This window comes from Myotis nattereri, assembly GCF_964212035.1.
Source record: "Myotis nattereri genome assembly, chromosome: 5".
Classification (NCBI taxonomy): domain Eukaryota; kingdom Metazoa; phylum Chordata; class Mammalia; order Chiroptera; family Vespertilionidae; genus Myotis; species Myotis nattereri.
Window position 1 is genome coordinate 104891827 of NC_138080.1, and position 112286 is coordinate 105004112.

The 112286-nt window shown below is 43.1% G+C and overlaps 1 protein-coding gene across 1 annotated transcript; it reads right to left on the reverse strand.

Moving 5' to 3' along the window:
* Positions 1–1837: 1837 nt before the first annotated feature.
* Positions 1838–106527, reverse strand: FBXW11 (F-box and WD repeat domain containing 11). The gene is made up of 13 exons (XM_081093514.1): positions 106335–106527; positions 39796–39858; positions 35815–36040; positions 26935–27121; positions 25956–26046; positions 19805–19942; positions 16880–16998; positions 15008–15257; positions 11799–11917; positions 9829–9939; positions 8945–9023; positions 7758–7943; positions 1838–4133 (listed from the first exon to the last, which is right to left on the reverse strand). The coding sequence occupies exons 1-12, from the start codon at positions 106377–106379 to the stop codon at positions 7782–7784; spliced, it is 1590 nt and encodes a 529-aa protein (XP_080949640.1). The 5' UTR covers positions 106380–106527; the 3' UTR covers positions 1838–4133; positions 7758–7781.
* Positions 106528–112286: the final 5759 nt, after the last annotated feature.

Genomic DNA, 112286 nt, shown 5'->3' on the forward strand with positions numbered 1-112286 from the left:
GCTAAGACCCCAAGGGGGTTATTGCCCACAGCTGATTAGTAACCGGAGTATCAGCCAGACGGCCCAACTTCCTTTCTCCTTAGTAACGGAAAAACAAATAGGCCGACACGGCAAAGCACCACGGTCTCTGATTATACATCCAAGTTCTACACAACCTCTCTCGGAACCTCCATTATGATGGGGTGCATTCAGAGCTGTGAATTCCTTGCAGTTAACACCTCCCGTATCGAGGAAGATCACTAGTATGTACTGAACCCCACTATGTGAGGGTAGGAGCCCACTGGAGAGATGAAGGCCCAGCCCCACCCGAGAGTCCTCCCGCCCAGCAGCGTGTGGAACACGGGCCCAAATCAAGTTCTGAGCATGAAGGCCTACACCTACACACACACACACACACCTACACACACACACACACCCCTACACACACACACCCCTACAGACACATACACACACACCCCTACACACACACACACACACCTACACACACACCCCTACACACACACACACCTACACACACACACCCCTACACACACACACACCCCTACACACACATACACACACCCCTACACACACACACACCCCTACACACACACCCCTACACACACACACCCCTACACACACACACACCCCTACACACACACACACACCCCTACACACACACCCCTACACACACAACCCTATACACACACACACTCTTCCATACAGAGTAACATTCGGTGCAGGATATGCCATCAACTAGTTAATAACTGAGGACTAAGCGTCAAGGGCAAAAAAGAGAATCACTTTTTATCCATCTTTTTATGGTTTAGACTAGTAAATTGGTTGGTTTTCTTAACCATATGCATCTTACATATTTTTAAAACATTTTTACAAAAACATGGGTGGGCCCCTGGCCAGGTAGCTCAGTTGGTTAGAGCATTGTCCCGATACACCACGGTTACGGGTTCAATCCCCAGTCAGGGCACATACAAGAAGCAATGAATGAATGCATAAATAATTGGAACAAATCAAGTTTCTCTTTCACTCTCCCCTTCCTCTATCTCTAAATCAATTTTAAAAACTTAAAAAAAAATGGGTGGGGGGCAATACTGTATAGAAATACTCTAATTTCATCCCCAAAGTCCACAGTACCAATTCAGTTGACTAATGGGGGGAACCTAGTTACCCGGAGAGCTCTCCCTACTTCTCAGGACTTTTTGAGCAGAACCTGCAGGCACTGGCGGTATTCTTTCTGACTGAGAACTCGAGCCACGACGTGTGAATCTGCCAACGTGAAAATCGCACGACTGCACGTCCGATGCTGCTGCTGTAAGTGTCCTTCTCACCCCTCCACCCCCTTCTTCGGGAACCAGAGATCCACCCACAGGGAGGCCCTGGGCACACGGCAGGGGCCACCTCTCCACTGTTCAGTACGTTGGGAAGCAGACAGCTGGGGAGCGGTCGGAACCAGCCCCAGCTCCTGAGGTTCCCATTAGCCCTCAGCACAGCCCCCAAGGCACGGGCTGGTGTGATGTCATCCACGTTCTCAGGCCAAAAGCAATTTGCTTTCAATCTCATTTTACAGAGCAGATGATTCTTTAAATCTGCAAACTTTAATTGTATGTCACTGAGTTACTAATATAGCACATGACAGGTTTGCTTTTTGTGTTTTTCTTGAAAAATTTCTTAACAGAACATCAGAGCATTGCAACACTTTATTAAGAGTATTGGCTTTGAATTAGTAGCTGAAGTAACAGTTGCATGAAGCCAGGTTAGATGTACTGCATAATACTCATACTTGATTTATTGACATTACTTAGCAATTTATTGGACAAAGGTCAACTTTTTGTTTTTTATTAAGCACATTCCACAGTACAAAGCTGTCATGAATAATATCTGTACAATTTAACAGTTTCAATAGCTGTCCAGACACAAATTTATTTCAAACAGATAATTGGCAAACATAATTAATTACAAGTTAGAATTAGACTAAACCAGTGCTTTCAAACATTAATATAGCAGTAATTTACAGTTGCTCAATTATGGGTTAGCAAAATAAAGTCCAGAGTACGGCTGGGAATTATGACTATACTCCCAGAGAGTCAGGATTCCTTGGCTGCCAAAGTCCCTGCTATAATTTGGTAGGCACAATTCAAAGGTCGTGTGCATGTTCAAAGGCCATGATCTCCCAAGGAACAAGAACTTTATATTAAACATGCAAAAACAACAGAAAGTCCATTCGTTCACAACTGCCTCCGCCCCACCCGCCCCGCCCCCGCCCCCGCCCCGGGCTCTCCCAGCCTGTCCGCCAGGAGCGCTGTTAAGATGAAGAGCGGTAACAGTTACATCACTTTCACAACCTCTGTCAAGCTTACAACATCTACCTTATGAATGGAGGCAATTTTTTTACACTTTGAGGCTCAATTTCTCAAGAACAGAAATTTAGTAATGTGGGAGGGAAGGATGTATTAAAAAAAGGAAAAGCCAAGCCAACCCGATAAACAAATCACACACGCGTTGATCCCCACACCGTTCCCCACGCGAAGACACCGAGCCCAGGGACCTTCTGTCGGAGTAGTGTGCTTCCACGGGAAGAGGCTTCATCACCAGGAGGTTCTATTGGTCCTTTAAATGTTATTGACGTTCCTTGATCTTTGGACACAATGGCGAGGGGCAAATCAAAACCTAGTATGGAGCAAGGGGAGGAGCGCCAGCTGGGCGCTCCAGTCCTTCCCACGCAGTCAGCATGATCGAGCCATTCGCAGTCGGCTGCCGAGCACTCGAGAGCCTGTGAACCTGCCGGGGCCACAGCAGCAAACGCCCCCGGAGGCGACGGGTGGGCTTGGTGAGTCTGAGGCTTTGCACCAGGTAGGAGTACCTTCCGCTCGACAGGCCTCGGCACCAGCCTGACCTGGTGCGCGGACGCCAGCTCACACGCGGGGCCTGCCACCGTCCCCATGAGCCAGATGCACGATTTCCGGGGCCCGTCAGTAGGGCCTTCCCGTTCTTCCCTGCCCAGGGTTACTAACGCACAGAATCCTGGTTTTTGACAGTGAAGTCAATGAATACCATGGGAAGGGACCACTAGTACTCAGGAGTTCTTATGAGGAAAAGAACAAAAAAATTCTCAGGTACCTCTCTATTGTATATACTACACCACAAAGAAAACATTCTGTGTTAAACTTTAGAAATTACATTTTAAAACAAGATTCCCATTAAAACACCACACACACACACACACACACACACACACACACACGACAATGACAAAATAAAAACACCGTATGAATACTGCAGGAGGGTCTAGGGAATCCACAGTAACCCTGGCATCGGTTTCTTGAGCCCAGCCCATGGCTACATGGGAACACACTCTGTATTAGTGTCTCAGGCACGGGGCCGACTCCAGCAACCTTGAGGTTAAACTGTTATGTACATCATATCTACATGCGGGTACAGTATTTAAATTAGGAGGCAAGCACATGTGTAAAGGTGTTCCTCTACCGAGTATCAGGAGCGGGTTGGGTACAAAGAACAGTTAATAAAAGAAAAGAGCTATATTACCTGTCGGGAGATAATATAACTGGCTTACAGTTCTTTAAATTAAGAGAAATGATACCGAAAGGAAGTAGAATCCAAAAAATATTACTAAAACAATCCAGAGAAATTTTTCCATTGTCCAACATATTCCTAATACAAGTCAGAATTCAGAATGATGTGGACAGTCAAAAGGAAACTTCTGCAAAGGAAAGCCCTGGTCATTCTGGGTAGGTGTTTGGCACCCAAAATCTCACCAAAGAATGCTGTTTCTTAGTAGCAGACCAAAGTGCAAAGCAATATAAATTAGAGGTCAAGTCTTCTCTGACGATTTACTTCTGGAAAACAGACTGGATGTTCCTTTTATCTGACCAATTTACATTTGAAGCATGAGATCTGTTCACTGATGGGGGAGGAAGTCGGTCCTACTTGAAGTCGGTGAAGCTAAGGTACCCTTCTCAGAGCGGAGGCCGGAACCGGAGGTGAGAAATGTCGGTACTTGTTGGCTGCTTTGCATCTACCCAGCGTCTCTAGAACCAATTCCAGCTTCGTAACTCAGCTGTGAAGAACTCCTTAGGCATTTGGTAGCCATGTAGCCAGTAGTTCAAAAATAGGAAACCCTGGAAAGAAAACAAACGCAAGCAAGTGTGGATGGGGACACTGGTTAATCCAGCACAGCCCATCCACAGACACACCCTGGTACACACGCAACACATGACTGGTTTTCAAATAGGCAACAAGCTGCAGCGGTTGTGAGTGTGCTACATGCCAGGGATCACACTCACTCGTACCCACGCCTCGTCGGACCACGAAGGCTCCGTTCACGCAGTAGTCACTAAGGGAGTGGGGGCTCACAGGGACACCTGACCCTACAGCCCATCCTCTTTCAGTGCTCCTGCTAAAAAGGATGCCCATCACAAATACGCTCATGTCAGATTTACATTTAGCATCATCTTTTATGGCATCAGAACCTACAAGGGCCTGTCACCGCCCTCCTGAAGGCACTATCTGTCATTGGGAAACAAAATATGCAAAGCTAGTAAATAAGGCAAGGGCTCTAAGTAGAATGCTAATCATCAGAAACCACTTCTCTGGGAAATAAATCATTAATGAAAGGACAACAGTGTAGAGAAAAGGACTACTAAATGGTTCTTATTGTTTGACCATGATTTTGAGTCAAGTGCACATTTCAATCATAACCTTTACATTCATCCATGTGTATAAATGATATACGCACCCACCCACACCCCCCAGAGCAGAACATTCATGAAACAAGGCTTATCATTAGTGTGTACAATGCAGGCTGGCATTTCCTATTCAAAATTTCGTCAAAGTCAAATTCCATTAAAATGATTTCACAATCACTATTGCGTCACAACCTTTCCAAACACTGCACTAAACTATTGGTTAGAAGATCTAAGAGTCTCCTTTAGGTCTAAAATTCTATTGGGGAAGAGAGAGAGAGAGAGAAAGAGAGAGAGAGAGAGAGAGAGATACATGTACACGGAGAGAAGGAGAGAGGGGGGGAGAGAATGTTAGAGTTAGTGTGGTTTCTTTAGCTTGTCTGCTTTTTTAAAGGGAACTTTCCTAAAATGTTGTCAATTTTCATAAAGATCAAGAATTCAAATAAGTTTTCTCAATGAATTCAAGATTCATTTGCCACTCTCTCCCCACAAAGGATATTTCGGAGTCCCTGCATTCATTTTATAGGAACGCCCAGAGATGAGCAGGTCCTCTCACAGGCTGCTGGGGGAGTATAAACAACTGAACTCCTCTGGAGGGCAACACGACTGTACGTACCCGAAGTCTATAAATGCCACACGTTCTAATCCAGACACTCTAGACATTTCTAGAATTACATCCAAAGGTAATAAAGGGATGGGCAAAGATTAAGCCCCCCCAAAAAAAATCAGTAATGTGTTTTATTTTATAATGGCTAAAAGCTAAAAGGGTGGGGGTGGGGAACAGGACATATCCAGATAATCAAATATTATTTTGCCATTATGAATGATATAATTCAGGCATGCAATAACTTCACAACAAAGAGAAAAACAGCATTTACAAACATGTACAGTATGTACACAGAGGAGTTAACAATGGTGAACCATGAGTAGGGTTTTATTTTCATCTTTTGGTTTACCTGTTTTTTAATTTCTTAAATGATCTTATATTGTCTTGTTATAAGAGAAACGAGAGCTATTGCCTCTTTAGCTCTTACGAGTTAGTGATTTTTAAAAATGACTCGGCAAATAAATCTATTGCTAGCTTTCCTGACATAGAAACACTCTTACCTAATGTTTTAGGGGTGAATATTTTACTGCAAGGTTAAATCATCATTAGGGTAGTGTTTCTTATTATGCATAAATCTTACAGTATCACATGGTAATAATTTTTTTCATGTTACAATAAGTGAAAAGAATTTGGAAAAGAGCAATAAAAACCATGAAGTTGACTGCCAAGGTTGTCAAAAGTAATTCACTTTGAAGAGACAAACACATTTGAGGTTTCGTTGCTTGTGCTGCTCAGAAAGCAGATAAGATTTTTCCATTGATTTGTAATTGTGGCGCATAACAAGGCAGCTGCTTAGTCCCTACAAGGGCTGGGAGGAGGGCCTGGAAGCAGTGCCACCAGTTTCCGTCAGCCTCGGCCAGTGAGAGGCCAGCACTGCTGATCATTATTCATCCCTCAACCAAAGGAATCTGGTTCAGGACCCTTTTACGTGAGATGTAAAAGTTGTCCAACTTATGAATGTTTACTATGTTCTACATCAATTAAATATGCCAGGTGGGGGTGAAGGGTAGGAGAGGACATACTAGGGGTGTCTTGAATTTTATCATGTGCCTCTTTAAACACATATCCAAGATACAACACAGGTGCCCTGAGGCTATTCTATGACACCCTGACTCGCCTGAGTCTATCCACCGCAGAAGCTCAGCTACAGCTACTGCTGACCAGGTTCTTTTTCACGTGGGAAAACCAGCAGAGGCTGGCTGCCGGAAAGTGGTGCCTGGAGGGGAATGCACAGCTGACAGAAGGAAAAATTAAGAACGGAGTAAGTCTAACAACATGTGCAAGACTTCCATAGAAAACAAACTGCAAAACACTGCTTAAGGAAACTGAAGAAGACCTAAATAATAGAGCTATACCGTGTTATGGGTTGGAAGACTCAATAAAGTGTTAAGATGAAAATTCTCCCCCAAATGATCTTTAGAGTCAATGCAGTCCTAATCATAACCCCAGCAGCCATTTTCACAGGATTTGACAATCCAATTCCAAATTGAATGTGAAACCCTAAAGGGCCTAGAATAGTTAAAACAGTGTTTTTTTTTTAAGTTGGAAGATTGATTACATAATGTGGTATTGGCAAAAGGAGAGCCACACAGCCACACAAGAGAATAGAGTCCAGAAACAGGAGTACAAGTCAGTGGTCACCTGATTTTGGGACCCAGGTGCCAAAGCAATTCAGTGGGAAGAGGAACGTCTTTACTCAGCGCGGGACAGCTAGCTAACTGCGTAAAAACAAGAACCACCACCTCACCTCACACCACACACCAATGGTAACTCTAACTGGGACAGAGACCTACATGTAAAAGCTAAATATAAAACTACGCTGGTCCAAAAACAGTCACTAGCCTCATGTAACTATTTAAATATGAGTTTAAATAAAGTACAATTAAACATAATTAAAAATCCAATTAAAATATAATTTAAAATTCCGTTCCCAAGTCGTCCGGGCTACATGTGGAGAGCTGTGGCTAGTGAGAGAGCAGGCCAGCGGGGCTAAGTCTGGGGTAAGGTCAGGACACGGGGAACTGTCTGGGGTCACAGGAATGTCTCTATCTTGACTGTGGAGGCAGCTGCAGAAATGCACACATTTGTAAAAACGTGTCAAACAGTACAGTCTGCTTTACAGAAATCACCCCTCAGCAAACGTGATTAAAAACCCACGAGAGGCCGAGCAGAGGCGGAAGGGCTGGGCGAGAGGCGTGCACACCCGGGCACCCGTCTGGGTGAGGGACCCAGATGTCGTGGCTGGCAGTGCCAGTTTGGACAGTTTGTTCCGACTGCTTACTGAGTTTTGTCTTCGTTTGCTGAAGCGACTACCTGCACTCACTGGCATTTCACCTTGGTTCCTGTCACTGAGAAAGGAGCCAAGCCACACAATTCTCACCCCTCTCCCCTCCCCCCCCCCCCCCCCCCCCACGGTGATTCCAATCAGCAGCATTACCTGGAGGAGCACTCACCTGAAACGGGTAAAGTGCAGACTGTTATCTGGAGATGTAAGTGTATGTTCTGGAGGGAGAACGGGTCTCATTCTGGGCACTGGGAGGCACATTTAAGAAATCCCAAATCAAAATAGTGTCATCGTGAGAGCTGCTGATGATCTGAAATTCATCAAACTGTAGCCGAAACACACGTCCAGAATGTTCCTGTGACAGAGAACACTGGATGAGGAAGGTGAGGCCTTCCCGTCCCTCAGAACCCCAGCAGGGATGGCACAGGTGGGAAGGCAGCTCCGTATCCAGGCTCCTAACAAGTCCCCCGAGCCCACGGGGTGCTGTCCTCGCCCTCACACCCTCACTGCTTCCCCTTCTCGGCCTTTCCTTTAACCAGACTCTGTATCCCAGGTCCCCGCCCATTAGCACATCAGTGAGCGTGCACAGCGGGCCTGAGAAGGTCAGGAAGGTGAGCGATAATGTGCAATGCCCGTTCTTGAACATGGTGCAAGCTAGGACCAGGAGAGTGGTGTGAACGGGACCGGGACTACTCCAACCACAGCCAACGTCAGAGTTGATGGTGAAATAGGAGAAGCATTCCCGTGAAAACCAAGATGAGAATGGCCCTACTACAGTTCTGCATGTTCCAGTCAGTGCCCGGAGGGAAGATACAAAAATCAAAGGGAGAACAATTGAAAATAGGGAAAATATCAGTATTTTCAAGCAACTCTCTCTCAAAAAATACAACAAAGGTGAGCAGACTATGAGAAATAACGTGCTTGGAAAAACTGCAAAGATAAGATTAACATATAAAAATAAAGTGCTCCTGTATGTCAAAGCAGTAATGCACAGAATGCAGACTGAGGGGAATTCCACCCTAACAGTACAAAAATGTGCTGTCTGAAAAGGGCAGCGTAACCAAGGACCCACACGCACACCCCCACACCTCAGGCAGGAACCAGGTTTTGCTCTGCGAGGAGATCAGTCCACCCATAAAGGAGGAACCTGCTTCACAGCGCAGGCCGTAGGAAAGCTCCTTAGGGGAGGGCTCGCTGCGATGGGAATGTCAATGTCAGTCTCTGATGTGGGCCAGACCAATGAACAGAAGGGCGCCTTTCTCTGAAGACACAGCTTCCTGGTGCTACCCAGGCGCTCTGTGCAGGCGGCCGGCCCCCAGCTCAGGGAACCTCTTCCCGTGTCGGCAGGTCACCTACCACCAAGGTGCGCAAACACAGCGTGCTTGCTGGGGCTCGCGGGTCGAGAGCAGCTTGCAAGTCCCAAACTTTAATTTTCCTGGAAAGGACAATGAGATTGCGATGAGTGGAAAAGCAAACATTTTAAATACCGTCAAGCGTTTCCTCGACAGCGGAGTGCCTTTGAATTGCCCATTGGGAACGTTAATGGGGAGCATGCTTACGTTCTTACAAGTTATTCAAACCACCACACGGTCCCAGACTTGCGGGAATGGCACAGAAGTATTTTTAAGGGAGACAAGAAACTACTTCCAGTTATCTCAATTCAGCCCCTGACTTGATCCTCTATGTCAGCAAAGGCATTAACCAGGGCCCTCAGGGCTGAGTGGGTGCTGCGGATGGAGCTGGGGCTGTGACATTCCAAGGATGCCTTTCTGCCAACGAGGCAAATGCTCCCAGTTAACAACAGGAGTGTAAACAGACCACCTGACCCACTTGTGAAGTATATAGCAGGTCATCTTGAAAGGTTAACAGTTGCCATTTGCTCATTTAAAAAGTCGTGAAGCTTTTAAAAGAGGATCTGTTCAATTCACCAAAAGGGCAAACTGGGGGGAGGGGAGGGGACCCCACGCCTGGTGTAAGGGCTAAGAACGGAATTCCTGCACAACCTAAGCTACTCCTGGTTTACAATAATGGTGACAGGCATACGTGTAGGAGCCTCGGAGCTCTGCTGCTGTGGGATCCGGGGCCTGAGTGGCCTCACTTGACCAAGTGGTGTAATAACAACTGCCACCCTCCATACACAGAACCTGCCCAGCCCAGGACCTGCACACACAGCTGCGTGAGGGGCAGCCCTTTCCCTCCTGCCGCAGGCACAGCAGAGCATTGCAATGTGAAATACCCACCCGTCATAGGCGCCGCTGACAATCCTCTTGTTGTCGAACCGGATGCACCGCACCAGCTCTTCATGTCCCTCTAGGACTCTTAAGCAGGCGCCACATTCAATGTCCCATAGCCTTGAAGGAAAAGAGCTCCGTGAAACCCTCGCACGTGACCGCACCGGCCGCACGGTCTTCGTATCTGTCCACATATGACTTCCCTCCTCTGGAATTCTTATTTCTATCTCACTCCCAGCCCACACTACACATTAATGTGCACTTAGGCCATTGGTGTGTTTTTAAGCACTAACTTGGGAGGAAGCCTTACTTTTCATTATATTTCCTTTTACACAGTTTGAAACTTTTAAAATCACATGCGTATGTTACTAAACAAATAAGAGAATTCCACCACAGGCACTCCCAGCCCGGAGTCCACGAGGCCCAGGGAGGCGAGCACCAGCACGGTGGTCCCCGTCTCCCGACGAGCTCAGGGACCCCGTCTCGGGATGTACTGCATACTGGGGCTGCCCAGATTCAAGGGCAAAGTGGGAGACTCATGAGCTACATGCAGTGCCTTGGAAATACAAACCCAGTATATAAATATACACAGTTAGCCTTTTTTCTGTATATAAATCAGATAACAGCTCTGGAAATAAAATTTGCTTCTATGATCATTGATTTTTCTGCATTATTTGCAAAAAGAAATCACAGCAATGGAACACACACAAAACAAAGGTAGCAAATAAATTCTGTAATGAACTTCTAGTGAACATTTCACCACAGCCACCCTCAGCCAATCTCTCCATCAGTGTCAGTGACGGTGGCTTCTTGAACCTACTGTGAGCACTGCCACCAAGTCCAAAGTGGTTCCCTCCTGGGAACTGCAGTGCAATACACATGCTATTTTGTAAAATCTGAGATTCCAATGAGGACGCTAAGGATTGTTTATTGCTGAAATGCTACTAGAAAGCACCATTAATACAACAGGACCAAGATTCAAGTACTAAAGTGACTTTTATGACATCTTAAAGCTTAAAAGAAGACTTAGAGCAGCCCTGGCCCGTGTGGCTCAGCTGCTTGGGCTTTGTCCAATGCACTAAAAGGTGGCCAGGTTGGTTCCTGGTCAGGGTACAGGCCCGGGTTGCAGGCTCAATCTCTAGTAGGGCGCAAGCAAGAGACATGTTCTGCTCTCACATTGATGTGTCTGTCTCTCTCTCTCTCTCTCTCTCTCTCTCTCTCTCTCTCTCTCTCCCCGCCCCCGCCCCCACCCCACACCCTTCCCTTCCTCTTTCTGTAAAAATCAATTTTTTAAAAATCTTTAAAAAAAAAACTGATAGCAGTTAGAGCCCCGCCCTTTCTCCCTTCCCTCCCTCCCTTTCTCAAATAATCGAGCCCAACCTTTATTTTGCCCAAACATTAGATTATTTGGAGATACACACACACACACACACACACACACACACACACACACACACACTGCTATAGCATAAACTGGGGCAGGGGGAAATGACTTGGGATACTTAAATAGATATTTAAGACAAGCTCTAATAAGATATAAAGGATGGTCAGATTTATTAGAAAGCAAAGACACTGAGTGTTGGGAAGAAAAAAGGAAATGAATAGATGACCAAACAGGAGTGGATGATTCTGTATCGCCGTCCTGGGAGAGCCAGGAAGTACGCCCACGAGTGGGGAGGGAGGCAGGCGCTGAGGCAGGGCAAGCGGGGCAGGCTGGCGGCGTGCGCTCTGTCTGAGTGTCCTGCATTAGGTGATCTCGTGGAGCTAGGGTCACAAAGCCCTGTGCAGCAGGGGAATCTTGGGAGAAGACAGCTGACCCACGTCAGTGAGAGAGCCAAACAGATGAATAAAAAGTTAAAGTTTTCTTATCTGAAGCATCCCAAAGCCTCTGCGTCTTTGGAGCTTTCGGAGTGGGAGATGAGTCAACACTATGGCAGAAGCCACCCCGCCCGCCCTGTTGGCACCAAGCTTCTACCCACCTGATGGTGTTATCTGATGATCCACTAACAACCAGCCGGTCCCTGTACTGGAGACAGGCAATGCCTCGCTTGTGCCCATTCAGAGTACGAACAAATTCACAGGTACTCGTACTCCAAACCTGTAACAAATTAGCAACAGAATGAGTACAGAAAAGTCCCCGCACAGTATACCTTTCTCAGAAAGTCAGGGCTCCAGGAAGGATCAAACTACTTGACTATGAGACAGCGCTGGGGGTGGGGGGTGGTGGGTGGGGGGGCCAGATTAGACAGAATCAAGCTTTCTTGGCTGCTGAGTGATAAAACTGGAATGAAATACAAAGGGAGGCAGTGAGGTCTCCAAGCCTTGGGATCTTCACAAAGAGACCGTCTCCTGGAGGGTTCAGACACTCAGCTGCCCAGAGGGAAGAGCCCGGGCCAGATTTTATGGTTTACACCAGCTGACATGTCAAACCCAATGTAACAGATCTGAACAAGCTCCACCTTTCACACCCTCCTCTTCTCAGCATAGTTTCTTGAACAGCTCTATTTGTTTCCACACATCACTCCTAATATTATGAATGTGGAATGAATAATCCCCCTTTTGTGAAACCATCTCCAAGACTTAGATGTTCATAGCCACACATTACCAGCCAAATAAGGAGACACAGAGCGAGCACAGTGCCTGAATTACTTTACCAGCTGCACTTGTAGTTGAATGGGTTAACTAGATATCCACGTGCAAAGAATGAAGTTGAATCCCTACCTCACACTATACATAAAAATTTAATTCAAAATGGATCAAAGACCAAGATGTAAGGACTCAAACTATAAAGTTCTTAGAAGAAAACACAGGAGTAAATCTCTGTGACACTGGATTAGGCAATGGTTTCTTAGATGTAACAACACAAGCAACAAAAGGAAAAAATTGATAAAATGCACTTCATCAAAATTAAAATAGTTCTATGTTTCAAAAACAACTATCAAGAAAGTAAAACCCCCTGACCGGTTTTGGCTCAGTGGAAGAGCGCCGGCCTGCGGACTGAAGGGTCCTGGGTTCGATGCCGGTCAAGGGCATGTACCTTGGTTGCAGGCACATCCCCAAGAGGGGGTGTGCAGGATGCAGCTGATCAATGTTTCTCTCTCATGGATGTGTGTATCTCTCTATCCCTCTCCCTTCCTCTCTGTAAAAAATCAATAAAATATATTTAAAAAAGAAAGAAAGTAAAACCATTAAAAAAAGGAAAGTGAAAACACAACCCACAAGATTAAATAAAATATTTGCAAATATTTATCTAAGGACCTTATTATCAGAGCATATAAAGAACTACTGCAACTGAACAATAGAAAGACAAATAATCCAATTTGTTAAATGAACAAAAGATTTAAATAGATGTTTCTCCAAAGACATAAAAATGGCCAACAAGCACATGAAAAGATGCTCAACCTCATTAGGCATTAGGGAAATGGAAAACAAAATTAATAGAGATACCACCACACACCTACTAGGACAGTGGTTCTCAACCTTCTGGCCCTTTAAATACAGTTCCTCATGTTGTGACCCAACCATAAAATTATTTTCGTTGCTACTTCATAACTATAATGTTGCTACTGTTATGAATCATAATGTAAATATCTGATATGCAGGACGGTCTTAGGCGACCCCTGTGAAAGGGTCGTTCGACCGCCAAAGGGGTCGCGACCCACAGGTTGAGAGCCGCTGCACTAGGATAACTGTAATAAAAAGACGGACAATACCAAGTGCTGACCCGATATGGAGAATTCCTCCAGGCTGCTATTATTCAAGCGCTGATTAAGGCCCAGGCCCTCTTGACTTCCAGGCACTGGTCTTGTACCAATGGTGTGGCTGAGCAGTGAGTGAATTACCTCATACAAATCCTAGCTGTTGACACAACCTAACGTATGATGTGACCTAGGCTGTGATCTGTGGGGTGGCACATACTAGAATGCTGTTTAGTGCAGGTCATAAAAAGGGGTTTTTTTTTGTTTGGTTGGTTTTTAGCCAACTTCAAATATTCATATATTGCTGGTGAGATTGTAAACTGGTGTAGCCATTTTGGAAAACCGTTTGGCAAAACTTAAACACAGAGTTATCATCCCAAGAGAATTGAAAATATATGTCTGCACAAATGTTTATGGCAGCATTATTCATAATAGATAATGTATAAACAAAAAATGCCCATCTACTGATGAATGGATAAACAAAATGTGGCACATCCATCCAATGAAATTTCATTCAGTCATCAGAAGAAATGAAATACTGTTACATGTACAATGTCTATGGGTGGACCTGGATAGCAATACACTAAGTGAAAGAAGTCAGACACAAAAGGCCCCATATTGTATGACTCCATTTGTAAGAAATGCCCAGACAGCAAATCCATGGACGGAAAGTAGACTCGAGGCAGCCAGGGACGAGGGAAGGAAAGAGGGGTTGACTGCTAATGGGTCTGAGCTCTTTAGGAGGCGACTGAAAATGTCCCGGAACTAGTTATGGTTACACAACACTGTAAATATACTGAAGGCCACTGAACTGTGTACTTTAAAATTATGAATCCCACGGTATGTGAATTATTTTAATAAAATTGTTATAAAAACCTAAGAAAGCTAGATTTTTAAAAAATTAAATGGATATCGATCCTGTGGGTCACCCTAGACTACAGCAACTGCTTGTCACATGTCTGCTGCCCGCATGCCGAGCTTTCTGAAGACAGGGACATGTGCTATCCCCATCACATCTCCAGCAGCCGGCCCAGGTCTGCGGCATGACGGCCTTGGCTCTCACAATCAGGTGACTGAATCCAATCTCAGCTCTGCCGCTAGCCAGCTGCGTGGTCTCCGGTGTAGTTCTTCACTCACTGAGCCACATCCGTACAAGGGAAGCGATACCTCCTCAACAGTGTGCCAGGAGGGCGACACGAGGTGGTGACGTACAAGCTCCGAGCACATGGGACATGTTCAATAGGTTAGTTCTTGTCCCCTTATAAAGGCCACCGGCAAAGTCACTTCACGAAATAGAGGACTGCTCTCTTTCCTGGTCCTATGACCCTTTCCTCCTCCCGTCCTATAACTAAAGGAGCATGGAGAATGGGGTGGCTTCAGGGGCTGCGAAGCGCAATGGAGGAGAATAAAGATCTTGAGAAGCACCAGCTGGGGTGGCCACTCCTGCTCTCCCTCCATTCTAAGAGACAGAAGGAAGCGGATACACTTACTTTGATGGTTCTGTCACCAGAGGCAGACACGATGTACTTGTCATCGAAGTCCACCACATTGACAGCAGCGCGGTGGCCAACCAGGACACGGCGCAAAGTGATGTCGGTGGCAGAAGCCATGTCCCACACCGCGATGGAGCGGTCCTTGGAGCAGGTCACCATCAGTCCGTTGCTGAAGCGTAAGTGCAGGACAGCCTCATTGTGGTGGATCAACGTGTTCAGAACCTCGCCCGTGTTCACATCCCAGACTCTAGATGAGAACAGAACGCACAGCGCTTACCGACGGAGACAACCGGGAGAGCGCGTGCACCGGCGCTCTGGGCCCATTCCTATAGCAGGCTGGGAGTGTGGACTTGACTTGTATTTGGTGACTGGGACCTGACACCTAAGTACCAGCTAAAAGAAGCAATTTCTCTGTTTGCTGAGAAGTGTTTCAGGAGAAGGCGGCCAAGTCTGGCTCGGCTCAGGTGTAGGTTTATGTCACAGTCGGGTGTTTATGGATTGTGCCTGCAGGTTTGTACTGATGGTAAAAAAAAAAAAAATGACTCTTTTCTATTAAATAAGTGGGCGTTGCAGTGAGTCTGAGATGACGGGGAAGGGGCTTGGTGGATGGAGAGCTGAGGACAGTTAAGGTTCTTTTTGACCTTTGAGAGGCCTTGAACCTAATGGACTGTAAGTCATGGAGTCTCATCAATCTCACAACCATCTATTCACCCAATGGCTTTATGGACAAAGCCAGTGTCTCCCAGTTGGTTCACCCTTGAGATATGGGGTGCTTAGGGGCAGCCCTTTCACATCATAGCTTTTCTGTAGCCACGGTCTCCCAAGAGGTCAAGCTGATGCAGAGCAGGAGGAAAAACTCAGGCTTCTCAGGCTGAAACGTGACCTACAGCAGAAACGGGCCTGGAAGCACGGGCCAGGGAGAGGACACTAGGCATCAGGTAGCTGCTCCAGTCCCTTGGGTGTCTCTGGGACACATCCTCTTCCAGTCTCTGACTCGAAGTTGCTGGATGAGAGATGGTGTGGGATGGATGAGATGCCACGACTTCCAGTCCGTAGGAGAGCTGTGCCCTCCCCTCAGAGGGCGTGCTTCCCCAGCCACCAGCCGCAGCCAGGGCTTTCCCCTGATGAGCCCTCCCACCCCCAGCCCACAGCCACTGGGTGTGGAAATGTCCTTGTCCCAGTGGTTTAGGAGTGGATCCCAACACGTTTCCTTTCTACTCTCCCAACTTCCAACCAGCAATCACCACTTCCCTTCTGAGAGGAAGCACTGCCATTACCAGCCTCGTCACTCTGCCCCGGGGGTGGCATCTGAAAACAAGTGTTGCCATTACTGGAAAGTCTACGCAATATAAAGACAGTCTTAAATGATATAAATCCAAAGTTCAGATTAACTATGTGACTCTGAGCAAATTGCTTAACCTCTCTGATCTGTTTCCTTGTACATCTACAAATAAAGAAGACAGTATCTACCTACTAGAAAGGTTGATGTGAGAATTCAATAGGATAAGAGTCCACAAAACACCTAGCACTCTCTGTCGCCCTGGAAAGGTTCCGCAAACAGCTGTTGCTGACTCTTTCAGACTTTGTAAGCTATTCCCACCACTGCCCCTCGGGGAGCTCCTGCCTCCTCTCTGCTCTGGAGCACGGCCCCGGGGGGAGCCGGCCGGCAGCAGGCAGTGTGCTCTGTAGGAAAGCATGGTGCCATCTCTATACTATGTGGCGACGGGGACAGGACCTACTTCCCAAAATGCAGCTACACCCACACCCAAAGTGGTCCTGAATGCAGCACACAGAGCATACGGGGAGGAGGTGCGGCTCTGTCTGCTCCTGGGAGGAGCTCAGGCTCAGACCGCCGAGCCACGCACTCACCTCACTGTGGAGTCCGAGGAGCCGGTCACAATGACACGTTCATCATACTGCAGACAAAGGACGGAGCCCGTGTGCCCCGTCAACACTTTCAAACATTCCAGGCTGGTTTTGTCCCAAATCTATTGAGATAAGATCAGATCAGTGTTTCTGTCTCACCTTATTTCTTGAATCATAAAATAAAACAAACCTGTTACAGCAAATAAGGGAGTTAACCATCAAACAGGTGGGACATGCAGGAGGGAAAGAGGCAGCACTGAGTAACTTCCCTGGGTCGGGGGCTGCACGTGAACTAGCAGCAGAGGCCGTTCAACTTTGAGCGAAACCCTTCTTTCTAGACAGAGGAGTGGAGAAAGGGATCCCTGGGGCCAAAGCATGTGTGGAGGCCCCATTTTCCCCTCTTCGCACGTGGCTTCGCTTCAAGAACAGGCCCCTGTCATGAAGACGCACCACAGAGCAGTGGCACAGGTAACTAAAATTCCAAGAGAAACCCCATTTTCTAGCCAGAGTAAAAGAGAAAAAGGATCCCTGTGGGCAGAAGATAGGGAAATCCAAAAGAAAAAAGATCTGGAAAGAAAGGGCCCTTTAATCCACCACGCATGGAGCTGTGCATACACAGGACAGACTACACAGCGCAGCAAGGCTGTGAGAAGTGAACTGATACGAAGCTGCTGCTGAAGTCTCAGACCAAACTCTGGGTAGTGCAAGCCCAAGACAGACCCCAGTGGTAAGTGATAAAGGCTTTGAGAAGCAGAGAAGATATTTGAATCCTTCCCAACCTTCTAACTCCCTCTCTGCTGAAGTCACAACGAAATTCAGTTCGTGTTCTGAGGCTAACGAGGTTAACCACCTGCTTCAATCACACCCAGACATTTTCTCCAGAGGCTTGTAACAGGCTGCAAAGTCTTCACAATGTAACACCATACTGTCCAAGCTACAATCCAAAATTAGTATCTTACAAACACCAAGCAAAGTGATGGATTCTCAGGGGAAGAGACAATCAACCACAAACAACAGGCTGGAGATCACCCAGATGTCACAGCCAAGACTTCCAAGCAGCTACTGTAACTCTTCTCATGAGGCACAGTAACATGTTCGATGTGAATGACAAGAGAGACACTCTCAGCAAAGAAACAAACTACTGCTGAAGAAAAGATATTTGAAAAGGCAAGAGCCAAAAACTTCTGAAATTTGGTGACTGAAATATATAAATTTACAGATTCAAAAAGCTCAGTGGAAGACTTCTTAGCACGATTCATAAGAGAAAAAAATTGATAAAACTGGATTTCATCAAAATTAAAATCTATCATTAAGAAAATGAAAAGGTAAGTCCCTGATTGTAAGAAAATATTTGCAAAATATATCTGACAAGGACTTGCATGCAGAATATGTAAAGAACTCTCAAAACTCAATATGAAGTCAAAAAACCCATTTAAAAGAGAGAGGAAAAAAATAAAAGAGAGAGAAAAGATCTGAACAGAAACTTTACCAATGAATAGATGGATGGCAAAAGAGCACCAATAAGCGAGAAGATGCTCATTCTCATCAGCCACTGGGCAAGTAAAACGAGGCGGACACACACCTATGAGAAGGGCTAATGTCAGAAAGTGAGGCCGCCAAGCGCTGACAGGAGCAGAGCAAAGGACCTCCCACAGCGCTGCCGGAAGGAAAACCGCTCAGCAGTTCCTTAGCAAGTAAAACATCACACTTAGCATCTGAGTCGGCAATCTCACTCCTAGGATTTTCCTCAGATGAAGTGAACACTTACGCTCTCACAAACGTACCTGCATGTTTACGGTGACTTTCCTCATAACTGTGAGAAACGAGACACGCAATGCCCTTCACCAGGTAAATGGATAAGCTCACTGCGATACGCCCACAAAATGGAGCCCCACCCGCAATGACAAGCAATCAACCACCACTAAGTGCAGCAACGCACATGGAACTCCAATGCGCTACGCCAGGTGTAAGAAGCCACACTCAAAAGGTTATACACTCTGTAGTCCACTTAGAGGATATTCCTGAAAAGGCAAAATTACAGGGACAGAAACACCAACGGTGGCCAGTGCCTAGGGCAGTGATCGGCAAACTCATTAGTCAACAGAGCCAAATATCAACAGTACAACGATTGGAATTTCTTTTGAGAGCCAAATTTTTTAAACTTAAACTATATAGGTAGGTACATTGTTATTAACTTAATTAGGGTACTCCTAAGGCTTAGGAAGAGCCACACTCAAGGGGCCAAAGAGCCGCAGTTTGCCGACCATGGGCCTAGGGGAAGAATGGGAAGAGTCAGACACAAAGGGCAGGACAAGGGAACGTCTGGGGAGGGTGAAACTGTTCTGGATCTTGCATATTGTTGTGGTTACACAATTACTTCTGCTGTCAAACAGCTTCACACCAAAACAAGTGCATTTTCCTGTAGATAAATCAGAACTAAAAACAACACCCAACAACCCTGCAGTGTTTCCTTAAATGAGAAAATAAGCTATAAACAATGTAAAACAAAAGCTGTCAGATCAGCCGCCCAACATTAAACACAGCTATAATCCAGCTTATCTATTGAAAGGCAATCTAAATTGCTCTATCATTCTTCTGTGTTATCATCTGAGCCTTTCTCAGAAGTCATAAAAGGTAATGACTGATTTCCAGGCAAATTAGCAACACTTTCGCTAGCACACACAGTCATCAAGAGCCCTGGACTACTGAGGTATTTTTCCCAGGTGCCCTAATACAGAATATAGAACATACATGTGCGTAGAGAAGGGTAGGAAGTGAGAGAACCCAGGGGTCTAGTATGAATGCAGGAAAATGCTCTGCTTCTAGTTCTCTAGAACCACAGTCTGGAATAAATGAAGAGATTGTCACTTCTAGTGTCTAACGTGTGATCACAATTCTACAGATAACGCATACAAAATAGTTATTCACCTTAATAGAATTGTCTCGTAGCCCACTGATAATCTTTTCATCATCGTACTGTAAACAGTAGACACCTTTACTATTCTCAGAGCGGCACTGAATCCTCTGCAAGTTGTGTCGTCCACACCGCCAGTTAGATTCTATAGTCTGGGGGAGAAAGGAGGCAACAAATGAGTTTTTGTGAATCAACTATTCTATTAGGCTTCAGGCTCTGGCATTGCTTCCAGAAACGGCATACCACCGCTACCCATCTTGGTTTGCGTAACTGTCTGTGGATAGGAATCATGTTCTTTTCCAAGTAAGACATTAGCCCAACAATGTTTTTTCTCAAATGTTCCCTGCCCTTCTGGCAACCATCACAGGATTTCCAATGAGTTTGGGTTGGATGTTAAAAAAAAGAAAAAGGCCTAGACAGAACTCGGAATGTTTCAAGAATGCCATTTGCATCCAAAACATACAAATAAATAGTAACCCATTGGGTCCCTCTCTAATACCAATTAAAATATTTGGCGGAAGACCCCAACAATATTAAGCTTATACTGAGAAATCTGTGTATCCATCCAAAGCATCGTCTTGATCATTGAGAAAAGATATTGAAAGCTACTACAGGCCAACTATTATCGAGAAAATGCATGTTTTCCATTTTTAATCTTCCACCAGGCTGAAGCTCCTTCAAACAAGAACGGCACATTGCAGCCCTGAGCTCTCATCTTTCATCATTCACGCCGCACTTACCAACAGGCCAGTGTATTCCAGGTACTAGCTGTGCTAGGCCCTAGGCACTAAATGATCAACAGGAAGCACTCTGCTTTCAAGAGCGGCACTGCGCCAGGACCTGGGCACAGGATCTGGAACTGGGTATACTCCAAACATGTTTATTTGGTTAAATGATCCACGAATTGGCCTTGGAAGGAAATTCTTATTATTTCCCTTTTTTAAACAAGGAAGGAGTTTAATTTGCTTGAGCCCATAAAACTAGTAATGGGATGAGCTGGAAATCACACCCATTCTTCCTGACTCTAAGTCCACGCTTTTCCCGCTAAGATATGCAGCCCTGGCTGGTGTGGCTCAGTGGTTATAGCGTCAGCCTGCAGACCAAAGGATCGTGGGTTCGATTCCTGGTCAAGGGCACATACCTCAGCTGCAGGTTCCCCAGCCCCAGTAGGAGTGCATGCGGGAGGCAACCAATCCTGAGCCGGCAGCATCACCTCTAGTGAGTTTGTAAAGTGTCAGACATAAGAGCACATGCCCAAACCAAACTTCTGCCACTGCTATCAAGGTAGACAACAGTTCTATCTGTGTAAGCAACCTTTTAAAAAGGGGGCCCAGAAGATAAAGAATTTCTTACCCTGAACTCAGTGCTTGGAATCATTTAGAGAAATCGTGTCTTTTCAGATGTGACTGAGCCACCTCGGCATGCTAAAGCAGACCAGGACAATGCTGACTAGGAGGCAGGTGTACTGGCAACAAGCCTTATCCATGGCCAGTGACTCCCAGCAGTGGTTACCGTGTTCAGGCTACACCCCATGGGCTCAGAGCTGTGGCAGAATGCATTACTCCATATGAACCCAAGTATTCCAGAGATGAATATGTAACCTCTCTCTCTCTCTCTCTCCTCTCTCTCTCTCTCTCTCTCTCTCTCTCTCTCTCTCTCTCTCTCTCTCTCCCCCCCCCCAAGTATTCCAGAGATGAATATGTAACATATCTCTCTCTCTCTCTCTCTCTCTCTCTCTCTCTCTCTCTCTCTTTCACACACACACACACACACACACACACACACACACCCACCCAGGTGTTATTTTAAAAATTCATATAGCTGTTCTTAGTTTAAAATATACACAATTTTTAAAATATTATTGAATCAATACGTAGCTTTGTTGCTCTATATTTCAATGGATGAAAAAGCACATTTACCATCACGTGGGAATTTGGAAAACAGTTTTTTTAAAAAGGGAGTGGGGGGCTCCTCAAACCCAAAAGAATTTCCTGCATGTTACGTTCTCCCTTTACTCTATAACGCTTTCTAAGACTGGGCAACTTGGTTATAATCTTTGTGCCTAAAGCCACACCACAGAAAGGAGCTGGGGTGAGGCTATACTATACGGTCGGCCTACGCCTGGCCAGGGCACACCCGACAGGAAAGGCTGAGCCACGTTCTCTATCTCCGAGCCTCACACAAGAGGCAGACGCCAGGCCTCTCGAAAGCTCACGTTCTAAGCCGAATGGAAGTCAGAAAACAGCTCTGCTGCTCAGTGCTTGGGAAGAGCCTCATTTTCTAACCCACACATCTGAATTTTAAGAGAAAAAGTCTGCCAAATATTCTTGGTGGATCATTTTAGGAAGCCCCACTTCGAGCTGTTTCCAAAATTATTAGGTTTCTTAATCCCCAAACAAGTGTTTGTTTCAAAATGCCAGGAGAGCGACACGAAAGCAGCCCAGGGTGTGGACTGCCTGCTGCACGCCGCCCTGGTTCTAACTCCGCTTCCCAGGCCCCAGGCCACCCACAGAAGCAGGCAGACATGCTGCTGACTGTGCCTGCCACTTATCTGACGACCTCAACTCTTACTAGAATGCTTGTAAGCCAGGTCTTTCTAGAAAAACTAGACCCTTAGAAACAGAAGGCAGCCATTGCGGTAGAAAATGCCTAGGTCAATTAGCAGCTTAGGCAAATGTTTGGGCCATCTGAGCTGTAGTCTGCTCCTCTGTAAAAAAGGGGAAAATAATATCTACTTCCTCCAAACTGCTGAGAGGATCAGCTGAGGTGACACGGGTCGGGGTTCGTCACAGAGCCTACAAACGGCAGCACTGACCCTCTTCCTCGTCTGCGCTGAACAGGGGCCAAGAGGAGTAGGCTCTGACCCAAAAAAATCTCCCCACCCAATTGCCAGGATCGGCGGTCTCAGTCTAGGCTGCTAGCTACTCCTGATAACCCAGAGCCCCCCTCCCCGCCAACCACACCCAGGAAGGGGGCTCAGCCTTCTAATGCCGTTCAACTCCTCTCCATCTCAGCAGCAGGCGTACAGGACACACACAGGTGCACCTCTTCCTTACACAGATACCTGCCATGTCACTTGGACATCATGTGGTGTGGCTACTGTAGAGGAATATTTCGTATTTCTGAGAACTTGTAAAATCCCCTTACCCTGTGCAAATTTTCAAAATACTGGGAAAGTAGCCATGATACACAGAGTGTACAGCGGCATTTAAATTGGCAATAGAGTGAAAACAGATGTCTGAGTATGGAGGGATAACATTATTTTTAGAAGCCTAAACACAACTGGGTGGGTGGGCAAGTTTCAGCATTCTCTGGTCAGGACAATGTTAATATCAAGTTTGCAAACCACAAAAAAGCTCCCCACTTTCCCTGAATAAAATGCGGTTTATTAAAAGGTGCGACACGACACACCATCATTTCACCCGTGGGCTGCTCCAAGGAGAGCGCTGCAAAGGCCTTCACCCAGCGAGGAAAGAGGGAAAGGCATGTACATGAAAGGGCTGCCTCTGCTCGGAGATGCAGGAGACACGTCCCCGTTCAGGACACCAAAATGTGACGACTAAAACAAGGCCAGCTGATCCCATCCACTCCTGCCCCTTTCAAGAGACACTCAAGCACACGGAGCACTCACACAACTGGAGGAAGACGAGTTCACCCTGAAGTCTGTAGGTATCTAACAACATACATCTTTCTCCTTCACTTCCTGTGTTTTCCAGTTTGAAATGACAACACTGAGCCCACTTCTCCTACATAACTGGGTAGCAAGTCTAAAATTTCTCTTAGTCTCAATTTTCCCCTCATTACAGATGGGGATATGTACCTTGTAGAAATTAAATGCAATAACCTACGTAAGTCACACAACATAGTTCACAGGACACGGCAAAGGCTCAATCACAAAAGGAACGTGTAACTGTTATATTCTGCTCATGGAGGTTACATATTAACCATATGGGCAGGAGCCAAGCCTGTGAGCCTCTCATTTGTTTGGTCCATGGATCACGGACCAAATTCTCAGCCTGTGTGTCCACCCAGGACAGAATTAAATATACTCCCAAAAGAGAGGTAAAAAACTCTATTGTGATGGGGTTAGTACAGAAAGCTGGATGAAATGCAGACTATATGGTTGGTCACAGCTACTCACTACTTTCAGGTATTGTGCAGTGTTAAATGCTTAACAAAGGATCTAGCACAAGTATTATTTTTATTATTATTACTACTAGTGATATACCAGTATAAAACATTGTCCCTTACACTAAGAGATCTAGCCCACACAAATCTGGAGGAGACCCTTGTGGCCAACCAGTGGATTTTTCCAAACCACACTTTAAGAACCACTGGGCAGACCACCATGATGTAGAGGTTTTGTGTCAAATAGGGTTTTCCCCCATAGCTCTATTCCCTCACATCTGCCTCCTCTACTAAATAACATAAAAAAATATTATTTCAGCCTGAGGAAATGGATATGCTAGGTGGTGTCACATACTGTCACACCACAGAATGTCAAGTTCATGCTGTCAATTACAATAGTACTCATGGGGGGTAAATAAAATAACCCGTGTCACCAAATCTTCAACCTGATCATAGCTCTTCCAAAATGCCTACTTATCAATGGTTGACCTTAAACATCATGCTTCTCATAATAAAGGATTTACTAAATTATTCAAGGAAATCTAGAGCTACTTTGTAAAGAATAATTGGGCCCTAACTGGTTTGGCTCAGTGAATAGAGCATTGGCCTGCAGACTGAAGAGTCCCAGGTTCGATTCCAGTCAGGGGCCCATGCCTGGGTTGCAGGTTCAATCCCTTGTAGGAGGCAGCTGATCAACAATTCTCTCTCATCATTGATGTTTCTATCTCTCCCACTCCCTTTCTCTCTGAAATCAATAAAAATATATTTAAAAAATAAAGAAACAATAATTGGGAAGGGACAAAAAGTAATATAGTTCCTAAGATGTTTGAAAAAGCATTGTCTTAGCATAACTATCTAAGGGTAAGAGACAGCCCCTCTCCCTTGAACACACACCAACCTAAGATTCAAGTTAACACTGTCTTAGCTCCTAACACTGTAGGGGCAATTTATTTTAAGTTCTGCCAATGGATCAATTAATTCCTAAACACTTTGACTGTCCAGCAGCAGTTTGAAATTACTTAAGCCTCCCTAAAAGGTTATTTTATAGCTCATTTTAGGGAGCAAGACAAGGGTTTGTCTTGCTCAACAAGGGTTTGTGCTTTAAATAATGACATTCCAGTCACATTCAGATTTACCATTAACTGAATGATTCCATTAGTTCACATCTGCCTCAAAATGGGGGGGGGGGGGGCCTCCAAAAAAGCACATGTTTCCCCATTAATGAATTTTGGCACAATAACTTTTATGTCTATCACCTGGGGGAGAGGATTACTTCACGTTTGGGAACCCGAGTATAACTTTATGGGTGATACAGCACTGCCCAGAGAAGGCTACGGTTTTCTGCCAAGGAGGAAATAGTGAAGTAACCAGGACCTGCCAAGAACACATGTGAAAGAGTTAATGAGAAATGCCTGTGCGTGTCTTTCCTGGTTCAAGGAAAAGGGCTAAATAATAAAACTGAACCAATTAGAACACATGACCAATATCAAACGCCTCCAGTGGTGCTCGTCAAGTTTACAGAGTTTTACTGGGCTGGTGAAGTCCCACTCACATCCAAATGGTCCGGCAGCATAATTTGCTCTATAAAACTCACTTAATTGTTGCTCACAATCATCTCTGAGTCCTTCTTATGAAAAAATATGGGAAATTTACAGAGGAAACTGAGACCATGCCCTCTCTAGTTCTAGAGATGTGGCTCAAAAATATAAAACTGCTTGCCTGAAAATCTGGGCCTTGGGTTTTGGAAATTTTATCAAATTAGAATGAAAAATTGACTCTGGATTATGGTTTTAATGGTGGCAGCCCTGCAGAAGCGTTTCAAGGCTGAGAAAAGTCAGATCTTTTTTACAAGAAGACGTGACATGTTCTGAAGAGAGCTACAGATTCTACATTGAGTGTGACACATTTGTTCTAAGAGTTCACCTTAAAAAAAATTATTTGTCCCATGATTTTAGATCAACAGAACACTAAGACAACATAAAAAGTTGAGAACAAGACACAGAGAGCCCATAAAAAAAAGATAAATCATAAAGTTACCTCTATATCCTGGATAATCTTTGGGTATAATGACCTATAAAATGAATTGGGAGGGCCATCTGTGGGTCTGTTTTTAAACAGGTACTGATCCCTGGCAAATAAAAACAAACAGATGTTACATTTTTGCACATAAGAGGGTGAATTTTACTTAAACGTGGTGCTTACAAAGATGTTGTATCATTCAAGTCTTTTGACACGCATTGAGCTTTAACAGTTCAAAAGCAGGATTTCTGAGTCTGAATGTGTGAAACAAAAGTCTACTTCGATTTACAGCTCTCTAACATGATCCTGCACTTTTAGTTCCTGAACAGCCAACGCACAATAATCTAGCCTTTCTTTCTATAGTTTAACAAAAAGTGCTAATGTCGCTTTGTGAAAAACCTAACTTGGTACACACCAAACTTCCTCCCACAAAGAAAACACCGCCTTAGCCCTCGCTCACACCACTGCCACCCATCGTGCGTCTGTAGCTCCTTCCCTGTGCTCACTAGGCCAGGCTCCTGACGAGTACTGGGAGACAGAGATATATTTCAGTTAATTTCTCTAAAAAAAAAAAAAAAAAAAAAAAAAAAGCCTGCCTGCCGTGCTTCCCATTATCTTTCATCTGGAACAATAACCAGCAGCAAGACGGCATTGTTCGATTTTCTCCTATCTCCTTTCTTCTTATCTATCTCTTGGTAATGGTATTATCACTTAAGAAAAATGTGAAAGGAAAAGCATACATACAAGCTTTGAAAAGCCAAATCACTCAAACAATACAAACTTCCTACCAGTTAATAAATACAGAGCAAATGCACATCTCAGCAGGAAAAATCCTAACGGCTTTAACTCCCCCACCCAAGCCCTGGCCACTCGTCTTTTCGCGCTAGTTTAAAATAGGCCGATGCATTAGGCAAGCAGAACTGCCTTCTTGAGTCATCGAAGTGACCCCGGGTCCGAGACGCCTTTTTCCAAGGGAAGAAGCGGCCCCAGTACTCACCACCCTCTTCTTTCGGAAAGTCCCTTCCACAGGGGGTCCGTGCGCACCATGCGCTCAATCAGCTTCTTCCACAGCATTCCCTCGGAGATCACGCGCTGCCATTCTTTACAGACCAGCTCTGCCGCGCACAGAGACCTGGCATCCAGGTAGGAAAGGATGTTTTCTGCTATGTGATCTAAGCCTTGCTCTACAAAACAGAAAAGGCAATGAAGAGATGGGAAGGGAAAGGGAAAGGGACCGTCCTTCCGTAAGGATGAGAGGAACAAAGAAACCCTGAACCAGATCCCACGCTGGAGTAACATCGGTAGTTCTGCAGGTACACATGTGCACACAAAGACACACTTCTTTTTGGTTCTGATTTTTTTAAGATAAAGCAATTCAGGGCAACAGCTGAACCTGGACCATTCTCTATCTGTCAGGTAATATGACAAGATACTTTGACATAACTGAAATTTTAAACACTATGGGATGATGGCTCTCCAGACTTTACAGATGAGGCACAGAGAGGGAAGACTCCAGGTCTCACAGCCACACAGGAGTAGAGCCAAGACTGGAACCCGGAGCTCTTTCCCCAAAGCTTGTGGCCTTGCCCCCCTGATCTACTCTCTTGTAACCTCCATCCTATTAATCCGCAATTATGTGAATCCCTTGGAGCTAAGGAGACAAAAAGTAAAATGCTGACAGCTTAAGAAGCTTAAAGTTGGTTGTACTTAGATGTATTTTTGTCAATAATTTCTTCATCTCCTTCTGGTGGAGGTAAAATTCTCAAAAGAGCCCCATGTCTACAAATTCTAGAATCTTAAGAGGTTTATCCAATACAATGCAAGGGTCCTCTTAAAGACAACCAAGAAGAGTGGGTGTTCCACACTAGATCTGCATGCTGGGCAAATGTAGTAAGTCTTTACCTCAAGTTGGTGGGTGACCATGTTAAATGGGTCAGAACCAAGGACAGCACCCATAAGTCTACCTATTTCCCTCCAGGCTGTCCTTGACCCAGTTGTAAATTATCACAAGGTACCCACAGTGAGACAATATAACCTCCTGGATGTACTACTGTGCAGTCCACATCTCTCTATTTAGTCTCCAGGGATATTTGGAGAAACTCTGCCCCATGACGACACGACTACCTCTACATCATTTTTCTGCACTACTTACTGGTCTGGTAAAACCTTATCAAAAAGGAAATGGGTGACTTTGGTATGGTCACCCTGTATTCCCTTGCTGATGCTTACCACATAAAGTTGGGATTGCATTTTTTGTTTACAAGTTGGCACTAGCTGCTTTGTGTCCTTTTTTAACATATATAACAACTAGAGGCCCAGTGCACGAGATTCGTGCATGGGGGTGGGGGGGGAGCCCTCATCCCGGCCTGAGCCCTCTCGAAGTCCAGGACCCTTGGGGGATGTCCAACTGCTGGCTTAGGCCCGATCCCTCCAGGGGACATCAGTCGGACATCTTTCTCACAGTCTGGGACCCCTTACTCCTTACCACCTATCTGCAGCAGAGGTGGGAGAGGCTCCCGCCACTGCCACTGTGCTCACCAGCCGTGAGCCCGGCTTCTGGCTGAGCAGTGCTCCCTCTGTGGGAGCACACTGACCACCAGGGGACAGCTCCTGCATTGAGCATTTGCACCCTGGTGGTCAGTGTGCATCATAGCAACCAGTCATTCTGCCATTTGGTTGATTTGCATATTATGCTTTTACTAGAAGCCCGATGCACGAAAATGGTGCAAGGGGCTCGGCCCCCACCGCCGCGGCTGCCTGGGTCCCTGCCACCACGGCTTCGTCCAGAAGGTTGTCCAGTCTAATTAGCATATTACGCTTTTATTATTATAGATTATATAGGATACCAAGTCCATTTCAGAAATATTATAAAGATTTAAATCTCTAAATCCCACCTCTCAGAGGCAACAGTTTTTAACATTCTGTGTACATCCTTCTAGGCTTACACAAACCTACAGTCTTCTCAGTGCTAATTAACATTTGTTAATCCATTTAAGAATTCTGCCTGAGTGGCCGAAACCGGTTTGGCTCAGTGGATAGAGCGTCGGCCTGCGGACTGAGAGGTCCCGGGTTCGATTCCGGTCAAGGGCATGTACCTGGGTTGCGGGCACATTCCCAGTGGGAGGTGTGCAGGAGGCAGCTGATCGATGTTTCTCTCCCATCGATGTTTCTAACTCTCTATCTCTCTCCCTTTCTCTCTGTAAAAAATCAATAAAATATATTAAAAAAAAAAAAAAAAAAAGAATTCTGCCTGAGTGTAACAGCAAATTTATCTGTCCATATCCCCCAAATACACCGTCTCCAGTTCTTAAAACCAGGCAATCTACACATCAATCGCTTCAGGGTACAGCCATGCAGGATTACCGCACAGCTGACAGCTGGAAAGGGCCGCTCTGCCAGGAGCTCGCCAGTGGCTCTCACTGTCCTGCCGTCCTGAGAGCCAAACTCCAGGCTCTGCCGCGCTCCTGCCGAGCAATGACTTCTCTCTGGCCGACTCGTTTACAGGAGCCGTGTGTTCCCTAAGTATCTTCCTAGCTTTCTGGGACTACAATTTTTCTATCCTTTCTGGTTTTAAATCCATTATTCTTAGTGGGGAAGAAAAAAAGATAAGTGAAAATATGCTGTATTTTTACTACACAATCTATCCCAAGGAGACAGACAGTCCCTTCATTCTTCATACTGATGCTCCAAATACTTTATTTTGTTTGTTCCAACTCTCCCAGATTACTTAACCATTTTGGACAATTTTACATTATTCAGGGTTTTTGCCTTCTTGATACCATTCTCAAAGGTTCTGGCTACTTTTTTTGTGACCATGTCCCTTTTTTCCATCTTTCTGACCACATCTATAATAATGAAAGGGTGATATGCTAATTAGACCAAACGTCATTGTCATTCCGGATGAAGCCAGGGCCGGAGCGAAGCCCGGGTCCCGGGTGCCTGCCAGTGGTGGCCAGAGGAAAGCAGCCTGGGTCCCGGGTGCCAGCCGGTGATGGCCAGAGGAAAGCAGCCCGGGTTCCAGGCGCCTGCCAGCGGCAGCCAGAGTGAAGCCCAGGTCCCAGGTCCTGGGTGCCAGAGGGAAGCCGGTGCCAGCAGCCAGGAGAAGGAAGGCCTACTCTTGCACAGATTTTCGTGCATCAGGCCTCTAGCTTGTTTATAATCAGGGACATAAATCCACGGGTAATCACATGGGCTTCTCCTTGTGCCTCTTCACTTCCAGGACTGACAAAGTATTCATCAGAATCTCTTAGCCGGCTTTAACCGTATTTCCTTTTAGAATCTTGACCCATGGGCTAATAAACTTAGGTTGGGAAGGCTAATAAGAGATTATTAAGGAGCCAGATACAGAACAGGTACTCAGTAAGTGTCAGACTGTATTCCTCCTCTCATCCCCAAGTCCCCAAAGGCTTATGAGGCTGATATTGCCGGTCAAGGCAGCTAAGCAGTGTTCCCTTCCTTGTCATTTTCTAAGAGAAAATATTACACATCCCCTCCAGCAAAGTGCTAAGCCCCCTCTGATATCCTGGCCACCCCCCACAGCCACACAGACCTTGTCACTTTCTGGCTCCAGCCTAGCCAGGTGAGGAAGGCGGTCCGTGTGCCTGGAGGTGGTAAACGAAGCATTCTCTGCCCCGCTGTCTGCCTCTCCCTCCCCCTATCCTGCTGAGACTTCCCATCTCCCACCACCACCCCCTTCCCGAGGCAACAACACATTCGGGCCCCAGAAAGTGAGGCCAGAGCGCTGCGCTCACAAAGCTGAAGAAGTGCTGCTGTGGCTAATTATAGGCACCAGATGAAGGTCTGGAAAAATTTCAACAATAAATTAAAACAATTAAAAGGCACAAATTTCAAAGCTCAATATATAAATAACACTGTATCAAAATGAAACTCAAATGTGAAATGTCAGTTCAATGCCCTTGACTACAGCCAGTTCTAACACAGCTGCTTAGATCATACAATTACAGAAACTTTTATTATTTTAGAAACGTATTTCAAAGAACAGCTGCAAAGAAGCTTGGTCCCCACCCACCCCTGCTGTCCCTTCCCCCTTCCCAATCACAGATCTTCGTCCTTGTGAAATCTGAAGTTATAAACCAAAACAAAAAAAACAATGCAACTGCTAACAGCAGTCCGTCACTGGGAGCCTTTAACCTGGAATATCGTGACCTAAGGATCCAGGCAGAAATGAAGAGAAATTATGCTCAGGTCACAAAGTCCAACGTTCTGTTGTTTCAACAAAGTGCCACACACACCTACCTATATGATGTCAGGATGAATCAATACGGAAATTAGTGGGTGAATAATTAAAACTTCCTGGCAATAAATCTTATTACCAGAGAAGCAGGTGTTTCCTGTCTCTGGGCTTTTTCTTTTTCTATTTTTTTCAAGCTGCCATCCTCAGAATACCCACCAGATGCCAGGCATATTATATACATTCTTTCATCTTCACAATATCCCATAAAGTATTATTGTTATTATTATTACTAGAGGCCTGGTGCATGATCGGGGCAGGGTAGGGACTGCGGGGGGAGGGGGGGCCTCCAGGGCGTGTCTGGCCCATCTCGCCCAGTCCCAATCGCTGGACCCCAGCAGCAAGCTAACCTACCGGTCGGAGCATCTGCCCCCTGGTGGTCAGGGCACGTCATAGCAACTGGTCGAACGGAATGAACGTCAGACACTTAGCATATTAGGCTTTTATTATACAGGAGCATTATTTCCACACAGATAAGGAAACTGAGGTTCTGACAAGTGGGCTCACACGCCTATTAAGAGGCTCTCTCAAGCCAATGACCACAGCTGTTTCACTGGGTCGGGCTGGTTCTCTGGCCCTGCTTCCAGCCCAAAGCCTTAGCTTCACTCTGGTTCTTCCACATCCCCAGAGACCTTAGATCTAGTCTCTGTCCACACTGATTTATCATCCTTCCTTGGGGATAAAACAAATGAACAAACCACAGCCAAGAAGTGAAATGTTTCAAAAGTCTTAATTGCTTAGACACCTCACCAAAGGGATCACCAATGCTTATCATCCTTTAAGTACAATCTGCCTCTACTTCAAACGGTATAAAATTCCCCTTTAACAACAGTTCTTACAAACCACAAACTTAGCCTGCAGAAATTGACATTGCAGACTAAACATTTACCATGATTTTTAGAAAAGCATATCATAATTATCACTTTTTCCACTGAACCAAAAGGAGCCAGAAACCACAAACATTTTTCCATTTTCTCTATACTAACAGGTATGTTATTCACATAAGTATCAAAAAGTTAAAATGATAGGCAATTTTTTACAGAATTCTGACAATCAAAAGAAGTCTTAAGGTGACTGTCAATGTCAGCAGAGTAAAAATTCAAACTCAAAATCATCTACATAAAAGTTAAACACCAAAGTAGAATAATAAGTTGCTCCACATATTATTAAATCCAAGTATGAACATACATGTGGACCTGTTTCTCCCACAATGCTCTTAAGTTTGGGGCTGTGTTAAGGAACTAATGCCAGGTTTAATTCAAGTCTACCAGACACTAACTAACACAATCTACTGGGCCAGCTTGTCCCCAGTTATTAGAGTCCTGCGTATGATATATACTGACATATGTATATATGTTCAGATCAAATCCTGTTAAAACAAAAACAAATAGTATTTGAACAAAAATATTTCCATGTCCCAGCCAATGGCCCATTCATTTCATGTAATATTCAATACCACAAAATTCCACTTTAACAGAAAATGGACAATACCTTAAAATTTGCTGTAATGAAAACTAGATCGTGTGCAATTATACTAACCATAGCTATACACATAACACATGTTCATCTGTTCTGTCTCTTCTCCAAGACTGCACACTCCTCAAGGAAAGGAGCTGCCTCTGAACTAGACTCTACAAGTCAGGAGAACAACAGTGCCACCTCGTGGATATTCTGTAAACATGTTTGAGAAGTAAATTATAGGGGAAAATAAAATAAGACCCAACCAGTAGAAAGCAAACAAAAAATAATCAATAAAAAGATTTGCCTAAGAAAAATGGAGGCATAGCTTCATTTAGTTGAAAGTACTGATGAGGAATAAGCACAATCACCAACTTTAGAATCACCCTGACTTTTCTTACTGAGAGCAGCAGCCTGAGTCAGTAGGAAGGCTTAGACGACGGGGGTTCTGAGATCTGGCACTGCCCATACAGAGACCTGTGTCACATGTCCATTCATCGTACCTAAACACACCTGTATAGTCAAATTCCCTCCGTCTCATACAATTAAAGGCTTACCTTTTTCTTTCTCTCCCATAATTAACAACAAATATTACTGAATTGTGTTGTATTCTATACTTTAGGCAAATTTAAGGAATTTTCCAAAGTAACCTTAGCTATACCTTATTTCAGCCTTTGCACTAACTTTGGGACCAACCTGTACCATCACCTGCCCACTCACCACAATGACCAAGATCAGATATAAGTAAGATCTTGGGCATTTCACCCGTTTCCTCTGATCCTTGGCTTCCTCGTCTGCACAAGAAGAAAGGGGAATCAGTGATGGCTAAGATTCCTTTCTACTAAGAAGTACTACAATTCTAGAAAGAGAGGGATCATATTGTGCTTTTTAGGAATACGAATGAGTGAAATGGGGCAAACAGTGCTATATCTCAGCATAAAAACAACAGAGTCCCTTTCCCCTTAAACACACCCATGGTACAAGCTTTGGAAGAGGGATTAGAAATCAGAAGCTGGCCTGCCAATGTGCAGCCCCAGGTGTCAGGTCTGAGACGTAAGCCCAGGTCCTGTTCGCTGAGACAATGCCTGGAACATGGAGTCCGGATGCACTCACACCACAGTCAGGCTAAGCAAGGAGCTGCTCCTTGAGAGGCCACCCGGAAGCTCTGACAGGACAGAAGTGGTGGCAATGGCACTGGTTAACCCTGGCTATTTCTAGGCTTGCCCTGGTATGGCAGTTGTAACTTCCAGACTACAATGACCATGGTAGAGGAAAACGCTCTGGCCAGCATTCTCTTCAGGAATGAAATATTTCTATCTTACCTAGCCAGACATAAATTTAAAAATGAAGATGAAGATGAAGAAGAGAGAAAGAGATGGAGAGAAAAAAATAGGAGTGAATGAATGAATGAATGAATGAGAAATAGAAAATCAAAGGGGGATGAATAGGCAGAGAGCGAAGAGGGAGACTGTTTCATAGCAGGGAGACTGTTTTGTATGATACTATAATGGTAGATACATGTCAGTGTACATTTATCAAAACCCACCCGAATAAAACACCAGGAGTAAATCCTAACGTCAAGTATGGACTGTGGGCGACAATGACGTGCTCGTATAGGTCCCTGTATTGGAACAAATGTACGACTGTGGCGTGGGATGCTGACAGTGGTGAAGGCTGTGTGTGTGTGTGTGTGTGTGTGTGTGTGCACGCGTAGGCGGTGGAGGAAGGTGAAGATACGCGAACTCTCTGTACCTGAAACTATTCTAAAAAGCAGTCTGTTTCTGGAGGCCCTCAGTAGACTGGGCTGCAGACGGGATTGGAACCTCCTGCTTCAGCGAGACCGTGTGTCTCCACTATCACCTCAGTGAACAGGGAGACCGGTCTGTGCCCTGAAGGAGTCTGATCCTGTGGGACAACAGACCTGCTCGGCCCACCCTGCTCACCCAGATGACAAATACTCTCGGCACCGAATCACCATCAAGAAACGTTTCCAGGTGCTGATGACCCAGCCACCGCACCCCGTACTGTGAAGGTCCCTTAAATTTCATGTCTCTCCTGCCACCTGTGACCCCTGAGACTTTCCGAAACCAAGCTTTTCAGTCTGTGAGCCTTGAAGCCTGCTTACCACCCTGGCTCTTTGGAATTGGTGTCATTACCTTTCATCATGCTTCTGTGAAGCAATCATGGCAGCACCCCCCTTAAAGGGAACAAGTTTGACTTTTTCATATTTTGACTGCCACGTTATTAAAATGATTTGAAAGCGCTCTTATTTAAAAAATAAAAAAGTAGTCTATTTCTAAAAAATTCAACGTAAACTTAACCGGAAGAGCAGGGGTGGGGAGCGTGCACACAAGCAAGCAGGGTGTTGAGTAAGGATGCAGAAATAAGTTTTGAGAAATGTGATGGAGACATGCTATCAGTTTTCCCAATATGTTTTGACATTCCCGAAGTGTTACTTTATTCATTTATTTTTAATACTCATCCAAGGACATGCTTTTATTGATTTTAGAGAGAGAAAAAAGAAGGGAGAGAGGGAGAGAGAGAGGAAAGGAGGAAGGGGGGGGGAGAGGGAGAGAGAGAGAGAGAGAGAGAGAGAGAGAGAGAGAGAGAGAGAGAGAGAAACACCAATGTGAGAGAGAAACATCGATCATCTGTCTCATGTCTGGGATCGAACCTGCAGCCTGAGTATGTGAGTATGTGCCCTGACCGGGAATGGAATCCAAGACCTTTCTGCGCCCTAGACAATGTTCCAACCAACTGAGCCACACTGGCCAGGGCCCTCAGTGTCACTTTAGATGCCAGTGAACATCCTAAACTTCCCAAACACAGAGTATGGGACAAACTGTTCCTTTAAGAACAAATTAGTTATAAAGACAGAATGCAGATTATATCTAGACTACATCAAAATAAATATCACAGCATTAATCATGAAACAAGTTCAAGGAAACATACTGTTGACCATGATCCACACCACTCATCACAGACACTGCCTTCATTTCCTAGAGACGCTAGATCTGAACTGGTCTTCAAATGCCACAGAGGCAAACACAGTGGGCCCCGCAGTGCTGCCTCGCACTGCCCTCTTCCATCCTCTCGTCCCACAGATGCCCTGGCAGAGCTGCCCGGGCCCCGGGCCGGCGCCCCTCCACAGGGAAGACAGGTAGTTACCTGGCAACGCGGTGATGAAGTCCCTCTGCAACATGGGCTTTAGGTAGGAGTTAATGTGTCCATGCTGGTAATGACACATCCGGGAAATCAGGTGCTCCACAAATTCCACTTGATCCGATTCCGACCACTGGTCAAAATATTTAATACACAAGTCTTTTTCTTTTTGATAGTTTCCTTCTGATGGCCTCTTTCTGGAGACGATCACAGATGATGTTCCATTACTTATCTATTTTAGAAATACACACACAAACATAATTAGTTTGACAAGGAAAAGAAATCTAATGGGTATTTCATTAGAAACATTTTTCACTCTGTGTATTTAATCTTAAAATGCCAGTTTTACCCTAAAGCCACTCAATCCTTTATTAATTCACTCAGAAAATAATTAAAACTGTATTCAGAGCCCGTATCCTCTAATGAGTCTCAAAGGTAAATGCCAACGTTACAGCTACTGCTAACGCTCAATGGTGTCTTAAATCATCATTCTCTAATGCTTATTCCCAAACCACGCTGTTATCAGATAACTAATGTTAGAGATGACCATTTTAGGAAAACTGCTCCACTTGGCAAAGTGGCAACTGATTGACTATTAATAGTTTTACTTCCTCAAAGCTGAAAGTTAATGCTTGACTGGTCTATGCCAGTGATGGCGAACCTTTTGAGCTCGGCGTGCCAGCATTTTGAAAAACCCTAACTTAACTCTGGTGCCGTGTCACATAGAGAAATTTTTTGATCTTTGCAACCATAGTAAATCAAAGACTTATATTTTTGCTATTTATTTTATATATTTAAAAGCCATTAAACAAAGAAAAATCAACCAAAAAAATGAGTTCGCGTGTCACCTCTGACACGCGTGTCATAGGTTCGCCATCACTGGTCTATGCCAAAGGTTCCCACACTTGGGTGTTCATCAGCATAACAAAGGGCTTGCTAGCACGCAGACTGGCGGCCCCACCAGAGACATTCTGACTCCTGGGTCCGGAGTGGAGCCCAACAACTGCATTGCCAACAAGCTCCCAGTGATGCTGACGCTGAGGACCACTCTCTGAAAACCGCTGGTCTATCAAACGGAGAAACATGAAACAATGGCATCTAAAAAGCTTCATTTTATTTATTTTGTCTTAATTTTTATTGCTCAAAGTATTACATATGTCCCCATTTCCCCCTCCAGCCCGCCCCGCCCCCACCCCGGCCTGCACTACCCTATTGTCTGTGTCCATGGGTTATGCATATGTGCATACAAGGTTAAAAAGCTTTGTTCTACCAAACAGTCTGGATCTCCATATTGTTGCCAGGCCTAAAAACTGCTGGCAAAACTTTAGGCTTTCACTCCCTTCTTTTGTTCACCTACTCAGAAGGTTCTTTCCCTTATATAGTAGGCTTATGGATATCCCATACTCCTATACTAACTGCATTTCTCATCAAATCTACACAGTCCTAGCATAAAACCAGTATTTTTTAAAATATATTTTTATTGATTTCAGAAAGGAAGGGAGAGGGAGAAAGAGATAGAAACATCAATGATGGCCGTAACCAGTTTGGTATACCTTGGTTGTGGGCACATCCCCAGTAGGAGGTGTGCAGGAGGCAGCTGATCGATGTTTCTCTCTCATCGATGTTTCAAACTCTCTATCTCCCTTCCTCTCTGTAAAAAATCAATAAAATATATTTAAAAAAAAAAAAAGAAAGAAACATCAATGATGGCTGTCTCCTGCATGCCCCCTACTAGGGATGGAGCCTGGGCATAAACCCTTGACCGGAATTGAACCCAGGACCCTTCAGTCCGCAGGCCAACACTCTATCCACTGAGCCAAACCGGCTACGGTGAAAAACGAGTATGTTTTTTAAAAATTGAAATTAAATGCAATGCACCTGGACAATAACATAAAAACATCTAAATCCCTAGACTGAAGCCACAACTGCTACTGATCTATGAGGCTCAGTAACTTCCCTGTTTAAAAACAAAGTAACCTCAACCCTTCTGTCAAACATTGGCCAAGCTATCTGCCCATCACTCTTCTGATGGCCGCCTTCATGTGCAATACCAGAAGGATTAACATAAGAGAACCTTGAAAACTGCAGAGCTGCATTACAAACACCCATCATGCCATTAGGAGCTTCCCTCGGAAGTCTTTCATAGAAGGAAGCAAGAGCTTTTGTTACATTTTGTGCCCTAAAAGAAAGTCCACTGAACCCATTCCAGAAAGACATCCTTTGTAAATTTCCAAGGAAGGCCAGATCCTTGATAAAATCTTAGAAACCTTTCCTGTAATAAGAAAGTTCCTATGTCCACATTCAGAGGTATGAAGTCAGAAGGCATTTATCTCCCATCTCATTTATCTTAACCACCTCCTCGTCTAGGAATGTTTTCCCCTTGTAAACTGGGTGAGGGACAGCTCACTGACTGGGCACCACCAGAGGGCAGCCTTACACAGAAGTTTTTGATGGTGCTTTTAATAAGACATTCAGAACAAAAATCAACATTTAAAAAAACGATCAAATGAAGTGAAATTCTTCTCTGTGGTCAATACTGACTGATATAAGGAGCATCTTTGATACTTTTAAGCATAAGGATGTTCACCATAATGTTTATAATCCAGAAAAATTAGAACTGCCCAATTACAGGCAACAGGTTTAAGCAAATTATAATATATCTACAGCAAGTGCTATAAGGTAGCCATTAAAATTAGTTTATAAAATAAGATTTTAATAACAAGAGAACACTTTTATAAATAATATTAAGGAACAAAAGATGAGATGCAGAATTTTATATAGCATAATCACAATAATTTACGTGAACACACCAGGGAAAAGTTAAGAATATTTATGAATATGTTAAAAGTGCCTAATCTTGAGAAAGAAAACGATATATGTTTTCCTTCCCCTCCTTTACTATACTTTTTCATAATAACTTGCCAGATAATTGCTTTCCCAACAGGTTAAATATAAGGATGAAATGCATTTATGTACTGCTTTATACTTTACAAAATACTTTCATAACCGTTATCTCATTTGATAAGCAAACGGGTTATTATTTCATTTATAGAAAGGCTCCCAACCATCTACCCTCCCTAGCATTGGTATACCATTAACTAGTTGACTAAAAGACAGACAAATGAACAACTGAAAGCCAGTATTAACACCGAATTGCAAAATCAATAATAAGTGAAGAGAATCCTATTGCAGATACAGATGTGAAGGAGGAAACAGAAGGCAGTCTGCACACAGTCCCCAAACCAGCGGCAAGACTCCGAACCACCTGCGGGGCCCAGAAGACCTTCCTGGCCTTGTTTTATTTTGTTTCGTTTCATCTTAAATGTGTTGGGGATACTTCACTCTTCCTAACTAATCTACCCTTTTGTTTCAGATCAAATGAACCTAGAGAATTTTGTAAACATTACTCTCTTCAGATTTAGATTTGTTGTGCCTTTGTGCCCTCATGAAGGGAAAAATGATTTGTACCATCATGACTGATGGAATCCTCAAATCATGAAACTTTACATGCCCCGCCCCCTTTACCTCACCACAAAAAACTATGGGATTGGGAGGAAAACTGGCAAACTGAGATAGAGCCCGGAGAGAAGGAAACTGAGTTTAGAAGGAAAGGGCAAACCAACAGGAAATGACGAAGAAGGATGGGACCAGGGAGACACAGGCCTCAGTGCATATAAACTGGTGTGTGGTAGGTGCCATGCTGGTGACAAAACACCACCACTGTCCATCTCTGACTCAGACAGTGGACACAGAACATTTTAAGCCACAGTCACTTCAGCATCTTTGTGAAAATTCCAAAATCTTTACTATTCATAATGATACATCCCTAAGGATCAGAAGATAAATCAGGGTGAGCTCTGAAACTAGTAAAATTACATGCAAAAAACACAGAACTGCTTGGCTCTTGTTTTCATGAGGGCATGAGCTGAGGGGCATCTTGTCTAGAGTGAGTCAACTGCTCTCTGATCTGTGCGCAGTCATTCCTACCTGCCAAAGAGTATTTTTCTTGGGGGACTCATCTTCATTTTGATCCTCCATAACTGAAGTGTTCTAAGGGGGAAAAACAGAGTATTTGAATTATGCCAAGTTTTGCAAATCCTAAATAACTACACCAAAATGTAATTTTGAAAACCCAAACTAGAGTGTACCAACAAACCCAAGAGTTAGCGTGGCTTGTGGCTAATGTACTATTTTGGGCCAAGGGGGCTGGGCTCATCTTTCATAAATCAATGCAGAAAAGTAAGCATAAAGTCTTACTTAGATGAAGGTGGGCCGACTGAGAACAGGCTGACTTATGGCAGTGGCTGAAGCTCCACCTCCATCATCACTGTTATTCTCTTACTGCTGGCTAGAAGCCTCAGAGACCCACTAAGTTCCTGATGGTTGCACAAAACATTTACTAGAATGTCTGCTACTCACTAACCCATCCCAACATGAGCAATTAGAATTGACAAAGCCCTGGAGGTGCTCCCCCAGCCCCCAGCCTTCTTCTTTCCTCCCCTGATGGCCTTGTTTTTCTGGAATGGCTTTGCAATCTCCCCCAGCAAGCATGGTGGGGGCCCCAACCTTTTCCCTGAAGGGAGGATGCAGCGAGCCAGTAACAATCTGGCTTGCCTTAGGAATGCATTAGCTTTTGGTTTTGTGTTTACTGCACAAAGAGGCACTGTGTAATTATTCTTTCTGGTGACCTAGTCGCTCAATAGATGCCCATTAACTGGAGATTATACATGATTGGATTTTCCCTTTTGAAGCTCCTATCTAATAGCTAAATGGAAACTTAATGAGATGGGGAAATGGGAGAGTTGTGCTCAGAAAGGAGTAACAACTCATTTATAGGTGCAACCTATAAATTAGAAGATTGGGGTATAACATTTAAACTACAATATCTGTACCATAGTATTATTCCAAAGGATCCTATAGATCTAAGTTATCAATATTTACAAGATCCTATTTACTACTGCCTTTAGGGGAGAAGCCTAAGATTTTCCCTTTATGTTCAAGTTATAAATGTTTGGACCCATACGGTATTTCCAAACATGCCCAATGCAGGGTCAGCACTGAAAAGCGGTGCTCCGCTCTGCAGGTCACACAGCTGGTTCTGAGCAGGAATGGAGTTCGAGATCAAGGGAAGGCCAAAGGCTCTGAAAACCAGAGAGAAGGTAGATCTGCTCACTCACTCACTCCGTGTGTGTGTGTGTGTGTGTGTGTGTGTGTGTGTGTGTGAGAGAGAGAGAGAGAGAGAGAGAGAGAGAGAGAGAGAGAGAGAGAAGGGGGATCCAGAGCAAGTTGTGCTAGCCATGGACAAACACCACAGAGTTGTTGTGGGGGCTGAGGCTACCCAGCACAGAGCTGGTATGTTGAACAGATATTAAATCTGGACATGCCCTGCTCTGAAGAGCTACTTGCCCCCAAGTGGTACCTTCTAATGCTTTTCTAACTTCACACTTTGACAGAATGGCTCGCTCCAGACGGCTGTCAATAGAGAAAACCCACTACTTCCTCAATAAGTACTTACTAGTATAAGCCCAAAGCACCAAGGTCTGCAGTGGGGGAGGGGGCAGGAGGGCAGGGCTCCATATGTGAAACCAACCATGAGCTAGTGAGGAAGGCAGTGTGTCCAAGTGTCCAAAACGGGTCTAGAGTGGTGGCAGCAAGAAGTGATCCTGAATGAGAAGGAGGTGGAGAATAGGGTAGCCGACGTAGTATTTCTCTCTCCATGTAATTTTCCTTTTACTGCTAGCTTGAAGGATCCAGAGATTAATGAAGCTGGCAGGTTTCATTATGGAAATGAATAAAGAGGGACAGTGACTCAGTACATCAGCTCCTCAGTCTGACCGGTAGTTACAATGCCATCCTTGCAATGTCACAATGTCCTGGGTTCTAAGAGAGTGGCCTGAAGAAAGAATGGCTAGACATGAAGAGTTGAGCATGTGAAGTGGAAGAAGTGTGAGAAGGTCCCGCCCCCATGTCGCCAGGGACCCCAAGAAATGTACAAGATATACGTATACATGTATAATGTTTTCAACTAAAAACTTCTGAAATAGGAGCCTGAATAAGCCAGAGCAATTCTGACCTAAGCCACCTTAGTAATTTCCTCAGGGAGAAAACAAAAAAAGTCAGAAGACCCTTTAGAAACAACTGTTTTTGCCATGAGAAAACACAAGAAACAACTCTTTTTGCCGTGAGAAAATTTAGTTCTTCCTCTCATTCATTCCAAAACAGATTAATGGTTTGTATTTATATAGTGGAGAAGGAAACAACCCCTCTGATAAAAACTGCAACTATTTTCATAAGACTTGATAAAAGTGGATAAATATATACAATTTTTTTAAAAATCCTCACCCAAGGATATTTTTTCCATTGGTTTCTAGAGAGAGGGGGAGGGAGGAAGGAAGGGGGAAGAGAGAGAGAAACATCCATGTAAGAGACATCGATTGGTTGCCTCTTGCATGTGCCCTGATCAGGGCTGGGGAATCTGCAACCAAGGTATGAGTCCTTGACCGGTAATCGAGCCTAAGACCCTTCGTTCCGGAGGCCAACACTCTAACCACTGAGCCAAACCAGCCAGGGCTAAAGATATACAATGCAACAGAACTGTATTTAATAAAGCCCGTGGGGCTGGAAGAGTTCCTTCATTATAGAGATCTTCTCAACTTCTCTCACAGAGCCTTCAGGAGATGATGCCACAGGGAAATGCTGCTCTCAAGCGACACTGGTCAGAGCATCATCTCCAGAGAACTCCACATGACACAAGAGATGCTCAAAGAAAAAAGGGTCTAATTACATTTAAGACATGCCAGGTACTTATGTGCACGCCCCTCTCCCATGCCCCCCAATACACTTCACTAGGATGCTAAAGGTTCTGGAAGCCTCATCGTTTAACAATCAGCTCAAGTTAGTTGAACCTAGCTTTCCTGAGTTGTTGGCGATGGGCCCCACTTTTATAATAATATCTCTTAATAATAGCTCAGCATATATTGGCCAACACTGGACTGGGGCAATAGCAGGGCAGAATTCCTTCCTCCTCCCACTTCACAGGACAAATACTTCTGGAAAACAAAAGAAAAGCCCACTTTTGGTAAATAAAATATATACCTTTTCTATCCCTATCATCTTTCCCAAATTGCTATATGTGGTTGTGGGAATAAGGAGAAGTGGCAAAAATAAAAAAGTCCCTTAGAGAAGCCACACTTTTTAAAATCACTTTGGCATTTACTCTTGACAGGTACAACTGACAAAAGGTCACAGGTCAGGAGGTAAGAGAAAACAATAAGCTTTCCACGCAAAAAAGCAGGTGGTTTCCTACATCTACCTTCCCACATGGAGCCATGAGCTATGCCGGTCTGAGCGCTGACGTCCTCTTTAAGCCTCCAGCACTTCTGGGAAAGGAAAGTTCTCTGAAAAACCAACCTGGCATCTGCACTTCCTACCCCTCTCATCATCATCTCCTTCCTCCTCCATCTCTACCAAGAAGCATCACGTGTCAATAAACATGCAGATCTCCTTATTCGGACACTGCTGCTGATGAGAGGCACAGTCCAGGAAGAAGCAGCTAGGCTCCAAAGCAGAGCAACCTCAGTACCACTGACACTGGCCCCAGATCATTCTCTGTTGTGTGGGGGCTCTCATATGCACTATAGGATGTTTAGCAGCATCCCTGGCTTCTACCTACAAGAAGCTACCCACCCTGCCCCCGCCCTAATGGTGACAACCAAAAATGTCTCCAGTTAGCAAATGTCGAGGGAGGGGGGAGGACCTCGCCCCTTCCCTTGAGAGCCACTGCTCTCAGGGTATCAGCTCCTTAACTTGCCTCCTTGGGAAGATACACTAAATCGCCACCATCTCAGGACTGGCCGTTCTTCCTCTCCAGGCTTCTCTGGCCTGTGACAGTCTGCAATTTCTTCAAATACAGTCTGATCTCACCATGGCCAAGCAATGCATGGAGTGCACAGATATCTAAACCCTGGGCTAAAGTCCTGCTTACCATTATATTCATATTTGGGGAAATTTAATTCAGGAGTTCTTACTAGAGATCCGTGGGCTTGGGGTGTGGGTGAGGGCTATAAATATCATCAAGTCACAAACAAACATGCCTTCAGAAAGACAATCCAGAGCTTTCACTAGATTCTCAAAGGTATTCCAAATGCGATGAGATAGCAAAGCATGTCTGTGACCAAGCAGCAGACCTGAGTGGACAGAGCCGAGGCATGTCTGCTGCTCCTTCTAAGTTCCCCAGGAAATCTATGCACTATAATATCTACTTTGAAATCACTACGATGGCCAGATGCTGTGGTCCATGTACTGGCACCATCCTAACTAAGGAATCTGCACCGGTGCCATAACGACAGACTCCAGCCCATGCTCGATACTTAACTACCAAATGCCACGAGAACTAATGCCTGCTCCTTCTCTTGCCGAGCCTTCAGGAGGAGATGCCCATGGGATCCTCAAGCTACACTGATCAGAGGATCGTTTCCAAAGGAATTCCAGGTGACACAGAAATGTTCCGAGGAAAAAGGGTCCCAGGGTCTCATTAAGTTTGACAAATGCTGTGTGCTGGGTGAGTGCTCTCCCGCCCCTGACCAAGCCTATCCCCCACCCCATTTGTAATCTACTTCCCTAAGTATACTTCACAGCAAAGGCTCTGTCACATCTCATAATTAAAGTCAGGTTACGTTGGCTGAGCCTCGCTTTCCCAAGTTTGTTGGAGATGGACACCCCCTTCTTATAATATCTCTTAATTAACAGCTCGGCACATATTGGCAAACACTGGACTAGGGCAACAGCATGGTAGAATTCCTTCCTCCTCCCACTTAACAGACAAATACATACTCTGGGAGACAAAGGAAACGCCCGCGTTTGGTAAATACCAGATATATCTTTCCTATTCCCCATCCTCCTTCCCCGGCTGCTATGTGGGTTAGTGTGCGTGTAGGCAGAACAGCTCTAAGCACTGATCTATTTCTGCCAGTAGGTGCCACCAACTAACACAGACTACATCTCATTTAGAAAATTATGTACTTGAAGAGCTATATAAGAGGAATAAATTTCCTACTTTTAAAATGCTACAAAGTCCGTATTTTGAGTTTCATGATGAGAAATGCATATAAATGTAAAATTTTTCATACAAAAAGCTTCTTTACTCCTGAGAGGAATCAGAAAAAAACCTACACAGGATCTGGAAGCCATGGAGGCACTCTGCCGTTCTCCCGTGTTTGTAAATGTTGGGATTTAAGACATTAAGGATGGCAGATACATAATGAAAAGTGCTACTAGCTAACTTTATTGAGTATCTGTACTAGGCTTGTTTAATACATTGTCTTTTAATCTTCAGACAATATATATAAGTAAATATTCCAAATTTACAGAAGAAACAGGATCAGAGAAGTAAGTAACTGGTTAAGAGTCACACAGTTAGTAAATGAGAGGCATGACACTCAAGATCTAGGTTGGTTCGACTCAGAACTCACTGTACTTTCCATATAGAAAAATAACATCTAGGTGTTTTCCAACTGCTGGCTATAGCCTACGAAATCAATTTAACAGGCAGCAACCAACATTTTTAAATAAAATGAAATTGAATCTGGGCATTCCCCTGCCCACAAAGATAAGCATGAAACAAATTACACCAAAAGGCTAAAAGAAATGAGCAAAAATATACAGGAAAATTCAAATTAAAAGGAAAGCAGTCATCATTGCAAGGAGAACCTTATTCAAGTCAAACCATTGAATAAAAAACCTAAAAAGTGATTTAAAATCACTAAAAGGCAAAATGTATAAAAAGGATAATGTGTGCTTTTATGTACTTAATAACATACCACACAGTATATTAAGGAAAAACAAAATTTTAACACCTTTTCATATTTGACTAATCAAGTAGACCAAACTATCTGATTTTCCATTTTTTTAAAAAATTGACAGAGCATTAGGATACAGAGGAGATCTCAAATATAATTAGAAGTCAGGTAGAGATTATTATATATTTAAGATCAGGCGAAGCAGAAAAGTCTAAATCCAGTTTGCCAATTACAACTTGCCATAACCGCCAAAGATAAGTACGTAGAATAATGACAGGCAGAGGCAAAGTGAACACCTTTGTTTGTTCTTATTAATTGCACCCAGGCCCCTAATCTAGCCTAAAATTCTTTCCCCTTACAACTAAACCTTACCAACATATTGCCGAGATAAATGAGATCATTAGAAAGCCAAAGCATTCATTTGGAAAAAGAAGGGACAAGCTTAGACAAATAAGCAGCCCCTAGCTCTAATACTAATGTTGCAACTCAAGAAGGAAGAGAGCCATGAATGCATCTATGTACACCTGATTTTTTAATACAATAGCTCTGGCTACCACTAAACTTCATCAGAAATCTCTTCTCCTCCCTCCACACGAATACTATTACAGGGGAGAAAAACAGTTGTTTTCTTTCTACAATGTAATAAAAATAAAAATTATTACATTTAAATCCATCATAAAAATCATGTAGCAGCAAAATAATTAAGAGGACTTCGGTAACTATTTCCTTAATTTTCCTAAGGACAGTACATAGATGCTATCATGCTAGTTCTGTATGAGAGAAGCGATCTTATTGTATACAATGTATGCCTTAGGGCATCAGGGCATTCTGCTTTTACTGAATCTGATCAAAAAGAGTTACTCCAAACTGAATTAAATATGTTCCAGCAAGCATTCAATGTTATTTTTAAACTAAAGGCCTGGTGCATAAATTTGTGCACGTTGAAAGGAAATTAATTAGAAGACATATTTTAATATCACTATCGCCCTTTTTCTATAATAGAAGTGTTAACCAAATTCACGATCAACAATGACCAATCGAAACACATGCATGTGATTGGCACCAGCGAGAGCTTTATATATATTTAGATAAACTTGCTTAATAAGACCTGCTTTCTAATTTAGGTAAACTTTTCGCAGCCCAGTGAAGCACCCCAACTTCTCTTTCAGGTAGTTGTCAGCAACACAGCAGTAAATATCAACACGAAGCAGATTACTATTATAGATCATGCAGGGAGAACAAAAGCTAAAATATTTAACTGCAGCAGTGTTTGACTATATTCTGTGCAGTGAGAAAACCTGAAGTCATTTTCAAGTCCCACCATTTCTTACTTCTTTTCAGTCAAGTTTCCAAACTTTCTAAGTCTCCGCTTTCCAGTTAATGAAAAGAAAATAGGATTCTACTGAATCTCTAATCTACCTACTCACTTCTGTGAAGATCAAATGAGATGAGGCATGTGAAAACGTTTCACAGACTTTTGGTTAAAGTGTAAAATGTTTGCACCTGGCTATAAAGCAAGTCGCGTTCCTGGGCTGAAGAAACCCCAAGGAGGCTAGTTGCTAGGGAGAGGAAGCCGAGCATTGCTATATGACATCATTACCCGGCACCCACAGCCACCGTTTCCGGGCTGGACTGGGCAGTGGGCTGCATCTTGTGCCATTGGGTCTTGGCAGCCTTGGCTGCGATTTGGTGGGTGTCGCTCCAGGGTGGTGGTAGGGCCCGTGTCCCACTTGGGGGAAGCCGAGTGTTACTTTGTCGGCACCAGGTCTGCGGTCCCATTTCTTTGTAAATGGCCAGTGTATGTCACGGCAGCTCCTGAGTTGAGTGTCTGTCCGTGGTGATCAGTGCACATCACAGCGACCAGACGGTCAGAAGGACACTTAACATATTAGCCTTTTAGATAGATAGATAGATAGATAGATAGATAGATAGATAGATAGATAGATATAGATGCCTTGAATCATATATTCAAAATTTAAGAACAGAAATGTACCAAAATTTGCAAAAAGAAATGAAAAAAAAGGTTTGGCTCAAATAAATAATTAAAAGGTATATATATATGGCTAATATGTAAAGTGTCCCCTCGGGAGTTCGACCAGGAGTTCAATCACTTGCTATGATGTGCGCTGACCACCAGGGTGGCATAGAACAAAGGAAGGCCCCAGCCAGCAGCCAGAAGGCCCCGATCAGCCCTGATCGCCAGCCAGGCCTAGGGACCCTACCCGTGCACGAATTTTGTGCACCACGCCTCTAGTTACAAAATAAATGAAAGTAAATTACAATGCCCAAGAATGATAAATTCAAATGAAAAATATAAAAAGGCATTGACGAAAAGCAGGAAAATAACGTAAGAGAATAAAAATGAGATAAAGAAGCAAAATAGGACAGAGATAAAGTAGTTGACATGGAAGACAAAGAAGATCCTATGTATAATTGGAGTTTCTAAACACACACACACACACACACACACACACACACACTCGCACACTCACGCATGCACTAAAATAAAGAAACAGAAATGGCATTTCGAATTATCATCCAAGTGGTTACCAAGGGCTGAATGAGAGGAAATGAGGAGTGACAACTAAAAAGGTTTCATTTTGGGGTAATGTATATGCTCTAAATTGACTGCACTAATAGTTGCACAATTCTGTGAATATACTAAAAATCAATGAATTGTATACTTCAAGTGTCTAAGTTGTATGGTATGTAAATTATATCTTAATAAAGCTGTAATATCTTTAAAACCAGACCGTATGCAAAAAGGGTCTCTAGATACTAAGAAAAATTGGCTCACAGCATCAAACTCCAAGAGATAGCCTAGGAAAATTAGATTTTAAAGATAAAGAAAAAACTTCTCACAGTCTCCAGTCCCAAGTAATTTAAGAGAGAGAGAGAATGAGAATGAGAATGAGAATGAGAATGAGAATGAGAATGAGAATGAGAATGAGTTAGACTGGCATCAAACTACTTGAAGACAACATTCAAAGCAAGCATTAGTGGAGCAGCACGCTGCAAAAACTAGTAAAGAAAGTGTAAAGCAGTGATTTTATATCAAAAGGCAATAGAAAATAGTCTTTAATAAGTAACAGGGCAGGGAATTTTGTATCTTTTGAGCCCTTCTTAAGTAACAAAGAGAATACTTGGAAAACTTTAGCAAAAAATTTAATGGTACACATTTAAGATAATTAATTATGGACTTAAGAATAAAGCAAAATGAAAATCAGGGCAGAATAATATTTCATACATTCTGATAAAGTACAAATAATGCAACTTAAAAATTGAAAGAAGGGATCAGAAAGAAGAAATAAACTCTGATTACTGCATCGGAAATAGGTGGCAAGTAAAGAATACCATTAAAGATAGATAAAATTGTTAAGATATTAAATAAGAAACCAAGAATTAGAGGCATTTAAAAAATTATTAAGTAAAGGCTATTCAAAAGAACAAAAATACAACCTTCCTAATTTTCAAAGGAAATTTCAAAAATAAAAGAGCAAAGAAAACACACCCTGTAAAGAGAGAAACCAAAGGATATGCAAAATGGCATGGACTAAAAATATACTAATAGAAAACTCCCAATAAGACAGATCAAGAGAAAAAAAAAAAAGTTCAGAAGGATAAACATAATCAAGAAGGTAGGCAGATCTTAAAGATGTCAACCTTCAACCATTAACAGAGACACACGTGAAAAATTTATTAAAATTGGTCAGGTATTAGGTCACAAAGAACTAGTAACTTTCATAAAGGAGAAAAGTCAAATAATAATGGTCTCTGATCAAAAGATGATAAACTAGAAATAATTCCTACAAAAAGAATTAAAGTTTTCCTTCAACTCAATGCTATGGAACGATTTATGAAGCTCTGGCCTGAGTACCCTCTGAAGATTTGCTACAACTTCCCTGGGAAACTAGGTTGGTTTGATGCATGCTGTGGATTGGTTAGTTCTTTGGTAAGTTTCTCTATTATTTTCTTCATAACTTGTTCTTCAGCAAGACAACTCAACATTTATAAAAATGATAGTTCACCCTAATTTGTAAATTTCACACATGACCAACAATCACACAAAAAGCTCCTTATGGAAAAAGGCAAGTTGATACTCAAGTTGTAAGACTACTCAGAAAAGAAAAGAAAAAACAGAGAAAGAAAAACTACAAGGGGAAATTAAGCCCTATGAGACATTAAAATGCACTGTAAGCCGAAACCGGTTTGGCTCAGTGGATAGAGCGTCAGCCTGCGGACTGAAAGGTCCCAGGTTCGATTCCGGTCAAGGGCATGTACTTGGGTTGCGGGCACATCCCCAGCAGGAGATGTGCAGGAGGCAGCTGATCGATGTTTCTCTCTCATCGATGTTTCTAACTCTCTATCTCTCTCCCTTCCTCTCTGTAAAAAATCAATAAAATATATTTTTAAAAAAATGCACTGTACGACACTAAAAATGAGGTACTTTATGGTATGTAAATACACAATTACTTCAACGTAGGGGTCGGGCAAGCCTTTTCTGTATTCAGAGGGTAAATATTTTAAGCTGTGAAAGCCTACAGTTTCTGCCACGACTACTCAACTCTTCTGTTGTAGCACAAAAGCAGCCATAGACAATATGTAAATGAATGCGTGTGGACATGCTCCAATTGAACATTATTTACAAAAACAGGGCTGGGTTTGGCCAAATCCTGGTCAAACGGAACAGAATGTCCATAAATAGATCCAAGTACATATGGAGATTTAGTACATGATAAAAGTGACATCTCAGATCATGGGAACCTTTTAATAAGAAGTTCTGGGGCAAATGGTTAGCCATTTGGAAAAAGATAAAATTAGATCCATACTTAACACAATATACATGAATAGAGTCCAAATTGTTCAGAAATTTAGAGAGTGAAACTATAAGTACTGGGAAAAGACATGTGAATTTCTTTAAAACCTGGGTGCAGGGAAATGTTATTTAACTATGAGTCAAAATTCAGATGTAATAAAAGAAAAGATAGAAAGAATTGGCTATATAAAAATATTAAACTTTTACATAGCAATATCTTTAAAAACGCCATGAACAAAGTCAAAAGGTAAGTGAAAAACTGGAAAGAAGTTTTTGTAACGTATGTCACAGATAAAAGAACTTACATGCCTAAAAATATTTTTTTTTTAATTGAGGGGGTCAAAATTACCAAAGTCCCAATAGGAAAATGAGGAAAAGATATACACAGACCTTTTAACAGATATAAAAAAGACCCTTAGCCCTAACCGGTTCGGCTCAGTGGATAGAGCGTCATCAGCCTTTGGACTGAAAGGTCCCAGGTTCAATTCCGGCCAAGGGCATGTACCTTGGTTGCGGGCACATCCCCAGTAGGAGGTGTACAGGAGGCAGCTGATCGATGTTTCTCACTCATCGATGTTTCTAACTTTCTATCCCTCTCCCTTCCTCTCTGTAAAAAATCAATAAAATATCTATTTTTTTAAAAAGACCCTTAAATAAAAGCTGTTCATACTTGTAATTAAAAGGATGCACACATTTCTTACCTAACACTGGCAAATACCCTGTCTGTGGAACAGGGAGGAAACAGGCATGCCCAGAGGAGAATTTGGCAGTATCCCACAGAACTACTAAGTAGTTTTAAACTTTGATCCAGCACTACCTTCGATCCTGCATTTACCTTATGATCCAGCAACCCCAGTGTAAAGAAACTCAGAGTGGTTAGTACATTTATTTTTCAGTGACATAGATGAGCAATTCTAAATTCCACTTCCAGGAATTTTCCGAGGTTACACTATAATTAGGTAACAATAAGAAAATACAGCCCTAGCTGGTTTGGCTCAGTGGATAGAGCGTCGGCCTGCAGACTGAAGGGTCCCAGGTTCGATTCCAGCCAAGAGCATATGCTCGGGTTGTGGGCTTGGTCCCCGATTTGGGGGCTTGCAGGAGGCAACCGATCAATGATTCTCTTTCATCATTGATGTTTCTATCTCTCTCTCCGGCTCCCTCCCTCAGAAATAAATAAAAATATCTTAAAAAGAAAATGCACATGCACAAGGCTATTCACTAGAACACTGGTTGTAATTTTTAAAACTACAACAACACAAAAACACTGGAAACAAACCACATGGTCATACATTAGATACTGGCTGAGTAAACTATGGTATCAAAATAACAGAGAACTATGTAGCCTGAAGCAAGAATAAGGAAGGCCTCTATGGACTGAAATAGAGTCATTTTCAACGTATATTTTTAGGTGAAACAAGTAAAGTGTGAAAGAGTGTATCTGTTCATTATTGCATTAAAAATACCAGAAAGGCCCAGCTGGTGTTGCTCAGTGGTTAAGCAACAACCTATGAACCAGGAGGTCACAATTTGATTCCAGGTCAGGGCACAAGCCTGAGTTGTGGCTCAATCCCCATAGGGGGCGTGCAGGAGGCAGTCAATCAATGATTCTCTCTCATCATTGATGTTTCTATCTCTCTCTCCCTCTCCCTTCCTCTCTGAAATCAATAAAAATATATTTTAAAGAACAACCCAGAAAGGATAAATCAGAAACTAATGAAATTTGCTAAGTGGAAATAGGATGGAAAGAATGGAAGAAGGGGAAATGACAGAAAGAATTACTTTTTGTGTTGACTTAATTCTGAGAACTACATTAAATGCTTTATATACGCAAATAAAATTAAAATCAACAAGAACTAGGAGAGATGGAATATCAACAGAAATAAATGAGCCTAAATACATTTCAAATGAATAACATAAACACATTTAATGGTAGAAGAAAACTAATCCAAGTGACTCTTGAACTCAATAGCTAGACTATTAGCCACAAACATGTTTCAACTGTAAAGAAATTCAGTGTGGTTAGTACATTTATTTTTCAGTGATATAGGTGAGCAATTCTAAAACTAATATACATTCTAGAACTGCTCAAGAATATATACTGTGAAAAATAGGAGCCGGGTTTCTCAATGTTAGAGAAAAGAGAGTTATGAATATGAAAAGGGTTATTACCTTATAGAAGGCTAGAATGGAGACATCATTGGGAACTTGGTTTTTAGTACATAGAAAAGGAGGGAGTCTTCTTTAATATAGAGAGACTGAACTATACATACATTACCAAACACGACTGGCTAAGAGGCCTGGAAGCAATGACATCCTAAATAGCACACTGAGCACACATACCGCCCAGATCTAAATCCCATTCTTCACCAAAAGAATCAGGGACCTTGGAGAAGTGACTGACTCCAAGGCTGAGTGGGGGAAATACAAGATGAGCCTGGAGCATCTGTGTTGCAGCAGAAAGGAAGTGCTTCAAGAATTAGGAGGCCAGATCACAAGAATACAGGAGCCAGCTTGAAAGGGCACCCACTGGACAAACTTTGACCATGAAAATAAATGATAACAACAGATGCTTCTCACTGAATAAAATAGGAAACCATAAGTCTGCTCAGATAGACCAAATGAATAAAATGAACTTTTCATGAAAGAGAACATTTACATCATTTCAAAGTACCTCTCCACAAAAACAGAACACTTAATTACAAAGGAAAAAGACCTAAGTTTACAGTGAAGAGAGCTGCTAGATACCACCTAGCTCAAGGAATCAAGATGACCACTCTTAGTAAAGAGATCAATCAAAACCATGTATCACCAGACAGGATGCAAGGAGAACCCAGCATTACTTTTGTGATGTTTCTATCGAAGATGAGTAACCTACATCTAATCATAAGGAAGCAACAGACAAATCCAAATTGGCAGACATACTACAAAATAATGATCTGTAATCAAGTATCTAGATCACAAAAGTCCAGCAAAGATTGAGAAGGAAATCTTCCAGACTGAAAGAAACTAAAGAAGTCTGACAGGTAAAGGCAACACGTCATGCGGAACTGATACCTTTGCTATAATGGACATTACTGGGACCGCAGATGTAACTGAGCAGAGACTGAGGGCTGGATGCAGATGCATCGATGTTAATTTACTGAGTTGATTCTCATGTTATGATTATGTAAAATACCCTCCTTTGGAGGAAATACACACTGAAACCTTGGAGCATGAGAAAGCATTCAATTCACTTTGTATTGTAACTTACAACGAAGCTTGGCACGGCCTCAAAAGAAATAAAAAGCAATCTTTCAATAGATAGTTCACATTAACACCCAAAGCTTCAAATTGTGGGATCAAGTCCCTAGGAAAAAGTGTGCTGCAATCTTTTGTGCCCCTTTTCACCCCCACCATCAGATGGTATTAGTAAACCTCTCACAGTACTGAGCTCGGGCACTACAGGCCCCTGTGTCTTCCCCAGGCCGTTCACCACTGGATGGCACCCACCCCTTCCTGTGGACTCTGCCAGGTGCCCCTGAGCAATGCTGCTTTTGGCAAGTTAGGTGACAGTTTCTTCTGCCTACCATTCCTCTAATCCTAATTCTTCATTTCCTGTGGTCTTAAAGGTGAAGGCTTTAACATTTGCCTTTTACTCCAAGTGACGCCTGGCTTTCTAAATGGAGGATGGGGTAGAAGGAAGGTTCCTTACAATAGGGAAATGAGTCTTCACATGCAATCTACCTACAGAGGTTGACAGCTGGTTCTGTGTATTAACAGAATGCATGGCACATAGTTGGCAGTTGGAAATTTGTACAAGATGTATGAGTGATTCTATGCTTTAAGTATTTTCGGAATAACCTCTTTCTAATGGAATGATCTTGATTTTGAACTCTAGTCAGAAGACCCAGGCGACTCAATAGGATAGCACAGGCTGGCACAGCTGTTGTGTGTCTGGAGTTCTATTTCTTGGCCAAGCAATCCAGTAGTATGAGATCTTTTAGTAAGCCAGGCCTTAGCTGACTCAACATATACGCAAATTGCTCCGAGAGGGGAGTTGCCATTGGTAAAGAGGCTTGTGAATTTAGAATACACTACTGAATCACTTTTTTTTTTTTAACTGAATCACTTTAAAAAGGCTTGTTAAACTTTTCCAAAATAATACTGTTTAATCCTAGTGAGAGTACAATGAGATGTCAACCCTCTGGAAAACAGTTTGACAAGAGATATACAGCCCATCTCCTATCATAGAGCCTAAGTAGTTCAAAATGCAGGCAAACATTTTATGCACAAAGATGGTGATTAGTTTTTTAGTAATAAAAAGTGAAGATTCTAAGCGCTCAGAAAAATGACACATTTTGGGATGTTTGTAAAATACATTATATAGTACTTTCAAATTATGTTATGAGAAATTTTTAATAATAGAACATTAACTTAACCATCCTGAACAAGTGCACAAAGCATATAAAGTATAAAATATTGCATATAAAAGTACAGTTGACTCTTGAAAAATGCAGGTGGTAGGGGCACTGTCCCCCTGGCACAGTCAAATGTCCATGTATAACTTCTGACTCCCCCAAAACTTAGTTGTCCCTCAGTATTCGCAGGGGGACTGATTCTAGGACCTCCTCGAATATCAAATCCAAGGATGCTCAAGATTAAAATAGAAAATGGTGTAGATCAATGTATACAGTTGACCCTGTGTATCAGCAAACTCCAAACCATGGAGAGAAAACAGTATTTGGGGGGGCGGGGGGGGGGGGGGGGGGTCCGTGTAAAGGTGGACCTGTGCAATTAAAACCTATGTTGTTCAAGGGTCACAATCTGTATGTGTGTGCATGTGTACATATAAAAATATATATAAAATAATCCCCACTTATAAAACATATGCTGGCTTGTGTAGTTCAATGGTTGAGCATCAACCATTGAACCAAGAGGTCACCAGTTCAATTCCTGGTCAGGGCACATGCCCCAGTTGCAGGCTCAATTCCCAATAGGGGGCATGCAGGAGGCAGCCAATCAATGTTTCTACCTCTCTATCCCTCTCTCTTCCTCTCTCTCTAAAATCAATAAAAACACAGGGTTTTTTTAAGTTATCTTAAAGATCTTAAAATAAAATAAAATAAAACATATGCACAGATTAAAAACTAAAGCTATGCCAAAATATTGAGTGGCACTCCCTAAATTGAAAATTACTTGTCATTTTCCTTTCCACCTTTACCCCAACATTCCACAATAGGCATGTATTGTATAATCAGAAAGAGTATTTTTTAAGCAAAATGAAAATACAAGCTAGTCTTCAAAGCAAACAATTTATACTCAAGGTACTCTTTCAACTCACATGAACACCTAAACTCAAAGAACTCAGAGAACTGGTGAGGGACAAAGACAGGAGAGAAACAAACATGGAACAGAATTCCAGGCAGTGCTAAGTGCTATGAAGAAAACAGAAATAAAGCAGGGTGAGGGAACTGAGTGAAAAGTAGAGTTATTTAGATTGGGTGGTTAGAGAAGGCCTCTAGAAAAAGATATTTGATTGTGTAAGCTACAGGTACAGTAAGTTGCATTCCCATTGTGTAATTGTTCTAAGATCTAGAAAACTCTGTTTACAACTTAAAATAATCATCTCTATGAAAACAGTTTCTACTTTAAGAAGCAGTAAGGTATACTGGATTAGAGAGGCTAGGTTTAAAGCCTTAGTAGGTGTACCTTAGGCAAGTCACAGCTCTCTTTCTCTCTCTCTGAATTTGCTCAGGTTTCTCTCTCTGTGTTTCTCCCCCTCCCTTCCCCTCTCTCCAAAGATCAATGGAAAAATATCCCTGGGTGAGGATTAACAACACAACAAAAAACACTACAATGAAATGAGATCATACCAATGAAAAAGGGTTACTCCCATAAACAAAACAATGTAAAGCAATAGAAATAAATAAAACCAGTATTTGTTTTACAAACATCATAACAGACATGAGTAGTATGAGGCACATCACATTTTTGTTGAAAAATGTAAAAAGACATATTTTAATGTGGTCTGAACCCCATTTACTCACTTCCCTATCCTCAGATTATACTGTTAAGCCTTATCCATCATACGCATTGTTCTGGAAACCATAAATTAAAACCGTTAGTAAAACCAGTTTTAGGTTTAATTTTCTCACGGCAGAGGCTCTTCCACAGAGAATGCGTGTGATTTCTTGGATGCTAGGCAGGCATGGTGGCACCATCAGAACTTTCATTTCAGCAAGACAGGAATTTACCTGCTGACCACCAAGTCACCCTGACTTCAGAAAATATGACATGCAAATGATTTTTCAAAAATTTCCAATTATAACAAGAACAGATAATAATTATTCTTTTAGAAAAATGTTAAAACGAAACTTTCAAAGCCCTCACGATTAACAAGACTCTCTGAAACTAGGATTATCCGTAAAAGACAGCATAGCGTGGGACCACAGGCCTACAGAGGGTGCTGGCTGATGATCCTAAGGAAAGCAAGAACAGCCAGAGCTTGAAAGCCTTCTGGGAGTGGGCTCAAAACATGAGCATATGATTTCCAAGCAATTGGAGAAAATCTGTATCAGAAAACAGGTTGGCCATTTAGAAAGAATGTGGATCCCTAACAGATAGCATAGACCAATATAAACGACAGAGAAACTGAAAGAATTACATGCAAAACAAAGACATAAAAGGAATAGCAAAGAAAAGGAGTATGATTACATAAAAGGTAAAATTTCTTTCAAAACTTTCTCCAAGGCAAAAAGCATTATAAGCAAAACTGAAAGGCAAATGTCAAGCTGGAGGAAATATTTGCAATAAGATTTCCTACAAATCATACTTTAAAAAAAATATAGTCACCAATTAAAAAATAGGGAAAAGGAATGAAGAGATAACTCATAAAACAATAGAAATGCCAATAAATATGTATATACATTCCACCTCACTAGCAAGCAAACAAGTGTACATTATGACATTATATTATTTTCATTGTATAACTTGACCCAGCCCCTCTTTTACTTATTTTATTTTTTTATATATATCTTTATTGAGTTCAGAGGAAGGGAGAGGGAAAGAGAGACAGAAACATCAATGATGAGAGAGAATCACTGATCAGCTGCCTCCTGCACATCCCCTAATGGGGATCAAGCCCACAACCAGGCATGTGCCCCAGACCACAATCAAACCTGGGACCCCTCAGTCCGCCGGCCACATGCAAATACAAATATTGTATTTGCTCCCGTTTTGTTTTTTTAATTCAAAATAAGATATGTGCAGTGTACATAGGGACTTGTTCATAGTTTTTTTTTTAACTATAGTCCGACCCTCCAACGGTCTGAGGGACAGTGAACTGGCCCCCTGTTTAAAAAGTTTGAGGACCCCTGCTCTAGCCACTTAGCCAATCCAGCTAGGGCTGGTTTTTGGGGGGGTTTTGGGGTTTTTTGAGCCAGCCTCTCTAAAGTATAATTTAGCCACCTAAAGTGTTTTAATTGTGCACAATCTTTCACCTAAGAAATCATCACATAAGTATATTTAGGTACAAAAATGATCTACTCAATATGACTTAAAATGTTTCAAAAAGCAAAGCAGTCTTTATACAGAAGAGAGGGTTTCTTAAAATCAGTAATATAGAGTCCCATCTCCTCCTCCCTTGGCCCCAACTCTGACTTCATCTCTGCCCTCATCCTTCCAGACCCCCCTAATGATACATAGAACCCCACCTTTTCTCCCTCAACACTTCATCCACCCTAGATTCCTAGTGGTTTTCAAGGGGTCACCCTCACCACCCGCCAGCCATCTGCACGGCACTCATCACCCCCCGACTTCTCTGACAAAAAAAAAAAAAAAATCAGTAATATATCTATTAAGGGGAGTGTTATGCAGTGATTTAAAATGATGGCTGAAAGTCTTAATGCATCATGTTAATATGTCATTTTTATTATTAATTGAAATGTAAACAAGTGCAGGTTATTTTTAATCATATTTGCTTTTAAGGAAAACTTAAATATTTTTAAATGCTATCTAGAGCTATGACAATGACTGAACTAAACTGGTCTACCCTCCATGAAAACAATTTAGCCATAAATAAAGCATTGCCTACTTTGTGATAAATTACTGAGCTATACACTTAAGATTTCTGCACTTTTCTATACATATGTTGTAATTCAAAAAAGAAAAATAACAAGTCCTCTCCTTCTCTCCTCCCAACCTACAAATGATAAAGGTGCCATTGGTGGAAGGCTTACAGACTTTATGAATCTGGGGACAGGTCTGCAATACAATATTAAGGACAAAGGCCCTGGTCAGGTAGCTCATTTGGTTAGAGTGTCATCCCCATACACCAAGGTCACAGGCTGAATCCTAGGTCAGGGCACATACAAGAATCAACCAATGATTGTATAAATAAGTGGAACAACAAATTGATGTTTCTCTCAACGCAATAAAAAAAAATAAGTAAATAAAGAAAGCTGCATTCTGGTTATTATAGGGTGAGACCAAAGGGGGGAGGGAGGACTCCCTGTAATCGTAGAGGTACATATCCTCCCATGAACAAAGAGAACAAATATGCAAAGAAAGGCAGACAACAAACCATTTACATCTGTTGGGGTGGGAGAGATTATTAAACTTGTCTCTATACAGATAACTTAATAATAAAATACTGATATTCCTTAACCAAGCAATTATACTTCTAGGAGTTTATTCTATAGATATAATCATGCAAGCCAAAATATATATGTTCAATGAAATTAGTAAAGTGCTGTCGCACACATACACACACACACACACACACACACACACACACACTCTAAAGCCTAAAGTTCCTCAAATAAGGAACTGGCTATATTAATACAAAAAAATAAATTTACAGCCCAGCTGGCGTGGCTCAGTAGCTGAGGGTGTACCTATGAGACAGGAGGTCATGGCTCAATTCCCAGTCAGGGCGCATGCTGGGCGCGGGCTCAATCCTCAGTGTGGGGTGTGCAGGAGGCAGCCAATCAATGATTCTCATTATTAATGTTTCTATCTATCTCTCCTCTCCCTTCCTCTCTGAAATCAATAAAAATATATATTTTTTTAAAAATTACAAAGCCATATGATAAAATACTACTACATAGCTATAAAACAGTAGGGTTTTATGTGCTGATATGAAAAAATGATCAACGTATATTATTAATTGAAAAAGTTATTAATTAAAAGTAATAAATATATAGTATGGTTCTGTTTGTAATTTTTAAAGCTTTTTTTTTCTGAAATAATGGGAAACCAGTAAGGGATACTTTGGCAAGTGAGACCTGAGATCGAAGGAAACTTTACATGTCTTTTATAACCTTCAGTACAACTGTATTATTTTTAAATCTTTGAACCTTGTTTAAAATTTTTTGAATCCTGACATAAAACAGTGATTTGTCAAACTCCTTTTTTATTTAAGCTTTCTAAGATTTGCTTTAAAACTCGAAGTTGGAGAAGGAAAAGTTGAGCTAAAAACAGTTTAATTTAAAAATTTGTTCAAAGTTGACTTGAATGTTTCTTTGTTTTTGTGTGTGTGAAAATTTCCATAGGAGTTAAGATTTTACGTAAAAAATTCTAAGAGCTCTACTATATAAAACAGATAAATGCAGAGTTATTCTGGGCGAGGTGCAGTCACAACACCGCGGTTATAATCATTATCATCACCATAACATAGAGAACCTGCACGATTTGATGGATTCTTCCCTGCCCAACAGGCAGAGAGAAGACAGACCAAATGTCTTTCTGGGTGGTGATGAGTGGGGAGATTACCAATGGATTTTTTTGATTTTTTTTTAGTAACCAAAGGAGAACACCTGACAGCAGGGGCCACATCATGTGCACCGTCTTAATTTTCTTTTCCTTACCCTGCCCTGGATCTGAGACTCTAAGACTGGAATTCTCACTTCTTGAGTAGGGAACCAGGAAAAGAAATAGATTTTTGTCCCCGGAAGAGTAGGCAATCAGCAAGGGAGGCTGCTGTTACCTTCCTCTACTTCACAGAACTCTGAAGGTAGATAAAACCACCTCCATTTGGGGGATAAGGAAACTGAGGGTCAGGAAGGCGAATAACTTGCCTAGTGTCAGAGCTACGGAGCAGCAGGCACCAGAGGAGAATTCGAGTTAGTATGCGCCAGAGGCAGGGTTCTGTCCACCAAGCCGTCTCCCTTCTCTAAAATGTCTCCTCTCCGGTTGGTAGCTAAGTTCCCACTGCGGTGTCCTCAAACCACTGTGCTCACTGTACACATCCAAAGTCAAGAGAAACAGCAAAGCAGCGGCCAAGAAGGTAGATTACTGTCCAGCCTCTCTCCACTGGAGCTAGGCAGGAGGCACTAAACGTGATTCTCGTGATCCGCGCTGTCATGCCACGTAATCCGTCCTCCCCCTGCGGAAAGCTATCAACACCCGCTCCAGTAAGAGCTTGCCCGTGGCATTCCCAAGAAAAGCTGTCAGCCCACTAACGTGGAACCTTTACATTCGAGTCCACTAGCTTTAGGCTTTTAACACTAAAAATAAAGAGAGGAATTTGTTTCAACCTAAAAATGGCAGTTGCCAAGTTGATGTCACTATAGCATGGGGACTAAAACATTAGCTTTGCAGTTACCAGACTTCGGTTTATTGCTCAGTTCTGCCACTTCAAATAAATGTGCAGCTTTAGACAATTCAATTCAACTTCACAGACAAAATAGGCATGACAGACAACTTCTCCATAAAGGATTAAATGCGATAACCCTGTGCCTATAGCTCGGCACAGCCATAAGGAGTGGAAAATAAATGGCCGACACTGTACTAGTATTAACACTGGTGTCACTCTTGTGCCACAGAAGTCCTGGAGTCTTAGAAAATAGCCTACACGCTCTGAACTCTTGAGTATCTGATGTGAACAACCAGCTGGTTGAGTCTGGCTGCCTGAACCAACTGAAAGGGCAATGCGGTTCAGCCTGGGCCGCACACATCTAGATATTCCAGTTCCACTGTCCTAAAAAATGCTGAGGGTTCGGTCCTAGTTTAAACTGGTTCTCATTTTTTTAAAACCACATACAGGTCTGGCTAACTTCCGAGTTTTATTACGCATACACACTGGACACTGTGGTTCAGTCTGGACTTTTGCTCACAGGTCTACTTACTACAATAGGCTTCTTGAGAGCAGGTAGCAAGTCTGTGCTGTTCATCTCTCTCTGCCCAGCACCAGGCAGGCCCTGCGCATGCCAAATGTCAGTAGACAGCCACGGAACTCACTGCAGAAATGCCACTGAGGAATCTCACTAGCTTTCAGGTTCAGAGAGCTCATTTTGGCAAAGGGAATGCAATTTCCCCTCCTACACACATCTGGCAGGTATTTCATTTTTTATTCTGAAATAATGACTAAACAAGTTATACACCAGATATCAATAGTCAAGTTTCACGAACAAAATGAAGATGGAAAACTCTAGAAATAGTAACATTCCAGTGTAAAATTTTGGAATCAGACAAATCTGTGCCAGCCCCAGCACTTCACAGCTATGCAAATAGTAACGTGGTCCAATCACACACATCACTCTGAGACTCGCCTTCCACACTGACAAATGGGGATAAGGCCTACCTCACAGTTATCACAAAGCTCATGTACGTGAAGCACCCAGCTGGTGGTAAGTGGTTTTTTAAAACGGGTGTATTGAGGTAAATGATTTTTATTTTTTATGCTTTTTCTATTCGCATCTACAGCAGACACTAGAGGGACTGCATTAGGCCTAACAATATCTACATCTTTACTCCTGCTTTTCAGAAAATTCTTTCATTCAGTCACGTAAATGGGCTAACTGACTAAAGTTAAACTGTCAATAGGTCCAGTGTGATCATTTTAAGGGGGACCCTCTCATGCAACTCAGGAGCAAAGCAAAGTCAACCAGGCCCTCCCGGTGGCCTGTTACTGCTCACCTGGACTTGCTGTGCAATGTCAAGCAAGTCATCTTTCTGATAAACATATAGCACATAAGCAACAGGCATTCTTTGAAAGCTCAAACCCAAATTCCGTCACTACTTTTTTAAAAAAAATATATTTTATTGAGAGGAAGGGAGAGGGAAAGTGAGTTAGAAAACATCGATGAGAAAGAAACATCGATCAGCTGCCTCCTGCACACTCCCCACTGGGGATGTGCCCGCAACCAAGGTACATGCCCTTGACCGGAATCGAACCTGGGACCCTTGAGTCCGCAGGCCAACACTCTATCCATTGAGCCAAACCGGTTAGGGCTCCATCATTACTTTTTAACACAGGTTGGAGACTGGAAATGGAGAGGAAGTACTGGTATTAAAATGATACGTAAAACCAATGAGAAAGAGAAAGGCAGTCTCCCAGGTTCATTAATACATGTTTACTTTTCATTCACAAATGGAACAAAACAGAGTCATGATGTTCTCATTTCAATCAGGTGAGTACATATTTCATTTTATACACTAAAGAAAATAAAAACCTAACAAAATCCCCTCTACACCTGGAAAGACAATATTTGCTCCATTCACATTTTAGTGAGTATCTATCATTCCATATTTCACCTTATTTCAAAGTCCAATCAAGGTAAAGTTTCCATTTTTTCTCTTAAATGATTTTCACTGGGAGAGATGAGTCAAAGACAAACTTTTAACACATTTCAGTTTCCATTTCAACAAGGTAGGAACCCATACTTCCTCCCACTCACCCCACCTTGTGAATTCCCAACACTGTTCAAAATATACTGAGTGATGCCTTTCCGGTCATTGATTGGTCAGTTACTTTTAACTGAGTGCAAAAAAAGTTTCTGCACTTCCAAACCTCACAACTACAATTCTCCCCCTTCTTAAATTTCTACCCCTACTAAAAAGCAATTGTAACATTCAAGTAATAAGCATTTTTCAGGAAAAAAAAAAATAGAGACAAAGATGTACACTATTACTCTAATGCAAATATCCATTATTTAGCACCGAGGAAGAGATCATGCACTAACGCCGGCCACTTCAAGAACATTTTTGTTCAAGTGACATCGCATGCAGAGAAGCTGCTTTTCCACAGATAAATATTCATTACCACGCAGCCTCATTGAAACACCCAGTCCCTGGACCCTACAGTTATAGCCCACCTTTTTATATAGACTCTAAGACAACTGGATCTTATATTGAATCCACTCTCTAGTTAATGTGTTAGTGAAATTGCAGTACCATTTTCTACAAAAAGCAATTTGAATCAATAACCACACAAATGCTAATCAGAACGTTTGCCAACAAGTAAATAAAATGCACAATCCCAATATGAAGGAAGTGTTCTTCCTTCCTGGCTCCCCAGTTCCATTTAAAGACCGAACATGAATAGAAAGATAACCTTGAGAACAGTCAAGTCACCCCTGCCATTAATCATAGCCTTCTAGCTCACTTGCGGATTTTACTATTTCCCTGAAACAGGGCAGTCTCACCAGGATGCCAGGAATTTAATAATGCGTTTTAAAGATATATCAAACTGTCTGGAATATGCCGTGATGAAAACGGAATACTGCCATTGAAACCATACTTAATTAAACACATGCTTTCTCTAACCAGAGCTTCCCCAGGGAAGCCACAATGTCTTCTGCCTGGCACTCTGAGAATCGGTCCCAATAGTGAGCTCAGTCAGGCTGCACTCCTGCAAACAGTTTTTTTTTCCTGAGCAACCCCTCCCCGCTCCCCCAAAAAAGTTTGACTTTTATCTGTGGAATTCTCTGCCGGCCTCGGCCTGGAACACTGGGTGGACCAGAGGACAGGTGTCAGATCTGGCCTTGGGAAGTGGCCCACACTGACAGTTGTTGGCAGCATAAAGCTGTGATCTTTGTGAACTTCAATTTGAGGCTTTCTACCATCGGTGATTCTCTCCCCCACTCCTTTTTTGAAGGAGGGAGAGAAAGCAAGCCAAAAGGATGCTTTTCAAAATAGAAAAACCACCATTTTAATTATAAAACCCTCCCGATTGAACAAAGAGCTGTTAAAAGTAGCCAAATGGAAAATGTCAGGGTTTTTTGGGCACATGCACAACTGTTAAACATGAGAATCACAACTTCAAGGGACGGGGTAAGAATTAAAAGCAGGAGCAGAAAAAGAGGAGCAGAACAGGGCCCAGCCCAAGACCCATTTGCTCAGAAGGGCCCCTCTGGGTCCTAACTCCTCCATGCGGGGCACCCAGGCTGGAGGAAAGCAGAGGGTTACACAGAACATTTAGCAGACTTAACATTGGCTTAAACACACTACTGCAAGTTTCAACAAATGTTCATGGCATACGTAAAACACATTTACAACAAGAAAGAAGAGAGGCACCTGGAGACATCTGACACTGGGCATGCTCTGCAGGCAACTCAGTGCGCACATGCTCTCTACCAGGTTGGCGCAGCCTAGCCACAAAGACCTTGGCACAGAACACTGCAGGATGACAAAAAGGAAGGAAGAGAAGAAGCAGTTAGAGGCCGCAACAAATCACTCCTTCACACAGGCAACTTGAATGTTAGTTGGGCAGGGGGTGCACCCGTGGCAGTTTGGAGGTCAGGGATGGTGGTGACAGGCAACTTACTGAAACCTTGGGAGAGGGCCCACTTTCTGTCCTATTAAAAGGTTGCTGCTGCCAACCACTAATCCTCTAGATACGGTTGAATCAAGAGGGAGAGAGAATGATTAAATGAAAACCCATTAAAGGGAGCTGTGAACGTTTGAATGCAAAACGAGATTAGTGGTGAGATTATGACTACAACTTCATAAAAGTAAGCTTATGTCATATAATTATAATTGCCATCAATACGTCACCTACTATGTGCCAGGCACTTTCGCTGTGTTCTCCAATTCCCACACCACAGTGCAAGGAAACAGGCTCAGAGAGGTTAGTTAAGTCATTTGCAAGGGCACACAGCAGAAGGGAGAGCCAGAATTTCAAACCTTGGTTTGTCTGTTATTAAAACCCACATTCATTCCACAAGACTGGTGCCTCTTTTGTAAAAACTTTGATCACCTGAATTTTTATCATGTGGTTAGTTTTGCACTTCCCTAAGTAAAATCACAGGAAACCTAGAGACATTAAGCAATAGGAACAAGAAAGATGAGTGAGAGATTGCTAGAGACAGGCAATTAAAAAGAGCTGATTAAAAACATATCTGATTTTTTGTATCATACACACTTTGCCTTCCCAAAGAAAAAACTTGGGAATATCATGATTTTCATCTTGGACTCTGTTTACAAAGCTCATTGGACATGAGCAAGAATTAAAAGCTTATTCATTTACCTATTCCATGCTCTTTGAAAAGCTTGCTGGGTTTTCAGGGAATTAAGAAAAAAGGTAAAATATAAAAATAAACATGCATTATGGTTAGTATTTTAAAACCATTAGATTACTTATGGTATTCATAAGTGCTTTTTCAGATCTAACATCAATTCATTTACTATGGCAAAATCAATAATCATGCAAAAAAAAATTCGAAGGTGGGTATTTGGGTTTAACTAAAATACACCAGAAGTCTTAGACCCGACCTCAAACTGTTTATCCTAGCTATAATTAGGAGCGTCAAACATCCTCATGTATATAAACAATCCAGGTTTCTACTTGTTATTCCAGCATAATTTTCACACATTTTGCTCTGGTTTGGTAGAAAAATTCTATGGTTACCCCAAAAGTAACATAAACAAAGTCTGTTATACACCTGGTTCCTATCCGGCATCGGCCACTTATTAGTGACATCTCACCCGTAGTGTAACTAGAATATTGAGATTATTTTGAAAAGGCAGTTGAAAAAATACAAAACTGAGGAATCAAATGGAATTTTTTAAAAAATTAAGCAGCTTTTTTTTTGGTAACAATGAAAATGCCATACATTTCCAATGTGTGCCTTTATTCCAAAGCTTACCATAGCCAATATATTAGAAGTATATCACTGATACTCCAGGCAGACATATTCTGTCACCCCAACACTTCCATAGAGTGCCACAAAAGATGCTGCATAAATGCTTGTATGATGAAACCAGCTGCCCTTTATCAAGCTCTGTAATAGGCTAGACAGCTGACGCAGGAAATGCTCGCAGACCCTTGTAAGACAGGTATTATGCACTTCACAGAAAGGAAACTGGGGGTCAGAAGAGTCTGATTTGTTGAAGGAGCAACGTGTCCACATCAAGAGAACAAGCGCTAACTGACGGCAGAATGAGGACTGCAAATCAATCCTGTCTGACTCTAAGCGAACTTGTTTTCTTCCCACTACAACCAACTGTATTCAGAGGTACGTAGCAAATGCTTATTAAAAGAATACTTACATCAGCACAATCAGAAGTAAATGGGCAGAGAAAAGGCCCCGAACAACACATAGCTATACACAGACTATACAGATTACTAAATTTAAATAAACTCCCAACATCCTCATAGTTCAATTTAAAATGGGGGGGATCTTTGCAGTTATACAAATCATAGAACAGAGGTGGGCAACCCCTGGCACGGGTGCCAAACATAGCACGCCAGTAAGTTTTGCTGGCATGCAAAAGCCTCTCTTATAATCTTCCATTTACAATTTTTTTCTTAATATCGACTTTTTTATTTTTCAGATAAATTCAGTGTAGGTGCATATTAGATAAATAAATAATTTTACACAACACGTTATCTTAAAGACCATAGACATGGATTGACGAGAGAGGGGAAGGGCAATTTCTATGCCTCTGCCTTAACTCTCCCGCCTTCCTAGATCCGACCAGTGTTTTGATTTCATCCACATACGCTTGTGAATCTTTGTTCTCAGCGATGACTTTTGTTAAGTCTCGTAATAGGAGTAGCCTGACGGATGAAAGGAGTAGCTCGTGCATATCTCTGAAGGTCACGAAATATAAACCTGATGTAAACTCTCTGTCATCGGTGATGCAGAAGCAAAAGTCCCACTGATAATATCAAACGGAGTCATAAGTTTTCTGTCGGACTATCAGTGTACATGCATACATTAAAAAATAAATGTATTTTTCATCATCATATACTGTGTTTTTGTTGCTCGAATGAATTTTATTATTTCTTCAAGGTTCTTCACATACATACACCTTAAGAGATATCAAGTAGGCGTAACATGTTCTCAAAAAATTAAGGTTGGCACGCAGAAAAATTTTGAGTCAGAGATTTTGCTGGTTTTGGCACGCACTCACAAAAAGGTTGCCCACCACTGTCATAGAAGCATTTGGATCTCAGAATAGAATTTAAGGATTATACGTGCATTCAGCAACTAATTCCAAGTTAACACCAAAGTCACCTACAAATCAATGTTCATTTATTCAGTAAAAACAGTCAGGTTCCCTCTGCAAGGTTTACTATAGCTGCCTTGACCCTTGTGGGGTAGCTCAGTTGGTTAGAGCATCATCCGGATATACCAAGGTTATGGGTTTGATCCCCAGTCGGGGCACATACAAGAATCAACCAGTGAATGCATGGACAGGTGGAACAACAAAATTGATGCTTCTCTCCCCCCACCCCTTTCTCTCTCTCTCTCTCTCTCTCAAATTAATAAATATAAATTTTAAAAAATGTTTGCCTCAAAGGTTAAAAACCATGAAGGCATAAGATACTGTACCCTGATTAGATTCTAATAACTTGGGATCCAAAACTTAAAAAAAAAAGTCGATAAATTTTCACATTCAACAAATCAAAGAATCATAAACTATGAAAACAGGAAGACTATTTAGTCCAAACTTCCACCTCTGATATTAGAAGTGGAGACACTAAAGTGCAAAGAAAAATAATACTCTTCCCAAGGTTTTCTAACCATCTAATGATCTAATCAATGCACACAAAAATATGGAAAGCAATTAAATAGAAAGAAAATTTTGAGACTTAAGAAAGTTCTAAGAATTTAATTTCAAAACATTAACTGTTATAACCAAGGCATTGACGGCCACTTCACTGAGGTAGACACTGTGGCCTGTGGGCACCTGGGCTGCAGTCTCCCTCCAGCAGGGCTATGTGGGTGCTGCTGAACACCAAGTTCTCGTCTCCTCAAGTCCAGACACTGGGTCTGACTCTCTCTCTCTCTCTCTCTCTCTCTCTCTCTCTCTCTCTCCAATCCTACCTATCTTTGCTTGCTTCCTCTCCTCTCTCTTCCCTTTAGTGTTAAATAAAAATTTCTTCCAAAAAAAATATACTGTTTATTACAAGGGTTTTTTAAAGCTTGGTATTGAACTTCAGGAAAAAAGTTTAAAGGACGCTTTGAGGGTCTAATTTCCAAGAATGTACCTTTCTATTGTCCACGGAAATGCTGTGGGGTGGAGAGGTGCCCGTATGTATGAAGGGCATTAGAGCTGCCCTACCTTCACGCTCCGTGACCTTGCAGCCAAGTGACCAACCACAGTGCCGCAAATAGTCTTCTCAACAGAAAACGCCGCTCACCCATCTGTTAGTAAGGAAGGCCACACTGCTCGTCTGAACAAGAGTCCTCTTAGGTCTAATAACCCAACAGAATGTTGATTTAATTTGAAAATAAAGGATAAAAATAAAAGTTCCCCATTTATCAAACTAAGAGCATCAAAATGCAACTAGGACCACAGCAGTAATTGATTCTTGAAGCTTCTAATTTTAAATTTAGAGACCTAATTGGAAACCCATGTTGACTATTGCAGACTAACTATTATCTGTCATTCTTTAACTGAATAATGTAAAGACTTCTTCATAATGGCTATATTCACAATGTATACTATTGTCTCTTTCTTTCAAAGCTAATTTTTATAGTAGTCTTTATTTAAACTTCTAGAACACTATCTCATTGTTAAATATGTCTAGGAAGAACTTACCCTGATACCTTGGGTGTGTCCCAATTTTAACAAATACTCATTGACCTACTTATTAAGCTAACAACAACACAAACTAAGCCTCTTTCAAGACTTCAGCCTCAAGCGCAAGAGAAACCCAGGGAGATCACAATGGACATACTTAAGGGAGGCCTTTCATGGGTAGAGCCCCTAAGAAATGTTTGTTATAATTTCACATTTAGCCCTAGCTGGTTCGGCTCAGTGGATAGAGCGTCGGCCTGTGGACTGAAGGGTCCCGGGTTTGATTCCGATCAAGGGCACATGCCTGGGTTGCAGACTTGATTCCAATAGGGGGAGTGCAGGAGGTGGCCAATCAATGATTCTCTCTCATCATTGATGTTTCTATCTCTCTATCCCTCTCCCTTCCTCTCTGAAATCAATAAAAAATACATATATAAATAATAATAGTAATAATAATTTCACATTTAGCTACTTGTAATGACCAGTATTCTGTCTTGGGATTGTTCATAGAGAACAGGAAACCATTCACAAGGGGTCCTAATATTAGCAAACATCCAATTACACAGACTATATTTATAGGTTCTATAGTCAAGGACTATCACATTAGTTAAGGAAACTAGTAGTTTATTAATTTTGTCATATTTACTATATAACTAAAATCAGGGCCACAATGCTGAGAAACACTGTAAGTCAGTATGAACGAGAAGAAGAATAACTTTTGGCATTTTTCGAAAGCAAAAGGTTACTAAAGAGGCAGGAGAGGAATGTCCTAGGTTCTCTTCATATTGCCATAGGAACCACAAATCAAAAGGAAAATGTGGTTGCAGGCACCCTGTCTTCTGATTGGCTGGCTTGAAGAAGAACTCAAAAAAGCTAATGCTGGTCTGTTTCTAGATGGACTGTTTTGAATATTCTGCCCTCATTGCTCCTCAAAGAGGCAATTCTTTTAAAAGCTAACCAAAGGGGTATTTTATGTTAATTGTCTCTCTAATATCACTCTTGATTTAGAAATGTCTTGCTGAAACCGGTTTGGCTCAGTGGATGGAGCGTCGGCTTGCGGACTGAAAGGTCCCAGGTTCGATTCCGGTCAAGGGCATGTACCTGGATTGCAGGCACATCCCCAGTAGGAGATGTGCAGGAGGCAGCTGATCAATGTTTCTCTCTCATCGATGTTTCTAACTATCTCTCTCCCTTCCTCTCTGTAAAAAATCAATAAAATATATTTAAAAAAAAAAAAGAAATGTCTTATTGTAGGTTTTCTACAAACCCACAGAATCAGTACCAGCCTCTTCTAACTCTTCTCATCGAGCCTGAGATAACCAAGTTGAATGGTTTAATACTATTCCATTCAACAAAACATTTATCTGAACTTAACATCTATCTGTAGACAGAAAAGCAAATAAGACATTCTCTCCATTCTCTCTCCTGCCCAGGTCAGGAGGGAATCTTGAGAATGTGCAGTGTAAATACAGAGAGAGAGAGAGAGAGAGAGAGAGAGAGAGAGAGAGAGAGAGAGAGAGAGATGCTTGCATGCAAATAGACTTAGCCCACCCAGAGGATAGGATGTCTGAACTATATGAGTAGGAGGCAGCCAGGGGAAGAAGAGAGAAAGACATTCCAGGCGAAATAAATAGCATAAGCAAGGCCAAAGAGCTAAGAAATGGCATCCTGTTCAAGGATGTGCAACGAATTTAGCATTACTAAGGTATTTAAATGTGAGAGGAGGAAAAGTTTAGAGAGAGACAGACAGAGAAAGAAGCCAAGTCACGCCCTAACTGGTTTGGCTCAGTGGATAGGGCGTCGGCCTGCAGACTCAAGGGTCCCAGGTTCGATTCCGGTCAAGGGCATGTACCTTGGTTGTGGGCACATCCCCAGTAGGGGGCGTACAGGAGGCAGCTGATCGATGTTTCTCTCTCATCGATGTTTCTAACTCTCTATCCCTCTCCCTTCCTCTCTGTAAAAAATCAGTAAAATATATTTTAAAAAATAAAATAAAATTGCAAGTTTCTATTTAAAAAAAAAAAAAAGAAGCCAAATCACAGAGGTCTCTCCTGTACCAACCATTCTATCGAACTTGGGCTTCATCCTTCAGGGCAACAGCTCTTACAATGTATGCTATTGCTCACCGGTAAACAGCCAATCCTTCCCTGGTGTGCGGTCAATATTTTATCAACGTGCACAAGACTTGCATTCCTGAACTCAGCATACACACCACACCAACAATAGCTGTCAGAGGGAGAGAAGGCCATGCAACACTCCGGCAAGGTGGAGGTGAGGTTCTCTGACTAAGAGGTAGGGAGTAAAGCTTACTATCAAGCCAAATCGTGCCAATTCAAGCCAGCACCAACGACCTATGTTTCCCAGGACACGTGGGCAAACCTGCCGCGTGCAAGAACAGAGAGAAAAGAAGTCTGCTCAACAGCAATCCAATGACGACGAGAGGAAGTAAGCAGTACAATAACCATGTGTGTTTTTATAGATGTCGTGAAACAAAGTGTTTTGAATCTTTTAATTCCTTCAAGTGAGACATCAAAAACTTTTCAGTTCAAACCACTGCTAGAGGGCAATGAGGAGACAACTATGAAACTGTGTGAAGCAGAGGAATGACCCTTGGCAGCTGGAATGAAGCCTGTTAAAGAGGTCAGTCTCTTAGAGAAACTACAAAACAGTCCCTTGTTTTTGTCTTACAATCAATTTCTCTTAGCGGGGCTTCAGAGAGCAGACCTGCGTGTGAAGTATGGCAGCAATCACCTCAGGTGGAAACTATAGTTTAACTTTAGTTTGGTTTCTGTACTTATTTGTTTGCTAAAATAATAGAAAAGTTATCTTGATTTTCTGAATTATATAAATCACCCCATTCGATTGAATATCCTATTGATTGTACTGTGAATATCCCATTGGTTGTGGTCATACTGGTCTTAGGAAGCACGTTTTCCTTTACCTGGAAGGACAGCACAGTTATCCAAGGTCAGAGGCTCCAGTTAACGTGTCTCTGTTGACCCAGTGTTCCGGAGACCCAAAAACTGTAATTTAGAGAACATGCTTAAGTCTGACCAGGTTCCTCATTCCAGACCGAGGGCTCTAGATAATGTATTTCTGTCAATTCAGTGATCCGGAGACCCAAAACTATAATTTAGATAACATGCTGCTTCTGAAAGGGCGAGGGCTATGCCCTCCATCTTGCCCCGTACCCTCCATGTTGGGGCAGCCGCCATGTGCTCAGGAGAGTACCTTCTTCCCGGAAGCCCAGGCCCCTGCTGGCCACGCCCGGGATTTCTTTAAACTAATCAATGACAAGTGACGTGCGCGCCATAGAGAGGACCACATCCTGTGTAACAAGACCCGACTTGCGCCTGGCCAATCGGCAGGGCCCACAGTCAGCTCCCCTCCCCTCACTCCACCCCCTATTAAAACCCTGTTTTACCGATGGCGGTCTCACTCTGCTTCCTGTTGCTGCATCGGCCAGGAGGGGGAGTCGAGCTAGCTCAAATAAAGGACCCACTGCTTTGGCATCGGCCTGGCTGGCTCCCTGGTGTGGTCTTTTTGGGGATCTGGAAATCTGCATAACACTTTTGCTTCTGTAAACTGCTTTTTTTGTAAACAAGGTTCCTCATTCCAAACCTTGGGATGTAATCAATACCTTTGTGATCTTTGCCTCTCTAAATCTGGTTTTGCGGCCATCTTATAACTATGAGATTTGGGAAATGGCCCCTCATAGTCCCAGATTGCAATAAATGTGACTCCTTAATTCGACTTCCTGAGGCCTCCTTCTGTGATTTGCGGGGTACGTTACAGCACGTGCCAGCGCTTACCTTTGGAAGTACATGTCTAGAGGCCATTTTTACACTCAGCCTAGGTTCTGTTTTCCAATAACACTTCCAACCAAAAACACCATGATCGTGAAACGGGGGCTACTGAATACAGAGGGGGTAAAATGAAAGGTCCATTTTATGGCAACCACTGGGCTTACACCGGCTGCACTGGGAATCTCTATCCAGGAATGGGGATTTGGTGCTGAAGAATCGCACAGTAGGTGGGCTCAAGGAGATCATATAAAGGCAGCTCTCTAATCCTAGGTGTGAAAGCGACAGAACAACTATTTTCTTTCTACTGGAGGCTGTCCTCCGCTCAAAGCAAATAAAGCATTCAAGTTAATCCAAATCAGGGATTTGTCCTACTGTGTCGGAATTCTCAGACTTGCTTTTCAAGAAGTAGCAAGTGGTACTGAAAATAGGGCCACAAAACTCTAAAAAGATTCAGAATGTAGGCTTCTGCTGTTTAAATGCTTGATGGCAACCTATAAGAAAGCAAACTCTCACCAAAATCACTATTTTGTTTTTTAAAACTAAAAGATAATACAGTAATCAGGTTGTAAAATAAAAGTCAATTCACAATTTAAAGGCATTTTTTCAAAGCCCTTTAAAGAACTGAACAGTGGCCCCCCGCCTTAATTTATAAATGACTTTCTTTTCCTTATAACGGTATTTTATTGTAACAGTATTTGACAGTAACCATGTGACATAAACTAAGAAAGGAACTATGCTATAATTCTTAGCAACTGTACTATAGGACTAAGTTATAGATAATGTGGGAAGCCGCCTATTGTCTCCTCTAGCAGAGAATTGTGGACAAGGAGCCCGGAACGCTGGTGACCCTTGAGCCCTGGCAAAGGTCAGGGCTATGCACCCACTGTTTAGTCCAGACAATGGTGGCTGAAGCAACTTCCCCATGTATTATCATGTAAATCCTTACTGATAAGAGAGTCTGCCTGTTACTGGAACTTGCCTGCCTAAGAGCTAAGGGTGGATCCCAAACTGAATAAAATGATGGCGAGGCCTGAGCACAAGCGGAGTCCATCCTCTTGGAACGGGCTCTGGCCTGGCCCCCAATTTCCAAATTATCTCTTGTCTCTTTCATTTGTGTGCAGCCCCTCTTCCAGATCCTGAACCCTGAACCTCGGGGGACGTGGGGGGACACATACATATTTACACATCTGGCGCCCACCCAGGGACGCCACATACACATCTACACACATAATACAACACGGGGTATTTTCAGGCTAGAATGTATGTTAAAGGAAGAAAGGGCATGGGGAGAAGCAGGCAGTGGAAGGAGGAGGGGGGAAGGGTAAGAATGAGGAAAACTGAAGTTTACTATCTGTCAAGTTTTAGAGATTCAAACGCAGCCAAACAAATTCTGAACTCAAAGCCAGAGCCCAAACTTTCATTAAACCCTACAATTAAAAAACAAAATTTCTGATTCCAATGATCTTATCTGGGATGATTATCTAAGATAAAATTCCAGAACCCAAAAGTTAACAAAATTAAAATGGATCTTTGGAGTTAAGTTATCTTTGGTAAAGGATGAAGGGTAATTTTTCTTTTTAAATTTTTATTCATCCATATTATCTGATTTTTCTCAAATGAACATCGGTTACTATGGTTAATATTTTAATACTACCTTGTGTGATTTTAAGTGATGCTTTATTGTTTAATTATGTAACTAATTATATAAACACCTGTAGTTTAAAGGTGTTAAAACGCTGGATGCTAGAAAATTATTTTACCTAGTAACTCTCAGAAACAGCAGTGAAGATCAAAATAATAATAGCTTGTTCCTGAGTAATTCCAAAGAGGTAAAAAAAAAAAAGAAAAGAAAAATCCTTGTCCATTTCAGCATCACCAACCCATGAATCAAAAATGTCACCAGGTTTCTCCGAACTCCAGAGAAGCGGGAGAGAGGGAGGACTTAGAGGTATGGGCGAGAAGCAGAATCTCTATTCTAAGCACCACCACAGAGAACAGAATGTAACAAATAATCTGCTTCTGGCATAGACACAAGGATCCTCAGTTGTACTAGGACCAACCTCAGGGTCAGCTGCCAAGAAGGAACAGATTCCCCCAGCAAACCCCGGGTTAGATCAGTCTGAACCCAATTCCAATGGGATTTACCCAGGATCCACAAATCCTGAGACTGGAGAGAATTAAACAACAGTTCAATTAAGTACATCTGAGCCTTTGTCAGTTAACATCTGTGGCCCAATTAGGAATGCTGTTCAGGACCGGGGAGACCACTTAACTGTAAGTTTAACCTCATTTTCGATGAAAATGGTAAACCTAAGTGAAAATTTTCAAAAAAGGGTAAACTGGAACGGGGTGCAAATCGGTATTTTCAGAGTGCTTACTAGGTGCCAGACACTGGACAGCTATGGTGACCTCAGGAACGCTCAAACCATGTTGGGCCAGGCAGGTGCCTTAATTTCACAGAGGAAGAAACCAAGGACAATTAACTTGCAAAGGTCAAAGGTGGCAGATTTGCAATTCTGACTCCAAATCCCTACATTCTGCCCTGAACTACACTGCCTGTCACTTCCTTCGCTTGACATTAAACTCCACAAAGCAGTAATTTCCTCTGTTTATTTTCAAATTGTATGTACTAGTCACTCATCTATACTGCAGATTGAAGTGTAATTGGTACAACCTCTTGCGAGCATCCTCTCAAAACATATTCAAGCCTTGAAAAACAGGCACTTCATTTGCCTCAGCAATTTCATGTGTAGAAAAGTATATTAAGGAAAAAAAATAGATAGATACAAAAATATAGCTTAAACATTTATCACTGTCATAATAGAAAGGAAAAACTGCCCAACAATAGGGGCTGGTTAAGTAAATCCCAGATTATCCAGAAGACAGAATATTATGTGTCCACCAAATAAAAATCATGGTTGTAGGATCTGTACATTTACTGACCCAGAAGAAGTTTGCAATATATAGAAAGTTACAATGCACTGGAATAGTTCAAGAAACATTAAATGAAATAAGAGCTACAAACCAGGACTTATACTATAACCCCATTTTATTTACTAAAAAACACATACGAAATATCTAGAATTAAATACAGGTGATTTTTTTATTGATTCTTTTGTGTACCATATTTTTTCAGATGCAGCCAGTACACAACTGGCAATATAGTACTCAAGTTTCTCAATCCTCTCTTCTCCAGGCCACCTCCACAGTAGCTGGCATTTCCACACTGTTACTCGGGGGTCTGATCATAGCACCTTGCCCCTGGATTCTAGGCTGTTCTTCAATGTTGTTCAAAATCTGGCTGCACTCTGAAGTGACAAAGACACTGCCCAAATTCATTTCAATGCCTGCGGCTTCTAGATAGCTAACTGATGGTACCTAGCCAGAGAGCTCTTAAGCAATGGTTCTGCCTCTTAAGGCTACAACTTCTAAATATCTGACAATTCATATACCATATTGCATTACACCTGAGAGAACTTCCAGGAGGCAACTAAAAACTCACCTTGTTTTTCAGGCATGATCTGAGAACGAAGAGACACCTGCTCTCATTATCCATCCAGGACTCCTGGCCCCTCTGAGGTAGTCGGACTTCCCTTTCCTTACCATTCCAGCACAGGTGCTGACTGCAAACCTTCCTAGTCCTCTTACTCAGTCTCACCAGCCAAAAAACTGTAGGCAGAATTTCTGCAAGTGTCTGTACAAGATCATCCTATATACTAAAAAGGTGATATGCAAATTGACCATAACAGCAGAACGACCAGTCACTATGATATGCACTGACCACCAGGGGGCAGATGCTTAACGTGGGAGCTGCCCCCTGGTGGTCACTGCACTTCCACAGGGAGAGCGCTGCTCAGCCAGAAGCTGGCTCATGGCTGGCCAGCGCAGCAGCAGTGGCAGGAGCCTCTCCCACCTCCGTGGCAGAGCTAAGGATGTCCGACTAATGGCTTAGGCCCAATTCCCCCACAGGGAGTGGGCCTAAGCCAGTGGTCGGCAAACTCATTAGTCAACAGAGCCAAATATCAACAGTACAACGATTGAAATTTCTTTTGAGAGCCAAATTTTTTAAACTTAAACTATATAGGTAAATACATTATTATTAACTTAATTAGGGTACTCCTAAGGCTTAGGAAGAGCCACACTCAAGGGGCCAAAGAGCCGCATGTGACCCGCGAGCCACACTTTGCCAACCACGGGCCTAAGCCATTAGTTGGACATCCCCCAAGAGCTCCCGGGCTGCCAGACGGATGTCTGACTGCCAGAGGGCCTAAGCCAGCAAGTGGGCTCTTGGGCTACCAGAGGGATCCCGGACTGCAAGAGGGCACAGGTGGACTGAGGGACCCCCCCCCCCAAGTGGGCCTCTAGTTGCCCTGTAATATATTGAGCCAAATCCTTACCCTATTTTCAGGTAAGAGAGAGCATAGTGTACTGTGTTTTAAAAAGAGCATTAGAACATAGTGAAAACTTTTTTTTCCTCCAACATAGTGAAAACATTCTCATTTTTTCTAGGAAGAGATATCACTTTCAGGAAGATGACTTCTGGAATATTATTATACTAGAGGCCCAGTGCACAAAATGTGTGCACTCGGGGGGGGGGGTGTTTCTCAGCCCAGCTTGTGCCCTCTCACAGTCTGGGAGCCCTTGGGGGATGTCCAGCTGACAGCCTAAGCTGGCAGTGGGACATCCTTAGCACTGCTTCTAGCTAAGTGCTGCTCCCCCTGTGGGAGCGCACTGACCACCAGGGGGCAGCTCTTGTGTTGAGAGTCTGCCCCCTGATGGTCAGTGTGCATCATAGCAACCAGTTGTTCCACCGTTTGGTTGACTTGCATATTAGCCTTTTGTTAGACAGGATCTACTCTTAATTAGGTTTGACTCCATTAGAGTCAGAGCACATAATCCTATTTTAACTTCATCATTTTAAATGCTTTTTCATTCAAAAGTTTACTGAACATGTCAGTACACTAAATGCTTCAATAGATAACACAAGAATTCTCAAAACCAAATTTTCTGGTATTAAAAATTATTTCAGGAAATAAAGCTATATTATTTTCTGGTTCACTAAAGGGAGAAAGATGAATAAGTTCCCAAAAAGTATAAAATATTTTTCAAAATGCAGTGTCACTGTTTTCAAGAGTGTTAAAATGTAAACTCAACTAATGGTATTTTAAAAACCACTTCCAGACTTGCAAAACTTCCATCTCATAACGATCTCTAATAAGCACCCGTAGAATGAAAGTTGGTCTGGGTAAAAAAAATCTTTTTTTTTTACACTAACATTTAAACAAGCCCTCCACTATTTTCTAAACATCGCTCGTTTCTCCAATACATGTTCATTTTCAGAGACTTAACCAAACACATATTCTAAGTTGGTAGAACCTCAATGTTTAAAATTTCACACACACATACATGCACACGCACGGTGGTGGGGAGAGGGGCGGGCTAGAAAGCAGTGGTAACCAAAATTTTGCTTCATTAACTAGGAATAGCATGAAAAAGTTAGTTGTCAATGCTAAGATATAAAGGGGCACATTTTATCATCCCTCAATTACACTTATAGTAAACTTTACACTTGTTCTACTTTCTCTTGTAGCCCATTGTTCCTGTATCCTAAGCTGACCTTGTTTTCAAATAAGAACCAAGTTGTGGCTCACAATCCGTTGGGCTCTGAGAACAGATGAAGAACGCGCCTGTCCTCCCGCCAGGGGCTCGGGCTGCCTGATAGGCCCCGCTGCTAGCTGCACAGCGAGGACGGCTTTGATTCCCTTCACACTGTCTCCTGCGGGCAACTGGTAAGTGGAGTTTTCTCACCGCTTGAAGCCAGAGATTTCATTAAATTCTGGAGCTGGAAGGGACGCTGCCAGGCATTCTGTCCATCTTCGTAAAATGTCTTTCTAGACCAGGTCCTCTACCTCGTTCACATGGTGTTGGTGGGGTGTATCCCCTTGAAAGCACCTAATCTCAACAGCAGACAATCACTGCTAAATACATGCTGCAACCAAGTCAACTACACATAAGGTTCAGACTACAACCCTCTGGAACTTCCACACAAAGGAAGTACTGACGTCATGCTGTAAAGGCCCAATATTCATTTAAGGGGGGGGGGGGGGGATGAAAGAAGGGAGGGAGGGAGGGAAGGAGAAAACAAAAGAAAGATTAGCAGTGTCAGCTCCTTCAAAAGGACAGGGAAAGCATTAGTGAGACCTGCACAGGTTAAACCTGGTTTAGGGTTAGAAAGAAAGTATGCTTTTTGATCTGAAAGGAGTTTCTAATGCCAAAGCTTAATTTTCAGGATCAAATCATTTTAAAATTAAAAGAGGATACTGAAAAATAGTACCAAGAGTTTAAAGAGTGAATGTATTCAGTTTACAATCACATACAAACTTCCGATACAAGATGGTAATTCTCATTTGCCCGCCCAAATGTATTCCCTCACTTAACTGGGCAACAGTTGGCATACACTGTGCCAGATGCTGAGAACACGCTGTGAACTAAACATGACATGACAGACATGATCTCTGTCCCCACGGAGATTGCCTTCTAATAAGGGAACTGCCTGTTCAGTGAGGAATTATGCCAGACGTGTATCAATTATAATGATGTTAACAGCCGTAAAGAAAACGAACTGCGTGCTGTAAGAATATGACAAAGGAATCTAGCCTGTAGGGGGACTCAGGGACCCCAGACACAACCTCTGAGGAATTCATGCTTGAGCGAACCTCTGAAGGACATGCAGAGGTTAACAGGCAAGAGAGGAGGAAAGGGTGAAGCCATCCTGATAACAAATAAAGATAATGCTTGTTAGGTCGAGACAGTATCTGGTGCCCTGGAGGAAGGGGTGGGGATGGGGTGGGAGGATCACTGAGAATGAACAAAAAACTAGGTGAAAAAAGCAAAACCAGACAAAACTCAGGTGTCAAGGTTGGGGTTTCTGACTGGTGCAACTAAAATCATCAAAGGCATATCAAAATACAAGCCACCTATGCTGGCGCTGGAAACCGGACAAGGGTACCCTCCTGGACTGGAAATAGGGTTCGCTGCAAGTGAACAAAAAAAGGCCTACCTAAGAAGTGGCAGGAATTCCCAGCGGAGCCTCACCTCCGAGCTCAAGCAACAAAGGCCAGTAGGAGTGAGTGTCCTTGAAGCAGCCAGCCAGGCCAACGGGGCCTGAAGTGCTTCCTCAGGGCCTCGGAGCCAGGGCCCGGCCAGCGCAGGGCTGAAGCTGGTCGGGGTGTGTGCTGAGCACAGCAGATCCTTGTGCAGCTGCCGCCAACAGAAATGGCCACCTCCATCACTAAAGGGCGGCCCTGGCCCGGCCACAACCAACTCAGAAGCTCCTCACCCTGGGGACTTCCTCGCTCCCCAAAGGCACCTGGATCTAGAATCAGCAGAGTAGGACCACAGCTGATCTAAACATTCCCCTTTTTCACAAAAGAAATACAAATAACCACAAACATAAGAGAACTATGCCCAATGACACTAGCAATTAAGCAAATTTTTAATCTGTTTAGCCAAATTGGGATTTTAAATATTAATACCCTAAATTGGCATTAAAATGAAGAAAACAGCACTTTCATAGAGAAAATATGGTCTGTCATGTCATGTTCATAGAGGTAATAGAAAGTGGGTAAAAGCTTTGGCTATATAAAATACACATGCTCACCCTAGCCAGTTTGGCTCAATGGATAGAGTGTTGGCCTGCAGAATGAAGGGTCCCAGGTTCAATTCCAGTCCATGGCACATGCCAGGGTTGTGGGCTCGATCCACAGTAGGGCGTGCAGGAGGCAGCCGATCAATGATGCAAAAGAATCTCCCTCTCCCTTCTCTCTAAATCTCTCTCTCCCTTCCTCTCTAAAATCAATTTTAAAAAACAACAACATAAAACACACATGCTCTTAAAAATGTGTACACCTTGCAACCCAACAAGTCCACCTCTTAGAACTTATCCCAAGGGTGCTTTCAAAGATAAAATTATAAGAAAGAGCAACCCAGCTTTAAGTTGCTATAATTTACAGATAACTTAAATGTCTAATAAAGGAGTTTAACTAGTTAGCCATCTGCACATTCATATACTTAGGCATCCCTTCAAAATATTATAAAGAAATATATAATGATTCAGAAAGATGCCACAAATATTGGTGAGTTTTAAAAGCAGTTTGCAAAAACAATTTTAGGTGTAAAAAACATTTTAAATATACATGAAAGAAAAATATGTATATGAAAGAGAAGTACACCAAATATTAAGTCATTAGGAGAACCTTTTATTCTTATTTCTTACTTACATTATTTTTAATTTTTCTATAGTAAACATGGATTACTTCTGTAAAAAGAAAATATAAATTTCTTATTCAACAATTTTCAACAATGTTTTAATGTATGTGTAAATAATAGTAGTAGGCTAACTGGACAACCATATGGGGGGAATGAATCTTGAGCCTAGTACTATTATTTACACTACATTAAAAAACTGTTGAAAACAGGGTATCTTCAACACCTTAGGGTAAGCAATAAATTTTTAATAGGACACAAAAAACAATAACTATAAAATATTGATTAATCAGACTTCATTAGTATGAAGACCATCTGTCTATCAAGACAATGAAAACCAGTATGTGTATCTGACAAAGAACGCATTTCCAGATTATTATAAAGAACTCCCACAAATCAGTAAGAAAAAGACAACTCTTTTTTTTTAAAAGGAGCAAAAGATTTGGCAGACACTTCTCTAAAGACAATATCTAAATGGCAAATAGGCACATGAAAAAAATGCTCATCATCAGTCATCAGGGAAACTAGAATAAGACACCACCTCACACCTATCCGAATGGCTAAGATTGAATGACAGTGCCAAGTGCTGATGAGGATGTATAGCAGCTGGAACGGTGATATACTGTGGAAGGAACTATAGGAATGCACAACCACACTGGGAAAAGATCTGGTAGCTTCTTGAAAAAGGAAGCATACATCTACACTATCCCAGCAATTCCCCTCCTAGGTATGAGCCAGGCTAATCAATGAGCCAGGACAAGCAGAATGGGGAACTGAGACAGACAGTTATATGGCCAAGCAGTTTACAGTCATCTTACTTAGTAAACCGCAAAATCCTATCTTCCCTCCACCAAGGACCTTAAGAGAAACGGTTACACTCCTCCCCAGCCAGACGGAAAACAGCTCCAATCCCCCTACTCAGGGCGAGAGAGCAGGAACCCAACTCATGCCATTTGCCAACCATACCCAAGGACAGATGAAGTTGAGGGAATAAATCTCACTTTGGCCTATCGGCATAAAACTGATGAATATTCTATTGCGATCCTCCCCTAAAGGCCTAGCTTTTAAAGCCCCTCATAAACTAAGGTCTTCCTGTCCGCCCCTCCTCCAAGAGCACGCCTGAGCCTTTCCCTTCCCCCACAGGCACGCATCGCCCCAGCTCTAAGGGACCCATGAGGCTTGCAACCAGGGAGCAATGGAAGTGGCAGCTTATCCCAGGCTAACCCCCGACCCTGTCCCCAGGACCCCTTTATCTCTGACTTAGTAGCCAAAGCAGCCCCGCCTGGGCTCACTGCCGACCTAGTCTCTCTCCCTGGTTTCTTCTATCCCAGGCTCTTCCTGGTTTCACTGTCCCACCTTCAATAAACTTCTCTGAAAATCACCTGGACTCGTGCTGTGAAACCTTTCCTGCATGAAGTCAAGAACCCACACACTACCAGCCGGCCCTAGGCAGCCCTGTTCAGGGCCAGGTCCCCTTTCCGGTAACAGGTACACCCAAGAGTCTAAACAAAAACTGAACACAGCCCTGGCTGGTGTGGCTCAGTCTGTTGGGCATCGTCCTGTGCACCGAAAGGTTGAGAGTTCTATTCCTGGTCAGGGCACATGGCAGGTGGTGGCTCAATCCCTGGTGGGGGACATGCAGAAGGCAGGCAATTGATGGCTCGTTCTCACATCGATGTTTCTCTACCTTTCCCTCTCCCTCTCCCTCTCCCTCCCTCTACCTTCCTCTGTCTCTATTTAAAAAAAAAATCAGCCCTAACCGGTTTGGCTCAGGGATAGAGCATTGGCCTGTGGACTAAAAGGTCCCAGGTTCGATTCCTGTCAAGGGCATGTACCTTGGTTGCTGGCACATCCCCAGTAGGAGATGTGCAGGAGGCAACTGATCCATGTTTCTCTCTCATCGTTGTTTCTGGCTCTCTATCCCTCTCCCTTCCTCTCTGTAATAAATCAATAAAATATATTTTTTTTAAAAAATCAATGAAAACAATTGAGCACAGATATTCATGCAAGCTTTATCACTAACAGCTAAACACTGGAAACAACCCAAATAGTCAGAGCAGAAGAGTGGATAAACAAAACCGGTGTATACCTGTGTAAAGTGACACTGCTAAGCAATGAAAAGGAACGAACAGATATAACAAGAATGAATTGCAAAAACATTATGCTGGGCAAAATAAGCCAAACATCATAAGAGTACATGCAGTATAAGCATGCTGTGCAATTCCATCTATATGAAATTCTAGAACATGCAAAACAAACCTGTAGTTATAGAAAGCAGGTTGCTGGAGGCCAGGGATGGGGTGGGGACCGTAAAAGAGAGTGCGGGAAGTTTTGGGCAGTAGAAATGGTCTCTCTTGGTTGTGGTAGTGGTGATATGAGTGTATATATAGTTCTCAAAACTCAAACAGAACACTTAACTGAGTGCAGTTTATCGCCTGTGAACAGTACCTCAATGAAGCTCAAAGAACAAAACCACAATAGAGACACTACCACACCCCCATGAGAATGGCTGACATTAAAAGGACTGGCCAAACAAGTGATGGCAGCACTCCCTACATCAGAGGCAGTGTGAGCAGGCACAAGCACTTGGAAAACTGTTTAGCAGCATCTACTGAAGCTAAACATGCCTATCCTATGACGCAGGCATTCCACTCTGCTTATGTCAGGGCACATGGCAGGTTGTGGGCTTGATCCCGGGTGGGGGACATGCAGAAGGCAGCCAATTGATGGCTCTTCTCACATCGATGCTGCTCTCCCCTCTCCCTAACAGCAGCCAAAAATTGGAAGTGTTATTCCTAACCACAGCCAAAAGTTGGAAACAACCCAACTAACTCATCAACAGTAACATAAACAAACCATGGACTATATATACAATGGGATAATACATAGGGGGGAAACTACTGTTAACAAAATAAATGAATTTCATAGATATCACAATGAACTGGGGGAGGGGTAAACATAGGCGTATGTGCTGTATGATTCCATTTATATAAAATCCAAAAACAGGCATAACTAACCTATAGTAAAAGAGGCCAGAATAGATCTCTGGGAGAGTTTATTGACTGAGTGAGGCAAACAAACAGACATGAGGAAACCCTTAAGAGGCTCTGGAAATGTTCTGTATCTTGATTTGGGCAGTAGCTACACAGTGTGGTATACACATATATGTTCTATACTATATGTAAGTTACACACACACTCAAATGCCCTTTAACCAATCTCTGTTCATCCCTCGAAACTGAAAGCTGATTATACAGTATCCAGGTGCGGCTTCTGTCAGTGAGTCACTCACTCCCGGTCTAGTCATATACATGTTCTTCATGACTCTCAGACTGTCTGAGCTGGTGACAATACAAAATACCTGGAGTAATGGCACTGACAATGGGACCGGATAAAGACATGCCCCAACTGGACAGGGAAGATTTCTAAAATACTTATTAACAGTACATATAGTCTTAATGTAGGTATAATTTTAAGTGTATAGGACAGTCCCTTGTCAACTCACTATCCTTTTAATTAACTTCATGCAGAGATTGTAGGAAAAATTAAATACAAAAGCCAGTTCTTTGAAACCAAGTATATAGTGTTGCTAATATTTTTGCTTGAAAACTTAATCCATAATCACAGTCGTGTGCTGCTTAATGAGGGGGACACATTCTGAGAAATGCATCATTAGGTGATTTCATCATTGTGTGAACATCATAGAATGTATTACAAAAACCTGGATGGTATATGGACCCACACACACGGAGGCTGTATGGTATAACCTACTGCTCTGTAGGGGAGGAAAAAAAATTTTCCTTCTACCCTTCTGGGTTCTTGGCCAGAGACATCCTGAAATAAAAGGCAGATTAACAGGAGAAAAACGAAAGTTTAATAACATGTATACTTCCTACATAATGGGAAAAACTCAGGAAAACTGAGTAATTCACCAAAATGCCTGAAGCCACACCTTAAATAAAACACAGTACCATCTTCATCAGAAGACAAGAAATGTTGGGAGTAGGGGAAGTTTACCAGGAGAGCACAGGAAACCAAGGTAAGGTTATTAAGCAGATTTAAGTCCTTGTCTTCTGCTGCTAAGACTTTCTAGAGGTAAAGTCAACCCCATCTTCCAGGTAAGGCCATGGAGACACCCTTACAAATGTAAATGCCTTTTACAAAGGGTAACTTCTATTTGGTTTTCAGAGCTGCTTCTTGAAATTAATCAGCCTAAAATAACCTTATGCCAAATAAACATATTTTGGGGTGACAAATTCTGTTCCCCTACAGCTCCTAAGCTACAAACCTGTTCAGCATATTACTGTACTGAATACGGTAGGTAATTGTAACACATAGTATTTGTGTAATATATTGCACTACATTACACAGGCTGCGTCACTAGGTGACAGGAATTTTCCAACTCCATTATAATCTAACTAGAGGCCCAGTGCACGAAATTCGTGCATGGGTACAGTCTCTAGGCCTGGCCAGTGATCAGGGCCCATCGGGGTCTTCCGGCTGCTGGCTGGGGCCTTCCTTCATTCCGCAACACCCCCTGGTGGTCAGCATGCGTCATAGCGAGCAATCAAACCCTGGTCTCCCGGTCAAACTCCCAAGGGGACATTTTGCATATTAGTCTTTTATATATATAGATGGCACCATCATCATAACGTTATTATGCAGTGCATAACTGCATAAGAAAAGTGATTTTTTTAAATCACTATAAATTTTCACTTTATACACAACTTTCAGAAATAAAACCAAGTCAGACTTAGTCTTTTTGTCAAAGCATGTTATTTGCATATTACAAAACTAAACTTTACACAATGACAACCATGAAATATGACCACTGTCTTCCACAATTAACCAAGAGAATACAAAAGCGTGTGGTTAACATCTAGAAACTGATTTAGGAATACAAAGCTTTTTAGAAACAGAACTTCATGCTTTTAGTCTGATGTACATTCTTGTCAATATATACATACACTCATATCTATCAAAACAACCCATCCATTCTGTATTTAAGATGTCTTATTTCATCTTCACATCATCTGTTACTATCTTGTCTTTTCTTCCCTGGAATATTCTAACAATCTACTGATTGGTCTCCCTGCAGCAATGCAACCCTCCAAACTGATGAAAGCGGAGATCCTGCTCAAACTTTCATAGCCACCTCTCTTCCCAAAGCACCCCCTCCATCTTCCACCCCTCCTCCAGTCTCTGCAGGTATCAGCTCAGTTTGTAGGGCAAAGTAGATAAAGATGGGCTTACAAGGGCTATGCTGACCAGGAAAAGGGCAAGCCCTGACTCAAAAAGGCAGCCAGTCATTGCTTAGTTCCAATTTTCAGGTGAAACCAGAAATTAAGTGTTTTAATATAAAATATCTCAATTTTTAAAATCTATGCAGACTAAATAACATATCTGTGGAGCTCTATCTAGCCACGGCTTCTAGCTTGTAACTTATGACCTAAAGGATAAAGTCCAAGATTTGGTATCTTTGCAAATGTATCTGTTAGGTCGGAGAGAGCCCAGGATCGGATACATGCAGACATGTGATGAGACAATGGACTTCCCCTGGAATTTCTCACAGATCAACATGCCAGACACAGATACCGGCTTCTTCTCCCTTAATCCACATACCCCCACACAGATACTGACTTCTTTCTGAATACCCCCGCCCATTCCCTGCGGCAGAGAATTCCTCAGCTCATGTCCCCGCCCCTCACCCAACCGCAGCATAAAAAAAGCGCCCCCTCCCTGTTGGCATGAATCCACGTGCCCTGTCTTTGGGGTACGTGGGTCTCCCGGGGACGAAGAAATAAACCTTTTCCTTTCCTTTCTTTTCTGATTCACTGGACTCTCTATTTCTTGCGCTGCCTCCTGAGCCACCTAACCTAACAGTATCTACCTCAATCCCCTCACACAAGCTACCTCCAACAATCCACAGAACTACTTACCTACCATCTCTCCTGAAAGATATACACAGTACTGCCTGCCAGCCATTGTTCACGGGTTACCTTTGCTATGAAAGCCTCCTCTGACCCAAAACATCCACATCCATGTCTAATTTCTGCTCAGTCTTCAAAGGGTAACTTTAAAGTAATGTCCCTTGTGAAAGTTCCTTTCTTTCCTAACTCCTACACACTCCTCTCATGATCCTTAAGAGTTTTTATATTATCCAATACTTTTTTATGTGAAAGACTGCAAGCCTCTGGAAGCAAGATACACATCTGATTCTGTATTCCCCCATCCCCAAATAGGACCTATCTGAGTACATGCTCAATGATGAGTGAATAAAGCTATTTATCTGCCTATTTACATAACAATTTGTACCTCAGTTTGATGGCATCACACAGATATTGTCCCTTATACTAGTATTTTGATAATCAAAAGGCTAACAGGGTCAGAAAAATCTCCCTGTAATATTACATTTGAATCAGAACTAACATGAACTCCTGGTTTTGTTTTACTGATTTTTTTTTTTTTGAGGGGGGGGGGGAGAGAGAGAGAGAGAGAGAGAGAGAGAGAGAGAGAGAGGGAGAGGGAGAGAGAGAATGAATGAGAGATCTGTTGTTCCACTCATTTATGCACTCACGGGCAGATTCTTGCATGTGCCCCGACTGCAGGATCGAATCCACAACCCTGGCACATCAGGATGACGCTCCAACCAACTGAGCCACCAGCCAGGGCGAACTCCTGATTCTTTTAAATATACTTCTTAACTCTATGCACTGTAAAGGTGGAAGATAACCCAACAGCAATCATTTTGGTTTCTAAAACACTATTCCCCACAAAAAGGAACAAACCAAAGCTTCTTGGAGAAATAGTTGATTCCTGATATGCAGGCCAAGAGACACACAAATACTGATGGGATCATGTCAAAAGGAAGCAAGAGCTGCCCTGAAGGGGTTCTCATTAGCCAAATCTGGACAATCTGAGCATCAATAAAGACTATAAGGGACTGTAACACACTCAATAAATAAAAGGTCATGAGAGTATGGTGGTACACAAAAGGAGGGAGAGAAAGGGTGGTCGGCTATGCACGCTAGCTAAGAAATGTGGACGGGAGGACAGAAAAACCACACTGTTGTAACTCCTATTGTAATAATTGATTCCAGGGTCGGATGCTGAAACCACTGGGTGAAAGGCTGCAATGGAGCAGGATATTCACAAGCTGCCAAGCCATCCCACAGATTCCTTCCTAATAGCACAGAATAAAACTGTACTTTATAACGGAGAATGAAACAACCGGTCATTAAGGGTCTCCCAGTGTGACTTGAAGCGAGGTACACTTCATCTCTGATGAAGCGTTCTCGTCAGAATGTTGAACCTAGTTGCAATCATGCCTCTCGCCTAATTTCTAGTTTACAGGAAGTACAGGGGTTGGAGAAACAAGTTCAATGATACCATGAGGAAATACTCAAGTAAGAATGTTGCACATCCTACAGGACAACTAACTGAGCTGTACTCTTCAAAAAAAGAAAATCAGCCCTAACCGGTTTGGCTCAGTGGATAGAGCGTCAGCCTGCGGACTGAAGGGTCCCAGGTTCGATTCTGGTCAAGGGCATGTACCTTGGTGGCGGGCACATCCCCAGTGGGGAGTGTGCAGGAAGCAACTGATCGATGTTTCTCTCTCATCTATGTTTCTAACTCTCTATCCCTCTCCCTTCCTCTCTGTAAAAAAATCAATAAAATATTTTTTAAAAAAAAGAAAGAAAGAAAATCAATGCCAGGAGGAGGAGGAAAAGGGCAGAGGGACTGTTCTATTAAAGAAACAACCAAACACAAAGGGTATGTTTTGTTTGGTTCCTAGTGGTTGTTTTTTTTTATTATTATTAAAGGGGAGGGAGATACCAGAAAAGACATTCTTGGGACAATTAGGAAAATTTAAATTTAACTGAATATCTGATATTGTATTATGGAATTACTTTCATTTCCTTAGATGTAAAAATAGTATTGTGGTTTTATATGTGTATAAAATATGACTATATGTAGTATACAAAGAGATATATTTATGGCTGTGTGTGTGTGTGTGTGTGTGTTTGTGTGTGGTTTGAGAGAAACAGACAGATACTGTCCTTATTCTTAGGAGATATGTTTTCAACTTACTTAAAAAAATTTTTTTTTTAATTGACCTCAAAGAGGAAAGGAGATGGATGAGAGAATCATTGATCAGCTGCCGCCTGCATACCCCACACTGGGGTTCGAGCCCACAACCTGGGCATGTGTCCTTGACGGAAATCATACCCAGGACCCTTCAGTCTGCAGGCTGATACTCTATCCACTGAGCCAAACCAGCTAGGACTACTTTCAAATTTTTAACAACAAAAAAAAAGGGGGGGGGGGGGTAATATATTTGGAGAGAGAAAGACAGAAGGGGTAGGAAGGATGGGAAAGAAAGAAGGGAAGGAAATACCAACGGCATATTTCACAGACCTAGAACAAACTCTCCAAAAATTCATCTGGAATAAAAAAAGACCCCCAATAGCTGCAGTAATCCTGAGAAAGAAGAACAAAGTAGGAGGGATCTCAATACCAGATATCAAGCTATATTACAAAGCCACTGTTCTCAAAACTGCCTGCCACTGGCACAAAAACAGACATATAGATCAATGGAATAGAATAGAGAACCCAGAAATCGACCCAAACCACTATGCTCAATTAATATTTGGCAAAGGAGGCAAGAACATACAATGGAGTCAAGACAGTCTCTTCAATAAATGGTGTTGGGAAAATTGGACATATACATGCAAAAAAAAAAATGAAACTAGACCACCAACTTACACCATACACAAAAATAAACTCAAGGACTTAAACATGAGACGGGAACCATAAAAATATTAGAGAAATCCACAGGCAGCAAAATCTCAGATATATGCCGAAGCAGTATGTATCTTCACCAACACAGCTCCTAGGCAATGGAAACTAAAGAGAAAATAAACAAATGGGACTACATCAAAATAAAAAGCTTTTGTACAGCAAAGGAAACCATCAATAAAACAACAGGAAAGCCCACTGCATGGGAGAACATATTTGCAAATGTTATCACCAATAAGGGTTTAATCTCCAACATTTGCAGGGAACTCATGCAACTTAAAAAAGGAAGATAAACAACCCAATCAAAAAATGGGCAACGAACCTAAATAGATACTTTTTGAAAGAGGACATAAGGAAGGCCAAGAGACATATGAAAACATACTCTAAGTCACTAATCATCCGTGAGATGCAAATCAAAACAATGCGGTACTATCTCACACCTGTCAGAATGGCTATCATCAACAAATCAACAAACGACAAGTGCTGGCGAGGATGCGGAGAAAAAGGAACCCTCGTGCACTGCTGGTGGGAATGCAGACTGGTGCATCCACTGTGGAGAACAGTATGGAGTTTCCTCAAAAAACTAAAAATGGCCGAAACCGGCTTGGCTCAGTGGATAGAGCGTCGGCCTGTGGACTGAGGGGTCCCAGGTTCGATTCCGGTCAAGGGCATGTACCTGGGTTGCGGGCACATCCCCAGTGGGAGATGTGCAGGAGGCAGCTGATCGATGTTTCTCTCTCATCAATGTTTCTAACTCTCTATCTCTCTCCCTTCCTTTCTGTAAAAAAAATCAATAAAATATATTTAAAAAAAAAAAAAAAACTAAAAATGGAACTCCCCTTGACCCAGTAATCCCACTTCTAGGAATATATCCCAAGAAACCAGAAACACCAATCAGAAAGGATATATGCACCCCTATGTCCATAGCAGCACAATTCACCATAACTAAGATTTGGAAACAGCCTAAGTGCCCAGCAGCAGATGAGTGGATTAGAAAACTGTGGTATATCTACAAAATGGAATACTATGCTGCGGTAAAAAAGAAGGAACTCTTGCCTTTTGCAACAGCATGGATGGAACTGGATGGAGAGCATTATGCTAAGCAAAATAAGCCAGTCAGAGAAAGATAAATATCACATGATCTCACTCATTTGTGGAATATAATCAACAACATAAACTGATGAACAAAAACAGATCCAGAGACAGCAAAGCATCAATCAGGTGGTCAAACCTCAGAGGGAAGGTAGGGGAGGGTGGGGGTAAGAGGGGGAGAGATCAACCAAAGGACTTATATGCATGCATATAAGCATAACCAATGGACACAGACACCAGGGGGGCAAGGGCATGAGTGGGGGTGGGGGGGCAATGGGGGAATAAGGACACATATGTAATACTTGAATCAATAAAGATAAATAAATAAATAAATAAATAAATAGAAAGGAGGGAGGGAGGGAGGGAGGGAGGGAAGGGCAGATAAACGATCCAAATATGGCAAAATGTTAACAATTATTGAATCTCCATGGAGAGTATATAGGGTTTGTTGTACTGGGGTTTTTTTCCTCCAATTCAACATACATGAAATTTTTAATAATAAAAGTTATGAGGTATAAAAGAGAAAACCATTTAAAAAGCATTTAGCTTAACATTCATATAACATCCTGAGAGTGTCAGGATCTGAGCACTGGCAAGCAAAGCCTGTGATAGCGGAAACTGTTGCTCGGTGACAGGAGGGCAATGCGGTAATGCCTATCAGGTTTTGAAGAGCACCTACCTATCCAGGGATGCTTACTGGTAGGAATCTGTCCTGAATACCCCTCCATGTGAAATGACATATACAGTACATTATTCTTTACAGCATTACAGGTAATAGCAAAACACTGGAAATAGCCTATACATATGTGTATCAGTCTAGATTGGTTTCACAAATTACAGCACAGACTATGAGTCAGCATGCAGCTTTTAAATGATCTACTCAAGAAATATGAGCGCTCTTTGGGAACTGGTATGAAAGATGGCCATATCATAATTTACATTTAAAAAAAATCAAGGTACAGAATAATGTGGTTGAGTAGCTGGAGATACAAGGAATGGGAGACTGTTTTCCTGTGTACTTCTTCCTGTACCTCATGAATTCTGTACCATAGACAGAACGTATTCCAAATATTTCTCAAGTAGTGATTGACTGTAGCTGTAATGAACTCTTCATATGTCCATGCTTTCATTACCAAACCTAATTACAGTGGAATTACAGCTCACCTGGGAATTAGGGGATGAAGTCAGTGCATACGGTGAAAATAGCACATAGTAAAAATTGGCCTTAAATATATGCCACACTAGAGCCGCACACCATCTCAAAAATTCCAACACAGCTCATTTTCACTCCGGCACATGAACAGTTCACTGTTTCTTCCACTGACTGGTGGATAAAATATCTGGCTAGTGCTCAGGCCTCATGTGATGTTTAAAAATGTGTGTCTTTAAAATACCATACTCACACTCATCACAGCTCGGTGAGAAGCACTGGGGAACTGAGACAGGCTGAGGGAAGAGCAGATTTCCATTCCCACCTCACTCTTAATCCAGAACCTTCACTGTTTAGGTTATTTTTCCCTTGTTTTTATCACCAGATACAGAGAATTGAATTTGCATAAATGCACAGAAGATGTATAGCTATAACATGGAGTTTTAAAAAAAACAACCATTTCAAAAACAGTACCTCTATCAATTAAACAAACCATTACAGTGGAAAAGAAAACCACAACCCAAGCCAAATGGACTGACTCACTTGCTGACTGGAAACAGGGTGACCAGAATTCCCGGGTCAAGATGGAAAGAAGAGAGTGATAACCAACCCCTTGACCAACATCAAATATGATCTTGTTACCTGAGTTGCAGCCCATTCCTTTAAAGCGGCGTTCCCATGCCAGGACACACACATTCCTCAAGCTGTGCTCTGAGGAACCTTACAACTCTAGGCAAACTCAGCTCCCACTGAGGCTAAATAAAAACTCCCATCTTTCTACTCCTGCTCTCTCTGGTGAATTCCAGATCAATATTCCTACTAGAATTCAGGGGTGGGCAAACTTTTTGACTCGAGGGCCACAATGGGTTCTTAAATGGGTTCTTAAACTGGACCGGAGGGCCGGAACAAAAGCATGGATGGAGTGTTTGTGTGAACTAATATAAATTCAAAGTAAACATCATTACATAAAAGGGTACGGTCTTTTTTTTTTTTAGTTTTATTAATTTCAAACGGGCCGGCCCGTAGTTTGCCCACGGCTGTACTAGATACTTCTCCTAGAGGATTCACCATTAGGCAACTCAAATTCATCATAAACTGAATTCATTCTTTCCTGCTCTTCTAGTATTCCCTATCTTGGAAAAGAAAAAAACATACATCTTGTTGCCCACGCCAAAATCTACAATTTATCCTCTATTGCATTTGTGTTCTACTCTTATAAGCAATCTCCAAGTTCTGTAATCCTACCACTGACATCTCGGTTAAGTCCACCCTCCCCCATCACGCCCACTGTCAATGCTTTGGTTCACCTTCTCATTTGAACTAACTGGTCTCACTGCCTTGGTCTCCTCCACCCATCTTGCACACACCTGAAAAGCTAGCGGCCAAATACAAATTCAGTTCTGTTCCTCTTTCTACTTTGAGAACAGAAGGAGCAAGAACAAGTCCCAAAGTAATGATGTAGTAAACAGAAAACAAGCACATTTAATAACATGATGTAATACAAAGAGCATGTGTCACCAGGTGTACCTTTTATGAGTATATTCCTATTCTACCCCATACTTTAGGACCAAATTAAATAAGCTAATGTGCGTTTCGATAGAAAGAGGCTACAGGGAAGCAAGGAAAACTCAGATGCCTTCTTAAGTCCCAAATAAACACAAAACGGGCCACAGCAGTGAGAAAGGCACCTGACGGAGAACAAAAGGCTTCCCAGACCGAGAAGTCAAGAGTGCATTCAAGCTGAATTTATTAACAGGTCTAAAAACCAATACCTAATCGGAAAAGATTCTGGAAAGTAAAAGCGAGCAGGGAGGCTGAAAGAAGACGTTCTGCCACAGGGAAAACCACCCATCCCTAAAGCAAGCTGAATGAGGCTGTTTCAGTCCCGCCCAGCAAGTGTCTCACTCCCCTGGCGAGTCCACGCTAACTAGGCTGCCTGGCTATGCTCTGACGCGGGAGGTAAAGTCTACCTACATGAAGAGAGAACATTCCAGTCATTTGGCTTGAGTCTCAGGTACCTCTTGTTTCTTAGTTGAAAAAATTAAACCAGAATATTAACTAGAACCAAGTAAGCAAATCTACTTATCAGAAAAGTTTATATTAAATTGCCAACAAGCACATATCATTATAAAATAATAAGCTGGAATTCTGGCTTTCCACATCAGTCTCACACAGCTGGTTAAGGTAAGCCCACCCCTGGATAACAGCCGCTTTGAGCATGCCGACCAGATCAGATTTCTAAGGATGTTAAACCAAGGACCAGACCGAAGATGAAGGCAAGTTCTAAAACTGCACATGTGGCTTTTTAAATGTAAATTAAAATTAAAAACTCAGTTCCTCAGATATAGAAACACATTTCCAAATAGCCCACTGTGGCTAGTCGCTACCATACTGAACAGCACAGACACTGAACATTGCCACTGTCACCACAAGTTCTCTTGGACAGCACTGCTCTGGAAGGTAACCTGAAGCAGCCCGACTGTGAGCCCTCTTGGGAAACAGCCTGGTAGCTGGTCCCGATGGCTAACAGAATCGGAGTGCTAGAGAAGGTAAGAGATACCAACAGCAATTGTTTCCTTTCCCTTTGCAATGATTTCTTCACATCAGAATGTACAGTTTAGACCTCAGGATTTGTGCCCCTTTTTATCGCTGGATGATAGTCTAAACTAGAGGCAGAATAGCAGAGGTTACAGGGGTGGGCAAACTTTTTGACTCGAGGGCCACAATGGGTTCTTAAACTGGACCGGAGGGCCGGAACAAAAGCATGGATGGAGTGTTTGTGTGAACTAATATAAATTCAAAGTAAACATCATTACATAAAAGGATACGGTCTTTTTTTTTTTTAGTTTTATTCATTTCAAACGAGCCGGATCCGGCCCGTGGGCCGTAGTTTGCCCACAGCTGGTAGAAGCATATTCTCTGAAGCCAGACTGCCTGGAAACATATCTCATCTTTGTCTCTTACTAAATGTGTGACCTTGAACATGTGTAACTTCTCTATGCTTCAGTTTCCTCATCAGTAAATACAAATAATGGTACCCACCTCACTGGGTTACTATGAAAATAAAATGAGTTTAGACATAGAAAGTGTCTAGAATTGTGCTCAGGACAGTCAGTGCCCAGTAAGTATTAACTGCTATTATCTCTACCACCACCACCACCCTGATAGCTCTTTGGATGACAAGTGATAAAAATGCCCACCTAGGAGACATGCTAGCAAACATAAAGAATTAAACTAGAAGAAGGATCACAAAGTCAGAGTGTCAGCTTACAATAAAAAGAACTTTGTAAAGATGAAAGTAACCTGGAGAGAACATTAAGGACCCAAAAAACTCATGTTGTCAAGAGAGTTGCCTGACAATGTCTTACTTGTAAGGCTAACAAACCAGAGGTCCAAAAGAAGTCTGCATAATAAGCTACCGAGCTATTTAAATAACCAATAACAACTAAAGAGGAACTGAAATAAAAACAAGTTTGAGTTCACTGGACCAAATGACACTTCCCTGTATAGAACTGTTGTGACGTTTAAATTCATTGCCTCCCTTATACTCCCTACGTTACCTTTGTGTTTGCTTGATGAACTGACTGAAGATTTTCTAATTTTCTCATTAAGCGGGGAGAGCACCAGATATAATGAAAATACCTTCCCACACAATGACCGACCCTGTGTTCTTCCTAGTGGAAACCGAGTGTAAAGCCTGGCTCTTGCCGACAGGCAATCTGAAAACCCAAAGCTGAAGTACAAGCTTCAGCAAATGTAGTCAGGCGGAGAGGCACCTACGCAGCCCCAAGCCGAAAGCTTGGCTCTGCCATTTACTTGCTGTGGGACCCTGGGTCTGCCATTTACTTGCACTTAATGCGTCTGGGCTCCATGTCACATCTGTAACATACAGGTACAGCAGGTGCCAGCTGAGTACGGAACAGCACATGCCCACAACAGTTCCTGGCACGTAGCAGCAACCAGTGAATCCATCTTCCTGAGAAGACCCTCCAACAGTCCTGAGAATAAAAGACTACTTTCCGTGGTAACTACAGAAACTATTTTGACCAGGTTTTAACTATAAATTATGAGATAATGCCCCAAAATTATCATGTATTGTCCATATTTTACAAGCTATTCCTTAAGCAAAATTCCCTGTAGGACCATTACCATAAACCATTCAAGCCTATAATAAAAATAACTGCACTTCTTATGTTGCAACAAAGTTTTTACTAGGGCTTCTGCCACATGCACCTTCACTGATCCACATCCAAACACAGGCTGAGTACTAAGCACACGTAGCTACATTTCCTCCTTCCCCTATGAATGCAAAAAGTAAAAAAAAAAAAAAAAAAATGTTTTTAAGTTTCTTTCAGAAAGTTGAGTTCCACAAAACAAAACAATACAGGGTAATTGCTTACCTGGACAATATTTTGTACTTCAGATCCACCAATCCAGAATGAATGGGGGGGTTCCCTTTCAGACTAGTCTGAGAAAAGACAGCAGTCAAGCAGCTTCCAAGATCCTTTCCGCTTACTGTATCCAGCTTTCTTCAACAAAATCCCAAACATGCACTTCGGTAACTGTTGAAAGACAGAAAGCAATCCATACACCCACCATGGCACCAGTGGCAAAGGACAGCCACCAAGAAATGGAAGGAAGGGCAATGGAGCGGTGGATCTGAGGCACAGAGTTACAACCGGAGTAAGCTATTTGGCATAAAGGGTCTGCAGCAGCATTCCTCGCCTCTGAGCTGAGAGAAGGGTAAGAAATTCTACATGGCAAAGGCTTACATCCCTAATATCAATATTTACTCTGATAAATAGCACGCAATTTCCAAATGAGAGCAGCTAACTGGTTACACTATCATCCACAGAAACTGTGCCAGACATTCAGCTACAATGAACTTCTTTCTCCATTTTCTAAGACAGCTCCTCCACCATTACAAAGTTTGTCAGCCAAAAGTAACGATCAGGAAGGGCTCAAATACCTCCCATTAAAGATACTTACTTAAGCAACTAACAAGAAATCTTTTCGTTTGCTACATAAGACATCAAATCTACACATTACCCAAATCTTCAACCCTCAAATAAAATATGGGCTTTTTAAAACACATGGCATAATTTTAAGAGTGTACTTTGATTCAATAAAGGTCAATCCCTACAATAGGCAGTCACTGAGTAAACTAAGGGAAATAGTAAAGAACACTAATAAATAATTTACTAGCTGACACCTTTAAAAACATAAGTCCAGTCCACATTTTATGAGCATTCTTTTACTACCACACCAACTTTTCCATTAGACTGGAAATTCTAAACAAACTGTAAGGGAGAAAGAGAAAGGCATTCAACAGAAGGACATAGATAAACACTTAAAAATCAAAGAATGTGAACATATTGCACATAAATTTTCTACTTCAATTGCCACACCATTGCCAAAATATCCCTGCAGTAATTAAAATACCTAGCTTTATTGAAGGACTACTAATGGGCCAAGCCCTTTACACTCATTACTCATTTAATTCCCAAAAAAGGTGAGAAGAAATAACTTGCCAATCTCCCACATCTACTAGTTAGTATGGCCGAAGCCCTTTTCGCAGAGCACAGCTGCACCCAAGTCCAAGGATTAGAAAGGCCAAGATTCCGGAGCAGATGAAACGAAGCTTTCCTCTCAAAGGTCCCTAAGTTAATTAACACCAATGGAGAATAAAACAGTATAGAGGAGGAAGTATTTCAGCCTAGCTGAACGAAATTACAACTGAACCAGATGAGCCATCCTGAACAGCTAATGCCCGAGGTCTTGCCACTTAAGAAAGCGCTTCATTAACAAAGAGCCATGTAATTCTAAGGCCTACCGTATTAACGTTAAGGCAGAGCACAGTGTAATGTTGCCCAACTATCTTTGTTTATAAGCAAAGACTGTGTCTCTGACCGAGAATCTCAAATCTAGTTGAAACTGAAGAATGTTTAAATTCCTAGGTTTGTTCATAAATCATAGGCAGTGACTAAAGATGTTTGGATTTTTCAGGTTGTAGGCAAAGCAACTGAAGTGACTGAAATACCAGTCGATGATTAACCTCCCCAGAATAATCAGATGAAATATCTTAATACCCGAAACTTAAAAGGTATCACATACTAGTAAGTAAAATCTCAAGAATGAGTGCTCAGGTTGTTCCCATTAGTGAGATTACTCTGGAGCCAAAGAATATAATAGCAACCCCGATTTGATAAAAGCAGCTATAGTGAGCTGTGGTTAGTAGCAACTACTAAGGCAGCATAATAGGAGTCTGCTTTTCAAAGTATAACTTAGTGCTACAACAAATATGCTGAACTGTAGCAAAACACAACCAGAACAATTTGGCTAAGGAACTCACTTCTGGACCTCTAGAATTGTCAGGCCTTTTCCCCTCTTCCCTTCAAATGAACATTGGCTGAATGCCTAATTGGTGGAAGGGCTTAGGCTAGAGACATAAAGATCAACAGCTGCCAGACCAGGAGTGTAAAGACTGAGGTCCCCCTGTCCTCTGCCCCTTCCTCTTTGAGTCCCCAAGTGACCCTTTCACAGAACCAAATGTATTTTATTATTAGTTCTCACAAGTGGGTAAGTATTCTCAATTTAACTCTTAAAAATGTAAAAATTACTCAAGTTCCTTTTTTTCTCAGTAGAACTCTCATTTAATTCTCCTTTTCCTTCTGTGAACCAGAAGCTTGCTATTAAGAGAATGATTCCTATATTCATTACACTTATAGTATTTGCACATCTCTCTACTCACAGACTTTTACATGTTAATGTCCCAGTTTCTACTTTACAGCTCGAAAGTATTCATTGTTAACTAACCCTGAGAGGGAATGTCCTGAAATGCTTCCTGCTGACATCACAGAACTCTGCAATCTTTGAATTTTGTTAAAATAAGAGTAAGATCCAGGTTAGAGATACCCTACTGGGCTGTCAGGTCCCTGGTTTGTCTCTCATTTGCCTACAAAGACAAACTTCCTGTTAGGCAATTGTGATTAGCAGAAACTTAACTGAGGGGAACAAGCACATTCTTGACCAACAGGTTTTCCCCCTTTGTCAACTAATTCAATGAACAACTCAAATGCAACTCAGGAGGAAATCTTGTATGAAACTCACTGCTTAGTCTGTTAAAGGTCAAATCATCAGCTTTGCTAAAACAAGAATCAAAATCCTAAACCATTCGAACGTAAATCACAATGTTCGATGTCAATGTGACTAATCACCAGTCTCTCTACCTGAAAACCCCAACAGGACTCCTCTGAAGTTAGAGTGCAGGTCTAATTGTGTCTAATTGGTAGTTCTTAGTTATTTTAACAGTACTTCCCAGACAAGATAATACCGATTCTGTATGATTTCATCATTTTCCCCCAAAATGGCTAAAAACAACTGAATTTTAGGCCTCTGTAAAGCTTCACAAATAAATAGATGCACAACTCGGGGGGAGGGGTGCAAACCTCTTCACACCAACTATCTTGACTGTCCTTTACAAAATACAGTCCCTGTACTTACTTGTGGGGGAATGTTAGTGTGGCAGACAGGTGCTGAGACAAGCCTCTCATACAATCCTCCCAGTAAGTCGAACAATACCTACATTTTCTTCTTCTTCCAGATAATAAATCCACACCACAGAAAGGTTAGCTTTCTTCAGGTCACACAGCTGGCAAGAGAGAGCCAGGCTACAAACCAGGTGTCACTCTCAAGCCCACACCCTTTCTGCTACGACATGCTTCCCTGAGGTCACTGAACGCTCAGAACTTATCGACTGGCGAGTTCATGTCAACAGATACGAGCGGAATCTGGGTTTCCTCAACACTCTATCAACCACACTCGGGATGTGCAGATACCAATGTGTATCTGTGTCAAGTTCTGTAAATATGGTGACAATGTCTATGGATGTCTGTGACACACCACCCTCCTCTTCCCCTTACGTCTTTTCTCCTCTATTCATCTCCACCCTTGGCTTAAGGTTATCAAAAGGAAATCTTAAAAAGGTTTCGCAACAGGAAGAAAACAAACAAAAACCTAACCTTGCCTTAGCTCAGTGGTTGAGTGTCGACCTAGGAGGTCACAGTTTGATTCCAGGTCAGGACACATGCCCAGGTTGCAGGCTCGATCCCCAGTGAGGGGCATGCAGGAGGCAGCCAATCAATGATTCTCTCTCATCATTGATGTTTCTCTCTCTCTCCCTCTCCCTTCCTCTCTGAAATCAATAGAAATATATTTTTAAAAAACACACCTAACAATTTAAATTAAAAAACATCTACACACCTAAGTTCTAAGCATTACGAAGTATTCAAAGGACAATAAGACAGAGCCACTGAACACGATCACAGGCTTTTATAATAAACAGGAAGGTATGGTTAATATTTTAAGCGTTAGGAACAGATTATTATGAGAATTAGTGATATAGGTGAGAATTTTCAGAAAAGAGGATGGTTAAGATATAGGCAGACAGCAATAATGCATGTAAACAATCAACCAAAAAATTCAATGGAACATTTACCAAACACCTACTACAAGAAGGCACTGTGAGGAGTCTGTTTATCATTTAATAGAGAACACAAACAGGAAACTAGAATACAAGCCCGGAATGTGTGAAGTGCCACAAAATAAATGCAAAAAGCCAGAATTGATTCATTTCATTGAATAATGACTATCATGTAGGCCAGCGGTCACCAACTGGTGGTCTGTGAGGTCCGAAAGGCTGGCGACCGCTGATGTAGGCAGTGCTACAGGGAAGAAACCAAAGTGGTATCTGCCACCACAACATACAGTGACATCAGAGGTGACATCTAAATTGTTTTGAAGGGACAGGACTTTATGAGAGGATTGCTGAAATCTGACCTAAGCCAATGTAGCCAGAGAGCCAGCTTTAGGTCCTTCCCATGACATTAGCCTTCAACACAGGGGCTTCGGTCAGTTCACATTGGTGCTCACAAAGGAAACCGTGTGAGCACAATCAGAACTCGGGTCCTTCATGCTTTGGCTGGAAAACGGGCTGAGGGGTGTGGGAAGAAAAGCCAGAAGGGAGGCTGGAACTGGAATTAATAGAACTTGAAATGCTTGCTTTCCCTTAAAAGTGTAAATATCACCAGCTGGAACTCAGGATCCCAGACACCTCCCAGCACAGAAAGTTTGTTTCTAGAATTCATAGAATCAAACAGCACGACTCAGAGGGACATATGTGCTATTCTGTGAACCTATGTAATGGGCTCCTGTGCCAACTCTCTCAATTTTCAGGGTATAGCATCAAGGGTCAAGGGTGCCAAGACTCGTGTGCTGGGTCATGGTTTGTTTGTTTTTTTGTCAAATCTGAAAGGACATGTTACCTACTTCAAAATCGGGGGCAAAAAAGAATATATGTGAGCCACAGCCTCTTGAGGCAAGTCAATGAGGCCTATGAATATGCATATTGTCTATTTCATTTGAACCCCACTTAAACATTACTTTGTCTATTTAATCTGCATATGGAAAATAGCACACCGCTAGACTCAGGATCCAATTTCTTAAAGGAGTTACTAAACAACCCACTTATTCTACTTAGAAAGCCAATGACAGGAAGGGAGAAAATCCAAAAAGAAAAAAAAAGGAAATGCTCCAATATCTTCACTTGTTTCTTTCATCTCCATGGCCTTGTGGCCCTTCTTCAACAGCTCTAAAAAAGCATCGATATCACACCGATGCATTTTACTTATATTACTATATTCAAGAGAGAACAAGGAATGGCTCACGTAAGGTCCCTTAGCAAAGAGGGGAACCATTCAACAGCTAACAATAGAGTACAAACTGCCCGTTATTGATGTAAAGTATGGGGAAGGGATGAGTTCACACCCACAGAGCAAGCAGAATTAGCTTCCTAATCTTTTAGCAACAACTTCTGCCATCTTCTAACAGAGGATTATCCATCTTTCTCTGCCAGTTAGCAGCTCTGTGAGTGCTTTCTAGTAATGAGGGCTTCATATCCTAACTCAGGTGTTAATAAGTATCATGTGATACATATGCACAACTCTCATTTTTTCCAGTGAACTCCACTGCACTAGACATAGCCCGGTGAATTTGGTATATTTTAAAATGGTTACTATTTTTCTACCTCATCCTATATAATAAAACCCTAATATGCAAATCGACCGAACGGCAGAATGACCGGTCGCTATGACGTGCATTGACCACCAGGGGGCAGACGCTCAACGCAGGAGCTTCCCCCTGGTGGTTAGTGTGCTCCCACAGGGGGAGTGCCGCTGCAGGTGGGCAGTAAGGAGCAAGGGGTTCTGGACTGCAAGGGCCCCGGACTGCAAGAGGGATATCTGACTGCTGGCTTAGGCCCGATCCCTGGCCAGCAGGTGGACATCCCCCAAGGGGTCCTGGACTGTGAGAAGGTGCAGACCAGGCTGAGGGACCCCCTTCCTGCCCCAGTGCATGAATGTGGTGCACCCGGCCTCTAGTCCTATATGATAAAAGCATAATATGCAAATTGTCCCCTCGAGTAGGAGTTCGTCTGGGAGTTCAACCAGGGGGCAGAGCCCGCCGGGGAAAGGGAGGGAGGCCCTGGTCAGCAGCCACTAGGGACCCTACCAGTGCACAAATTTCGTGCATTGGGCCTCTAGTTAATAATAATAAAGCTGATTTTACCAAATCCAGAAGTTTGAAATACAGTCCCATAAACAGGTGTAGCATTGGGCCAATATAAGGTCATAAAAGTTATTAGGTGGCTAAATTATTCACCATCAGCAATTGTAAATATAATTGTCACAATCAAGAGTATATAGTTGAGCCCTGGCTGGTGTGGCTCAGTTGGTTGAGGGCCATCCCATGCACCAAAAGGTCTCCGGTTCCATTACCATCAAGACACATGCCTGGGTTGCAGGCTCAATCTCCACTAGGGGGTGTGCAGGAGGCAGCCAATCAATGTTTCTCTCATTGATGTTTCTCTCTCCCCCTCTCCTTTTGTCTCTTTCTCTAGAATCAATTTTATTAAAACAAAACAAAAAAACCCACATTTTTTTAAAAAAGAGTATATAGTCGATATTAAAGACTGAACCTGATGAGGTAGGTCTGTTGGAGAAGCATTCTTTGTGGACCCAGCCTCAGGCAGGGGTGGAAATCACAACAGAGCTATATTTTGTAGATTTTAATTACTCTGTCACCAGAGTAAACTAAAAAAGTGCAAGAGCCCTAGCCAGTTTGGCCCAGTGGATAGAGCACTGACCCACAGACTGAAGGGTCCCGGGTTCGATTCCAGTCATGGGCACATGCCCGGGTTGCAGGCTCGATCCTCAGTAGGGGGTGTGCAGGAGGCAGCCGATCAATGATTCTCTCTTATCCATCAATGATTCTCTCTTATCGTTGATGTTTCTCTCTCTCTCTCCCTCTCCCTTCCTCCCTGAAATCAATAATATATTTTTTAAAATAAATAAAAGTGCAAGGAAAAAAGGAGAGTCACAAAGAAAGAAAGTAGAGGGATGAAGATTAAGAAGTTGGAGACAGCCAAGAAGTCCGTCTCCTCACTTTAATGTAGCATGCTCTGAAACACCAAATGGAAGTTATCCTGTTAACCATTAAGTGCCAAACTGGTACAGGCAGCACAATCACAAATATTTGAGCACTGAAGCTGACTCATAAAAATCTAAAAATATTTCATACTTTAGGCTTTCAAAATAGCATAAGTTTAACCCCTTCCACTCCTTCAATCATGTTCTTTGGAAGCCAATGTAAAAAATATTTTGAACCTACTTCTGAAAACTGTAATTAAAATGTGGTGAACACAGAAAGCCACATGCAATTAGGTTTTAAGGCTTTATCATTCCTATATCTGATCCTGGATTTACTGGATCAGTTAAGTAGCTGTGTCTACTACACTAAAATAAATACATATACGTTTATGAAAAGCATTGCCTAACAGTCTTAACGGCTATCCCTTTGAGGGAATATCAAAATCTGTATATAAAAAGCCATTTCAAAATTGATCTAGATTAACTACTAAATTCTATATTAAATTGTCTAAGAGTCCCAGATTATAATGTCTTTAAAAGGCTGACATATCTTTTCTGACCAGAGACCAGCACAATCTTGTAAAATCAAAACATTAAGTTCTGAGCTTAAAAAGACAGTAAATTTAGGCTGAGGACTTTCTTAACCATACACCCGAAAACATTACGCAGATTACACTGTGTTTCTTATAATTCTTTTGAAAATAAAGACACTCAGTTATTTTTCAAATCATTAGAAATGAAAGGAGTACAGAACAGCCAACGTCAAAGGGGTACCAAGACCCACGTTTTCACCTATGCAGTACTGTAAATACACCCGCAGGACTATGTACCGCATTCATCATTCTACCCAAGACATTTCACCAAAGTAACCTACAGGGTTGCAGAATGCCAAAGGCTTGACTACAATAGCTCCATAACTTATACGGAGGAGGAAAAAATTACTTAACAAATGAAAATCAAATAAAAATCCACAAGTGACAGTATCCCTTAAAAAGCAACCACACGTGCGCGCACGCGCGCGCGCGCACACACACACACACACACACACAAATGAGAAACTACTACAGCTTTTTTTTTTTTTTTTCATAGTACTCAAGAATGCTGGAGAAGTCTAGTCCTGTGAATTAGGCAAGGGACAGCAAATATTAAGCGGCCTCCCTATTGACGCTACTGTACTTCCATTTTTAAAACATGCTTCTCCACTCCCCAGACACCATCGTCCACGGAAACCATGCGGCCCTCCATCAGACTTTCAGTGTCACCATTTATTATTTATAGCGTTCAACGGGGGAAGTAGCTCTGATGTCACCGACCCTGCCCGGCGGAATCACTGACTCAATAAGCGTTTTTCACGCTGGAGACCATCTGGCTGGGAAACATGCGGCTGCGTTAGGCAGCCTCTTCCACCTTTCCCCTCAGCCCGCCCCGGGTGGAAGCTGTTACCGTGTCGGGAGAGACACAGAGAAACTGTCAAGGTTTCCACAGGAAGGAACCCCGGGCTTGTCCATTGGCTGAGGCACTGACTTCCTCCCCAGCCCAGTTTGATTTCCCTAACGTTCAAATTGGCAGGTAGTCGCTGCCATGTTTTATTTCTCCCACCCAATCATCCACCAAGTAGCCAATCTCTCATGGTCCCGTTTCTAAAATAAAAAATAAAATAAAATAAAACCCCTTCTGGCTCCAAGTCCTAAGGGGGAAAGGGATCGGGGTGTCCGCGGGGACGAGGTCTGGTCTGGCTAGAAATGGTTTTTAACAGAAGAGTGATCGCTCCCCCAGGGGCTGATGATTCTTTTATTTTTTCTTTTCTTTTTGGAGAAGAAAGAACAGGCGGGCGGCAGTCATGAGGACAACCCTCCCCCCCGCCCCCCGCCTCCCCCATTTCCTAAAGCGGCTCTGGCAACGTGAAGTTACTCCTGGGAGACGGAGCCCGGAGTACCTGGGGCCTCGCTATGCAAACCTCCCTCTCGGCCCAGTAGGAAACCCTTTGTCCGAGAAGCCGGACATCACCGAGGTCCGGGAAAGAGGCCCTTCATCCGCCACAGCCTCACACCCCGGAGCTTCCCACCCCCGCCCCGCAGGGCCAATCCCGGCACCTACACGGCTCTAGGCTGGGGAGAAGGTGGGAGACCCCTGCCAGGGCGCGGAGGCCCGAGGCCCTGGCCGATCTCCTCCGTCCCCCCTCCCATCACCACCTCACTCGGCCTAAGTGGGGCTTGCAAGAGCGGTGCAGGCCAGGACCGGAGAAATGGAGAAAAAATAAATCCACTTCTCAGAGCGGGAGAAGGAGATGCTAGAGCGAGTGTGAGCTAAGGCCACAGCATTAGCGAGCGAGGGTCGTTCGAGAGATGGGCCCCGAGACAGGACTGGGGGAGGGAGGAGAGCCGAGGGGCCGGGCCACCTCCGGCCTGAGATCTCGAGGGATCCGAAGGGACCGCGCCGGGCCCGAGGCCAGGGAAGGCGGCGAGGGGAGGGGGGAGGAGGTCGGGGCCGAGACGGCGGGGAAGGGCCGGGGCCGGACGCTGATGTGGGCAGGCCCGCCCGGGGCCGGGCGGACGGAAGAACAGACGGTCCAGCGGGCCGCACTCACCATGAGCTCGATGGTCTTGTCCTCAATCACCGAGTCGGGCTCCATGGCGGCCCCGGCGGCCCCGCCTCGCTCTCCCCGCGCAGCAGCGAACCGCCCGTGCGGAGGAGGCGACGGCGGAGGCGGCAGAGGCGGAGGCGGTAATCGCACCCACTCTAGCTGCCAGCCCGCCCGGGCCGCCGGCAGCTCCGCCCTCCCCCTCGGTGGACGCAGCACGCAGAGCGAGAACTACAGCTCCCAACAGGCGCCGCGTGCTCCGCAGAGAGTTGTGGGAACGGGAAGCCGACCTCTCCTGGCAGCTCGGAGCTGAATTCTGAGCCGAAAGCAGCACTGGGTAGAGAATGCGAGAAGTGCAGACTTAAGGGTTCCCTCCAGATAGAGCCTCGGGAGTTCCATGACTACATGTCCCAGAAAACCCTGCGCGCGGGTTCTCCTTCCGCTGCTTCCTCCTGACTTCCTGGGAGCTACAGGCCGCTCAGACCGGAACGGAAAGTCCGAGGCCCACTATTCACTTGTCAGAGATTCTGCGTATGCGACCCATTTCCGCACATGCGCGGTGAGTGTCCGCGGCGCCCATTCGACGCCTAGGTAGGGGCTAGGCTGGTCAGCGGGCGTCTGGTGGTAGGGACACGTGTTGGAGACAGGTGGGTTCTAGGTACTTTCGAAGGGGATGGGCTTAGGGCTCAGGTGGGGGAGAGGGCGGGCCGGCGAGAGAAGCTCGGCAAGGGAGGAGGGTCGACAAGGGGCATCCCTCCCGGGCATCCGGTGAGGTGTTTGGAGGTTTAGGTGGGGATGAGCTGCGGCGCTCGCTGTCTGTATGCACCACGAACTGGGAGGAGCCGAGAGATGCAAGGGAATCTGCGTGCATTGAGCCCCTCTTACGCACTTATTCGTTCAGGAAACTTCCAGCCACTGCGGGTTACCAGTCCAGACACGGAGTCAGCTCTGAACATCACACAGAAGGCCTCTGTTCTCGTGGAGCTTAATTCTGGGGGGGCGGGGGGCGGGCATTAACCGAAAGTGACGGGCGCTGAGAAAGAACGCGGCCGGAGACCTGGAGACGCCCCGCGAACTCCGTCACCGGCTCTGCGAACTGTGTCATCGGCGTCTTCCCACCAGAAACCACCAGGGACGCAGCGGTGGCCGAGGCAGCTGGTGTCCTGCTGGTCGCCGCGAGGAGGACGAACACTCCCCCTGGGGGGCGCCGGGACGGCGCAGGGGGGCCCTTGGGTGGCTTGGGAGCGGGTTTGAGGAAGTGAGGCTCTCCCCGGATTAGACGGTGCCGGGCGGCAGGCGTGGGCCTCTGGTTGGGGGTCCGTCACTCTGGCCTGGAAGGGCCATTAGTGAGGGAGGAGGAGTGTGGTCGTTTGGGAGCGGGTGGGGGTCGGACAGTGTGTGTGTTCAGATATCATTGAGGAGCGGTCTTGTTCCGGTCTTGACCTGGCGGGGTTACAGAACGGCCTGGTCTGGTGTCCGTGTTCTGTGAAATGACTCTATTCAACGGGAGCGCGAGGCTGTGTCATGTAGTCATAGAGCGGCCTGGCTCCAAGGCGGCGGTTCTCAACCTGTGGGTCGCGACCCCTTTGGCGGTCGAACGACCCTTTCACAGGGGTCGCCGAAGACCATCCTGCATATCAGATATTTACATGACGATTCCTAACAGTAGCAACATGACAGTGATGAAGTAGCAACGAAAATAATGTTATGGTTGGGTCACAACATGAGGCACTGTCTTTAAAGGGCCAGAAGGTTGAGAACCACTGCTCTAAGGTATCAGGCCAGCATCCAAATGTCAGAGGCTGCCTTCTCTTTCTCACGTGTTTTTTTTGTTTTGTTTTTTTTTTTTTTTTTGCATTCTCTGCACCTGTACAGTGAGGGGACTAAATGAGCTAGAAACCCCTCTTCTAAGGTCCAGGTTATTGGTTGTTTTTGTGCATGCAGGACACCTTGTAAGCTCCTCGCGGTCGGCGTTTAAAGTTCCGTGACCCCTGTCTCCTGCTTTCCACCAGGGGAACTGAGAGAAAAGCAATAGGATTGGACGGTGATTGCCATGAACGTGCTACCCGAATTTCATCGGACCCCCTCCCCTGTCTGGGCCTCGGGACGTTCGTTAGTAAAACAAATCGGTTGCAATAAATGACCCGTGTTTCAGTGACCTATCGCATCATCATAAAACACCAAGACTTAGTAGCTTAAAATATTAGAGTATTTTTCACAACTGTGTGGGTTGACTGGCGTCAGCTGAGCCCACATAGTATAAGCTCCGATTGCTCGTGGGACTGAAATCAGTTGGGAGCTCATCAAAACAGCCTCTAGGGCAGCCGTGGGCAAACTACGGCCCGCGGGCCGGATTTGAAATGAATAAAACTATTGAAATAAAAGACCGTACCCTTTTATGTAATGATGATTACTTTGAATTTATATTAGTTCACACAAACACTCGATCCATGCTTTTGTTCCTGCCCTCCGGTCCAGTTTAAGAACCCATTGTGGCCCTCGAGTCAAAAAGTTTGCCCACCCCTGGTCTAGAGCAGTGGTTCTCAACCTTGGCTGCACATAGAATCACCTGGGAATCTTTTTAAAATCCTGATTTCTGGGCCTCATCCTCCGGAAAGTCTGTTTCTTTGTTACTAATGTTGTGGCCCCACCCCATAACAAAGAAACAGAATTTCTGGAAGATGAGGCCCAGAAATCAGGATTTTAAAAAGATTCCCAGGTGATTCTATGTGTGCAGCCAAGGTTGAGAACCACTGCTCTAGGGCCTCCCTTTCCAACTGGGTTATCATCAGTCCGGCTTCTGCAGGATAATTAGCTAGGTTCTAGAGCAGCGGTCACCAACCTTTCGGACCTCACGGACCACCAGTGGTCCGCGGACCCTCTGTTCTGGCCGGCAGTTTGAGTGTCAGTGTTTAGGTTCTTGGTCAGGGCACATACCCAAGTTGCAGGTTGGTGACCGCTGCTCTAGAACCTAGACCAGCCGTGGGCAAACTACGGCCCGCGGACCGGATCCAGCCCGTTTGAAATGAATAAAACTAAAAAAAAAAGACCGTACCCTTTTATGTAATGATGTTTACTTTGAATTTATATTAGTTCACACAAACACTCCATCCATGCTTTTGTTCCGGCCCTCCGGTCCAGTTTAAGAACCCACTGTGGCCCTCAAGTCAAAAAGTTTGCCCACCCCTGGCCTAGAACCTTGGTTCTAGAAAGCTAATTATCCTGCAGAAGCCGGACGGATGACAACCCAGTTGGAAAGGGAGGCCCTAGAGCAGTGGTGGCTGCTGCTCTAGAGGACATGGCCCCAGTGAGCAAATGCTTATTAAACCTTTGCCATTGTCTCATTGGCCAAAGCAAGTCATATGACCCAGCCCAGAGTCAGTGTGGGAAGGGACAGAGTCCAGGTTCGTTGGGAGCCACCAGGGTGTCAGCCAACCAGACTTCTGAGACCCCGGCACTTTCCACGCGGCCTAGCACATAGGGTTAGGACAGGAGTCACGAGCTGAATATGATCCCTCAAGACATGTGTATCACACTGTCTTTTCTATTTTAAAATTTGACACTTTCACATTTTAAAATCTGAATCTCCAGGTTCTCTCAAAAATTAAACCCTCTGTTCTGGCCGGCGGTTGGAGTGTTAGTGTTGAGGTTCTTGGTCAGGGCACATACCCAGGTTGCAGGTTTGATCCCCGGTCAGGGTGTGTACGGGAGGCAACCGATCCAAATTTATCTCTCACATCGATGCCTCTCTGCCTCTCCCTTCCTCTCTCTAAAATTAATAGAAACTTTTTTTTTTTAAGACTGGAGTGGGAGCCCTAGCCAGTTTGGCTCAGTGGATAGAGCGTCGGCCTATGGAACAAAGGTTCCCGGGTTCGATTCCGGTCAAGGGTACATGCTTTGGTTGCAGGGTCCTCCCTGGCCTGGACCCTGATCGGGGCTTGTGCAGGAGACAAGCAGTCAATGTGTTTCTCTCACATTGATGTTTCTCTCTGTGTTTCCTTCTCTTCCTCCACTCTCCCTAAAAATCAATGGAAAAATATCCTTGGGTGAGAATTAACAACAAAATAAACATTGATGAAAATAAAAGAATCTCTTGTGTGGGGGGGGGAGGGGGGCGGGGGGAGACTGGAGTGGAACCCTGTAACTATTTCTGCTCCGCCAGCTGGCACAGTGATTAACTGTCAATAGAGCACCACAGGGGACACGCTGAATGAAAGGACTCTTCCTGGCTGGGTACACATCCTCTTCCTCTGGCCTCCGTGGCACACAGCAGCAGTTTGCAGAACTGGAACTCACAGGCACACGCCGCCGGTGGCAGGGATACCCAGGAGGCGGCTTCCCAGTGAGTTCAGTGGCACCTCAGCAGGCACTTTGCTGCATGCCAGCCCCAGCCTGTGGCATGTTCAAACGATGTACTTTCACCTGTGATGATGAGTTAGGAGGAGAGCGCACTGAATGGTGGCAACTCATTTCCACTAATGTCAAAGAAGGCAGGTCTTTCGAGGGAGAATCTTGTGAAATCATAAGGGTGTTGGTAAGATTGTATTGAAGGCAGCAGCTCTGTATTTTATCCACATGACAAGGCTTCCTGCCTTATCGATCTATCTGTAGAATTCGGGGGGGGGGGGGGAGATATGAACTATATATATTTTCACATTTATTTGGATTGAAAAAGCCAGACTTTCTGACAGTCTAATTTGATTGACTGGTTCGATAGGATTGGCATTGCCAATAATTGGTTGTTAGATTAGTTAAATCTTTAGTTCCATGATTGTGTGGAAAATATATTTAAAGCACATAAGTACAAACATCAGTTCACTTATTGGCAAACATACTGAAATTAATATTTGTATTTTCCCCTGCCCCTTTTAAACTTAGGTGAAATAGGACACCTGCAATTGGAAAAGTAAAGAGAAGTTGTGTAGTCAGAATACACTATGCCACATGAGCAGATCATCCTGTGTATCAGGGACGCAGAACCAGTAAGAGTGAATTAAGGAATATTTTACAAAGAGTTGATGTTATATAATTGTCAAAACTGGTTAAGCAATCTCTAAGGCTGTTGTCTTCCCGGGCAATAGTGGATCTTAAAGTCCACGGGGCAAGCAAGTCAGGAAGGGGAGATGGGCGGAAAGTTGGGGAGAAGCATAGGTGAACTGGGGTCAGACTGAAACCTGTCGGTTCTTAGTGCCCTGACCTTGGTGCTGTGGATGTCCTGCAGGGGCGGGAGCCTGTGTCACAGCGCTGAACACCCACCCACACCTGGCCCAGGAATCAGAGAAGTCAAAAGGAGGCTCTAAGTCTACGGGCATGTGGAGCCATTGCAGAACCAGCCACTCCTCACACCACGGAGGTGAGTGAGCTGATCGACGAGATATATTTGGGCTACAAAATGACTGCAGTTTCACTTCCACCCCCCCCAAATCCGTCACAGGAATCTGCCTTGTGGCCCACCCAATCAGAAACAGACAAGAACAAAATTCAGGAAATGTAGTTTCCTAGCCAAGCTGACCCATTACGAAGTTTTCACACCTTAATACACATATCTGTGTGTGTGAAGTCCAAAGTGGTCAGCCAGCTCTCTATCTTAGAGTTAGACCATCTGCAATTCATGGTCTCCGGTATTAATGGGAAAGAGGGGAGGTGCACTAGCTATTAACTGCCTTATCTCAGAAAGTCGTTCCTGCTCACTGTTCATTGGTCAGTGCCCACTCACTCAGTCCTGAGAGGCTGGAAGGGCTGCTAAAGGATGTGCTCCCCTGTGTGACTAAAAAAGAAGTGAAGTAGAATTCGCTGAACAAGTGGGATGATCTCTGCTATGCAGGTATGATTAATATTCACTTATTAAATCCCGGTAAAGAGTCTTTGGCATGCTCCGAGAAACTGAATTTCTCCAGTGACAATATAAAAAATCCTTTTAGTAGTCAGGTGGTTCCCAATATTTTGTTGTTTTTTTGT

What these genes read in the sequence shown, in the direction of transcription:
- FBXW11 (XM_081093514.1), bottom strand. Translation starts at nt 106,379, where the DNA reads ATGGAGCCCGACTCGGTGATTGAGGACAAGACCATCGAGCTCATG. An exon ending in TCCTCGGACTCCACAGTGAG is followed by an intron (nt 15,258 to 16,879) that starts GTGAGTGCGTGG and finishes GTTCTCATCTAG; the next exon opens with AGTCTGGGATGTGAACACGG. An exon ending in GTCAGCGGCGCCTATGACGG is followed by an intron (nt 9,024 to 9,828) that starts GTGGGTATTTCA and finishes TGTCCTTTCCAG; the next exon opens with GAAAATTAAAGTTTGGGACT.